Source organism: Spea bombifrons, chromosome 4, assembly GCF_027358695.1.
Source record: "Spea bombifrons isolate aSpeBom1 chromosome 4, aSpeBom1.2.pri, whole genome shotgun sequence".
Lineage (NCBI taxonomy): Eukaryota > Metazoa > Chordata > Amphibia > Anura > Pelobatidae > Spea > Spea bombifrons.
This window is the reverse complement of record NC_071090.1, coordinates 101,866,469-102,010,647: the sequence shown is the minus strand read 5'-3', so window position 1 is coordinate 102,010,647 and position 144,179 is coordinate 101,866,469. Positions and strand designations below refer to the sequence as shown.

Genomic DNA, 144,179 nt, shown 5'->3' with positions numbered 1-144,179 from the left:
AAATTCTTAAAAGAACTCAATCAACATGTCAACATCTTTACCTCCTTGAATAAGGCACAGACGTCTCTCTGTAAGGTTTTCAGAAGCGAGAACCGTTTTTGATATTATGATGATATTTTGATATTATTAATGATATTAAACATATTGCACATTCATACTATTTTTATGGATCAATGAGTTTTGATTTGATTTTATAATAATATAACATATATACATTTATATATTGGCATAATCATCTTTATATATATTCCATATAGATCGATTGATATAAGGTTCTCAACCATCTCCTAATCATGTACATTATGCTTTATTGACTATACATTATATCTGATTGATTACACACACACTTTATCATGATGATTTGAATCACATTGCACACACACCTCACACACACATAGAATATATTAAGACATGATTTTTCATTTTATGTTCAAGCACTTCGATCTGATTTATGGATCAGTTCATCTGACTCTCAGTCACAGCACACACATTTACCGTCACTGCACACACACAGGATATCACTCACATCCATTATATATATGAATCAATCATTCATCAATTGATCGATTAGTTCACTTGATCTATATTACAGCATGCACATACAATTCTTTTCACACATTATACACGAATAAGTCACACACAATCCGTTTATTTATTATTTCATCATTTATCACCACATTATTCCTTTCACAGTAATACTTTATTCATATACGATTGTTTTACACATGAGTATAGTTTCAGTCCACTGATACTAGCAACTAATATAAAGTATCATCAACATATTGACAGATATGCATTGTTGGAGTTACTTACGGCTCCATATAAACATGTTAGGGTTCTCTATTTATACACCTCTCCGGAAATTATAAATATATAAATAATACCGTCCGACATGATTAGCCACATTATCCATCTCGTGTTTATAAAATAGGGTTCTTTCCGTGCTCTCTTTCAAGTTCTTCATCCGATCTCGTTCTAGTCTCTACACGGGACACACACACTGCGATTATTTATTATCGATTTCCTCGGCTTTTGTCTTTTAAGTTCTTTTTCCGATCTTGCCTCGGTCTTCACATGGGACACACACACACCGCGATTGTTTCTCCGGCTCTTGGTCTTCGTTTTCAGTTTTATTTTCTTCTTCTTAATCCATTTCTCTCACGCCCCTTCCGTCTGAGATGTACACGTCGCGATCATCTGTCTGAGGTTGATGAACGAGCTAATATCCTCTTCTCTGTCTCCCGAGTGACGTATGCTGAACATCCTCGTATATAGAGGTGACGCGGTCCTTGCCCCTTGCAGCCTTTTTTTTCTGCCGGCAAACTTTATCGACAAACGGGAAAACAATCAAATAACAGACAAGACGTGATGACAACAAAGGACAAAAGGTTAAAAACGCGATGACATACACGGAAATACACACATAAAAGACTATAAAAGAACAGACTCAAGGGACGGAAGTACACACAGATTTCTGACTTTTGCTGATTTTGCTGAATTTGCTGACACCTACAGAAATCTGCACCAATTGATTTCCTGAAGAAGCCCAAAGGGCGAAACGCGTAGAAAGACTCAATTGGACTTCATTTTGATGAGATTTTAACCAAATGCCTGCATATGCACTTTGTGCATGAAAAAACTGTGAGTGCATTACCATTGGTATATACTGTTTTACCTGAAGATACTGCACTATTTTAGTTTGTTTTTTAGATTTACCTTGAAGAACATTAAAGTTTTTTACAGTCCATATTGATGGGTTGGATTTGCCTCTTTCACTTGTGAGTGCAACATATCACTTAGCAACTATTATTGAACATACCATCTACACTATATTGTGTTGTTTTTTGTTTTTTTCCCTATATATGTACCTGCGCCCCATACATTTCTGGTTTTCTTGTATTTTCTACACTTTGAGGAAGAGTGTCGCTTGGGCAGCTGCGGTCCATACTAGGGAAGTATTTACACATTTATTTATTATTTATCACATTTCACCTAAGTAGCACGTATTTTTGGATTTTTCTTTCGTTGTTATTCATATATTTTTTTCCTTCTCAAAGACACTCAGATGGCTGTTCAGCTGTTCCAGTCCCTGGGATTCATAATCAACGACAAGAAGTCGGAACTTTCACCTTCCCAGTCAGTCCAGTTCCTCAGATTTCTTGTGGATTCCGTGGAGGCTGTTCTGAAACTTCCGTCGGAGAAACTGGTTGCTATACGGAAGAATATATGTCGTCTTCTTCGTTCCCAGAGTGTTTCCCTGAGGGACCTTGGGCGCATCCTGGGGTTACTTTCTGCCTCCATTCAGGCTATTTTCCCGAGCTATGCAACGTCTCAAAACGTCTTACCTGCGTCGGTCGGATTCCTACGACCAGCCGATTCGACTGACAGACAAGGTTCGGGTGGAACTACATTGGTGGCTCCGTCACATGGATGCCTGGAACGGTCGAGCTATCTTCGGTCACGCTCCAGATTTTTACCTGGAGTCGGATGCCAGCCTCCTTGGTTGGGGGCGGCCTGCGGGGATTCGGCCACTGGCAGACTCTGGACAGAGGAAGAGCGGGGTTTCCACATAAACTGCCTGGAGCTAATCGCAGGCTCATTTGCCATCCGAAGTTTCACCAAGAACATAACACATTGTTCTTTGGTCCTCAGGATGGACAATGTATCGGCCGTCCGCTACATCAACCATCTCAGGGTCTCCAGGTCCAAACTTCTGGTGCTCCAGGTGTTGTAAAATATAGATAAAGTCCACTTGGGGGCGCTCGTGTAAACCGGAGACAATGTGTATCATAAAAGAAAAAGGGAAAAAACTGGAGAGTGTTGCTGTGGGTTGCAGCTGAGTATCCGGTATAAAAGAGAAAAAAATAAGGCACATCACTTTGCACTGGTTTTCACCCTTTTATTTTTCTGAACTCACTTATCTCCACTAGAACTCTAGTTCAAGGGATTAGGGATACTTATACTATATTTACACACTATGGCATATGGAGCTGATTCTTCTTTCACATGGCGAGAAGAAAGACATAGGAAATCAGATGACATTTTCTCACAAGAATTTAGAGATTCAACACCTGACACACATTTATTTATTAAATTAGAAAGACTAATGGAGAAGGAAATAAAAAGATGGTGGGAAATCACGTTTATAGAACAATACATCAAAACAAACAATCCCAAAAGGACTACGTATTCAAAAAACTCCGGCTTTTGGTCATGAAGACCAATTGTTCATGCAAAATTGGAACAATACACTAGATGAGTGTTCCTTTAAACTAATGCAACTAATTGTGACCCAACAAAAAGAACAATTGAACCAATTAGATTAGAAAGTAATACACAAAACGGAGGAAGAAATAAAAATAAAAATAGATTAAAAAAAACTTATTTCAAATAAAACCAATATAGAAAAGAAAATCAGTAAAATAGGAGGACATCATTAATAATAAAAAGAGGAAGTTCTATAGAGACAAGGATGATACGAAGAGAGGTATCCACCAATACAGAACCACACATAGTCACCACTATCAAACACAAAAGAAACTATGGGAAAGACCAAAATACCCTCACCCACAGAACACAACATGAAAATTATAGGACTCACTCCATTTTCACACTCTAGAAGTAATTCAACTTCACGTACTCAATTTAGAATAGAAGATAACACCAACAGAACTACGACCACCACCAATATGACACAAGAACAGGGTTTTTTTTTTTTTAAGACAAGGAGCCATCCCTAAAAGGGTGGCACGGAGAGAAGCAATAGAATTGAGGAATCGATACATTCCACTAGAACAGAGTCCCTGGAAAAAAGGAAATACCTAAGAGAACAAGAGAGCAGAGAGGTGGAGGAAAGAAGACAACACAAGATTAGAGAGATTAGAGCCAGAGAAAGAGGGTATTATCAACATATCAGCAATTACCTTAGAACAGAGTGAAATCAGCTTACTGAAGAAAGGTCTTAAATTTGCCCCAGCAAAAGGCTCAAATCAATTTGAACTATTTCTTGACAACCAAAAATATCTAAGGAAGCTAGCCGTTAAAAGATTTTTTTGCAAATCAGAAAAACACATAACCACAGAACAATTTCTACATACTGATCTCAGACATAAATCCAAATTTTACCCCCAAAATGAGAAGAGTGAACACATAGGAGTTTTCACCGACTTGGTATTAAAAGACATGGAATTATTGGGGAATAAAACTAAAACACAATTTAACTAAAGATGAAAAACTAGCCCTACGTATCCTAAAAGAAAAAACACAATATTGTGGTCAAACAGGCAGATAAAGGAGGGGCCACTGTTATCATGGATCGGGCATATTATATCAAAGAATCAAATAGAATATTAGGTGATATCACCACATACAAAACATTGAGTAGAGATCCCACAAAAGAATTTAGCACGGTGCTGTATAGGATTCTACATAATGGGTTAGAAAAGGGCGTCCTCAGGGCCGGCCCTATAATGGGGCAGACTGGGGCAATTGCCCCAGGCGGCACTTTAGAAGGGGCGGCACTTTGCCGCCCCAAGCGCTTTTTTTTTGTTTTTGTTTTTTGAAGCAGAGGAGAGAGAGAGGGGCACCGAGTGGTTTTCGCTTACCCGCTCGGCGCCCCTCTCTCTCTCTCCTCTGCGGCGAGTCTCCCTGTTCGGTCCCGGTGCCGGCTTGTAATGCAGAGCGCCGGAAGTGACGTCAATTTCCGGCGCTCAGCAGTACAAGCCGGCACCGTGGCAGAGCAGGGAGACTCGCCGCAGGACTGTTTAAAGGTAAGTACCGGGGGGGGGGATCGTAGATTATGGCGTCGGCAAAGTTTAAAATGCCCCCCCCCGGCGGGGGGGGGGCGGCGTTAAGTCTTCGGCCGGCCCTGGGCGTCCTTAATAAAAAAATAATTTAATTATTTGAAAAAAAGAACACCCCAAACTACCTATCTTTTATTTTCTGCCAATGATACATAAAGACCTCAAAGAACCACCAGGTAGACCCATCATAAGTGGCATAGACTCTTTAACATGCAACACATCAGAATATGTGGATCACTTCTTACAAAATTATGTATCCAAAATTCCAGCATATCTGAAAGACACCACCCACCTCCTCAACATACTGGGGGACATACAATGGATGTCTCATTTTAGGTAATATTTTGCCAGATAAACCACAGATCATTTTAAAAAAACAAACAGGATCCCTCAAGACCATCCTCGCTCCAAGCATATTACCAAAACAGGAGTTAAAACTGAACCCACACATACTTATAGGGAATAAACCGAAGGGCTTTCATAAATGTGGTAAATGTAAAATGTGTGTACACTTACCTAAAAAAACAGATCACTTTATCGCTTTAGGACTGGCCTCACGTACACAATTAAACATTTTATGAATTGTGCCTCCAAAAATGTAGTATATCTTTTAGAATGTGGATGTGGTCTACAATATGTAGGAAGGACTACTAGACCAATGAAAGAGAGGATATTGGAACATCTGGGGAATATTAGAAACAAGAACATAAAACACAGTGTCCCCAGACATTGTAACTCTTGCCCACAATTCTCTGTCGACACTTTGAAAATAATAGGAATTGATTGGGTTCCCCCCAACTGGAGGGGAGGAAACAGTAGAAAATCTCTCTAGACGAGAGACTGAATGGATTTTCAAACTAAAAACCTTTAAAAACGGAGGCCTAAATATGGAAATGGATATCATTTTATTAGTATCAAACTCAATCAATATACACATACATGATCAATAGGGATTTTTATTACATAGTAGTGTTTTGACATTTTATTTTTACTTATTTTCATTTTCCATTTTTTATTATTTTTTCTGTCCCAATTTTTTTATTCGCCCCATGTTGTTTTTCATTCATATTTTCTTCATTCCTTTTGGGATGATAGTTGGGAACTCTCATTTCTCTCGTCTGATCTAAGATTCCCTCAAGGCCCCTATGGGAAAAACTTTTTTATCCATTCATTATTACATTGAATATGCACACCTGGGGTGACCGCATTCCGGCAACTATAAGATGAGCAACTTTACTGTCCGGTAACTTAAAACATCCGTCTTGTCCTCCACATATGAAAACTCACCTGGGAGGTCCGCAAGAGGAACAAAAGAGTGCCGAGCACCATCCAGAATCTACAAGACGCACCACATCCGGCCATCCCGGCAGAATATACAGGAAGTACTACATCCGGCCACGACGACTGACACACTGACACGACAATGAGAAGGGTGAAAAATGGCGACCCACACATATAAAAGACCAAGGAAGAGTGATGGAAGATACTCCTGAGGAAGCCACTTAGGCGAAACGCGTCGAGAGGATTTTACAGAGCTCTTTTTATTTACATGGACTTTTGATCTACAACTTTTATAGATACTTTAAAGCGATCGAACTTGCTATTTTAATTCTATCGGGAATGTACCCCAATAAATTATTTTTATAGTTTATCAAGTTTGGTTATACTTAGCCTTTTTCTTTATCCGGTTTCACCTGAATACTGGATCATAATACTTCCAGTTAACCCGGAAACAAAAGAAAAAAAAACTACCATCGGAGGATGACCAGGAATCACAGGCAATATTTATCTAACTGTAAGTGTATACCCACTTTTGCGGTTCCGAACACGAGACATTATTGCACCATTGTGTTTTTCATGTTTGTGTTTCCTCTACATATACTACGTATACGGATTCCAAGCATTTGATCCATATGGGCCTTGATCGACACACAGATTGTGAGTGTATAGAGTAAGACTTACTCACCTCAGAACAAATTGTTTGCATTTACACACTATCAGTGTAAAATAGTTTTTTCCTTTTTCTTTTACGATACACATTGTCTCCGGTTTACACGAGCGCCCCCAAGTGGACTTTATCCTTATTTCTGTTTATTGCAAGACTTGGTGAAGGTTGTGTACAATATTTTTATTATAGCATCTATGGGTGCTTTCTGGCAGCGAATTGGTGGCTGCAAACAAAAAAAGGGGATCTGGGATTCAATATGAGGATGTTATTTACAATGACAGAAAGTAGGTAAAGGATGTTGGGTCAAGTTGAATAGGTTGGTTAAATGTGAAGTTTGTCCAGTTAAAAAAAATCAGTGCTATTTAATAGCAGGAGGCCAGATTATAGGGGTAATTGGCTGATCCATAGGTTTGCCTACTGTCAACTACCTGCATCAGCAGCTGCCTCCACGGAGGAGAGGGAGACCCCCCTCCGGCAGCCAGCAGTCACAGTGGCTGCCACGGAGGAGAGGGAGACCCCCCTCCGTCAGCCAGTTTCTGCAGAAGCCGGCACGCAGAAGAGGACGACCTCCATCCACCTCTGCCCGCCCTCTGGTGGCAAGACCAAGGACAGCAGGCACCTATACTTATAGGTTAAGGTCTTGCCACACTCAAGATGGCCGCCGGATTCCACCAGATGGGAAGTTACGTCAGCCTTTCACATTTTGGTGCCAAAACCTCTCCAATTGGTACTTTATAAACCTTCAGTGGACACTTAGACCTTGCCCTCTGATGGTCGTGCCTATGTTTCATAGTGCTACTCCTCAGTGCGCTTTTTGTTTCTTGTCTTCCGTGTTTGACCTTGGCTTGTCCCTGTTATTCTGACTTCTGGATTCCTGACCCTGGCTTGCTTATCGTTTATTCTGACCTTTGGTACCCCGACTTGACCTTGAACCCGTCTGCTCATTTTTTTCTACCTGCATCAGTGTCTCCAACCTTGACACAATTTCCGTTCAGAATTGTTTCATAAGTATGGGTTGAGGGAATGAAAAATTTTCTTCACATTCATTTAGAATTGGTACTGCAACAGATTTTGGGTTTGGATAGTTATATTATTAAAAGGTTGAGTTGGTGGGATTCTAATAGTTTTAACTTATACATCAGACCTAATTTATTGTACAATTGTGTTATTTTCTTTACAGGTGGTATGGATTGTGGGACACATTTATTTTCTAGGCACAAAGAAGAGCTGCAGAAAGTTATGAAGAAAATCTGGGCTTCAGCTCAAATGAAATGATTTTATGCTGGATAGGTGTATGAGTGCCTTACTGAAGCCCATGGAGCAGAGCAGTGAAGCCCATGGAGCAGTGTAGATTAGTGGAGTGGGCCTTGACAGAGCTAATGGGTGTGCATGAAGGAGCAATTTAAATCAATTGGTCCAATTTTGTTATGGGTGTGGCTAACATGGTATATAAGTGGGAGCCATTTTGTAAGAGGCTCACTTAACTGTTTTTTCAAATCTGGGTTGTTCATTTATTTGAGTGATTCTGGTTTGAAGAAGCCTTTGCTTTGTTTTGTAGGTACGGAGCAGGAGATTGAAGAGCTGTTGGAGGGGATTCGGATGACTACCCGGGAGCACGGGACCGGACGGTTGAGGGAGCAGCTGGCATCCATGTTGCAGGCTGGCGTGATGTCTTCGACGAGGCCCCCGGAGCGGCTCGGCAGAATGTGTATGTTTATTTTGCTGGTCCTTTGCTGGGGTTCATTTGAAGTTGGAGGTTAAGGATAAAGTTTGGGAAGGTGACTGTGGAAATGTTTTCTCTTCTGCCGCTTGAGGAATTTTTTTGATTTGAAGGAGGAGGATAAGAAGGATGTGGAGGAGGAGGAAAAGAAAGCAGTATAGGAAAATTCACAAGTCGTTAGGGAATTGGTTGAGAGGTTTCTGTATTCTACCTAATGTGATTGGGAAGAAGGCGCCTAACTCCTCTGTTTTGTTATTTGGACGGTATTTGGGGGGTTAGCATGGTGGAAGTATGATGAACAGTTTTGTCAGCAGTTGTCGGCTAATCCGGGTAGGCGGTGGGACCAAATGGACCTGCTGTTGTGGATGAAGCTTATGATGGCTCAGAAGGCTCAGCCCTTTCAACAAGGGGCCAGCGTGGGAGGGCACGGTTCTGCGACAGACGGTTTCTGCTGGCTGTTTAATGACAGTCAATGTAAATGGGGAAAAAAAAGTATTAAAGCAGCGCCGGCCGGCGGCATCAGCACCCAGCAGCCGTATGATGGGAGCAGTGTGAGGGGTGAAAGCTCCGCCCCCTCGCACTCACCTTTCACCCCTCACGCTGCTCCCATCACTATGCAGCCATCAGATTGTTGGAAATCTAATCTAAACGGCCGCTGGGTGCTGATGCTGCCGGCCGGCGCTACTTTAATACTTTATTTATTTTTAATATGGCAAGCCGATCCGGCATATTAAATAAATATAAAAAAAGGATTAAAGTAGCTCCGGCCGGTGGCATCGGCACCCAGTGGCCGCTTAGATAAATTTTCCAGCAGTCTGATGGCCGCATAGTGATGGGAGCAGCGTGAGGGGTGAAAGGTGAGTGCGAGGGGGCGGAGCCACTTCACTTGACTTGCCCCCCAGGCCTTAGGCTGCCAGCCCTCCCCTGGCCCTGCCGGTGACAAACTGGTGGCATAGCGGTGGGATATATATATTTTTTTTTAGATTTTTAGTGCTGACTGGATTCACCTGTAACACTAGAAGAAATTACATACCTTTTTGTGTAATTTCCAAAGACAGAGCTCAGTGCTGATTTAAAAAGACATACAAAGTGCAAAACAGTTCTCCCCTCCCTACTCTATACCATTTCTGAATATGGAGGCCTATCGCAAACAACCCAAAGAGGCCCTGGAATTGATGTGCCAAGCAAGGGATTTACAAACTTTTGGCAAAAGCAAGGAACAACTTATTGCTGACCTTATGGAGACTGATAGGCACACTGTCCAGCCAGAGACGGACACCGAAAGTGTTACAGAGCTCCCTACTACTGCAGGAGCGCTACTCATTGGAATGCCTAGTTGTTGTACCCCTCAAAGTGCTACGGACATTTGCACAACGGATTTCGGCAACTGATGGCTTCAAATCCTAAGGAAGCCATGCAGGTGATGAATCAACAGCAGGCAGCAGAGAGACAAGAAAGGCAGGCAGAAAGAGAAGCTGCGGAAAGGCAGGCAGAAAGAGAGGCACAAAAGGAGACGTGAGCTGGAAATGGCCAAGCTGCAGTCCACTGTTCAGTCCTCCCTGAATAGTAATGCATCAGATCCCAGCACACGTAGGCTCCGCAAGGATGATTTTCCCTCCCTGGAAGAATTGACTGATTTGGATGTATTCTTGAAAAGTTGTGAAAAAGTGTGCAGGCAGCACCAACTACCCTCAGACCAGTGGGGGAGATATTTAACCCCACATCTGAAAGGAAAAGCCTTGGATGTGTTTGTGTCCCTTCCCTCAGAGACTGATAACGATTATGAGGCCATCCCATCTGCCTTGCAAAAAAACTTAACCTTATTCCTGAGGCTTACAGGAAAAAGTTTAGGAGCATGCAGCAGAGTGCGTCATCCAGCTTCATTCTATATGTTGGAAACCGCATACAAGGAATGGGTTACTGGAGTACAAGTTACTACCTATGAAGCCGTTAATGACTTAACGGTCCTGGAACAGCTCTTATGGACCCGGGGGCCCTGATGTACGAGAATGGATTTTAGAAAGAAAGCCGGGATGCTGCAGAGCTGGCAGATGACTACGCCGACATTTGTGAATCCAGGCGTGGAGCTGTCAGCTGGTGTTTCCACCTGGAGAGGGGCAACAGTTCCATCATCCTCCGCAAGATCAGCAGCGAGGACTTCACCACCAACTGCCAATGGGGTAGGGGCCATGTCTGGTGAGTCGCATGCCCGCCGTTGTTTTCAATGTAACCAGATTGGGCATCTGGGCATTAATTGCCCCACTAGAAATCCACCCCAACCTACTTGTGGAGGTGGGAGCGCCCCTAGAGGGGCACCATCTGCTTGTGTGTGGGCCTGTGGGTAAAAGGGAGGAAAACCTGCAGAGTAACTGTGGGTGACCATGGGACTGAGAGATTCTGGAGCTTCATTCACCTTGGTGCGCCCTGAAGTGGTGAATACGGAGGACATAATTCCTGGAAGAACCATGTCCATCAAAGGAAGTTGGGGGTGTGCGCCCTGTTGTGCCCCTGGCACGCATGTACCTGGATTGGGGTGTGGGGAAAGGTTTGCGGGAAGTGGGAGTTTCTGAGGATATCCCTGTTAATGTTCTGTTGGGGAATGATTTGGGCCGGATGCTCTGTCAGTATGCTCCAGAGGACACTGCTTGCGAGCCGGAAGGGCTGACTGACAGCCCTGCTACACCTAAGGTACTGTGTGAAATGTGATTGCTTGGAGGGAGAGCCGGAGATAGATAAATTCCTACCTACAACTGAACCGGTAATGCCTTCCACATGTGAGATGGGGTGTGTTGTAAAACGTGCTTACAATGAATTCTAAATGACCAAACCTAGTGGAGACTGATTAGGGAGAGGGTTTTGTGTGCAACTTAAAACAAATATGGATGAGGGTGATGTGCCTGTGTGTCAAAACCCTGTGAGAATGGGATGTCTGAGAATAAGGGGGAGGAGGAGTGCAAGGGCCAGGGATGTGTACCACTAGTAGCAGTGGTAACATGCCAGCAGAGTGCCAGGGCTGCAGCTTTAGCAAATGAGGAGGATGGTGATGGAAGGGTTGATCTGTCCGACCTGCGGGCAGAGGGAGGGGGACCCCAGCCACCCCACCCACCTACCCCACCTGGCTCTGCCAGAGGTAGCTGTACTCTCTGGTGCAGCAAGGTGGTGGGGGGGTGCAATAAGGATTTCTTGGAAGCTCTGCACAGTGACCCCTCCCTAGACGGTTTGAGACACCGCGCTGAACAACCAGTTGCTGACACGGATAGGCACCAGGTATTTTGGGATAACAATATATTATACTGGCAGTCTCTACCACTGATATGCCGGGACCCAGGGAGGGAGAAAGGCAGCTAGTTGTTCCTATGCAGTTCAGGAGTGAGCTGCTGAGGTTAGCCCATGAAACCCCCTTGGCCAGACATCTGGGGGTGGCCAAGACAAAATCCAGGTTGGCCCACAATTTCTACTGGCCTGGTATGGGCACTGCAGTTGCGAATTACTGCTGGTCTTGTCATGTTTGTCAGAAAGTGGGTAAATCTGGGGATGTTCCCCTAGTGCCGAGTGGCCATAGATATTGTGGGGCCGTTAGCTATACCCAGCAGCATAGGGAAACAATATATTCTTACCGTGGTGGACTATGCCACTCGGTACCCTGAGGCCATCGCCTTATCCTCAGCCAGGGCAGATAAGGTAGCTGATACTTTGATCAGTATATTTTGCAGGGTGGGTTTCCCTAAAGAAATGCTAACTGATCAAGGTCCGCAGTTTATGTCTAACCTGATGCAATGTCTCTGTAAGAAAGTAAATATACAGCACTTGGTAGCAAGCCCATACCCAAACAAATGGTCTCTGTGAGAGGTTCAACGGGACCCTGAAACAGATGCTCAAAATGTTTGTAGAATCACAGGGCCGGGACTGGGAGAAGTATTTACCCCATTTGCTATTTGCTTACAGGGAGGTACCACAGGAGTCCATAGGTTTCTCACCCTTTGAATTACTGTATAGTCGCAGAGTGCGGGGACCCCTAGATTTAGTTAGGGAAGAATGGGAAGGGAGGCTATATACCCCTGAGACTTCTGTAGTGGAATATGTTCTAAAGTTTAGAGACAGGATGCAGACATTGACAGGGCTAGTACATGATAATCTTACAGCAGCGCAGTCTAGGCAAAAATATCGGTATGATCGCACTGCTAGGGACTGGGTCTACGAGGTGAGACAAAAAAGGTAATGGTTCTGAACCCCATCAGGCAAAATAAGTTGCAGGCTACCTGGGATGGCCCTTTCCTCATTTTGCAGCGTTTCGACCCCACCACTTATGTAGTAGCCCTTGATGAGAAAGGTGAGAGGCAGAGGCAGTACCATAGTAAACATGTTAAAGGCCTATTATGACCCAGAAAATTTGGTACTCAATGTATACACTGCACCAGAGGAAGAACTAGGTAATGATCCTTTGCTGGACCTGGTACAGGAAGCCAAAGGTGAAAGATCCCTACAGGATGCAAAGATCAATCCACAGCTCTCAGTTGAACAGAAGAGGCAGCTAAATCAGATGTTAAAGCTGCTTTAGTGACACATTTACCGGGAAGTCAGGACGAACCACACTAGCCACCCACCATGTAGATACTGGGGACCAACCACCTCTAAGACAGGTAGCCTACCGGGTATCTCCAGAGGTAAAGGCCCATATCCAGAAGGAGACTGAAGACATGTTAGGGCTGGGGGTAATTAGGAAGTCAAAAAGCCCCTGGGCTTCCCCTGTTGTGCTGGTTCCTAAGAAAGATAAATTCACCAGGTTTTGTGTAGATTACAGAAGGTTAAATGCAGTGACCACCTTTGATGCTTACCCCATGCCCAGGATAGATGAACTGCTTGATCAGCTAGAAGGTGCCCAGTATTTAACTATCATGGACTTGAGCCGAGGGTACTGGCAAATCCCTATGACCCCAGTAACGGTTATTACTCCCTTTGGGTTGTATGAGTTAAGCGTGATGCCTTTTGGGATGAAAAATGTCCCAGCCACTTTTCAGCGATTGGTTAATCAGTTGTTGGAAACCCACGAGGAATACGCAGATGACATTGCTGTATTCAGCAAAACCTGGGAGGAGCACCTGGTTCATTTGCGCAAGGTGGTAGAGAAAATAAGAGGGGTAGGGCGCACCATAAAACCAGAAAAGTGTGATCGGCATGACAGAGGTGCAGTATCTGGGACACAGAGCAGGAGGGGGGTCCATACGCCCCGAACGCAGTAAGGTGGAGTCCATTACGGCCTGGCCAGTCCCTAAGACTAAGAAACAGGTCATGTCATTTTTGGGGACAGCGCAGTATTATCGCAGATTTGTCCCAGAATACAGTGAGACAGCCAACCTCTCACAGACTTGACTAAGAAGAGGGTATCAAAGCAAATTACGTGGACTGAGGACTGTGAAAAAGCTTTCATTGCCCTAAAGACGTCATTATCTAACTCTCCAGTCCTCCAGGCCCCTGATTTTAGCAGGAGGTTTGTGGTACAGACAGATGCTTCTAATTTTGGGCTGGGCGTTGTGCTCAGTCAGGTAAACTCCAAACGAGAAGAACACCTCTTATGCCTATGCAGTAATAGAGAAGGAGTGTCTAGCTGTGGTATGGGCTTTGCAGAAATTGCAGCCATATGTTTATGGCCAAGATTTTATTGTCACAACTGATCACAACCTGTTGCATTGGCTATCCATAGTGTCAGGTAACAATGGCAAGCTGCTTCGCTTATTGTCTTATACTACAACAGTATAATTTCTATGTTCAACACAAACAGGGGAGCCTACATGGAAATGCAGATGGCCTGTCTCGTCAGGGGGAAATAGAGGGTTAATGGTGGACAGATTTATTAGCCTGTAGCTGAATCCCTCTGTCCACCATCTTAAAGGGGGAGGTGTCATTCCACGCCATGAGTAACTGGGGCTTGGCACTGAATGGGTTAAAGGATTTCACTGAGGCTAAGTCTATTAACATTTATTCACACCTTTTGCATACATATATATACACATCACGTTACTAAGCGGTTACCTATATAGATATCAGTTTGAGGATTGTGTATATATCGCAGTGATTGGTTTTGGGTAACCTAAGATGCCCGGTTTTAAAGTTCTTGGTGGTGGCAGCGCGTTTTACACTGGGAGTTTTGGGATGACTGGTTGGGGTTGGTTGCTTGGTGCCCTGCGGGGAAAGTGACCAAACGCACCGGAAGCCTGGTTGGTGTTTAACCCTTGTTGCACCCATACTCCCACATCACGACACGGCTGATAGCCCTGCCCGTGACAGATGGGTTAACCCAAGCCCTGGTTTTTTTTTTTTTTTTTTTAGGTGTGGCGGTGCTCAGGCGGCTTGAGGGGGTCAAGGTCTGTGCCCGTGGTGGGGATAGTTTGAGATAATTGTTTTGGTACAGTGGGTTTTGTTTTTGTTTTACCAATTTGACTTGGTTCAAGTTAGTTTGTTAAGTTTCGAGCTGGCCTGTGGCTCAGAACCTAGGGTGGTGTAGGGGTGTCTCGGTATGCCCCTGCCTCGGTTATTTGGGTGGTGTAGGGGTGTCTTGGTATGCCTCTACATTGGTTATTTGGCGTAGTGCGGGGGGTAGGTCTTGGTATGCCCCTACAGTGGTCAATTAATTAATTTGGAGGCACCAGGTATGGTGCCAAATGTTTATACGGTTAATATGTTTATAATTGGGGGTCATTATTTATTAAGGAGAAATATGTTCTCACTGTTTAATTGTGAGGGTCTGTTTTGACAATGACTTTTAAATATAGTAAGTTGTTAATAAAGCTGTGGAAATTGTATTTGCACTCAAAGGTGTGGGTGTCTTTCTTGGGGAGATGTTGGTTTGTGGATAAAATTATCCTGTTTTTGGGATTTGTGAATGTTTTTCCATGGCCCAATGTTATCACATTTTTGGTAGAAACTCAACTTGTCGTGTTTGGAGGAGAAAGAATGCCGAGTTGCATCCAAAGAACACCATACCTACGGTGAAGCATGGGGGTGGAAACATCATGCTTTGGGGCTGTTTTTCTGCAAAGGGACCAGGACGACGGATCCGTGTAAAGGAAAGCATGAAGGGGGCATGTATCGGAGTGATTGGGTTTGTGTTTCTGGACGCTACTCTGTGTGAGTTGGTAATAGTTTTCTTTTTTCAACGATGGGCCGACTTGAGATGGCTTCTGCCACCAAGTTATTTTGATCTACATGCAACTTGATGCCCTTACTAGTAATAATTGTAACCCATTGCATCATTTTAAAACTACACGCCTACACTTATACTTTATAGTTTCAGGTTCCCATATAAGGAGTAAGGAGGCAGGGACGGCAGTGCAAGGATCACAAGGACCACTTGGTGAGTCTTCAGGGGATGCTGGTCCCACAGTGATGTATCAGGCTGCTCCTTTACCTATGAGGCAGGTGGCTGGAGCTGGGGTGGCTGGCCAGGGCTCTGTTCCTCCAGGGGACTGGGGGCATTTTTTTTTACGGCATTTAAATAAATGTTGGATAGGCTACCTGCGGCTTCACCTGTGGGGCAGGGTTCGGTTTGGGGGAGTTGGGCGTTACCTGCCGACGATTTTCCAACTATCCCTAGCTCGTCAGTGGGTTCTGCTGCTGGCCAGGGAGATGGTGCAGGTTCTGTCATGGTCACAGCACCGGACACACGGGGGAGCCGGTGCGCCCTTTGGATTCAAAAGAGGAAGTTTACGTTTGTTTTGAGGGTCCGCTAGGGGCCCATTTGAAGCAAGACATGAAAAGCTTTTTTGTTACATGGACAGCATTGGCGAGGCTTAGGGTTTATGGCGGTCTTGCTTGGCTTCGCTACGACGAGCAGTTCCGTCAACGAAAAGCAGTGCGTTCATCTATTCGCTGGGTCCACAAGGACATTGCCTTGTGGCTGAGGGTAACAGCTCCAGTGCGGCACCCGTTTTCAGGGCCTGCCGGCGGAGCCAGTAGCTCGCCGTCGGTGGGGCACAAGAAAAAGGGCTTTTGCTGGCAATTTAATGAGGGACAGTGTATGTGGGGGTCTAGTTGCCGGTTCAAACACGAATGTTCTGGATGTTCGGGTTCCCACCCACTGGCCAAGTGTTTTAGAAAGTCCAAGGAGGGTAGAGGTTTCGGCTCTAGGGGCGACCCCAGTGGAAACGAGATGGCGCCGTGGCTTGCCCGGTACCCAGATCAGCCGGCTGCTCAGTTGATTATGGCTGTTTTTTCTGATGGTTTTTACATACCGTTTTGTGGGGGTGCTTATGTCATTTATTTGATTTCTCTCTTGCAGATTCTGAACGTTGTTGGATCTGGATTTTAGGGCACTCTTATCTACTGGGCCAAGAGGCGGTGCAGGCCCAGGGCTTTCAGCTCGGTCCCTCGGTCGGTGAGGCAAAGGTTAGGTGGTTTGGTTTTAGGGGTAAGTCTTGGGTTGAGGTCCTGTCAGGGTTTTATGATCAGGTTGTTACAGATGATCCCCCTCACGTTTTGGTGTTACACAGCGGGGGTAATAATCTTTGTATGGTTCCTTTACAGGTTTTGGTTAGGAATATAAAATGTGATTTACTTCATTTGTGGACTTGTTTCCCTGGTATAGTGGTGGTGTGGCCCCTTTTGGTGGAATTGTGCCTCACTTGGACCTTGAGGGCAACAATGCCAGCTTGTTTCCGAAAGATGGGGTACATCTGACCGATATTGGTTCGGATATCTGGTTATTGGATGTTGGGATTGGGGTTGAGAGGGCGGTTGCGTTGTGGCAGAGCCAAGGCATTCAAGTGGGGTCAGATGTGGTGGGGAACTGAGTTTCCGGTTCAGCGTGTTAGGATAAGTATTCCTTGTACATGGTTGCAGTTTTGGTGGTTCATCATCTGAGGTATGAAATCCAAGGTTTGTGTAAAGTTGTGTGGGCCTTCTCCCACAGGCACGGTCCCAATGGAACGACGTGGGTCGTCGTGGTTATACCACCTGCTAGTGCAGATTACGGCTCGTGATAGGGGTACGCGGCCAAAGTTTGGTTCAGTTCCCTTATGTAATACTGCCACAAATTGGTATTGGGACAAAAAGGAGCCATCCACATGAACGAAAAAAGGGGCCTGGAAGCTGTGATGGAACCCTCGATATTTTATTAGAAGGCAACCATACAGAGAGCAGTTAAGGTAAAATCTATTCACCAGTTAATTGACTTTGGCTTAATTCTGGCACTTGTGTTTTTTTGAGAACATACTGAGAAGGATCCAGACTCTCTCTAACATCTTACAAGCCAAAGATTTTGACTTGACATCCATATTCCGCCTTGTGTGAAGTCATACAAGAAGTACAGTCGAGAGTTAACCTGAAGCTCTTGCAACACTAGAAAGCGTCTGTGTAGAAACAATCCAGCTGAGCACCAAATGATTATGATGCTAAACCACCTTCCAAGAAGCGAGATCGCCGGCATCCTTTCCACTTCCGAAATGTAGGTAATTGTCAACAAGTTAAAAGGCAGAAAACAGCTGTAAAGATGAAAATACCCATTCGGAGGAAGTCGTATTGGGCGAAAAGAGCTAGTGTACTTTATTTTATTTTACCTGTATTGGTAACATTTCAACGAAAACTATTCGCCATATTTGGTGGAAAAAAGGATATACACGGACTGACTACCTGTCCCTGGACTGTGCTGATGGTAAAAACGCTGAATACTCATGATTTGATTCAGATGAAATAATTTACACCTGTTTTGTTGTGCAATGTCAAATTTACTTTTAATATACCATAACACAGTGTAGCCCATTGTAAGAAATCATTTTTATACTTTTATTTTGTTCTGCACATTTTAGGCCTGAATGCAACTCGAGTGCTAAGAACATATGGTATCAATTAAGTGACGTAGCTTAGAGGGTCTTGGAATGCCGGCGTATCATATGACTGTTCCAATAGGATTCCTTTACGTATACCCTAACCAAATGTAAAGGGGATATAAATTGGCACGACTACAAAGACAAGGTCTCTTTCTACGCTCTTTCCACGCTCTCATCTTCATCTCACCAAGATACTAAGCCTACAGTACCTTTTATCAACATTTGTTCCAGCATTGGTATTGTATGAATTGATAATTTGTCATCGAATAAACCTAATTAATAGACTTTGAAGCTGTGGTCTTGATTGCTGTTTGATCACTGGAGAAGCTTAGATATTCAAGACAAAGAATATTCTAACACCCATGATTATTTCTTTCTTCTGTACTGTGAAAAGATAAGCTGATCATATATTTGCAATCATTGGGACCTAAGGAGCGTGATAACATAAGGAGCCATTTCTTGAATGTTAATTTGTAAATGCAACCATTATATGTAGTTTAGGGCTGATTTCTAACAGTATACACAGATTTTTTCTCATATATACATCTGAGGATCTAAGATATCAGGTTACTATACATCTATTATTGATTCAACACTTTTTTTTTTTTTTTACCAAGTGCACGTGGACAAAGATGATTTCATTAAAATGTTCATGAATGTTCTTGACAGAATAATTTCAGAGCTAAAATATTGCTTCTCAAAAGATTCTTTGGAGATCATGGAAGGTCTCTGAACCCCCAATCTAATTATTTTCTGAACTTTAAGAAATTGCTACCAATGGCTAAATTCTATGCCCAGAATTTGGAAAACTTGGATATTGAGCTGAAGCAAGCATTGCTATCACAACAAAGTCATTAATGTGGACACTGCAATGTCAATTCATTAATTGGCGTTTGGTATGCAATATAAATGTGTTTGTATGTACGGTATGTTGTTATAGTCATTATTGTGGGCTTTGATCAGGAAACCTCTGGTTTTTCTAACACCAGGCCTAAGCCAAATGTTCTTAGAAGATAAGGATCACCAGAGCTGAATGTGGGGGTCATAAAGTATATTGGGACCTCTGAATAACCCAAAAGTCAGAGCATAACCACATAAAATGAAATATTGAGATCATGTGTATGTATTGTGAGAGCGTCCAATATGAATGTATATTTAGATTGCCCAGGTTGTATCCTTTTGTTGGGTACCAAACATGCCCAGCTGGTGTATTTCTCCCCTGAGAGATGAGAATGGTTACTTTCCAAAATAGATAAACCTAGTATGTTTGGTGTCTAAAGATTCACAAAGATATGATGAATATGATATCAAAATTATAATGGTATATTGTGAATTGCTGCAATCTCAGAAGTCTGCACTGTGCAACAATTTCTTGTGTTTTCTCCTATTTGATTTTATGGACTGTTTTGTAACTTGTACTCTGTATGTCATTTATGTTTGTACAGTCTTTTGTCAGATTAAATGTTTAATTAGCTTGTGTCTTTGCTCTCTAATATGAACTCACTCTTCTGCAGGGTACGTTACCAAAGGGTTAACTATATACATGTCTACTTAGTAAAGTAAGGTTGTTATACTATACTATAAATGTGTTCGGGTAACCTAAGATGACCGGATATAAAGTCTTGGTGGTGGCAGCAGCAGCAGCAAATTGTGTACTAGGGGTATAGTGTAGGAGGGATTGCTGGGGTTAATTTAGTAGTTGCTGGGACTAGCAACAGGTAACCAGGGATTTGATGTCATTAACCTTTTCACTTCCACACTCTCCCTTCTGTCTCAGCCGTGTCAATAGCCCATGTTCGTGACAGACACAATTTACCAACTTTCTGGCAACTTACTCTATTCCATTCCTTGAGCTTTACCGGCTATGTAAAATAGCTTGTGCTTTGTCAGTCAGAAGAGCATCACGCAGAAGCTTTTCTGGGCTACAATTAGTAAAATCATTCTTTCGCACAACACTTTTTGGAAGGGGACCCCATGTACATGCACATCAAGGTTCCGTAGAAAACCACAAGGACTGTCAGGCGAGATGTACATGTAGAGAAGGCTTTTTTCTGCCTTCTGACGACAATGCCTAGAAATCACCATGATTATTCTGAAATAGGATATTAAGCTACGTAAAGATGGGAAAAGTCCAAGCAAAAATACTTGGATTGATAACAATGATGAACTCTGTCAATGCATGAGATTTTTGCCATCGCTTTTGAGTCACAGTAGAAGTGTTGAATCTTATTTATTTAAATCGCAGAAGGTTAAAAGATTCACCAATAAGATAAACAAACCTCTATATATATATATAAAACTCTCTATATACACTGGTCTACATCACAAATCCGTTTTTTAGCCAAAACCAGAGAAGTTTATACATTCCAGAAATTAGTGTAAAAGCAGTGGTGGGATTCAGTCGGTTTGCGCAAACTGCTTCATAAAAAAATCCAAAGTTCGTCAAACCGTTTATTTAAAATTCAAATTGGCAGTTCGCGGGGGATTTGAGCCGTTCCGCGGGCTTTTGACGCGCGCAGCTTTTTTTTTTTTTTTTGCGCAGGTGGTTTCCAGCAGACAGTTGGCAGCGTCTGGAGACAGCATAGCGACCTCCTGAGCCTGTGTTTTGTGTAGCAGCAGCAGCATTACTCTACCGGTAAAAATTTATGACCATACTGAATATCTGGCCGATCTGGCCTTCCTCTGTGAATTATACCAATAATTGTCAGTCAATTTGATCACTGGACAGAGCATTATTCGTGCACTCACTCTTATGCACTTTGCGAAACACGCCTCTACCCCCGCCAATGCTCCTGTCCACAGACACGGAGAAGGCGTTTGACAGGGTGGACTGGCCTTTTATGCTGTCCACCCTGACCCATATGGGGTTCGGCCCCGGTTTGCTTTCCTGGATTGGATCATTATACTCCACCGCTTCTGCCCGGGTCCAGGTTAAATGCATCCTTTTCTGACTTCCTTTGCCATCCGTAACGGGACTAGGCAGGGCTGCCCATTATCCCCACTACTCTTTGTACTCTCTCTTGAGCCACTCCTCCAGGCCATCCGGATGAATCCGGACATCTGCGAGCTTCGTGTGCTTCCTAACATCCTTCAGGAATTTGCCACCTACGGCGCGCGCTCACTAATTTTAAGATAAACTCCTCTAAATCCCAGATTCTCAATGTGAACCTTCCCAGAGACATCCTCCTCCCCCTGAAGGCCTCATTCCCCTTCTCCTGGTGCTGCCCCAAGCTCAAGTACCTCGGGGTCTGGCTGTCTCCCGACTTTTCTCAGCTCTTCCCCTACAACTTTCTGCCGTTGTTGGCCTCTCTCCGGGCTGATTTACTCTCCTGGAAGAAGCTGACAATCTCTTGGGTTGGCCGGATCAACACCATAAAGATGAACGTGATGCCTCGCCTTCTCTACCTCTTCCAGACCCTCCCTATCTCAACCCCCCCCTCCTTTTTTGACTCTTTGCGGGCTGCCTTTTTGAGATGTGTGGGGCACACGCACCCCCGTGTTTTCCTTACCACGCTGATTCTTCCCAAGCCTAGGGCGGTCTGGCCCTACCCTGCCCCGCTCCGCTCCTCCTATAGGGCATGTCATCTGCTCCGCGTCCTGGAGTGGTCACATAGCCCGCAACATAAGCAATGGGTGAGCGTTGAGGCTTCCCTATTGGACGTCCAGATGCGGGTACTACCTTGGATCTCGATTCCCACGGCACGTAGATTGGCTTCACCTCCCCTTCATCCGGGCCACCTTAGATGCCTGGCTACAGCTCCTAAGGACGACGCGGCTCTCTTCCATCCCCTTCTCGTTGAATTTGATTAGAGCTAACCCTGGCTTTCCCCTTGGAGTGGGTAGCGACCTTTTTCCTGCTTCCTCCTCTGCCGCAAGAGGAGGGATCGGTTCCTTCCTGACACCTGGAGGGCTTTGGCCCTTAGACCAACTGACTCCTCGCTCGCCTCCCTCCCTTATCAACACACTCCGCTACGCACAATTACGCAGTTTCTACCAGTCTCTACCCAGGAAACACAATATGCTACGAAATCGCACGCTGTTCAAGGATTTGTGTGGCCTCCTCACTTCCGTCGCACAGCATTTCCAGACTTTACAGCTTGCTCATCGAGGCCCTCCATCCGGAGCCGCCGCCGTTTATGGGGCACTGGGAATCCAAGCTGCAGATCGTCCTCTCCACTGCACAGTGGAATAAAATGTGTTGTCACCCACGGTTGCTCCAGGAGCTGTCTTACAAATTGCTGTCTCGCTGGTACCGGCCCCCGTCTTTGGCCTCTACTTATTGCCCAGATGTACCTAACAGGTGTTGGAGATGCGATGCCAACCCTCCTTCCATCCATCAACAGTTACAACTCCTCACTGATAAAGCTGTCCCAGTCACACCAGAATTTTTTCTGCTGCATCATATCTCCTATTCAGTGCTCTGATTTCAGACGTCAGTTGTCCGCCATCTTTTGACGGCAGCAAAGGCCCTGATCCCCCTTCGTTGGGGAGGCCCTGATCCCCCTTCGTTGGGGAGGCCCTGATCCCCCTTCGTTGGGGAAACCCTGCTCCGACTTCTATTAGGGACTGGATCCTCCGGGTAGAGCAGATCCGGACTTTTGATGAGCTGAATCAGAAATCCACTAGGGGGCGCTCGTGTATCTCAACAAAAAATGAAAACAGAACAAAAAACAAATGATAGTGTAGATGTAGAGATATATATTGCAATCAGTATATCCCAAATTTTGCACTCACAGTCTGTCTGAGTCGATCAAGGCAGTAGCTCAACCATCCACCAGGTGGGTTATGGATGCGGCATATATAAGACAAAATACATAAAAAGAGCCAATAGTGAAATATTGCTTTTAGGTGGAAAAACGCAAGGATACAAAGGTCTTTCATCTTAGAATGTATTGAATACATCCTTAAACATAGTTATTTTTGGTTTGAGGAACAGTTCTATTTACAATTGTGTGGAACAGCTATGGGCACCAGGTTTGCACCCAGTTACGCAAATCTTTTCGTGGCTGAGTGGGAACATCAATCGATATGGAACAACAATCCCCATGGTGCAGACCTGGTGCTCTGGAGGAGGTATATCGACGATATCCTCATTATCTGGAAAGGGACGGAAGATAACCTACACACCTTCATACAATATGTAAATAACAACCAGGTGAACCTTAAGTTCACGTCCAATATTCAGACAACCCACATTGAATTTCTGGACGTTGAGTTATTTATTGAGAATAACAACATGTCTAGGAACTATACCAAACCTACTGATAAAAATGGGTATATACATTATACCAGCTGTCATCATCCTCAATGGCTGGATAATATACCCAAAGGGCAACTCATGAGGGTCAAACGCAATTGCTCTAAAAATGAAGATTGGGAGGAAAAAGCAGAGGAAATAACGAAAAAGTTTGTAGAAAAACAATACCCAATGGAGAAATTAATAAATAGCTACCAACAAGTAGAAAACATGGACAGACAATTACTCACACAAAAAAAGAAATCCTCAGAAATAAATAAAGAGAAGGATTTTAGTTTTTCCTTCTTCACCAAATATAACACACAGGCTCATAGAATAAAGGGGATTCTCAATAAACACTGGCACATTTTACAGAATGATGAAATCCTGGGAAACATTTTACCAACAAAACCTCAAATAATTTTTAAAAAGACGGGTTCTTTAAAAACTATCTTGGCCCCGAGTGTCTTACCCAGACAAAACACCAATTCGGACTCTCAAACATTTTTGGGCACTAGACCTAATGGTTTGCACAAATGTAGCAAATGTAAGATGTGCACTTTTCTGCCGAAAAAAACCGACCATTTCACATGTAGTAACACAGGTCGCACATATACTAATAAACATTTTATAAATTGCTCCACAAAGAATGTGGTATACCTATTACAATGTAAATGTGGTTTACAGTATGTGGGACGAACCATCAGACCCATGAAAGAAAGGATTCTTGAGCATTTAGGGAATATTAGGAATAAAAAACAAAAACATTCGGTCCCTAGACACTGTAACACATGTCCCTTATTTTCGATTCAGACCTTAAAAATAATTGGTATAGAATGGGTATCTAAAAATTGGAGGGGTGGGGACACTACAGAAAATCTATCAAGAAAGGAAACAGAATGGATTTTTAAATTGAAAACATTTAAAAATGGAGGATTAAATATGGAGTTAGATATCTTAGCCCACATTTGAGAAATTTTTTTTTTCCCCCCAACCCTAACCCTAACACTAACCCTAACCCCAATCCTACCCTTAACCCTAACCCCAATCCTACCCTTAACCCTAACCCCAACCCTAACCCTAAATAATGACAACCACACATTGACTGAACATTCATTTATTTATTATTTAATTTTACTTGTTTTTATCACATTTTTTTAACCAAGTTCATAAATACAATTCTGTGCATTTTTATACATTTGTCATCTGTTACATTCATACGTTTTTTATACCTTTTAATCATCTACTTCACAATTCAAACCTTTATTCTTTTTTTGACTACATTTATACACAAACAATATATTTTATAACCCAGTTCATGCAATTGATCCCCCAATAACACATATATACATCTACATAGAACCGATGGACATTACCGATTTTATATATTCTTAGACCTGTACACAATTATAATATTCTCTTTATTTCAGACATTTACTCTCCAATTTCATACCATAATACATCAATTATAGTTTATACACTTTCTTTCAGGTTATACACACAGTACAGTTCACATATATACACATACAATATTCCGTTTATATACACTCAGTTTATAATATTTTTTCATAACCTTCTTAATCAATTTATATACATCGATCATCCTGTATACTTACATGCTTCTTTCATTCATCTCACTATGCTGGATCGGAGAGAATGACGCCGATCGAAACCCGGAAGTAGGGCATCTCTTCACTAGAAGCCGCTATGCCAGACGCTGATACGCCGTGCCGTCAGACGCACCGATGGACCGTTATGTCAGACGCACGGACGGACGGGACGTGGAGACGGCGCGAAAATTTAAAAAGATACCGGCAAAATACTTCCAAAATACTCCTGATGAAGCCAAATAAGGCGAAACGCGTTGAGTTTGAAACCTAGGACTACTTTTTATCTTATCTGGACTTTGGATGACTTTTTAACAGCTTTTTTAAAAGCTCATTGCATCATATATATTTTTTAATTTCATTCAGAAAAAGGCTTTTATAAAAGCCCCATACTGCAGTTTTTAACATTTTTTAAAAGCTGTTTTTACTGTTATAGAGATCTTTTCCATTATACATGGTGAAAAGACTCTGAAAAAATTAGATAATAAAATATCAGTTTACTATATCTTCGGTGTGCAGTATCCTCATTTGTGGAGAACTCCTCTGCCATTGGAATCCAACCACAAGGAGGAACATCTTGACACTACGGGCACAAATTATTCTACCTAAGCGTAAGTGTAACTCTTTCCTTGCGTTTTTCCACCTAAAAGCAATATTTCACTATTGGCTCTTTTTATGTATTTTGTCTTATATATGCCGCATCCATAACCCACCTGGTGGATGGTTGAGCTACTGCCTTGATCGACTCAGACAGAGTGTGAGTGCAAAATTTGGGATATACTGATTGCAATATATATCTCTACATCTACACTATCATTTGTTTTTTGTTCTGTTTTCATTTTTTGTTGAGATACACAAGCGCCCCCTAGTGGATTTCTGATTTTACTACTACAACACCTGGAGAGTGTTTTCTAAGGGTTGCAGCTGCGTATCCAGCACAGTGAAAAGAAAGGGAAGTTATCCTTTATTTATTTACTATAATTCTCTCCTATTTTTCTTGACTTGGTTCCACTCCTTTTTTTTGCTTTTGATGAGCTGGCCTTACTGGCCGGCGGGTCAACCGAGCGGTACAGAACCACCTGGTTCCATTGGCTGGAGTTCATGTCGGGCCCCCTTGCTTGTTCGCTTCTGGACTAGGCCCTCACGGGGCATCTGCTTCGCGCTATGCGCATGGATATTTTAGGCCCAGTCTTCCTTGCCCCGTTTTTCGCCCCCCCCCCTTTTCTTTTTTTCCCCCTCTTCGTTTTTTGCGGGTTTCTCTCATATACTTCGCTGTATAGACTCATCTCGTTTCTAGCCTATGTCTGGCGCTTTGTATACAAGGTCAATTTTACTGTACGCACCTGCCCACTTATGTTTATATACGTGTACATGCATGTTATCTGTGGGTTTCTCTTGTATACCTTGATGTACGGACTCATCTCCAGATGAATGGTTTTACGGGACTTCCTCATTTCGTTATCCTTCCCCCCTCCCCTTTTTCCTTTCTGTACCCTTCCTGCCAAAATTTACAAAATAAACTCTGATTTACCCTAAAAGAAAAAAAGGTAACCAAACCAAAAAGAAAGAGAAAAGTAATAAAATAATTGAGATAGATAATGAGAGCAGTCGTTAAATCAGCAAAGGTGGGAGAATTGTTATTTTAAACATCCAAGATTATAACAATGAATGTTAGACTACTTGCAGAAGGTAGAACATATGAAAAACTGACGGGAGATCCAGGTGCCATTTTTAAAGTAGAACATCTAACTATTAAATCAAGGCCTGTCACAAGGGATTTTATGACAAAAAGCTTGACTTCATTCATAATAGCACTTTAGAATTCCAGCTATCAACTCCCCAAAATACAAAACAGTCTAAAGAATTCCCAGGCCTTCCAATAACTTCTGGAATTGGATCACTAACCTCCAATCTATCAGGATACACTGACAGATATTTACAAAGGAAAATTCAAGTTAAAGTCATATTTAAAAAAGGACACCACACACAATCAACATTTTACCAGATGTATTATGGAACGATCCTGATGTCTTAGCAACACACGGATGTGAGTGCAGTCTACACAGCAATTGAGCACTTATAAGGCTGTGAGGCTATACAGTAATCTCTAGCCACATACTCAGAAACGAACAATGCTCAAATTGACTTTGTTGTGGAAGGTGTAGCCTTTAATCTGACTCAACTATTTCTGGTTTAATAATGGGTCTACATGCTTCCAGCTATGCTCATTTGTTTATGGAAAAATGGGAGGACAAATGTATATGGACCAACTGCTCGTGGAGAGCAAACCTGGTGCTCTGGAAACAGTATACTGATGACTTTTTTCATTTGCAGAGGAGACCAGAGCAGTTTAAATCATTTTATTAAATGTCATAATCCCTATAATTTATCGTTTACACAAATTTTCTGAAACATTAAGTTTTCATTAAGGATAATCAAATACAAAAAAAACAGACTGAACTACTAGCCTCCCCGCCCCCATTCTGCCATGTCGCCTCCTCCTGCTCAGAGATTTCTAGCCCTGCTCAATGCTAAAGGTTTAAACGTTCCTGAAAAATGTTCACATTTGCTTCATGATCTAAGGAGAGGTAAAAACGGATGTAGCCTTTATGCAAGAGACTCATTTCCATGCTGGTTCTGCGCCTAGACTTGCCGACCAATACTTCCGGGAACTAGACGTTTATGTTGATGCTGAAGGGAGATTCTTGTTGCTCATGGGGCTTATTGCAGATTGCAGAATGAGGAATACAGGTTACAGGGATAGGCTACACACAATAAATACAGAACTAGCCTAGGACTATAACAATTGGAGATTTAGTCACATCTTATGGCCATAGTATGTTTAGCCCACCACTACGCCAAAGTACTCCAATATCCGGTGGGTCCTAACGCTAAACCCTGCCTACTGAAGTACTAATAAACTGAACACTGAAACTAAAGACATACCTGTAGACTGCAGACTGAAACATAACGGGTAGGGCACACCTTATAAAGTGTTAGGCTTACCGGTTCCGCCGCGGTCCCACGTCAGTTGGCCGCGGGTGGGCGGCTCGCTTGCGAATACGCACGCGCGCCCTCTCCGAGTGACGTGCATGCTGCACATACACGGAGGGGCGTGTGTGTGGACGTGGCGCGCTCACGGCAGTCGCATTCTTAAGCGAGGTGCTGCGGCACGCTCTACCTCTGTTGGTGGGTGCTAGACCCGCGGGTTTAGCACTCGTTTACATTTTTGTTTATTGCACCAACGCCATTCTATGGCACCGGCCGCAATGACGTCACGTCTTCTCCCACTGGTACCCAGTCCGTTTTCCCGCCCTTGTTCCTTATTTAAACTCACTCCTTTGTTTACACAGTGTCCGTTCAAAGAGTCACTGTATGTTGCTCTGGGTGTTTGTGCTCTATGCTATATCGCTCGTTTGCCATCGTTGTATACCAGACCTCGGATTGTTTCTTGACCTCGCTCCCGTGCTGCCTGCCCCGACCTCGGATTGTTTATTGATCTCTCTCCCGTGCTGCCTGACCCGACCTCAGTATCCCCTGACCACAGTTTTCTGCCTCTGGCCCTGGATTGTTCCTCCGCCTTGGACTTTCTGCCTGTACGCTCCTTGCCGTTAATACGTCTCTGCATAGTGGGTACATTACCCGTGTTGTCCAGGTCCCGACGTAACACATTGAACAGGCCAGTGACATGGACCCAGCGGAGATGGCCAATATTCACTCACGCCAAGAATTACAGGACCAGTTGCTCACGTCCCACTCGTCACAGCTGCAGTCGCTGGCTCAAAAGATGGACACTATGACAGACCTGATAAGGTCACTGACGGTCACACCGTCCACACGTACTCCTTTCGCTCCCAGGAATCCCAGTCCTGAGGAACAAGGAGCCACAGCTCGGTTACCGCTTCTAGACAAGGATGCAGGTGACCCTAAAGGACTGCAGAGGTTTCCTGAACCAATGCCTGCTCCATTTCAGAAACCACCCACAGGCCTTTCGTTCACAATCCAAACGGGTGTCTTTCGTCATATCGCTACTAAAAGGCGAGGCCTTACTCTGGGCATCTCCCTTGATAGAACAGAGATCCGATCTCCTTGACGACTGCCCTGCTTTCATGGAGGCTCTACGGTCAGTCTTTGATACGCCTGGACGCAGAGAGAACGCTGAGACGTCCCTACTGGAGCTGCAACAAGGACATAAGACCCTTGCACAGTACACCATCGAGTTTCGCACGTTGGCCTGTGAACTTCAGTGGGATCCTGGAGCCTTAAGAGCAGCGTACCGGAAGGGACTGAACAAGAAGTTAAAGGACGCCCTCTTGTTACATGAACCACCATCCGACCTAGAAGACTTCATCGCTCTCTGTTTACGCGTCGATAAACGCATCCGTACACCCTTTAGTCCATGCATCACACACCTCAGGGGGTTCACAGCACTCCTACGGAGGAACCTATGGAAATAGGCACGATATACCATTTGTCCAACACCATAAAGACAAGGAGAAGGAATCTCTGGCTCTGCCTCTATTGCGGACAAGCGGGTCATCTTCTGCGAACCTGTCCCACAAGCCCGGGAAACGACAAAGCTTAGGGGCCAAAGGAGGAGAACCCCTAAGCACATCCATCACTTCTCCTCCTAACCGCATGTTGCTCACAGTTTCGCTTAGGTGGCAAGACCACTCCGTGGTCACCCAAGCTTTCATTGAATCTGGGGCGGTCTGGGTTTTTCTCGACAAGCGTTGGGCACTAAAACATCGGGTGCCTTTGCGCATCAAACAGACTCCCTCCGTAGTTAACACAGTGGATGGCCACCTTTTGGGCCCTGGGGTCATTACTTGTCCCATATTGGAAGGCCATTCATTTGCGTGTCTCGGCCCTTACTGATAAGAAAATCCCCCTTCACGCCAGAATTTTATCTCCTCTACCATATGCCTCTCAATCTCATGGTTTACATCCTCCGTTGTGCGTCACCTAGTCACTGCAGCGAAGGCATTAATCCCTTTACACTGGGGCAAAGACTCCTCCCTCAGTAGGTGAGTGGATTCAAAGGGTAGAACAGACGTGGATCCTGGAAGAGTTGGTCCACTCGGCCACTGATGCAGCAGACCGTCCCCATAACATCTGGTTTCACTGGGTGGCATCTCTCACTGCCTCTAGTCCTAAACCCTTAACTGAGCAGTAATGGACCAGGCTTTCCGCAAGCCCCCCCCCCATTTTTTTCCCCTGTGTGTGTATATGTGTGTTTGTCTGTTCGAGTAGAGCAGATGGGGCAATCAGGGATTGTAAATCTTTTGGATAGTCAATTAAATAACAATGAAATACAATTATTATAAAGAGGATTAAAAATTGCACTTGCAAGGGAACCCAATCAGTTTGATTTGTTTATAGACACAAATATTTAAGAAAATTGGCAGTAAAAAGTTTTGGGGAAAGAGACCAACATACATAGCAAAATATGGAAAAATTGAATATATTGAGGTCTTTTCCAATTTAATTTTGAGAGATTTTGAGAAATTAAGCACTGAACAAAAATCATTTAACCTCACTAAAGCAGAGCAATACTCATTAAGGGAACTGAAGAAAAAACACGATATTGTGGTGCAGATAAGGGGGGGGCTACGGTTATACGTAGCCGTACATATTACATACAAGAACATCTAGGTGATGAAAGTACATATAAAAAGTTAGAAAGCAATCTAACGAAAAAATTTTGTAAACGTTTACATGAAAAGAGGAATATTAACAAAACAAGACTACCAATACTTGAAGGAAGAACACCCCAGAGTCCCAGTTTTTTATTATTTACCTAAAATTCACAAAAATAGAAAGACACCACCGTGTAGACCCATTATAAGTGGGATTAATTCCCTGACATGTAATACATCGGAATATGTTGATTGCTTTTTGCAGAAATATGTACCGAAAATCCCTTCATACATCATCAAAGCACACTACACACTTAATATGCTAGAATCAATAACATGGTCCCATGGGTGGCTATGGGCTACAGTAGTTGTATCCTCCCGTTATACTGTAAGACAACCAAGGAATAGAAGCTGTAAATAAGACTCTCACAAAGGATCCAGAGATCACCACGATACAAAAGGATTTTATTTTGAACTGCATTGATTTTATTCTAACACACAATTACTTTTGGTTTGAGCACCATTTTTACCTTCAACTATGTAGCACAGCCATGGGTACCAGGTTCGCGCCAAGTTATGCCAACCTGTTCGTAGCAGAATGGAAAGAGGAATGTATATGGCAGAACAACCCTTTTGGCGCGAACCTTGTACTATGGAGACGGTACATTGATGATGTGCTTATAATATGGAAAGGCACACAAGATCATTTACATTTATTCATAGAATACATTAATACAAATAATTTTAATTTAACGTTTACTTCTATCATACAACAGGACTCTGTTTCTGGATGTAGAATTGTACACAGAGGATAACAGAATCCACCCCAGAAATTGTGTTAAACCTACAGATGCCAACAGTTTTATTTAATACACGAGCCGTCACCATCCAGCATGGCTTGACAACACCCCAGTCGTTTTCGGAAATCCCATTTGTCCGTCCAGGTTGCATAGAAGTTGAATTAAAATGGTGAGATTCTCCACCACTTAGTGTAGGTAAAATGGCAGCTGCAGCGGCGAATGAAGATTTTTGTACTGCGCACATTAATTTTTTTGTCCAATGTTGCATTTGTTCGTTATTTGAACAGAGGAGGAGTCTGGGTTCCAGGAGAGTTGGTTGTACTTCTATTTGGCAGATGTGTCTGGAGCAACAATAAAAAGGTAACCGAGAGGCATTGTCATACCTATGAAGATTATTGGACTTGAGGAAGCCCACAGGCGAAACGCGTATCGGTGACTGGGGAGAGGACAGTTAAGTATTAATTTTATTACTGAGTTTTAATATATTTGTTGTATATGAATATTAAATATATCTTTAGGCTACAAGCTGTGCATTCTATACTCGCCTACCCCATCCATTGCTTTGGTGTCCAAACAGTTCACCCTAAAGGGGGAGTGCTGCCCTAAATCAGCACAGTGCTGTTTACACCTGGAGCCAGGTAAGGCGAGAGCCCATTTTGGCCACCTTTTTCTGTTTATGCTGCTAAACATCGTTGTTGTACTGCTCTATGAAGGCTTTTATCCATGGCAGATTTCCAAATTCCAGCTATAGATGGGTGTGTGATTCCTATATCACACTAGGAGACAGACTGGAGTCAGTTGCATTAACTCCAAAGAATATTTTTAACCCTACAAGGGTGAGTCCTTAGGGAGGCCAGATACAACACAATTAGAGTTATTAATTTACTGATGTACGAGGACAAGAATAGACTTCCCTTTGCTCTAATCTCTACGGATGCCGAAAAGGCATTTAATAGAGTTGCGTGTATTAAATGCACTACGGATTGAAGGGATTTTGTTTTTTTACTTAGATAACCCAAGACTGTCCTTTTCTCATCTCATTAGGCTACCTTGGACGACTTTTGCGTCCTCCCCAAAACCTGTTGACCTGTGTCTTTTACCCGGTGGGAGGGCGACTGGTCAACTCAATGAATAGCGGAAGTTAATGCTTTTAACAGGCTGTATGCACCTCTGGCGTTCATTCGGATGATTTTATCTCTTTCGACTAGACTTTACATGTGAACACGGTACTTTGGCAACACCTTGAAGCAATTACATTTTATTTCATTTCTTTTAATCTTTATTTTACTGTTTACTATATGTCCCCCTGACTCATGATCTGTGTTCCCTCGCACTTAGCTTTATTATTAATTCACCAGAGCATGTGTTTTATTCATTTTCTTTCCACATTGGGTCTATAAGGTAAACATTCCAAGATGGTAGACCGGGACTGAATGTAGGACCAAATATGGCTGTAAAAATATAGGATGGAGCATGGGCATCTTAAGATGATGAACTGGATATTACTAGCCATCCTCTTTTTAACACAGCAGAGCGCAAACACAGGTGTCACTGCACTAAGACCAGTTACCCCTCAGGAGCCTGCTCTTTTTGTCACTCGCTGTGAACGCCTCCCTCGAGCTCCCACTTACACTCAGCTCCTCCATCAGGCTGACAGCCACACTGTTATCCTGTAGCCTCATCAGGTGGACTACTATTTAGTTACATGTCAGCTTTAATATTACGCGATAAGACAAGCTACGAGTATAAATATATTTAATGTAGTATGACTTAGACGCCTATTCCCGCGTGACAATTGTTTTTATATTCATGATGAACACACTTTTTATTTCATTTAACAGCAGCTTCTCTCGGTGTAATGATCATCCATCACCAAAAGGCAGCAAGCCCCAAATATATCATATAATGGTCATGCCAACCCCGAGCCCAGCTGGTCACATAGTGGCCGTTTCACTAGAACCCTCTATTACCTAGTTTATGCTAGTCTTGATGGTTTCTCACATCCACTCTATCCAAATAATTGGCATCTCTTTGGCTTCAACGTGCCTTTCTATCCCTTAGTTTCTTCTAGTGTCATTGGTTTTACTGGGACATTCTATATTCTAGTTGCTCCATCGTTACTACTGGCTCTTACGTCCAATTCGGCAATCCTGTCTTGTTAGGACTATTAAAACTATCTCCTGGTTTCCACCAAACTCTATTGTTTTTTCAATCTCCTCTCTCCAATTCGATGACAAAGTTCATGGTTCATTGGGCTGTTCTGTCCCAGAGTTTCCACTGACCTTGATGGTTTCTGCGGGTCACTCTACCCCAGTCATTGACGTGTTCTCGTTGGTATCGCTTTCTACTTGCTCTAGTGTCCCTTGTTTCTACTGGTCACTCTATAGTATACTATTGAGTCTATACCAATAATTTACCCTGACTCGATGGTTTTAGTGAGCTGTTCTATCCCCTAGTTTAGTGTTTAACCTGTTATAGCATAGGAGAGAGGCAAATGCTGACCCCTGCCGGTCACTGGTGCGCATGACAATTCCATTAACTGTATGAAGTTGGAATTTGTTATCCTTTGATGCAGTTGCGTGGACATACTATGTAATTACATGTCAGCTTCAATGGTGTAAATTTGGGATTTGTTATCCTTTTGTGCCATCGTGTAGACTGAGCAGTGGCACCCTTGGAAAGACACTGAGTGCGAGTAACAAAATCATTGTGACCCCATGAGGAAGGAGCTGAGTGTGCGTAATATCACAATGCTGCAGATGACTGAGTAACATCACAGAGGAGCAAAGTATGAGTGACAGCATGAGGGAGATCATCAGCGTGAGTGAGAGCATGAACAAATTTTTTACCCTATACCCAATTTTTTTTACCCTATACCCAATTTTTTTACCCTATACCATTGCAATTACGCCACTGCTGACCTGTCATGGCCTTAATAAAGATTTGGAACTTTGTAATTTTCTTTAAACTGCTCTGAAGCATTTTATTCTTTGTTCTCTTCATGTTTTGGTTTTAATATCCGCTTTTTTTAGATGGATTTTTTTTTTTTTTTTTTTAGATTTGAGTATATCGCGTTAAATAATTTAAACAATCTCATAGGGCAAGGTGGCCTCATTTATTTTATTTTCTACAAACATGCTTAACTTTATAAAGTCCAGATCATTAATCTGTTTTTTGCTAAAATGTTTGCGAATATTCATTTTTTTAGACTGTCGCTTTAGCAAACATTTTGTTTCATTTTATATATTGATTACGTTGACTATTTTATACCCATAAATGTATGTTTTGGGGATATTTATACTCTGGCGGACTCCTCTTTACCTAATGTATCGGTTTGTCTTAGTCTGTCAATTCTCGTCTCGTCATACCCCTTGAATATACGTATTGTACTAAGCGCTGCGTAAATTGTTGGTGCTACATAAATAAAAGATAACGGTCTGTATTTTATTGGACTGCTTATCCTATTATTGTTAGATGCCATTCTCATATGCGCTTTTCACATTATTCCCATTATGACAGGGTGACTTTTTTGTAGCCTTTTCTCTATTTTTGGCAATTATAGGAGATTAGGGTTTAACTTCTAACAGGTGGGCTTCTTCAGCAGATCGCCGAATGTTCCAGACCCGCCACAAATAAGGCCCGACCCATTTAAGATAAGGTATAAAGGGTCTGAGAATTTTTTTTAGAGCTTCATATTACTGCTATGTAACCTGCATGTTCTCTTTGCAAATACATGTCTTCCCATTTTGCTAATTGGCTGTAGCACTTCATTACAGAATGAGGAGTCAGACAGTTTTGCAAACACACCGTTGGATCACGTTCTATTTAACAATAATTTTTTAAATCAGGGAATTATGTTTATATTTAGAATAAAAACTTAATATATTTACTTGTATAATTATTTGCGATTTCTTTCCCTATATTAAACCCTCACATAGAGAGCAGCTCATATATCCATTACTTGGATTTATAATAAAGATGGACTTTTTATTTATGAGTTTTGGCGGATGTTGAATCATTTGATTAGGAGTGCAACCAATCAGCATCTACATAATCTATACACTGGCCACAGATGAGAACGGCCCCGTGGCTTATGTTATTTATCCCAATATGACTTTAACAGCGCAAAGGGGCAAACTATTTACGGGACTATTTAATCCATAGGTATTCAAACCCAAAGAAAAGTACTCCAACTGTAGGAACGTTCAACACAAAGCCTCTTAGTTCATAAAACCAATTCATCCAGCTAAACCAAGTGTGTCTTTTTACCAACTGCAGCTTGAGAATTGTAGTATATTTAAATAATTTTATCTCTGGCTAATAATATATATAGGAGAGGCCCACTGCCCATTTCAGAGACCCCCATGGTCAAAATAAGAATTTTTAGTTACGCTGTCTTTTTTTGGAGGGGGGGTACATTTTATTAATACTATTTTTTTTATTATAAGATCATGAGCCCTATAGGAAAGTTGAAATTAGATCATTGCAGATCTGTAAGCTACACCACAGGTACGTATACAATCGATCTCTTTACCCCTATATCTTTTAGAATTCTCTTTAAATAACTGTAATACAAGTAATTACAGGAGGAGAAATGATAGAACAATAGACCACAATCTAAAACTAGAGGGTCAGATTTAATGTATGGAAGTCTTATTTTACCAAGAGGGTAGTGGATAAGTAGAACAGTCTCTCAGCAGGAGTAGTAGAAGCTTAAAGTGACAAGGGCCACCCAGAACCTAGTACAAGTCCAAAGCTGATTGCTTATGTCAGGTAAACCGGCAGACCAGATCAGTTTATCTGCCATTAAATTCTATATTATAGATATTTATGATTAGTCTATAACTGGCACATCCGACCCACATACCGTAAAATTGTTTCCCTATCTAACCCCTTGCGCTATTTCTTTTAAACATACTCCTCACTGCTTTCCCTGGGGTATAAAACTGAGCATTCTAACTGATTCCAGCTCCTGCCCTGTACTCTGGTTTATTTCCCCAGCATAAATGCGGCAATTCGGAACCTATCTGGCCTAAAGCGCCAAAACTCTCTACCCCTGGCATGCTTTACAGGCCTGTAACCCCTCCTAAGCCATTCTAATTATTATTATTATATAATCAAATTAGTATTGTAAAGAAACCGCTTCCAACACGACGCTCTGACCAACTACCCGCCAACTACACATGCACAGTTTCACGCCCCCGTCTCCAGATCTCGCGAGAACCCGGCAATACCGAATCACGTGACTCTCCAGCTGCGACTATGCCCCAGAATCCGGAAGCCGCTGCACGTCACGGGTGTAATGGGCGGAGCCTATAAGGTGAGTCACTTTTTTTTTTATTATTATTATTATGCAAGCGCGGCGCTTGTCACTGTGCGGACGGTTACTCGGTACCGTTATATGGAGACACATCAGCAGTGCGCGGTCTGGGTAGATACTCGGTGTTGTGGGTGGCCTCGACCTAACGCTTCTTCGTGTAATTCCCTAACTTCTAACGCGTGCGGTTCCCTGCACGGGAACTAACAGGTGGGTAATGCGCAGCATCTGGGTATACATGGGGGGCTGTTACTTTATCCTCAACCCTGCAGACATTTTAAAAAGCTTTTTTTTTTTTAATGAATCAGTAGTGTGTGTGTGTGTGTGTGTGTGTGTGTCAGTCAGTCAGTCAGTCAGTCTGTCTGTCAATGTGTGTGTCTGTCAATGTGTGTGTCTGTCAGTCTGTCAATGTGTGTGTCAATGTGTGTGTCTGTCAGTCTGTCAATGTGTGTGTCTGTCAGTCTGTCAATGTGTGTGTCTGTCAGTCTGTCAATGTGTGTGTCTGTCAATGTGTGTGTCTGTCAATGTGTGTGTCAATGTGTGTGTCTGTCAGTCTGTCAATGTGTGTGTCTGTCAATGTGTGTGTCTGTCAGTCTGTCAATGTGTGTGTCTGTCAGTCTGTGTGTCTGTCAGTCTGTCAATGTGTGTGTCTGTCAATGTGTGTGTCTGTCAGTGTGTGTGTCAGTCAGTCTGTCAATGTGTGTGTTTCTATCACAGTTAAAATGTGAACATTGTATCTTCCCTTAATTTGTGATTGGTTGATTTATTTGTTTAGGAACTCCTGTGACGGCTCTGTTCTAATAACCCTTCTGTAGTCTCACCACGGAGTTCAGAACTGCTAGAATGGTCATGTGACGTTATAAATAACAACCGATACTGTTAATAAGTTATGACAAATAGTGTGTAGCTGAAGATTAAGTGATACCATTGGTTGTTATGGCAATAACACCATTGCAGACACATATGTTGAGAAAACAGCAAAGCCTTTAGTATGTGTGTAGGGATCCAAATAGTTTTAGCTTCACTGCGTTCTTACATGCGTAAATTGGAACAGCCTCCCAGCAGAAGTGGTAGAGGGTAATACGGTGAGGGGATTTAAACATGCACGGGATAGAAATATGTTAGATCTAAGATAATACAAAGGACTGCTTAAGGTCTGAGGCACGCTAGATGGACTGAATGGGTCTGATCTTGTCGTCAAATGCTACGTTGTGTGTCGGTATAATGTATATTTCCTCTCGGATACAGTAGCAATAAGTTGGTGTGATTGTTAGATCCAGGTAGCTTTCCAGTTGTTGCGGAAGTCGAACTCTTGAGATGCATCTTATAGAGGCAGATGGGAAGCAGTGAGAGTTACATACGGAGGTAAACTATAATCCCTGCTAAACCGGGGGGGATTAAGTGCTTGGCCGGCTTCTGATCCTAAGGGATTAACGGAACTACCCGTTCGTGTGCCGGTAAGAGCGTGTAGATCACATCTGGAATTGGGGAACTTCCTTTGGCGGAAGACTGAGTTTAATATTTTGGGCAGCATCAGCGCTAACAGTGGCTCTCTAGCCTTCCCTCGGCTTTCACTCTCATCACCCTCAGCCCGTCTTGTGTGGTGAGTGTGTTAGGGCCTGCAGTAAAGTAGATCAGGTTGGCTCGTTGCTTGGCTTCTCTTTTCCTTATCAAAGCCGTGACGGAGTGCTGCGTGCATTCCGCGTACGGATATCTGTTGAAAAATTGGTAAAATGTAGGTTTTTTTTTGCGTAAAATGTTGCCGTGGCTGCTCCGCCGGAATCCATTTCTGCGTCGGTGTTCTATAATGCGTGTTTACGATCAAGTGTATTTGGACACTCAATCCGTATAAATATATGTGGGTGTAGCGTAACAGTTTTATCGTTGCAAAATCCGAGCATTGGGGACTATTTGTTTCTTGCTCTGAAACAGAAATGAAATCGATCAAAACACCTCCAGCCTCAGAAGGAGAAAACATTATGATTTATTGACTTGTATAGCGCCGTCATATTCCACAGCGCTGTACACTGTGGTAAACAGGAACAGAACAATGCATAATGTAGAAGTAACATCATCCTTATTCAGAGGATCTGCTCATTTCTTGTATCCCGGAGGGAAGGTTGTTTTTATAGCATATTTGTGCTATTCTGAGTAAGGTGACATTTGTCGGCGCACACTCCGGACACAGAGGACACATTTGTCTGAGTGATACTCGGTTATGCCGTGTGTTTCTTTAGCGCTTCTTCCGGAAGCCCCAAGCTGTCTGCAGCTCACAATAAAACAACATGTCATAGTTTTAAGTGAAAAATCGAAACATAAGGAAAAAAAGTATTTCCAGTGTGACTTTTGCGCTATTAATTTTTTTTTTTTTTTTTTTTTTTTTTTTAGTCTTGCAGGTTTTTTGTTTTGTTTATCGGTGTATTTGTGTTTTTAATATTTTTTTTTTAGTGTTTTTTTTTTTTTGAGTAATATGTTGGCCAGAAATATATTGGAAACTAATAAGAGCAATAAACACTACAATGGTGAAAGGCGTGAAGGGTATGGTTTTTTGTCGGTGTGTAGGAGGTACAATGAGTTGTTGAGGGCGTAGTACACGCAGTGACTCACTTCGGTCGGTATTCCCGGATAAGCTAGGGTTTTTGTTCAAGTTCAGCTCATCAAGAATGGAGGAGCGGCAGTTGGAAGCCGGCTTTGTTCTTGTTGCGGGTGACTTGGCTCTGACTTGATGAAGGAAATGGATTTTTTACTCGTATAAACTCTACGCTTTCCAGAACTTCTCATGAAGCTCGACGATCACTTTGACTAAATCTGCAATTAATAGAAATTTTTATTTACGGATTATTATTTTGAATCGTGTTTTGACTGATTGTATGCATCTTTATTTCGTCGTTTGAAGATATGAGCACGCAAGACGCACAGGAGTCGTCGCCCTCCTCGCTGTCCACAAGCTCTTTCGAGATGGTGGAGCCGGCTGAGGTGTACGACCCGGTGATCCCTCACTGGTTTTACCACAAGTTGCAAGACGGCAAGGAAAGCTGGCTGCCGTTCAGCAGGGAAGATTCGCAGGTGCTGGAGGAAGCCTTCTGCTCAGGTACGGCGACCAAAGACGAGCGAGACCGCTCTCTGAGTGCAGGTGACTGGGGTTGTGGTTGTCCACTCTGGCTTGTGTCACAATTGGCAACCATAGTCACAAATTGGCTATGGAAGGCAAAAGGGACAGTTCATTCTTATACTGTATATTCTTTAATACGGTGGATCCAAAATGCAATTGCATTTAAGCGCCAGAAACTATTGCTTTCCGAGCTAAGATTTCGTGACAAATAGAAGAATAATATAACAGTGAAGTTCTGTGTTTATCACAAAAGTCGAATGGGGTAAAGTTCCCCTTTTGAATGATTTGATTATTAAATCACTATAGTGCCTTTTAGCCTACAACTTGTACCAGTCCGTGGCTACTCGGTGTGCTTTAGCTATATGCTGTTGGCCGGCTAGCTAAACTGCTGCATTGTGTGTGTAATTGGATTTGAGGATAATCTTATAATTAAGATTAAGATAACAAGTGATGAGCGTTTAAAAGTCTATAATCTTTGCACAATAAGTAATGCAAAGAGAAGGGGACTGGGAACACTACTTTGGCACCTAGGAAGGTATTGGCCTTCTAATGGGGAACCAATGAGAATGTTTGTAGCATTGGGGGCTTATTCCAGTTAGCCCCCACATCCTACGTAACCAATCCCTGCCTTCCATATTATTGGTGCTTCTTCCTCTGGATTTTTTGGTTGCAAAGCTAAAACTTTACAAATACACATGCCATTAACCGCATAGATTTCTTACTAATAACTTTATATATTTTTAGCGATGTTAACCGTTCTCGGCTTATCGCTTTCATTTATCTTGGTTACCCTAACCACAGAAGCGGAGAACGAAGACAGTTTGCAGTCATGGGATTGTCCTTTGCTTCTTCCTTCAGGTCGTAACCCACAAAGTATCGTGATCCCAACCTGCGGGGGGCGGTATGACGTATATTTCGGCAGTCGGAAACGCCGGGCGGTGTACTGGGAGGAGGCAGAGTCGGAGGTGCAGCGGTGTACTTGGTTTTACAAAGGAGAGAAAGATAATAAATACGTCCCGTATGCCGAGGACTTCAGCCAGGTGCTAGAGGTAAGGAGATGAGAATATGAAAAAGTGTAGAGCTCAAGGACACGTTCATTTTTTTTTTACATCATGTGTTTTTTAGGTAATAAATAAAATAAAAAGGAACTGCTGGCAGCTGATTGACACAGTTTTACCTCAATCCATGCTCGCATCAATTCTCAAAACTACACAAATAACTAAAGCTGATTGCTACACTGGGGAAAATCTATTGCATGCCTGTGTTGTTTCTATGGTATTATCAGGTTATACAACCCCATCTTATGTCTACTAATTATAATTAAAGCAAAACTTTGTGTTGTAATCAAAGCACTCAAAGGGTTCAACTATTCCAGCCACGCAAATTATCGAGTGCGTATATGTAGGCATTACATATATATATATATATATATATATATATATATATATATATGAAATGTATTAGTCCTACTTCATCTTTGGTATATACAGGAATGCTAAGCGGTACCAGTTGAGAGCTTGTCGTAATAAAACAAATAGAAGAAACAGGCCAAACATAACCTTTGAATTCTGGTGTTTTGTCTTCCCGCAGGATGCGTACATGCTGGCTGTAACCCAGAACCAGTGGAAGAGAAAACTAGAATCACCCTCCAGGGACATAATAATTCTGCATAACCCAAAGGTATTCTTTATTCATGTTTTATTGGGTTTCCAAAAGGGTTGAGCTGACATTGGCCATATAATGAATGTGATACATCGTTAATGTAGGGGATACTGGCTGCTCCTTATAATGCATGGTTTAGTATATAAACCTCTGTTACTCAGCCCTCCAGATAGCCCCTTTTTATTTTTAGCCCTGTGACCACACTTGTTGGGATGTCTGGACTGAGACGGAAAGTCTTACTCTTACAGACATCGTAATGTCCCATCTTGTTTATGCAGCTCATGGTTCATTACCAGCCCACGGGAATGCCAGATGTATGGGGAGCTACCCAAAGTGAGCAGGGCCGACCTCGGACAGTCAAGAGAGGAGTGGAGAACATCTCTGTTGAAATACCCAGTGGTAAGGAGAGCTTCTGTACGCAAGTCTGCAGCAGTCTCCCAAAACCATTGGAGCGTTCCTGCTCATTGCGCCACATGTAGCACTTTGATCCAGATTTGTTCTTTATGGCAGATGTCTATAGTTTTTTCCCTTTATTGCAGATTTAGATCATGAATTGCTCAATGAATGTCTCTCTCTGTACTGCTATTTTTTAAAAAGCAATATATTTCATGATATGTAATGCAATTGGAAGAAGTATTAATGGCAGATTTCCCAAACATCTCATTATAGTAAGTATTTGGCTGTGGTAACGTTAGTAAGTGCCAGGAACAAGACCCAGTTGAATTTCTAAATGACTTAATGAATTATTTACTTAGGCTTTACCTTCTTTCAGCGGCTTTGTTTTGTTTATAAATGTCTTATATGCTCCAAAATTTTCCATACATTTGTCATCTCCTGGTTTGTGAACTTCTATATGTATTTTCCTGCACAGGAGAACCATCGCAGATAGATCACTTGATGTTCATGGTCCATGGCATTGGTCCAGCATGTGACCTTCAGTTCCGAAGCATTGTGCAATGTGGTAGGTCAATTCTTTTCCACCGGTTTTATTTTACTACTATGTAGGGTATGGCTGTCAGGCCCGTTCTGCCTTTGACAAGTCTTCTGGTAGAAGTGGAAAGAGTCTGGCCGCATGCAGACTTTCCTGTTCAGAGAGTAAGTCATGGCCTAACCTGGCCATGACACGTGTTGTCTCTGAATTCCAGTTATTACTGTTAATTGTTTTAAATAGTGCCATCATATTCCATTGCACTGTACAGATACTTCATTTCCAGCCTAGGCTTATATCCATGGGGCAACTGAGTTGAGCGTTTATTTAACCCTTGTGTCTTTCAGTGAGTGATTTCCGGCATGTGGCCTTGAACCTGCTTCACGCTCACTTCAAAAGGGCTGAGGAGCAGGAGCTGATCGGCCGGGTAGAGTTTCTCCCTGTAAACTGGCACAGTGCCCTCCATGCTGATGCTACCGGCGTGGACAAGTGAGTGGGCCGCTGTCTTCTGTACTCAATCCGTAATCCACAAAGTGTCTTGGATTAGTTCTGGGGCGCCAGGCGGTCTGAGCAATGCACCTCAGGCACTGAAACAGACACAGTGGAAAGCATTCTGGACGTGCATGTACCTCCAAAATAATTTACTAAGGGAAATATATAATCTGGTGGCAACTAGCCCAACTTGGAGAGACACGGGTAAAAAATAAAATCCGCGCACGGCAAGCTGAACATTACGACATTTGGTGGCCACTGGCCATAATGCCTCAAAGCTGCTTAACATCCCCAGTCCGGCAACCTGTTTTTATTATTTTCAAGGGTTTGTATGTGTATTAATAACAGTTATATTACATTATTACATTCTGTAGTGCTATTACAAAAGTAAAATTAAAAGAAAAACATTAACATTTGCAATATATAAAAGAGGGCCCTGCAAACCACAATAAAAGTACAAGTGTGTCCCATCATGCAAGCAGAAGGTATACACAATAGTGTCCTGTACTGGAAAACAAAAATACAAGAAATGGGAAAACGCAGCCCAAAATGAAACATAAGGGCAGGATATTTTCTGACAATTTGCTATAAATCTATTCTTCGCTTTAATTGTGTGTCTGTTCTGGGCTTCCTCCAAGTTGAGATTGTGAAGGCGGCATTTCATGTGTTTTAAATTTTACTGAGAATAGTCACTGATACAGAGGATCACATTATAATCACATGATACTTTGTATTCTTCAGACATAAGCTGTGTTGGGACAGAGTATTTTGCTAAATTCCTAGAGGTAATAATTCTGTGCTTCTTGCAGCGACATCCAGAGGATAACTCTCCCCAGCATCAGCCGTCTGCGCCATTTCACCAACGAGACCCTTTTGGACCTGTTCTTCTACAACAGCCCGACATACTGTCAGACCATCGTGGACACTGTGTGTGGGGAGATGAACCGGATATACCAGATTTTCCTGGAGAGGAACCCCACATTCAAAGGACGTGTGTCTGTGACCGGACACAGCCTCGGTACGGCACGCAGAATGCACCTGTATTGACCAAAATGTCTTTGAGTTTGTAACCAGTGCCTCGTTGCTGGGCTTTTAACTGATGGCATATTTCAATTCCAATGTTTTATTTAACTGAAATATGTTTATCTTTCTAAGTTGAAGTAGACGTATAGTGTTTGTGTGTCTGTGTATGTAACACAGTATAACCTGTGGATTTTTTTCCCCCTACAGGATCACTCATTCTTTTTGACTTACTCACAAACCAGCCTGATACCACACAGGGTTGTCATGTCCAAACCAAGGTAGTTAGTTGTAACGGCCAGCGTCCATCTCGTTTACTATGCAGACATTTAACCTGGCTATCCCGGCACCCGTCTCCCCGAGGTAAACCCCATTCACTGTCTTGCAGCTGCAGGCACAAGGAGCCGGACCCTTGGAAGATAGTCAGCCGCTTGCCACCCTTCTACAGGAGCTGGAGCTTACTGAATTCCAGGCTTTGTTTCAGAAGGAAAAGATGGATGTGAACAGCCTGGTAGTCCTAATTCTAATTACAGTTTTATAATGTGATTTATTTTTTATCATGTTAAATTGTAGCAAATAATCCTAACTAATGACTTGTATATTTATCAGGCGCAGAATAATGTCATAGAGTAGTGTCTCTGGCTGGCATAATTCATAGTTAAATTCATGAGAATATAGTAAATTTAGGTTGGAAGTCTTTGATCTCACCTGCAAACTCATGGTTTAGTGAATGAACCCCTTAGATGTTCTTATGGGTGAGAATCGACAATCTGTACAGCCTGTGTAACTTAGTACGTTTTTTAACATAATAAAATTCAGAATGTTCTTATGTGCTCTTAATTGGTATAGTTTTGTTTACCGGCAGTTTGTAAGGTTATTTTTTACCATTAGAACGCGTTACATCTGTGTCTGCTCTGTGGTGTCTTCACTTGTAGGCTTTGTGTTCAGAACAGGACCTTAAAGACTTGGGGATCCCACTAGGGCCACGGAAGAAGATCCTACACTATCTAAATCTCAGAAGACAGCAGGTAATTGGGTGTCCACATGATGGTCTCTCCCCATTAAGTTATCTCTGGCATGTTATTTTACTAATTTTTGATTTATTGTTGCCCTCTATGAATATCCTCATACATGATTTGGGCTCTGTGTTTCAGCCTTGTTATAACAACTGTGCGTGTGTGTGTGTATGTATGTGTGTATATATGTGTGTGTATATGTATGTATATATGTATATATATATATATATATATATATATATATATATATATATATATATATATATATATATATATATATATATATATATATATATATATATATATATATATTATTCCTGGCCACTCTGTATGGCAGAATTACATGTGGATGGTGACGGGCACAAGTCACCTTATCACCGGGGCTCATCCCTTAGTATAAATGAGTGGCTTTGTACCTAGCGGATCCGCAGCCCCGTAATGAAATCCGAGTCCGTAAGGGGAGATCTGAGAGGACGGTCACGTTTCCTGGAAGGATAATTTGTGCGTTTTCATGTCATATGACCTAATCCACAGAGGCACAGTACAGTTTACATCACACAGGATTCTATTTAGAATAATGTCACACTTTTACCCACTAGTAAGGTTTATGTAATCGCGGCTGTATCTACATTTAGATCATTACTCAAGTTTGGCTTCCAATAGGCGCATGAGAGCTGAATTATGAAAGGCCCGTGAAACCAGGCATTCTGCCAACCATGTGTCCTGGAGGTCGCCTTTCTTCATCCTCTTCCAGCCCAGATAGTTGGTTAAAGGCCGCAGGAGGAGAGTGGAAATTAGAGCAGAGAGCGGTGCGTCTGATAGCTCTGTGCAGGAGGTCGTGTGTTTTTTTTATAGTCCTATAAACTAAATACACCTATCTCATGGCGTTTTCAGATGAAACAGGCCCTGCGTCATTATTCTTCCCCATTATCTATCTGCTATTAAGTTGCTGATTATTCTAGACGGCCTTTGTAAAGCTTCTGCGTGGGAAATTAATTAGATAAAAACGCAACTTCCATGAACTTAAGCAAGGATGTCCAAGACACTGAAGGCCAAACAAAAAAAGCACAAGCTGTTATAGGCTTTAATGAAGGATTTTGGTTGGCCATTGCAGGGCGAGGTGTCTACTATGTGAGCAGTAGAAAGACGGCAAAGCTGGGCGGAACCAATCGTTGAAGACGGGTTTTTAAATGATTTGAGCCATAAATATTTAGAAGAGCTGTCGGGTTTTCATGATTGATATTGGACTTCGAGGATGGGGGGGAATAAGGCTGTCTTTGTTGTGTATTACTGATACGGAGAAATGGGTTCAAAGAGGTGACTTTGGGGCATTCTTGAGGGGTTGGGTTACTAAAATGAATATCCATGAAGATGGATATTGCTTTAGTTTCTTGTCTGTTCTGGTTTTACAGGACTGCTCTGCACAGGGCACCAACACGGGCTCCGACCACAAGCAACCACCGTTTGCCTCCGGCGGTACCCTCAACGTGGTGAATTATGAGTATTTCGATGTGGGCATTGGGCAGGTGAGAAACTGAAGTGAAGAAATACTCGGGTTTGTGTAATCTGCAATTAGAAGATTTCCCTGATTTTGGAACCAATGCATAAATACCATGCCTGTCCTGATAATTTACAACCAGATCACCTTACATTAGAAACAAACCCAGCGCTGTCTGAGCCTGTCCTGATAATCTGCAGTCACATCCCCTTACATTACATACAAACCCAGCACTGTCTGAGCCTGTCCTGATAATCTGCAGTCACATCCCCTTACCTTACATACAAACCCAGCACTGTCTGAGCCTGTCCTGATAATCTGCAGCCAGAGACCCTTACATTAGATTTAAAATGAAAAGCATATATTGTCATTGCGTTACCGTTTCTATTTCTTATTTTGATTCTTTCCTCCTAGGTTTCCATCACATATCCTCAGCTGAACTTCCACCCTGAAATCTTCTTTGCTTGGGGGTCCCCCATTGGAATGTTCCTCACTGTGCGAGGCTTAAAGAGGATCAATCCGAAGTACCAGTTCCCAACATGCAAACGTTTTTTCAATATATACCATCCAGTCAGTATTATTCCTTTTTAATGAGAACTTTATATTTTGGACACTTTCGCTTTTTTATGTGTTTAGTAAATATCTAAGCAGTGGACAGAACACGGTGTGTAACTGTGTTTTTGGCTTCATAGCTATGTGTAAAATCACATCATAGAAACATGCCATGTGTATTTTTCACCAATATACTTGAACCATAATAGCAATCATAAACTTAAATATGACTATTTTGGGGAAAATTGCTTTTGAAATAGCAAAACGTTACTTGTAATTATTGCCCAATAACTTGCAGAAAAAAGCAAAATAACATAAAAGCATTGGGTATTTCTAAACTCAGAACAAATAGTAGAATCTATTCAGGAGGTTTTTTTTCATTAGTTTTTGCAGATGAGTAAAAGATTTTTCAAATAAAAGTGAGAAAAAGTCCTTTTTAACAAAAAAAAATCACCATATTTTATCTTTTCTTTATAGTAAATTAGATGATATGATAAAAATAATGGTATCTAAAGTAAGCCCTGCTTGTCCAATATATAATGTGTGGGGGTGCACAAAATGAGAGAAGAAAATTACAGCAACACTGAAAAATGTTGGTCATTAAGGGGTTAATATGTAAAAGAACCCGCACCTCCAAGAGAGTAATGCTCTCAGTGATGCTCTCCGAATCTCTGTACACGGGAAAGCTTTAGAAACCCGTGTTTATTAATGTAATTGCCGATATTCCTCACACGCTGCCTCCGTAATGTGATTGCAGTTTGATCCCGTTGCTTACCGGATCGAGCCTATGGTGAACCGAGAGGAGGAGTTCGAGCCCATGCTGATCCCCCACCATAAGGGGAGGAAGCGGATGCATTTGGGTAACGTCCTAATTCTACTCCGACAATCGATGCCTCCTGTTAGAAGTATTATCGTTGGTATTTTCCTCTATGTCACGCTTATCTCTTGTTAGAGTTGATGCTTGAGCGTAACATCCGTGGTATGGGAGGAGATGTGGGGAATATTCTGGTCCACGGCATGGAGGTGAAAGGGGTTATAGCTGCCCCCTCCAAGGCTTTTAGTATGGACCTTGCACCTGTCATCATGCACCATTACCTACAGTAGCACTAGAGATTAACCGAACTGTTCATCGTAAGTCTAGGAGTTTGCCTAACTTGCTTCCCTGGTTTCTGTAGAACTGAAGGAAGGCCTGACCCGGATGGGCACGGATATCCTGGGCTCGCTGCGTATAGCCTGGCAGACCTTCACCCGGCCCCCTCTGCCGTCTTTACCACCTCCCACTGCCGAGGCTGCCGTGCTGTCGGGGTCTGACCTCCCCTTGGCCCCTGATGGCAAAACCAGTAAGTGTCACCGGAGAAGACCTGTCACTCCTACCCCATACGACTTCACAAAATCATGTTTATGTCATCAGATCGCTTTGTGTTATTTTGGTTTTACAAGCCAGCATTAAATTTAATCACCAAATAAACCTTGTATACGCCGGTGGTCTCCTCTCCCACCAAGATGACTGCTTCAACAATTCTAGTGCTGGGTGTTGGGACGCGTTTCCCCACCTTAAGAGGCCAAGCCGATACTTGTAGGTTTTCTTTATCAAATATGTTTTTACAGGACAAATGAAGCTATTCACGGGCACTTAGTTTAAGTCATACATTATTATCATTTATTGTTTTATATATACATCACATAATATAATGGCACAAATACAAAAGAACAAGAAACCCCATTTGTTTTCTTTTCCTCAATATTTTCTATAAATATTAAACCAAATGGTGAAGGTAAGAAAAACATTATTGTTTCCGTAAGCCCCCACATCCTTGGTAAATGTATTCTGTATATGTTTTTATACATACAGGGAGGGGGCTGTGTACACCAGCTCAGGGTAGGCACACGTAAGTCGAGGTCACGTTTCATAATTCAAGATAAAATGTAGGAAGAAAACACACAATTACGCTATTGGTGCGCCTGCTTTGGAGGAATACAAACACTTGTGGTCTCTTGCAGCTGAGAATGAAGCTCCAGCTTGTGTGAAGGAGGACCCCCCACAAATTGACGTTGGGATGTTAAACGGGGGACACCGTTTTGATTATGTTCTCCAGGAGAAGCCAATTGAAAGCTTCAATGAATATCTGTTTGCGCTGCAGAGCCACCTCTGTTACTGGTAATACAAGCTGGATATGATGCGATATGAATTCATATATAATGAGCTCACAGAATCCCTAACGTCTGTGTTGTGATCCTAACCCTGGTCCGGTTCTTTTTAATTGTCCGTGTTCATAGAAATGCGTTAAAGGCATTGTTTCATGTAGACGAAACTTTGTGTTCTCTAGTTCATTAAGTAAATGAAGAGGTCTGAAGGTTTAATAAATAAGGTTTTTTTTAAAAACTTTTTCCGTTTCTATAGTAACAACGTATTGGCGTCTGCTTTTATTTCTTATGATAATGAACTGTTCCCAGGGCAATATTTCACTTGATCACATAATTATTTCAGCCCGTACAAAATAACGTAGCGGACGGATTCGGGGATAGGTTGTCTTTAATAGACAAAACTGGGTCTTTTTGTGATGTTCCAATGAAAGACTAAAGACTGCTGCTTTTACTTATATATTGCATTGGTTGTTTACGGCAGGTGAAATCTAATTTTTCCTCCCCTCTGCAGGGCATCTGAAGACACTGCACTGCTATTTCTAAAAGAGATTTATCAAACTATGGAGATAAGCATGGATCAGCCGTTAACATAAACCTGCATCCCAGGGTTATCTGGCAAAGAAGAGGTTAAGAAGAAAATCCATCTGGTGAGAACTTATTCTCTGTTCAATTGGTGCAAATTGGAAGATGTAAAGTGAACCTTGAGCTGTAGATTTCAAATCATGGTTTCTTTCAGTCATAATATATGCCGTAGCCCTTTCAGGGTGTCCAAGGTCCGAGTCCTCGAGCGTTGTAAACTTTTTCAGCATTCAAATGTCAAACATAGAATATGGCGGCAGAATAAGACCCATTCCGCCCGACTAGTCTGCCCATTTTACCTGCTGTAAAGACTTGGATCTTAATCAGTCCTTGATCTTTTGCGTATATTATAGTATATTATATACTATTCCATACATATTTAAATATCATCACTCCATTAGCCTCTACCACTTCTGAGGGGAGGCTGTTCCATTTATCTACCATGATCGTCCCAAAGCTCTTGGCTGGTGTCGGATTAGTTGTAGATCATTAAAAACTGAGAGGATGATTTGCATTTAAATTGCAAACGAGACTAATGGAACTTTGGATTCCAGGTACCCCGGGATGAAGGTCCCTCGCAGACTGTGTTCCTGCCCTCCCGGGATGCAGGGTGTGGAAGTCTATCATGGCGTCTTATGCCCGGGAGACGTGACTGCAGACACCCCTGGTTCCTCTTGTTCTGGTGGATTCCCACTTCGCTTGCAATAACACCTGAAGTTTCTTTCTTCACTTAAATCCTATAATCTGCTCCCTGTATAAAAGCAGCGGTTTCCCAGCAATTGGTGCGGTTCTCGTCGGTTGAGGCGGACTATACCCGTTCTTTGCAATGTAAAGGTTTGTCTCCATAGGCAAATAAGCAGATCATAATACCGTTTGAAAGAAAACTTGAATTCCTTTGGACCCGAGGCGCACCTAAAAAATCCGAGTTAGCCTCACACCCCGTACAGACTAAGTTCTTACCACCATGATAGAATGAGAAGTCTGGCTTTACCACCCCTGAAATCGTATATTTATATAGTTTACCAGTAAAATCTTTACAGAGATGTGTGAAATATTTACACTTTTGCGGTTACTCCATAGTATCCCTCTTTATATCATTTCGTAGACTGGGTGAATCTGTTGCCCTCATTCATCTACCTGATGTACACATTTCTAACCCCCCCACACACACACACTACAAAAAACCTGCATTTATTCCTCTGGACAATTCCTGTAGAATCCACAACGTAATATATCTCGATCTCTAGCTTTACATCTCGCTCTATCCTTTTGTTGTAGGTTTTTCTCTTTAGTCCAGCTAGAACTGCTCTACAATTCCCCTTCTAATGGCTTCTTAACTTTATCTAACTACAGCATTATGTATTTATTATTCTCAATCTGTTACTGTATGTTACTAGAGCTCATTTAACCCCTTCCAGTGTAACTTTTGGCTGTAATTTCACCTGACAATACACCATTCTCTCCAATTGTGATACACGAACAGCACATCGTGTACAACAGGTATCCGGACCCTACTAGATCTTAAACACTATTTATTGTCGATGCGCCTCTTACCTATTAAACCAAGAGTGTTTTCAAAATGTCTCGCTGTGTTTTGTTATGGGGTGGTGCGAGGGTATCGCTGTAGACCACAAAAGTCAAACTGGTGAATGATTTGACGCTTCCAAGTTGTAGTGTGTAACAGTCTGTTTTACTGCAAGAACGTCCCCCGTTCTCTTGAGGTGGGCGCCAAGGTATAGAGCATGCGCGTGTGAGAAGAACCATGGCTTGTTTTTATAGATCTCAGTTGAGAAGATGAAATTGCAGGGGGGAGATTAAGTAACAGATGAACAGTGAAGCACCTGTAGCCCGCTGAAGCTAAGAGCCCATTTTCAGCCCCAGGTCCTGTGGAAAAGCTCCCTAATTACCCCTTGGCAAGTTACCTGCAGCCTATGCTGTACTGTAATCTTTCTTAAGTCATAACCTTCTAACACGTGCCAATGTAACTTGCATTATAGTGAAAATTATTAAACATTTAATTAAAACCACGGCAGCAGCAGACCAGCCACAAAAAAGTCCATCTGAAACCCAAAGGAAGGACAAAACCCACTGTGGACGGATACATAGAGAACCTCAGACACCGGCTCGCATCAGGAATCAAAAACAGCTACGCGGCTTAACTATACAGGAATGTGAACAGAATTCTGTAAAAATTACTGAATGTGAACAGAAAAGAACACATCGCTGGAGGGAGGAAAGCCTGAGGGTTACCATGTCAACGGGGAATTTCCAGACAGAGAGAAGACATGGGAATAACAGCAGAGGCTAAAACTTGACACCATTTATTCAGGTGCTAAAAACACAATCGCAAGCCCAATCTCTGTCTCCGTGTCGCTGTATAAATGTAAAGCGTGCCTGAAGGCAAGATACTTATGAAACCTTGTAATCTGTTATCAGTAAAGGTATCGTCTTTACCAAGCGTCAGTTTAATGGATTATAATCTTTATTGGAAGTTGGGGTCTCTGGTGCCCCCATGTGGATGATAGCGGAATAATATTAAAAACAAACGTTCAAAGGTATATCATCATCACAACGATGTAAGAAACAAACTTAGTGACAGGATACAAAAGAAACCCTGATCCACGCTCCATCACTGTGTGTACATTACACGTATACGACTTATACTATATATACCAAAATGGCTGAATTGTTTTGAAAACTAAAAATGCGCTCACCAAGAGAAAGAAATGTGGTTAAAATCCCACTTACAAACATAAAATTGGTCATGGACTTCTCAACAATAACAAGTAAACGGCAGTTTCTCTGCGCGCGATAAATATCAATCTTTGTTCCTCCTTCTGCTTTTTTGGTCGGACTTCATCAGAAGTGGATATCTGAATGTCCGTTGCTGCCTTTTTATAATGCTCAATAATGTATAATGAGCGCAGTTTCACCAAACACAACAAATGATGTCCTAGCGTCTTCAATGATCTGCTTGCTAACATTAGAACGACAGACCGCCATACAACTTAAAATTCCAAATGCAAGATTACAATAAAAAAACTATGACCTAACATGGTAGTTTTTCCTCCCCTCCTCTTTGGTACCGTAATCACACTAATACTTTTTTCTCAAGCCATATCCTGCATCTTAAAACTCCTTGCATCATCCAGAGGTCCGTGATTAAGCACCCCGTGGACCGCCTTTGGACATAGTTTGAAATAGAGCATGACCGTCATGCTTTTGCAGGGAACTTATATGATTATTATTTATTGATTTATAGACCGTCATCATTTTACACAGTGCTGTACAATGGGTATGATCTACAGATGGGATATTTTACTACAATATTCAATTAATATGACCCCCACACACACACGCCTCTTGGAAGGGAATGGGATGAGGCGAGTTACTCAGGCCAATTCATCTATTCTATGCAGTGAAACATAAACCACTTTGAACAGACTGGTTACTTTTCAAGTTAGGTCAACCAGTGTGAACCTTAATAAATCAACCTGAATGAGCCTTGTGCAGTCACCATTGAGGACCATGATTCTGCACCGACCAGAACACGGCTTCCCTGGAGTCTCTAAGGCTACTGCGTGGTCCTCTTTACAGGTTCCATGCGTCTCAGCATCTTCTCAGCCTTCATACCCACCCTTTTAGGAGTTAGTCCTGTTGCATCCATTTGTTTTGCATAGACTAGGACCATGAGGTGGACCAAGAAAAATAACAGACTTGTCCTGCACTGACAACAGGCCTGTTAGAAGGATTTAAAGGGACAGTCTTGGGACAATCTACTATCCCAATCAGCCTCACCAATAGAATGCATATTAAGGTACTTAGCACTTCAATCTGATTCATATATGGTGGCTAAAAGAAAATAAAAAAACTTGCTCCACCGGTGTGCCCGCACAGGAACGTCCAACGTCTATTATTCCCATCGGTTTTAGCCACCTAATGCAGCTGATCTCCGCACAAGAAAATGCTGCCATTGGAATCGAGGGGGCATCAAAAAGCACAGGCGGAAGCACAGGCTTAGTTTAGCATTGAATAGAATGCATTGTAAAATAACTCACTAAGTACTTGAATGTGCATTTTTATTTGGCGAGGGTGTCTGGAATTAAACTGGCCTTTTAAAATCTCTTTATAGGGTCATTAAAACGATAACAGGTTAATTATGTTAATTATTACACCCCCAGCCATTACATTTATTACATTACAGCTAATATGCTATTTCTAAGACTATAGCAGCACAGTGTTATCTAGATGACTTCTTGTTGCGGGGGGGGGTTGGTCGAGACTCGAGCGCCTGACAGCCAGACTGGGGGGGGGGGGGGGTTATTAGGTGAAGCTGAGGCAGAAATACATATTTATATCCTTTTATTGTTGCCCCACGGTTGTTAACAAATAAGTGTGCATTATTTGTTGCATCAATAGTAAATATCAGATGTTTTAATACAAACGTTATTTTTAACGGAAATTTGCGTCTTTCATGCATTTGTACAAATCAACAAAAAAAACAACAAAAAAACAAGGGGTCGATCTCCAACAAAACTGACGGAAACAAATTGCAAAAGTGCCATGATTCATCACCACGTGTTGCCGCCACAATAAGGTTTGGCGCTCGATGAGGTAAAGTGGAAGGGGCGGTGTGTAGGAGGGTACATATCAATGACGGGTAGGGAGAAGTCGCGCCCCCCCCCCCCCAAAAAAAATAGGGGTGGTCTCATTGGTTGTTATGGCTGTGATTGATGGCTCCAACAACCTGTGGGAGTTCTTCCCTCACTTTTTCACTCTGGCCAAGCAGCATTTACAAGGGGCAGGGACAAGCATTAGACATTAGATTAGTGTGCCGACGCCATTTTAGCTTGTCAGTAGCAGCAGTTAGACTGATGAGAGTTAGAATGCGAGACAGCGCAGCTTAGCAGAGGCTGAGATTGATGCTCATTACTCATATACAATACTGCAAGTTAATTAAAAGTTTATTTTAGTGCAGAAAATGTACTATTGTAGGTGGATTGGAGAAGCTGTAGTGACAACTGTAGTGTATTACAGGGACTGCAGCAGACATTTTTCCCCTGTTCTTGAGTGGAGTTTAATTGATTAACAGTTTCCCATTTATGCTGCCAGACAAGCCTCTAATTTGTGGACAATTTAATTTTTATTATCTAACATACCATCTATTTTTCTTCATAATCATTTTCCTGATAATATTGGTGACAAAACCAGGCATTTTCCCATTTTATTTTCTTTTTTTAAATGTCTAATATTGTGGAAATACCGTCCAGGTTTCAGGGACCTTTCCCTTTGGGGAAGCCACAAATTGCACCAAACATCAGAAGAAAAAAAAAAATGCGTCTGACAATACGAAGCTGCTGCTGCCACCAAGCACCATCCTGATAACCTGCAGTCACATCTTATATAAGATGTAAAGCCAGCCCGTTGTCAAAATAGCCATAAACTCAAATCCTTCGAGATTAAAACATTTATTTAATGCAAATTAATTCTAATTGTGAAATTAATCTCATCAGAATTATGTGGAGTCCAAACACTTATCGGGGTCCCTTCCACAAGGAATGCCATCAAGTTTATCACATTCCTGGTAATGAGCAGACAGTCCGCTCAGTAACAAAAATGCACGGTAACAGATTAAAAAACCTCCAGGAGGAAGCCAATTTAACACCTTTCACTCCCAAATAAACCAGCTGCTTCAGCTGCTCTCCAAAGCAGAAAAGCGACGGCAGGTCTTTAGAAGAGAAATATCACAGTTTCCAGATGTTCCTATTCCTCCCCTGCGGGATTATCATACATCCAGGCTGTAGCCAGCTGTGCTCAGTTTCCTCTCCTTGGTCCCCGATACTCTCCCTTTGGTCCTGTATGGTAGATGACAGTCCCGGTCCGTTAGAGGGGGATAATACTGTCGGTAGCAAACGTATGCAAATAAAAGTCCGATAAAACCACCAACCACCACATCTGAAAGAAAACATACAATAAACATGAATATTTAACAATTTGTCAAGTTATATATATATACAAGCTCTCCAACACCTAAATGACATACCGTATTGGCTCGGATATAGGCCGCACCCTAATAGTTTGGTGCTTTTTTAAAGAAAAAGTTTTTTTCTTTAAAAAAAGCACCAAAAAACATGCTGCCACTCTGTCCCCCCACCCCCCGAGATATGCTGCCACTGTTCCCCCCCCCCGAGATATGCTGCCACTCTGCGCCCCCCCCGACTTACCAGAGCAGACTCCCGAGGGGCCTTGCGAGGGACATCTACGCAATACGCGTATACAACTTGTATACGCGTATTGCGTAGATGTCCCCCGCAAGACACCCGGGAGTCTGCTCTGGTAAGTCTTGGGGCAGAGGTAAAACTCATCGTGTGGACGGTCACCGGCTGCGCTGATGCGGGTAAACAACCTCTGCTGCCGGGACATCTGCACGATGTGCTTTAACAATCTCCCTTGCCGGGACTCCCCCCTGTGGGAATTCCCGGCAAGGGAGATTGTTAAAGCACACCGTGCCAGCAGCGGAGGCTATTTACCCGCATCGCCGCAGCCGGTGACCGTCCGCACGATGCGCTTAGACAATCTCCCGTGCTGGCACCCCCCCATGGGACGTGCTGGCAGGGGAGGCTGTCTGAGTGTATCGGAGAGTAGGATGCAGGTCCCCTGCACCGCTGCGGGGGATCTGTATCGTAACCCCGCTGCCTGCCCGGTGCCCAGGACTGCATGTCCTGGGCGTCGGGCACTAGACCCCAAATATAGGCCGCACCCCCACTTTAAAGACTTAAAGTGGGGGAAAAAAGTGCAGCCTATATTCGAGCCAATACGGTATATATTTTTGACACACATTTTGGTTATACACAGTTTTCAGGAGTGCATCATATAATTTTATTTATTTGAATGTAGCAAAGGACCATCAATCTTTTTTGTACGTTATACAATATATGCAAATAAAACAAATATTCAGTTTCCCCAGTACCGGGACCGGTCACAAATTGCCTTACCCTGCCAGTGGTGCTTATAGTCGCACGTGCGGGACAATGCGATGGCTATAGCGCAGAGTAAAGGGGCCAAGAAGCTGCAGAGTCTCCACGAGTGTCCCCGGCCAGCAGAGGAAAAACAATGAAGCTTCCCAGCAATGTACAGAGCTGTGAACCCCAATCCCGCAAAGGCAACTACGGGAGAGAGGAGACAGGAAAATAAGAACGCAGTACATGGAGACCAAGCACCGATATTTCTGGTGGGGGCAGAATCATAAGTGTTGGAAGGGATATTGGAAGATCTCAAGATTGTAAACTTGCAAGCCGGGCTCTCTCCACCTAATGTATCGGTTTGTCTTAGTCTGTCAATTCTCCTCTTGTCAGACCCCTTGAATATTTGTATTGTAAGAAGCACTGTGTAAATTGTTGACGCCATATAAATAAAAGATAATAAAACAGGTGGGCTGGGGGTTTTCATTAGAAAGAGCAAAAAATGTTTACAGTGGAATCAAGTTCACGCATCAATACCAACGCATCCTCCATTTTATCAAGACATGATGACCGTGCCGGACACTCACATGAGGAATGACCACTTGGAAAACTCTTCCTGCCTTCGATGATAAGCTCTGGGTCACCAGTGCAGTGTAGCCCTGGAGATTCCCTTCCATCTGGAAAACATCGGAACAAGAAGTCTGGTCGCGGCCTGGAACAAAGTAAGAGGCGAGTTCATTAGATGTTTGGGGGTACAGTAAGTCCAGCTCTACTTCGGCCAAGGATGAGGGACCTCCACCGTTCCACAATGACCTACTCCCCTCGCATCATGGGAGTCACTGGGACCCTGGGAGAAGAGGACGACAGTCATGTTTTTAACAATCACCAAGCTACTTGGAGGATTAACATTATGGGTTGGTGACTTTAAACCAGCATTGTAGGTTTACCCAGAAGCCTAATGGAATGGTTTGCATTGGATATAATGACCTACCTTCCCACAATGAGTTTTACAGTGTTTGTGAATATGCCATTCAAGGCAAGCGAGAGAGTGGCAGCTGTAGTTGGGGAAAAAAACACAAACAAGAATTAATGTATAATCATAAATGAGAATAATCAATTCCCATGACAATTACTCATAGATCCACTTCCCCGCTGATAACTAGTCAAATACAATGTTGATCCTGATGCCATTTACAACAGTTGGAGACAGCATCACCACCTATAATAATTCTCCACATGGAAATCCCAACTCTCATTGTGCCATACGGCTCATCCTCCAGGTACCTAAAATCCAAATGACCAATGCATACAACCAAGAGGTCAGTGCACATCGAGAAGATACATACCGTGCATCCTAGATATTCTATACAACACCCATGTAAGCTATAAATCTAGAGAAATCCTGAACACAGACACCCAATGGCCATACATTGTTTGGATCTACGCAAGTCTCGGTGGGTTTAAAAGTAGCGCTTCTGGTTCAGCTCCACGGCATCTATTACACGGTTTAAGTATACGGTCAGAAGAAGGGAATTACCAAGGCTGGCTTCTCGTGTATCTGTATAATCTGCTTGCCGGCAGAGACGTGCCAAAACCACCACCGAAACAGGGGACAGGAAGGAGATCAACTGGTGAGGAGAGTGACAGTCAAGGGTCAAAAAATCTATTTTAGAGTGTATACAGTGTGTTACGCCTGAGCACCGCCGCCGGGGTCCCCCACACACTCACAATGCCACAATTAGGGGGCAGACGCCACGGCCTGCTACACACGGACAGAAGCAGGTGAGGGATGCCACAGGGTGTCGGAGAGGAGGACTTGCCACAGTGATATACCGCTCTATACACATAAGGTGAAAAGGCAGGGTCACACTCAACTTCGCACATCATCCCACTATGTGGTGCGAGGGGACGTCCAGGGGCCACACAGTCAGCGCCGTGTAGAGCGCAGGAAGGAGGAAATCACCAATATGTGCAACGTGACCCGGTCAAACACAAATGCATGCGCAGACTCTGCTATTTATTTAATCCAAATGCTCTTTATGTTGTATATTCCCAAAAGGAACGGCTTTATATCCGTCCAAAACTCTTCACACAGTAACAGGTAGGGTCTCAATGGGTGTGATTGGCATCATGTCGATAGGTGACCAGCGTGTATCATGGGGGTATTTAAAGGCTTGGATAGGGGAACAGGGCTTTGAGACATATTGATAACTATTTACATAACCAAGTAAATAATTAAAACATTGTATTTTAGTTACTTTTTTTTCCCATTCAAAAGCAGGGATTTCAGAGGATGAAAAAAAGAACAGGGGGATTTGGGTACCAAAAGTAAATAGGGATACTTGAAGTATGACTGACATCATAGAATACAGCCACAGACGGATGGGCAGTAGAAGGGTGACCCGGATCACAACACTGGCGTCACAATGGAGGTCAGGGAGGAAAGTGTTAAATTAGGTGGTAGGGGGTATAATGCAAAGCCAGGATCCCCGGCACTGCGTTAGCACAGCAACATCTAGAAACTTACAAACATGCTGTTAGTGGGCACACGATCAGATGCCACGTACGGGTTTCTATAAAGCCACATCTCTTCCGGCTGGATCACTCGGTGGAAGGGGTGCATCGTTTCGGTCACCCTGCGGACATAAGATAAAAGTAAAAAACGTACCTTGGAAAGAATTATGTATCTTGTCACAAAGATCTTGTTTTACCTCAATGTCGACAACAAAGAGTAGGCGATCTAAGCAAGCATGCCCCTGACAACATATACGACCCAATTTTATGATACATTTTATGACATCACATTCTAAATACAGAGACATTAATATGTAGCTGCTCTCCTCCTCGCAGTTATAACAGCTTACGCTCTTCTACGAAGGCTTTCCATAAGATTTCGGAGACTGTCCGTGGGAATTTCTGCTCATTCAGAGCGCTTGTGAAGTCAGACACAGATGTTGGACCAGGTGTCCCAATACTTTTGTCCATATATCGATAAAGCGTAGAAAGCTTAGAGAATGAATTTCTTTTTCCGGATTTAAAATGTAGAACGGCTCTAATAAATTGGTGTTATATTTAAACCAAGCTGTATTTCTTCTTTACCACATTAGTCATTTTTAGTATGATATACTTAGATTTTCCTTTTATATATTTTGTATAGGAAAATACTACATGGTATATTGTCTGATATAGATATATATAGATGTATATAGATATATATATATATATTTTGTCTGGCATGTAATCTGGATCCTATTGCAATGCTATTTTTAGAGGATAAGAAAATTCCATTCTGTTTACGTAATTCTTGTTAAGGCAATCAAACTGATTTCATGTCCAATAGATAAGAAACTGATACGTTCCTGGACAGTACGTGTGTTCTATTGTTTTGTTAGATTATTCCTTAGACAAGAGCGCCTCTATGTTATATAATAGAAACAAATCTGCGGAAATCCGCTGAACAATGCTTTTGTCTTGATAAAGGGACTACCCCCCCAAACGTTCTCATTATAAAATATTGTTACAAAAAGGCGATACAAGACTCTGCTCCTAACTAAAGTTCTAATTAGTAAAATAAAAGAATCTGATTGGATAAAGAGGGGGTCTTTGTCCAAAACGTGATCTTTACATTCTCTCTCCTACTTTTCATTTACTCGTAATTATTTCATTTTGTGTCCCGGCTAATTGGAATCTATGGAAAATAATTTTTCCACTGAACCAGGATTATATCAACCAGCAACAAGAGGTGGTAAATATAGCTTTTTTTTTTGTAAATTCCAATAGAGGTCAATTATGCATTCTTCAATATACAAGAAGGCGATAACCTTTTGGGGCATACAATATATTTCATTATTACCTATGATGGTTTACAAGACTTCAGCTTATAACCCAAATAATTGGCAATGATGCGTACGGTATTTACCGGTAATTTTAATATTCTTCTGAAGATTGACACCATTTCCATTTATTAAATATCTGACCTGTAAGCTGTAGTAGTTGCTAAATTTCAGATACATCGGAGTACTTGCCTTTTAAATTGTTATTAGTACTATTACAACAGACTGACAACGAGATCGTGATTTATTTCGCTGCCACCCTAATTCTGCCGTTTGTTGTTGCCGAGTGGATTGGAAAAGGTTAACGGATTTGGTGCTGTTGTAGAAATCTTGGATAACGTGTTCCATCATTAAGCCAGTGATTTATACCGATAACCTATTAATAATACACCACATCTTATGTTATGATATATTTTAATGTTTTTTGTTTTTAGCTTTTGCACCGCACGGGTTGTATAGATATTTTATAGATAATAAATATAAATATATCTGTGAATTATATATTTTGGTGATCTGAAAGAATTTAGGATCACAGATAAAATATAGGGTATGGCTTTATATTAGTATTGTGGGTGTGGCTCTGATAATAAATAACCCCATCATTTACATACATGATAGAATATGACTTTTGTGTATTTTATCCCATCAATATCCAACAATCTTCAGTGAAGGTTTCGACAGAAGAATAATCAGGCCTTAAGGGAAGGTGGCTTGAGGGAATGTGGCTTAAGGCAAGGCTTTACCGAGCCCTTTCTATGATGTATCGCTAGAAGACGCATTCAAGTGTTTAGAATTCTATGAATGGAATTTGATGTCATTCTTACACACGGGCGTAAGTAGAAACCATAGGGCCCCGGGGCAATTGTTGCCCTTTGCCTGCAAATTATTGTACATTGAGATATACAGAACAACCCTATAGAGCTTTAATGTAGTAAATCATTTACAGCCATTAACAGTCTTTTTAAAACGTTTGATCTTACAGGAATATGGCAAACAGCAGAAGCCTTAGGCAGAACTCCGACGCAAAGCCTTCCAGGATCCGCTTGTCCATCCTGGTTCACACGTCGGGACCTAAAATGTATAAGAAGAAGCATTCAGGACATCGTGACACAATAGATTTCTCAGATAGAGCTATATGTCGGGGTGAAAAAATTAATTATAAAGGGCTAATCTTGGCACACTTCCGCTTCATCTCAACAAACTGTCAATAATCTGCAGACAGCAAGTAGGTAGACGCCATGATGTCATATTTATTGTTTTATAAAGAAAAAAAAATCATATTCCACAGCGCTGTACAATGTATTATTTGCCACCATATATTTTTTCTCTCCTATTTCAAAGAAAATGCTGATGTCCTATTACAATATTCCCTGGGGAAGGCGTTCCATTTAAAACAAACCTAGCAGAGCAAACATTTAATATTTTAAAAACAATTCTATAATCGGTGATTAAAAAAACACATTTGCCAAACGCTTTGCCACCAAGAGAATAAGAACACCAAAGATCGTGTGCTGAAGAGCTTGCAATCTAACGGTGAACTCAGGAGCAATCCTTTAACACGCTAGGGCATGAGGTTATTGGCCGCAGATGCAGATTTTAAGGACACTACTTGAGATTTAAGAACGTGTTCCAGGGACACTGCCACAGTGAGCGTAAAAATCCTCTACAGTCAAAATGCACACTAGAACAGATCACTAAAACATTAAAAACACAAAGGGAAATCTGCGCACTTACAGAAAGACAAAGAAACCTCGTAGAGTCTGCGAAACGCAGGATTACAAAAGGATAAGGAGTTAAAGCAGCAGGGAGGAAGCTGATAGAGAACCACACCTAGGGACTGGCAAAAGCAAACACAGGCAGATGGCAGTTATGAACTACAAGAGTTAACTATCAACCAAATTTGGAAGAGTGCGCTAAACAGCACACGTGTCACTAGTACGTAAGAAAAACAAACACTACACTATTGGGCATGTACATGTATGTACGCTTCAGTACCACAAATTACACACCACAACCGGTAAAATTATAAACCTAATCCCATCACTCAAAGCCAATACAGGATGTTAGAATAAAGAAACACACATTCATATAATATAAATACACATGCATATATATACACTATATAATACATATATAAAAATTCTACAAACATATGTATACACACTATATATATAAAAAAATATAAACACATAGATGTATGTATGTATATATATATATATATATATATATATATATATATATATACACACACAAGCACACTGATAAATTCTACACACATATATATATACACACACACACTATGTATATATTTATATATATAAATAAATAAATCATAGATATAGTCTACAAATACTCTTCTAAAGTCAAGATACAGATTAACTCTCCGAGTACCAGAAAGGTCCTGCTCATCAGGACACGTATGTGTTTAGGTGCCCCGGCCAGGATGATTACATCACAGTGACAGCAGCCGGTAGGGGATTAATGTTTATTATCAGATCATCAGATGAGATAAAGGCAAGCGATGCTATGAGGTCCAAGCGTTCCTCCATCTCCTGCTATAGAACAGGCATGACGTTCACAGCCTGGCACATCAAATGACTATTAACCCACTATTAACCCGTCCGCTGCCGGATAACAACACACCTTCAGGTTAATGTGCTACTAAGTATAGAGATCCGGGGATTGCTTTAAGGCTGCCAGATCTGCTGAGAATGATTTATACGCGACTGCAAATTCAATCAATGAACGCTAATAAAAATCATTCGCTCTAATCTGTGACGTATACAGCTCTGTACTGAGATACTGACGTCGTATTAGCCACAACCCCGCCCCCTCACCTTTGCACACGTGGCGCTCCCACTGCGCTCTGTTCAGAAGACGCTTAAAACTGCTCCTTATATAGAATCTTCTGGGTCAATGAGTGGAGAGCGGTAAAGAAAAGACCCAAGGAAGAGGAGATGCGCATACTGCCATCTATGGGGCACCAGCAGAACTGCACCTAAAACGAAGTGCATCCTAGTGGCTTCCAGCCGCTGGATAATAGTAGCCAAAGAGCATAAATAAGCCATAGCATGATACAGGCATCCATGGAAGTAAATGGTTTACCGGGTCAAGGCAGATGGTATACAAAAAAAGAAAATATTTTATATAAAGAAAAAGGATATGATGCTACATGGAAAGATGTTATGGTGTGATAGGTTGTTGGGACCTCAGAGGTCTCTTCTTCAAATGGAACCATGGAAAGAGCAAATCAATAGGCCTTTGTTCATCTTGGTTTTTTATTTTTTTTATTTTGCTGGGAGTAAAGATGGAACTGACAGCAGATACACAGAACCATCATTGTGGTTTATTCACTAAAGCTAGAATTTGCAGAAAGAGCTGCAGTTTCACTATTCCGACCTCATTATTGCATATGGCGGCCTGGCAGTCCCAAGTTTCTCCGGCGTGCATTTCTCAGGCTGGGAGGTGACTTTCAAGAAAACAACTTAAAGGAACACACCCTTTAGACTAACATTTCTTCATCCCCTTGCAAATGCATGGACGCATTCATCGTAATCACCGCCTCGGCTTGCGAGAGATGCTTTCAGTGAAACCTGTACCGGACACGTATGTGGAGGACTCTGCTTTCACCGTGTGAGCCGCAGGGGGGTTAGAAATGCACGCTACACTAAAGGGTTAAGCAGAGGGAGCAAGAAACCACCATTTGTAAACCCTGATCCCGATATCTACGCTTTGGAGAGCCACAGAACACCTCCACTGATCCGTAACTACTAACAAACAATCCACTTCCTGGAAGTCTTGTCTCTGCTCCACAAGAACTCTTTGGTATTGACATATCTTCATACCTGGGCACTCTCTGGTTCCACCTACCTTCCTTGCAGTACGCGGGTAGGAGGTTCCGCTGATGTCAATGGGCAGTCCCACCAACATTGTGGGCAGTCCCACCAACATTGTGGGCGGTCCCACTGATGTCACGGAACACACACTATTTTTGGAGGGAGAGTGGGGGCAACTCCCGCGACCCAGGGTCTACACAGCCTCCGGGCAAAACCCAGGAGAGTTCGCAGCTATGCATAGCGATCTACGACGGCAGTTGCCCAAATCCCGGGGGCAGATCGCCCTCTTGGGTAAGCAGACTGCCCCTTGGTGTCCTGCTGCTCGATGGGCCAGTTACAGGGGAGATCTCGGCAGTCTCCACAGACCCCATTAGAAGGTGCCTTTAAGACACAAGAGCGCCGGGATAAATGAGAAGCGGATAAGAATAAAATGTTGGCGAGAAGGAAATTAAATGGGGATATTTAATATAACATCTTTTTATTAAAAATAAAAGGTTTTGTGTTTGTCGTCCCTTAGGGTGGTCATCTTATATTCTCTTTTATAATCAGTACATAACCATTTAAAACTTTTGATGGCCATATGATGTATGGAGCTTGCCAGGCTCTGTCTCGGTGGATATGATGCAATAAGGGGGTGATGGTACCCTGATATTAGGAGGCAATGGAGGTAGGTGCCGGTGAAGCTTACTTGATGTAACCTGTATGGAGGTGGGTTGAGGAGGAAAGGGAATCTTTGATATTCGAGTCAGGATGAAAGTAGATGCCAGTGAAGTATACGCGGATCTGCCAACTGGGCTGAATTATTAATTCACTTAATTGGTATTAATGGCTATTTTGGACTCCTGACACAGTTCCAGTAGATCACACAGATGGTTTGAAATATATTACCTCCTTAAATTAGGATTCAGTTTCTCGATGTGCTATTAAAAACTGGATCTCGATGGGGAGGCGCCGTTCTCGTGGCGCGAAACACTTCTAGTTTCCAGGCGGCTGCGTATTAACCATTCGTATGTGATCTATTTCTGATATTTCATGGGTGAGTATGTTAGCACGTTTGGGTGTGTGTTAGCGTGAGTGCGTATGTCTAAGTGTTTCTGTTAGTGAGTCTACGCATCTTAGTGTGAGTGCTCCTCCAGAGATCAGGCACTGGATCCAAGAACGACACAGATCACTTCTCTGTGTCAGATCATATAAAATGATACATAAAAAAAGTCATTTTTATAGTTTATATTGCTATTGAGATTTGACACTTGAATCCAAGTGAATACATTTTGGGGAAAAAACGTCACACGAACACTAATTATGGCAAAAAACCGTGTCCACAGACATTGCTATCGATCTATTTGTAACACGTTACTTACTTATCACCATTTTGCTCCATCCCGTCATAATGGATTTTATGAGATCTGAACATCACTATGGATACCAATGGTATTCTTGAGTGGTCGTCTTGGATTAGCTCAGGACTCTAACAAGGCAAGATCTTTGGGGGGGTTGCTTGCTTAATTTTTGTTCTTTTGTCATAAATGATGGAGCGTTGGGGTCCCCAATAGATTTGCACCAATGTATTGCTGGAGTTTATTTGATAACCAAGAAAAGATATTCTATAATAATATTAAATAGGGATTAATACTGTTAAAATAATAATAATATTATTAATATAAAGACATCAGTAGAGACGGAAACTTTGCAGTCTTATCAGCCGCGGTCACCGATCCAAATCCAAATCAGAATGAAATCCTACGTATCCAAAAATGTAAGTAGAAAGAAAAAAACCAAAAAGCTGACATTCAGAACAATTTTTATTGAAGTCAACGAGCAAACTTTGAAATCAGCGGAATGTCATAAAAACGTTTTTTTTTTTTCCTTTCGTAGTTGAACGGCTAAAACACACGTTTAAAACCGAAAACATTTTTCTTTTTTCTCAGTAAAGTAAAAAAAAAAAAAAAGAAAAAAAGAAAATAATGTGATTTAATGTACAAAAAAAATGATATGCGCAAACATTGAATGATTAGCTAAAGTGGTACAGGCCATTCTAGAAGTACTAGTGTAATAGTTTCTCTTTCTATTTATATACACAGTATAAAGGGTCAGTCCCACTGAAGACGAAGAATTACCAAGAGGTCGGACTTTGGTCTTTAATGCGATTTCCCCGGTAGTGTTTTATTCAGATTCCCTGGCGTACAGAACATTACCAACCATGGTTTTCTCTCTTAAGCATGTGGAAAAAGGAGAGGGAAAGGTTAAGGTTAATGGTAGTTAAAGTGCATTCTACACAATGCCAAACCCACTTCATTAACGCACAGTCCATCTCGACTTAAAATAAAGTGCCTTACAAAACCCTTATTAAGGGGGGGAATAGGGCAAAGAGGCAGTTGGAATCCTTTGGCACGTTAGGTTGTCACAAATCGTTGCCCCTACCCGGACGGGGCAGTCCATAAACCGTGATGATATGCAAAGGATTCTGGGAAATCGTATAGCAGCTACGTTTTACTTCTTTAAAGTGATTTATGTTACTAAGTTATGGAGAGGTGATATATCCACTATTCCTGACTTGTGCTTGTAACTAGCGGTCTAATATATATATATATATATATATATATATATATATATATATATATATATATATATATATTTACACATACAATACATAAAATGCAGAAAAATGTAAGAACCCCAACATTTAAAAGTTTACAATAAATGTACTATTTAAAAAAAAAAAGAGTAATAAAAAATGAACAAAAAAAAACCACAACGGCGACAACAGAAACTCACTTATACTCAAAACATCGACATTATTTTTAAACTCAGCAATCTCAATAATTCACTTTAATTCTTCATGGGACTGACCATAGAAACAAGCGCAAATGATTTACACTTTGCGAGAAAACAGTTAAAACAATTACAATCCCACCCACCCCGTACACTGTATATTTTGATTTTTAATGCTTTAACATCAAGTCAAAAATACAGAAGAAAAAAAAAAAACACCCAGTTTATTTATTTATTTATTATTATTGGGTTCAATTTACATTTTACGTTAGTGCCTCTACAAATGACAAGCTCCTAAAGGATGGATGTCCAATCTTGTTGTGAGACGTAAAAAAAAAAAAAAAAAAAAAAAAATAATAATAATTTTTTTTTTTTTAAATAAAAAAAATAAAAATAAAATCTGAATCAATATTGTATGGTATGTTTATAAGCGTACCTTGGAGAACACTGGGTTTGCTCTGCCGACTCCATGTTTTGCGATATAATATGGTTATTAACAAGGTAGGATGTAAGAGCGATGACCGATGGAATTTTGGAAAAAAGTAAAAAAAAATAAAAAAAAATGGACCTTTGGCAGTAATAATACAAGCACCCAAAATACCGGCTGAAACGTTAAATGGTACAGCTATGTAGCAAATTCAGCCAGTCATTTTATATAGTTCACACGCTACCAGACAAGCTACCTACATATACAAGAACGTAAAGGTCTACTATATACATAGGACTAAAAAAAATAATAATTACATTAGTAGTGACGCTTAGCTGCCTTCCTGTTTACCGTCATTATAAAATGGTTGTTTTGATAAAAGAAAGTCTAGTTGTGAGAAAATGTGGGAAAAGAGGAAATTAACAACAGAATACATCAAACAATATATATATATATATATAAAAAAATAATAAAAAAAACAAATATAAAAATATATATTCTGAACCTCCACACTGTTCTTCTATAAAGAGCCTAGTTCTGATGTTATCGGCTATTAACACTTTCAGAGCAAAAAACTTTGCTCAACTTCCGACTGGTTATTTCCGCCAACAAAATGGAATTTTATTATTATTTTTATAATTTTTTTTTTACCGACTCGGTTAAGTCCTGACGGGTGTGTGGCGCTTGTAGCCATGCGATGTAGGGGATGTGGCACAAATGGTATTGTTTTATAGCGGTGGGGTTAATGAGCGCTCTCGGTTAGAGGGGCAGTTAATGCAGTGCTAGCCCCTGTAACTCGGTTCAGCGGGTGTAGAAAACCAAAAAACATAACTATTAAACAGTAATTCGCAACGCCTCGGATCTCTAAAATCACTTTTTTTTCTGCCATTATTCCACCAAGAGGTATAAAAACACTTAGGATCTTACAACCTACGTTGAAAACCGAGAAAACAATGTTTTAAGAACAAATATCTTTAACGTAGTGTCCGCTCCGGAACAGCACGAGTGACCGCATCATATATAATTATATGGTGGGAGGGGCTTCAGGGCAAGCCCTGCCCACTCACAGATATGCCACTGTTAACATGACCCCACCCATTTCCTATAATTGACTCATCATGCCCCGCCCATTTTCCACCAATGCCCTGCCTATAAAAGCCAATGTATTTTTGTTTTTGCTGAGGCATCGGTGGTCTTCGCGTCCAAGGTGGGGAGGAATTGCATACAAATAGAGGAAACGGCAAAGATCATTAATGCGTGTGGAGAAACGTTGTGCATATATACATATATAATCATGCGGAACGTTATAGATACTAAAGTATGCACAGATTACCCATATACAGTCCCCGGCAAATGAAAAACAAACTATAATCGCCCTCCCGAACGGAAAATTTTAAGTGACACGGTACATTTCCACAAATATCATTGTGTGGGAGGACGAAAAAAATGTATCTGGGTCAAAGTCAGACGGCACCGAGAAATACTCAATACGAGCTTCGAAATGCTAATAGATTGGCCTATAATGAGAGAATGTCCTGAAATGCAACCTGTATTAAAGGGGAACCGTCACAGCCACCCCCGATCCCAATTCCTGCACCGCTACGCAGCGCGTCAATCACTAAATTCAATCACGCTTTCTGTCTTCACGTAACTCTTGTGGGCGAAGTAGGAGTACCAGGCGTATGTGTGAAAATGTCATACTATTTTCTGAAGGATCAGTGGGAAATTGAAGATTTGCACGGAAGGTCCCTGGTTTTGCTAAAAAAAATATATAAAATGTAAAAAAAAAAAAAAAAAAAAAAAAAATAAGAAATGCAATAGAATGTTTTGAGTGGTAATATTAATTTTATTCATACCTGGGAACGTGGAGCTAACCTATGGGGTAATCACATGTGTTGGCCGGGCCAGCCAGGCTCGCGGGCAGACCTAGCCCCCAGCATGCTTTTAGCGGGATGAAAAGCGGGCAGGGATCAGGGAAAGTGGGCCAGGGGTAGGCAGAACATGGGCAGGAGCGGGCACGGCCACGCGGAGACTCCGGGTCAAACCTGAAGAGTTCCCAGGAATGATTAGTTGACAGTTCCCCTTCAATTATCACCAAGAATGTCCCTGCATCGTGTATACGTTCATGTACAAGCATTCCAATACACATTCTAACTAAACGATGATATCATAATATATACGAGGAGGGGGGGGCATTTACAAGGGTCAGATGGTGCACCCGTAAGGTATTGAGAGGTAGAAATGGGGGGGGGGCATATTTCACTGCAGTTAGGAAACTACAACCAACACTATACATAGGATACAACAACTGCAAACGTGTGGGGCTAGGTATAAATCTATACACACACACGTAAGAATATACAGCAAGAGTAACGCAAAATAATATATATATATATACAGTATACGCTGGGTTAGTACCTTTCACATCCATCTGTTCGCTTTCTAATAAAAAACCATAACCATAACATTAAAATGCATCCATTTACACTGTATGTGTAATGCGTGTGTGTGTGTGTGAGTATGTGTAATGTGTGAGTGTAAGTATGTGTAATGTGTATAAGTGTGTGTGTATGAGAGAATGTGTGTGTGTGTATGAGAGAATGTGTGTGTGTGTGAGTACGTGTAATGTGTGTGAGAGTATGTGTAATGTGTGTGTAATATGTGTATGTGTGTGTGAAAGTATGTGTAATGTGTGTGAGTACATGTGTGTGAGAGTATGTGTAATGTGTGTGTAATATGTGTGACTATGTGTGTGTGAGAGTATGTGTAATGTGTGTGTGGTGTGTGTGTGAGAGTATGTGTAATATGTGTGAGTATGTGTAATGTGTGTGAGAGTATGTGTAATGTGTGTGCGTGTGTGTGAGTATGTGTAATGTGTGTGTGAGAGTATGTGTGTGTTATGTGTGAGTATGTGCGAGTGTGTGTAAGAGTATGTGTAATGTGTGTAAGTATATGTGTAATGTGTGTAATGTGTGTACATCCATATTACAAGCAAGCCTACACAATAACAGAGAATCTTGGAAACGTATATTGATGTGATCCGTGAAGCGCGTATGGAGCGCTAGCCCTGTTTATATACATATATATGCACACTTTCCCTGATTTAGGTTAATTAGACTGAGCCATTTGCACGTTTCCATGCATTAAAGGAAAGAGGGCCGCGGATCCTTTAAGAGGCGGAAATTAATGTTTACGGTCACACTCCTATAAAAGCTTCCTCTCGCACGTCCTATCCCGAAAATATAAACCATATTGAGACGTACTTTGTAGTAATGTATATATATATACAGAATTGGAGCTAACCACCAAATAATACTTATTTTTTTTTTAATACAACTAAAAACATTTGTTTTGCACAACTTTTAAATTCAAACACAAAACTTAAAAAAAAACAACAACAACATAGAAAATACCAAAAAAAACCCCACCAATGATCCTAGCACATAAACGCGTTAACCACATAAACCTACTGACAAGATACACACAGTGCTCTTGCTCAGGATATAGTACGTTTTAATCCAAAAAGGAGGTAAACTGGTTGAACAGAACATATTCCACAAAAAAAAAAAAAAAACAACAAAAACACAAAAATCTTATTTAGTGGGAATTTAAGAAGCGCCGCTTCCTACGGCCGGCGATAATAAAGGTGAAAACCCAACGGGGATTCAAATATAACCGAGATATACGACAGTAATATTTAAATAGCAGCATTTACTGGTTTGTATGGGGGCAATTGTACTGTCTTTTTTTTAGTACAAAACACAAAGTCGTAACAGATCTTAACACTGCTCAATGAACAAACAATGAACACACAACATTACAATGAAGTGTTACACATTGGCACGTAATTGGGGCAACACAATAGGGAAAAACATGTATAGAATTACACCAGAGCACCCCTTCTTTATTTAAAAGGCTGGTGTATTTGGCACAACCTGGGTGGGTTATTATTGGGGCTTTTAGGGTATTTTTATTTTTTTATGTTTGGTGCCCCCCAAATCGGAATAATCAGAAAAAAACAAAAAACAGGTGTTCTGATTTACTAAAGCTGCCCAATTGTGACTATAAGAAACCGCAGGTATAATACAGAGAAAACATGGAGAGTGTTTCTGCCGTTTAAAAGTTGGGTAACTTTAATATATGTTTTAAGTAAAGGAAATTAAAATATATATATATATATATATATATATAAAAAATAGCTACGTGGTTTTAATGATTAATTTTCAAATCACATAAATGTGTGTAAACTTAAAATATAGCTTGTTAATACTACGTTAAAAAAAAACACCTCTCCACAAAAAGGGTAAAAGCTAGGGCTTTTTTTTTTAGTATCGGATTTTTGAAATATGTCATCAGCTTCTCCTGACCTTTATTTTAAAAGAAAGAGAAAATGCCAATAATGTCGTTGCGCCCGGAATAGAAGACGTAGGAAATTCTTTGGGTGAACGTTTCGTCCAAAGAAAGGAGAGTCAAATATTCCAGAAAATACAGTAATAAAGAAACAGTCGGGTGTAATATATATATATATATATATATATATATATATATATATATATATATACGGTATATATAATGGAGATATATTATATATAAGGTATATATAATGGATATATATATATATAATTTTATATATACGGTATATATAATGGATATATAAATATATATAATTATATATACGGTATATATAATGGAGATATATATATATATATAAATCATATATACGGTATATTATATATAATGGATATATATACGGTATATATAATGGATATATATATATATATATATATATATATATATATAGTGGAGGTGATCAGACTTAAAATTCAATGTAAACCTTCTAAAGCTGTGCAGACCATTTAAATGCCCGTCTCTTGCATTGGCACCTCTGAGCGACGTGGAACGTGTGTTTTGATTCTTAAAACATTATTGCACTACCTTACATGATAAGGAAAGATCCCTTTATGGATGTTCGGAACCTTGGTTTAAAGGGGTTGGAGATTATCCAGTTTTGATGACCGTGCCAAGACAGTCTTAGCGGGTAGAAACGTATAAACTTAAATGTTTAATAAAAAAACATAAAAAAATGAAGGTAAAAAAACCCAAAAAACCTGAATGTATACCTCTCTTGCTGTTCAGTCTTTGAGCCCTCGTGCTAAAAGGATTGGTGGATCATTCACAACAATGAAGCTGCCACTCTAGAGTATTCACAAAATGTTTCTGGATGAATATCCACATTCTGTACCTAGAACCCCGCTGATCTAAACCATAGTGTTGTTAGAACCCCCCCATAGGCTGTTTTATAAAAGTATAATACGAAAACAAAAACAATGAACTAGCCGACACACTTCATTGTCCGTCTTCTGGTGAACCCTAAAAATAACCAAATCGGGATGGATGTTTTTTCTTCTTCTTTTCTTTCTTTTCCACAAGAAGGCTGATCCCTCTAGAAGAACCGTTATCAGAACGCCGTTGCGCCGTGTTTCATACTCAGACTCTAGAAGTAGCGGTGCCGGTAGGATAGGTGAGAAATGGTCGTTTCTAGAAGCGAATCGGGAGGAGGAGGCAGCTGAGTTTCAATGTATCCTCGTTTTTAGAGTTGTCCACAGGCGTGTCGGGCTGCATTAGTCTTAAACGTTGCAATCCTATTGAGTAAGACCTTTGTAAAAATGGCCGAGGGTTTAGCATCACGTTTCCCAAACAGTGCTTTACAAGGAATGTCCTTTGTAGTGTTTTTTTTTTTTAGAAGAAGAATGCGGTGAACTTGAAGAATATTCATTCTTAGAATTGTTCAGAAAGGGGGGGATTCGGAATTGTTGAATTTCAACATGCACCATTTAACAAACGCTCCAGAAGACCAACGGGCCGAGTGCCTTCCTATTCCGCAGCAAGTCCTTTAGGAGTGATGGGGGTCCATAAACTGGAGGCAAAATATCACATTACAACTTGTTCATCGATGATAGAGAAGAAGGTAGAGAACCGCCAAAACTCCACATTGTCTTTTTTCATCAATACTTAATCTGCGAAGCTGGGTACCAGCACCAGACATTTGAATAATCCAGAACAAAAGTAATAATAAATATAAAATATAATAAATACATCTGTTTGCCAGAACCTTGGGAGACAGATTTCACCATGAAAAAAAAAGAAGGAAAATAATCCCCGAAAACCATAGAGTTTGTCAAGAACAACAAAGACACAGATGGGACTCGTACGATCCAATTCTTATGCCTAAAACCCCATCGGGTGCCCTCTGTCAGCCGTGGGGGAGAAACGTCTACGCTCTAATGAACTTTGTTTCGCCGTAAGTGTATGAACTTTAAAACTCCTGGGGGAACGAGGGGTCCTCGGACTCTGTTTTACACTTGATTTTGTTCATATCCCCGTAGGCCAGCGGCTGTTTGGGGTCGTGATCAGAGCAGCAGAGTCTGTTTTCGAAAACAGAGGGCGTAAGGGCTCCTTTGTCGTGGTCTTTGCAGAAGGACGCCGGACAGAAGTCGCAGAACGACGAAGAGGCGGCTCCGCAGGTATCACACTGGTGCCACGGACAGTCCCATTTACCTGTGGTACAGACGGAGGGGATGAGAGGAGCCGGTCAGTGCTATCTGAGCAAACAGGATGGATCCTATACTCGATCTCACTTCCTAACCGTGATATAATAATACTATAGGAAGCCGTGATCAAGACATTGACCCTATTTCTACACATCCTACCTGGGAAACCCATTGTTTCTATTGTAATTACCGTCATAATTCAATGTTCTCATGACTATACTACAGAATGAGTCCTTCTAGAACCTTCGTGGCTCATAAAGCGGACGGCTAGGAGAATTTGAGACAGCAGAGTAGCTCAGAGACCTACAATTAATAAAGATTAGTAAAGTAAGGGTATTTAAACAGGCATGGGGTAGGCATGGCTCCAGAATCAAAGACAAGACCAAAGTTTTTTTATCTGCTCTCAAATTCTGTTTTTACGTAAAACAAGAATAATATCATAATGAGGCTTCTAATGTGTATGTTCATAATTGTATAAATATGTTTATAAACATATTTAAATCTATGGCTCACAATGCCTACTCATTTAGGAACCTCTTTGGTTGAAGCCTAAGACACTTGGAACTGGACAAACGAAAGAAACAAGATAACAAATGATCAAACCAAAGAGGTACTAACAGCAGCTATGGGGCGGCAACATTTCTTTTTGCTCAAATACAACAAAATTTTACAAACAAAATGTATGGATCTGAGGAATTTTAAAAGAGGGGTAAATAGCGAGCAGATGGTGAGAGCCGGTATTACCAGCCGGGAACAATAAAAGGAGGAGTTTTACCGTAAGGAGGCTGCGTCAGGTTAAGGCAGAGGAGGTGATAAGCCTTCGGACAGTCCTTCTTATCGCACATCACCAGCTCCCCTCCGTCTCCGCAGCGAAAGCAGAAATCTTCATGCATTTGCTTTTGTTCAGTCTTGATTTTCCGCTTCTTTGCTTTCAGCCGAGCATTTTTGGCCTTCTCCTCGGTCGCTGTCGCACACGCTGTCTGCAATCGCCAGAAGAAAGAATAACCGTTTTGGGAGAGAGAGAGGAGAGATCATCAATAAACCCGCATGTGTGCTAGAGGCTTATTTATTTTACTAAGCCCTACGCTTGCCTGCTTATGCATGGTTGGAAAAATCAAAAATACATACGATCCAATAAATTATGATATCTATAAATAGTGATATCTGACTTCAGCAGCAAATAAACTAGGAACTCTGTATAATCTAAATGCTAGACATTTTAAGGGACATTTTAGAAAACTACAACAGAAAATGGATATTAAAGGTATTAAAGATATTAAAGGTACTCTGTGACCCTCTGTGAGTACTTTAATACATATTTTAACAAAAAGTAAATATGGAATAAATAAAACGCTTATCCGACATCCTTGTTTCTCTATGATCTGAAATTTCTTGTCAACGATTGGCTGCTTAAGTTGTCAATCAGTGGCAGTACGTACTTCCAATGAAATCAATGGGAGTTCTGTCCTGCCACTGATTGACAATGATTGTGCTACCATTGAAATCAATGAGAAGACTCTATACATGCGCACCGGGGTCTATACACGGCATGCAGTGTTAAGCAGAGCCTGCAATGGATCTGACTGGAAGGAAGTGCATCACATGCAGGGAAATGCACCTCTTACAGGGCATTTAGCTTGGGGGGGGGTGCATATTACGGCTGGAGTCTGGAGTTTGACAAACCTTAGGTTGAGTGATTAACATTTACGTAGAAACTTATAAAAGAGACTTTTGGGAAGCTTACCTTTGGCCGAACGCCTAAAAACCCACTACAATTATCTTCTCCACAATGACACTCGGTCCGTCCGTTGCCGAGACAGTCTAGGTTATAGTTAAACGTCAGCTCGGTCCCTGCAAGCATTAGAAGAAAGAGGAGGAATTGTCTTCAATGAGCTCTACACGAAATTACATTACATCAAGCAACCTAGAACGGCACATTTTGGGCTTAAAACGCTGTAATTTGAGCATTTGTCATTTGTTATGCTAAGCGTTGCTATTACAGTATAATAATAGGAAAGAACAATGGTAATTGCACCAAAACTACTCCTTTCACACAACTCTCACGGAGGGTTACGTAAAAATGTTCCTGTTGATTGGAATAATTTTTTGGGGGGCTGCTGGGGAGATACAAGCACTTTTCAGCAGTCTTTATAATTAACCCTTCGCGTACGCACACGTTTCCTACAAGCCATACTTTTTCCCAACCTGGTTTCCTCCCGGGCATTTGTTGCAAGGGTTAATAAATAAGGATATTCGTTTGATTCGTAAGAGAAAGCAGCACGCTACAAAGTATACATTTTTGGAAAAGCAGCGTTTGCATAGCATCTTCTGTCTGGCTGGGAGTCATGGGGGTTGTGCTTTAACAATGTCTGGAGAAGAATCAGTCTGCCAAGCCCTACTAAACTGCTTATGGGCATGCCCTGGTGTTTCATATACCATGATCTGTACGTTAAACATAATGTATGTCAGAGAAGAAAAACGGATTCTAATAAATACATATCAGCAGCATCTAAATTGATAATATCTCGATTCAGATAACCACGTGGCGTGACCAAGCATTACCTTGAGGTATGTCACAGAGCGCGAATAAGCCCACCCGGACATCACCGTTCACCGTCCACTTCTGGGTTTCGCAGTTGGGGTTGCAACTGTGGTTCATGAAGCGAGAATAGTTGCCTTTGGGTCCTGCATCGATGATGCGATCCTGGAATCAAAAATGTTTCTTTAACAGTTCTATAGAACAAATATTTTACTTTGAGCATAAACCCCAGCGCTGTATACAGTAATATAGGTCGGCACGGACAAAAACCGGGGTTTATCTACTTTTGCTCCAATAAACGTTCTTAATCTGCAGACCCCCGAGTCCGCCATTGTTGTCAGTCATGTGATATTTTGGATTCCTTCTCAAACACCATGCTCAGATGATTCTTTATGGCAATGCTAATAAAGTCCATTCCTTCATAGACTTTCATTAGTCAGAGTGGATTGCTGGGTGATTAAGACTGAGCCGTTCAATTCAATCATTCCATATGATAAGTGTGTTTATCTATTACATTTGGCAAACACAACAGAGCTAGAACTACAAATGGCTAACATGCACTCTATAAAAAAAACTATGCAAAAACTAAAAAGGTTTTGTTTTCCTATGTGTTCAACGGGAAGCCAATGGACTTCTCCTTCTCCTTCTGGTTTCAGTGACTAATGATTCTAAGTTGTGGTCAATTCTCTGCTACTAATGTCCACCATATTCTACATTTACGCCTATAGCTTCCGGGAATCATCTCATTTAACTTCCGTATGTAGGGAATGTGGAAGATTTTCTTTTGAGAGACTTCTGTGACATTTCAGGCCCGTTTCATGACTTCAAAACTAAGGTCAATCAGACCAAGAAGATACACTATTCTTCACTATTTCTAACATCCTACCTTCAAATAGGCGGGGGCCACGCTGAGTATTGCTACAGCCCATAATGTTCCAAAGCCACACAGATAAACCCCTGACCACAGAATCAGAGATCGAGCGTTTCCTCACCTTGGTCACCGTCAACATGTAGAAATTGGTGATCCCGTTTTCATGGGCTCGTTTCATGCGAAGTCGGCACTCCTCCTCGTCGATCAGCTCCCCCATGTACTCATTCACAAATTCTCCCTGAGCCAGACACAGAGAATAATGTAATGTATTATCAAAAAAAACCTCATTGCAAAAGTATAAAAAAGTTGGTGCTTTCCGATAGCATTATATGAAAACCATCCGGCCGTCTTGTCTGCCCATTTTACCGGCTGTAAAGACTCTGACCTTAACCAGTCCTTGGTCTTCTATTCAGGTTAGCTATATATATAAATAATGTAATATAATAATAATATAATGTATTGTTTTATAAAGCAACATGATATTCCATAGCGCTGTACAATGGGTAGACAGGACTTAACAAGTCGGTAATAAACATAACAATTTGACTTACAGAAACAACAGGTAAGGAAGGCCCTGCTCAACTTACACACACATATACTACCCTATATGTTACATAGAACAACTAACCAGGTTGCCAGATGCATAGAGATGTAACCATAAAAAAAAAACATAAAAACTGAGATTTTATGTCAAGAGGTGTACGGGGGCAAAGTCTGAACCGGAGATCTGAAGCAGGCCCCACCATACCTTGCGGATGTCCCTCTTGGTCTTGAGTCCCCAGCCCCTCCTGTCTGTGCGGATGATTTCGGTCTCGGGGTACAGCCGTTTGGTGAAGTTCTGGTTTTGGCATTGCTCGCCCGCCGGACACACCTGAGGATGACACTCGTACAGCAGCATGCGATTCAGGCACTGGGAATCCAGGCCGCAGGGAGCCTCGTCAGACGGGCGGCAGTTACAGCGCGGGATCTCCGATACGTCCGCCACCTGGATCTGGACCTTTCCGACGGCCTTATTGGACTGAGTGAAAGATGAGGAATGGGTTAAACCAGAGCACATATTAAGTGTGTCAATAGGTGGAAGGGGACCTTGGTTGTGGAGAGCTGAAGAAACCAATTTACTATCCTGACCATTCTTTATGGCTACCTACTGGTTTCCAGTCATTCAAATATAAACCACAACATGGAGTAAGCTTCATGTTCAAATGGCATGCAGAAGGAAGCATTACTCAATGCAATAATGATCACGGAACCTCAAAAACCTCCATCCTTGTACTGCAACTATCTTCCTATAACTTCCAATGTTGGGTTATACAGGGGAGCTGCTGTTGCAATACAAGTTCCAAGAGGAACAACCCCCCCCCCCGTCTAGGTAACCTAAATTATGAACGTTCTTCAGATTTACTAATGTCAACAAACTCGCTGCTGATTTCGGTGAGCACCTAGGTCAAGGGTGTCCAGCCTGCGGCCCTCCAGCTGCTACAGGACTACATCTCCCATAATGCTCTTTCAGCTAAGGGGCTGGCTGAGGAGTATGGGAGATGTAGTCCTGCAGCAAGTGGAGGACCGCAGGTTGGACACCCTTGACCTAGGGCATATCTCCAAAGGCAAAATTCTCCTGGAAGTAGGAAACAAAATCAAGATTATGAATGGCGCCAGTATGTGGCGACCTCTAAAGACAATGCTGGACTGCAGACATATTCTGAAGACCATCTGGGATAAAGTCTCTGTACATGCAGTCAGTGGGGTGCTTGCTGCCGATTTTCAGACATAGGCATCACTTTTTAGTTTGATAGGTGAGATACCAAAATGGTAAAAAAGCAAGTGTGAAGGATTATACGGAGTGCAATAAGACAGACAAGACACAAAGGCAGAACGTGACAAATGGAAATGAACAACAACGGACAAAGAAGAAAGCTGAATGAGGAGCTGGATGAACATGTTTTGGATTTCCGAGTCCCCCCTACCTTGATGTGCTTGTAGGGCGGAGGTTTTCTGGAGTTCCGCTCTACTTCTAGAGCCTCCTTACTTTCACGCTGAGCTTTCAGCTCCTGGAATCTTTTGGCTGCCTCCTCAAGAGCTGGAGAACACAGAGCGTGAGATGAGAAAAGGCCGGCCGAGGGGCTTTTACACGACAAAAAATAGATTAGCTTCATCAATGAGTTCGTAAAAGATTTAAAGAACGTGCTCACCTTTCTTGAAGGTTTTGTTAATACTGGTCTGGCCCTCTGCAAAACTTTTGTCCCCTTCCACATAGGGAAAGACGCGTCCTCGATGCACCCAATAGTAATCGTGGGAGCCAAAGAAGAAGACGGGGAAGTCCCCAATGTCGTGCTTCAGGCCTTGGATGTTGAGTGGGACAGACCTTGGGTTGCAAATCTCAGCTGGCCACCACCTAACAGAAGGACGAGCTTTTTGCTTTATTTTGCTTAAACCTGCAGATATTTCTCTGTGCGGATAGTAAAGCGGGCAAGGCAGCGATGGCTAATCTTTGACAGCCCAGCGGTTGTGGACTAAGGATAAACGTCTGCGGGTTTGGGGGTGAAGAACCTACCTGTAGTTGCCGAGCTTGACCCACACAATCTGCTTGTAGTGCAGCTTCTTGCCGGCCCGGCAGTCATTGCAGCTCCAGGATCCTTGAGGCATGTCCATGTTCAGGCAGGCTGGATGGAAGGCGGCCGGACAGGAATCACAGCAAAGCAGTTTGCCGCCTCCTCGGTGGAACAGAGAGAAGCTCATTAAGGTCAGGGTTTGCTGCCCCGTCCCAGCCCTTTAACTGTTTGGGTGTTCCTGACAGTCAAAGGGTTGGTTCGACTTGGGCTATCAAAGGTTTGAGGTGTGTTGTGATTTAGGAGAAGTGCCAGCAGCCAGAACAGCAATGCCTTATAACAATAAAAAGCCCCAAACGCCCAAAGTGATTAATAAATTATGAATGGGGAAGCAGCAGCGAGGGATTTCAACCTATAGCAATGGGTTAATAAAATGTTAACTGAATAGCAATTATTTTATGAGGCCTGGTAGAGAAAAACTCTTTAACAGGCTGATTATAAAGATACATGGAATTCTATGTGCAGCGTTCAGTGTTTTGTATGTCTGATTATAGTGAGAAGTTATATGTAGCAAGAGGGGGCATTATAGGGGGCCGGTAAATAAGTAATAAAAGGGGTTATAAGGAGCGGGTTATCGCCGAGTATCTGGAGGAATTACAGAGAGGGACTGAATGAGTAGCGTGAGGGGTTATAGAGTAAAATCAGTCGCTGCAGTAATAGGAGAGCTAACAGAGAGGGAGTTAGAGAGAGTAATAGGATGATTTATTGGAATGGAGTATAAAGAATAATAGGAAATATTTATAGGACGAGGTATACAGAGTAATAGGATGATATATAGGAAGGGAGTATATAGAGTAATAGGATGATATATAGGAAGGAAGTATATAGAGTATTGGGTGATATATAGGAAGGGAGTATATAGAGTAATAGGATGATATATAGGAAGGGAGTATAGAGAGTAATAGGCTGATATATAGGAAGGGAGTATAGAGAGTAATAGGATTATATATAGGAAGGGAGTATAGAGTAATAGGATGATATATAGGAAGGGAGTATATAGAATAATAGGATGATATATAGGAAGGGAGTATATAGAGTATTGGGTGATATATAGGAAGGGAGTATATAGAGTAATAGGATGATATATAGGAAGGGAGTGTATAGAGTAATAGGATGATATATAGGACGAGGTATACAGAGTAATAGGATGATATATAGGAAGGGAGTATATAGAGTATTGGGTGATATATAGGAAGGGAGTATAGAGAGTATTGGTTGATATATAGGAAGGGAGTGTATAGAGTAATAGGATGATATATAGGAAGGGAGTATAGAGAGTAATAGGATGATATATAGGAAGGGAGTATAGAGAGTAATAGGATGATATATAGGAAGGGAGTGTATAGAGTAATAGGATGATATATAGGAAGGGAGTATATAGAGTAATAGGATGATATATAGGAAGGGAGTATAGAGTAATAGGATGATATATAGGAAGGGAGTATAGAGTAATAGGATGATATATAGGAAGGGAGTATAGAGAGTAATAGGATGATATATAGGAAGGGAGTATAGAGAGTAATAGGATGATATATAGGAAGGGAGTGTATAGAGTAATAGGATGATATATAGGAAGGGAGTATATAGAGTAATAGGATGATATATAGGAAGGGAGTATAGAGTAATAGGATTATATAAAGGAAGGGAGTAAAGAGAGTATTGGTTGATATATAGGAAGGGAGTGTATAGAGTAATAGGATGATATATAGGAAGGGAGTATATAGAGTAATAGGATGATATATAGGAAGGAAGTATATAGAGTATTGGGTGATATATAGGAAGGGAATATATAGAGTAATAGGATGATATATAGGAAGGGAGTATATAGAGTAATAGGATGATATATAGGAAGGGAGTATAGAGTAATAGGATGATATATAGGAAGGGAGTATAGAGTAATAGGATGATATATAGGAAGGGAGTATATAGAGTATTGGGTGATATATAGGAAGGGAGTATATAGAGTATTGGGTGATATATAGGAAGGGAGTATATAGAGTAATAGGATGATATATAGGAAGGGAGTGTATAGAGTAATAGGATGATATATAGGAAGGGAGTATAGAGAGTAATAGGATGATATATAGGAAGGGAGTATAGAGAGTAATAGGATGATATATAGTAAGGGAGTATAGAGAGTAATAGGATGATATATAGGAAGGGAGTGTATAGAGTAATAGGATGATATATAGGAAGGGAGTATAGAGTAATAGGATGATATATAGGAAGGAAGTATATAGAGTATTGGGTGATATATAGGAAGGGAATATATAGAGTAATAGGATGATATATAGGAAGGGAGTATATAGAGTAATAGGATGATATATAGGAAGGGAGTATATAGAGTAATAGGATGATATATAGGAAGGGAGTATATAGAGTAATAGGATGATATATAGGAAGGGAGTATAGAGTAATAGGATGATATATAGGAAGGGAGTATAGAGTAATAGGATGATATATAGGAAGGGAGTATAGAGTAATAGGATGATATATAGGAAGGGAGGATAGAGTAATAGGATGATATATAGGAAGGGAGTGTATAGAGTAATAGGATGATATATAGGAAGGGAGTATAGAGAGTAATAGGATGATATATAGGAAGGGAGTATAGAGAGTAATAGGATGATATATAGGAAGGGAGTGTATAGAGTAACAGGATGATATATAGGAAGGGAGTATATAGAGTAATAGGATGATATATAGGAAGGGAGTATAGAGTAATAGGATGATATATAGGAAGGGAGTATAGAGTAATAGGATGATATATAGGAAGGGAGTATAGAGAGTAATAGGATGATATATAGGAAGGGAGTATAGAGAGTAATAGGATGATATATAGGAAGGGAGTGTATAGAGTAATAGGATGATATATAGGAAGGGAGTATATAGAGTAATAGGATGATATATAGGAAGGGAGTATAGAGTAATAGGATGATATAAAGGAAGGGAGTAAAGAGAGTATTGGTTGATATATAGGAAGGGAGTGTATAGAGTAATAGGATGATATATAGGAAGGGAGTATATAGAGTAATAGGATGATATATAGGAAGGAAGTATATAGAGTATTGGGTGATATATAGGAAGGGAATATATAGAGTAATAGGATGATATATAGGAAGGGAGTATATAGAGTAATAGGATGATATATAGGAAGGGAGTATATAGAGTAATAGGATGATATATAGGAAGGGAGTATAGAGTAATAGGATGATATATAGGAAGGGAGTATAGAGTAATAGGATGATATATAGGAAGGGAGTATAGAGTAATAGGATGATATATAGGAAGGGAGTATAGAGTAATAGGATGATATATAGGAAGGGAGGATAGAGAGTAATAGGATGATATATAGGAAGGGAGTGTATAGAGTAATAGGATGATATATAGGAAGGGAGTGTATAGAGTAATAGGATGATATATAGGAAGGGAGGATAGAGAGTAATAGGATGATATATAGGAAGGAAGTATATAGAGTAATAGGATGATATATAGGAAGGAAGTATATAGAGTATTGGGTGATATATAGGAAGGGAATATATAGAGTAATAGGATGATATATAGGAAGGGAGTATATAGAGTAATAGGATGATATATAGAAAGGGAGTATATAGAGTAATAGGATGATATATAGGACGAGGTATACAGAGTATTAGGATGATATATAGGAAGGGAGTATAGAGTAATAGGATGATATATGGGAAGGGAGTGTATAGAGTAATAGGATGATATATAGGAAGGGAGTATAGAGAGTAATAGGATGATATATAGGAAGGGAGTATAGGATGTAAAATGATGATTTCTAGGGTGGGAGTGTAGGGAGTAATAGGATCATTTATAGGAAGAGAGTATAGAGAGTAATAAGATGATTTCTAAGAAGAGAGTATAGAGCCTTTTAAGATGATTTATAGAAAGTGAGTATAGAGCAGGCATGTCCAAAGTCCGGCCCGCGGGCCAATTGCGGCCCGCGTTCCGGACTGATACGGCCCCCAAGTGAGCCACGGGACTTGGCGTCATCAGCCGGCGCAGGGAGAAGGAAAGCGCGAGATTTGGGCTTTCCTTCTCCCTGCGCCGGCACACACCCCTCAGTAGCGTACCGAGCGGGGGGCGGTCCGCACCGGGTGCCGCTCATCAGAGGGGTGGCAACTTGCCGGCACCCCTCCAGAGACGGACAGTAATGTCCGCCGCTGGAGGAGCAGGCTCGCAAGGGAGCGGTATCGGAGGTCTTTAACAGACCACCGGCTCCCTTGAGTGATTTTAAGCCGGTTCAAGGATCTCCCTTGAACCGGGCTTAAAATCACTCAAGGGAGCCGGAGGTCTGTTAAAGACCTCCGATACCGCTCCCTTGCGATCCGCGCGGCAACAGCTGTTGTGCGCCGGGGTTTGTTGTCAGATCCCGGCGCACAACACTGAAGCCGCGCCCACCGCTGTCCGTGCCCTCTGAACCCCGTGCCCTCAGAAGAAGACAGAAGAACTGAAGAAGAAGAGGAGCGAAGAGCAGGAAAAGGAGCTGTAACGAGAAAAGAGGAAAGATAAGAAAGCATACAGTGAGAGTGGATTGGTGTATGTGTGTGGATTGGTATGTGTGTGGATTAGTGTATGTGTGTGGATTAGTATATGTGTGGATTAGTATATGTGTGGATTGGTGTATGTGTGTGGATTGGTGTATGTGTGTGGATTATTATATGTGTGGATTGGTGTATGTGTGTGGATTGGTATGTGTGTGGATTGGTATGTGTGTGTGGATTGGTATATGTGTGGATTGGTATGTGTGTGGATTGGTGTGTGTGTGTGGATTATTATATGTGTGGATTGGTATGTGTGTGTGGATTGGTATATGTGTGGATTGGTATGTGTGTGGATTGGTGTGTGTGTGGATTGGTATGTGTGTGTGGATTGGTATGTGTGTGTGGATTGGTGTATGCGTGTGGATTGGTGTATGCGTGTGGATTGGTGTATGCGTGTGGATTGGTGTATGCGTGTGGATTGGGGTATGTGTGTGTGTTGGTATGTGTGTGTGGATTGGTATGTGTGTGTGGATTGGTATGCGTGTGGATTGGTATGCGTGTGGATTGGTAAGTGTGTGAGAGTGATGGGTGTTATGCTGTACCATTTCCAATGTATTTTTCATTATATAATTATGCTCTAAAGTACATCATAACTCCCATCACTCTATACTGTTCCATACAGTGGCAGAGCTGGGAGACAGAGGCCTTGCACCCCCACCGCAGGACTCCTGAAAGGTAAGTGAACTTCAAAGAGGGAGAGGGTAGATAGTTAGGAGGGGTAGATAGGGCAGAAGGGAGCGAGAAGGGGTAGATAGGGCAGAAGGGAGCGAGAAGGGGTAGATAGGCCAATCATACTCCTATCATGCCAAGTCTGCGAGTGCCTCCTGGAATCTGGGTATGCCTGGGCATGATAGGAATGTGATTGCTGTTAACAATTATATATATATATATATATATATATATATATATATATTGTTATTTAATTGTTTTGTCCTATTTTGGTGTGTTACTTACTTTAAATAAGTGTTAGATTTTTTTTATGGTGTGTGTGGGGGGGGTCATATTCAGTTTCGGCCAGGTAGTTTTGAAGTGTGTGTGGGGGGGTGCCACATACAGGATCCGCCCCGGGTGCCAAATACTCTAGGTACGCCCCTGCCCTCCCCTACACAATTTCTTCATCAGATGCCCTTGTGGCTGTGTGTGCCGGCGCAGGGAGAAGGAAAGCCCAAATCTTGCGATCTCGGACGTCGCTAGATTTGGGCTTTCCTTCTCCCTGCGCCGGCACACACAGCCACAAGGGCATCTGATGAAGAAATTTGTAGGCAGTGGCGGAACTACCGGGGTCGCGACTGCGACCGGGCCCTGGAGTTCTGCCAGTCAGTGGGGCACAAGGGGTGCCGAGCGGTTGCTGAAAACGACCGCTCGGCACCTCTTGGGCCCCCCAGACTGACAGAAATCCAGGACTCCTCTGCTCGCCGCCGCCTGCCTCTGCGCTGCCCAGAGTGCAGTGTTGGAAGTGTGAGGTGTTTGTCTCGGGTGCCGGCGCTTCACGCTGAGCGCTGGCATATGACGGCACTCAGCAGTGAAGCGCCGGCACCCGAGACAAACGCCTCACGCTCCCAACACAGGAGTTGACGGTAAGTGACCTACAAAGGGGAGTAGGGAGGGAGTGGGTAGATCGTGAGAAGGGGGGGTAGGGAGGGAGGGAGGGAGAGGGTAGATCGTGAGAAGGGGGGTAGGGAGGGAGAGGGTAGATCGTTAGAAGGGGGGTAGGGAGGGAGAGGGTAGATCGTGAGAAGGGTAGGGAGGGAGAGGGGAAATTGTGAGAAGGGGGGTAGGGAGGAAGAGGGGAGATTGTGAGAAGGGGGGGTAGGGAGGAAGAGGGGAGATTGTGAGAAGGAGGGGTAGGGAGGAAGAGGGGGAGATTGTGAGAAGGAGGGGTAGGGAGGAAGAGGGGAGATTGTGAGAAGGGGGGTAGGGAGGGAGAGGGGAGATTGTGAGAAGGGGGGTAGGGAGGGAGAGGGGAGATTGTGAGAAGGGGGAGTAGGGAGGGAGAGGGGAGATTGTGAGAAGGGGGGTAGGGAGGGGAGATAGTGAGAAAGGGATAGATGTGGTATGCCGTTTTCAATAAACTTTGCATAAAATAGTTAATTTGCATTAAATTTTAATGGTTCAGAAAATGTCAGGCAAAATGGTCGGCCCTCGCACATGTTCACTTCATCAAATCTGGCACTCTTCGAAAAAAGTTTGGACATGCCTGGTATAGAGGGTCAAAGGATGATTTATAGGCAGTATAGAGAGTTAACGGATGATTTATAGGAAGGGGTTAATAGAGTAATAGGAGGTATTTTACTGGGGAAGTATACAGAGTATTAGGAGTTATACAGAGTATTAAGTGTTATACAGAGTATTAGGTGTTATAATGAGTAATAGGAGAAGGGTGAACTAAGAGGGTAGGGATCAGCAGGCGGCTTCTTGGCCATGGCCGTCCCATAGCAGCACAGGGCTCAACTACACCAGTGGGGGTAATAACGACCAACATGGAGTTAACGGCAGCAATAAGTGGAGTAACGGGGAAGAATTTTACGAAGCCATATGAGGCTTCGCAGGGGACATCTACTGTAGCCGTTGTTACCCTTAGCGAGTATAGTTTCTATATCATGGATGGGACATCAATGAAAAGGAAAAGTGTTCACACGCTGCTGTTGGTGCTGGCAGACCGTCCAAGAGCGGGGCGTTAGGTGGTCTCCCGGGACCCGAGAAACATCTCATTATCTCGAGGATAATAAAGCTACATAATGGCATCAAAACCTACCTTTTTTGTATTAAATGCTGTATGCGTTTAGTGTTGAGAACGCTGCTTTAGGTGACGGACACACACACCCTGTGCCACATATATATAATGTTTTTTGTGCCCACACCGATCTCTCCCCAACCAGTGATTTGAAGAAGAGACCCCCCACCATCATTAAAAACAAAGGCAGACCTATATTTCCTCTATGAAATGCAGAGACGTTCCGGCTAATGAGACTTTACAAAAATGACCATTTTAGATGGTGATTTCAGAGGAAATATATTAAGTGCGAGGATAGCGTAACAATCAACACATACACGGCTTACACAACGCTGGGTCTGCATTAAAGCCAGAAGCGATACGAGCAAGCGGAGGGCTGAAAATAATTCTTCAACGGGAAAAAAAAGGCATCGATAAGAATAAAGTAACATTTTCTTTGTCATTTGCAGATGATTGTATGTAAAATACCTTTGAATTAAGAAAAATAAAATGGTTGATTTATTTTTTCCCCCTTTTTTTTGGGGGGGGGGTAAAGAAGCAGCGGCTGGTGAATATGGTTCCCAGCAAGTGGATATTATGCCAATCTCAAAAAAAGTGTTAAGAAAGAAAGGTCACAGAGAGCTCAGTGTTACTAGTCCCTTCCTCTATACACCTGTGCGCATGCACCGTTAGCCGCCCACTATCATGAGACTCGGTCAGCAAAGGAATGGGAAATAAAATAATTTATCCATAATATAATAATACAATTTTTTTGGGGGGGGAGGTGGGGTTAGTCACATAATTCATAATATAATATTTAATACTAAGAAATTCCATTATGTTATGGATGTTATGTATGTATAGACTGCTTTCTCCGACGTCCATGCGTTGCTTTATCTATGGGCATCTATACGGAGCGGATCATTCTATGGCTGGTGGCTTCTTTGCACTGGTGTGGATGAGTCTTAACTTGTAGGACTAGTGGGACCACCAGTGGCACTATTGGTTACAATAAGCATATTTCACGTTTAAAATGCAATTTACAAGGAGCTGGAGGGTACCTGGCATTGAATCTACACCGTGAGGCATTGTAGGGGGTCAAATGACTCTTAGTCTATGGTCTATTCGGGGGGCTACTTTCCTGCCAAGTTTCGTTGCTTGGGGTGGACAGCTATCCACCTGCCACTCAACTGGGATGAGCGACTGAGCCATGTTCAGCTGAAGAGCCGGGTCACAGTTAAAATACTAGGGGTGATAATCAATATTCTTATACATGGATGATAAAACTCTGATATCTGAGCTTATGCGACTCCATATCATGTCCAACAAATGTGCCACATATGAACGAGCCTCTCTGGGACCATTAGCTATATCTACGCTGTCTAAGATTTATCATTCCTCTGGTCCGCCTAGAAATGTTCTAACTTTATTTTCCAACAAGAAAGTCCTTCGGTATCATCCAAGAGCCCTTCATGGATTGAACCACTAATAGCCCCTTGTATCAAGGACAATTAAAAAAAATTCTACAGCTGAATTTCTTTAAAAAAAATAATTTAGAAAAAAAATAATTTAGAAAAAAAAGAAAATTTTTAATTAAAAAAAAAAAAGGAAAAAAATTGAATTTGGTCAGTAAGAAGAAATTTAGCATCCTGGTAATTATTTTAAGCCCTTTTAAGCAAAAACTTCCAACGTAAAACACCCAGCACAAAGTTGCATTCATCACAATGTCACTTGACGTGCAAAGCAAAAATTAAAAAGGGAGCGCGGAGGCAGTATGCTAAGCGAGGGGGATTCGGCTTTTCCGGAATATTAGGTTTGAAACTTAAAATAAAATAGCGGGATAGGGGGGTTAAAATAGGGGGAAAAGCTATTTTCAGTTACCTTTCTCAGATTTCTTTATGAAAGCTGGCGAGGAGGAAGGAATCATAGGTATTTTCATCAACTCTGCACGCTTTGAGTCAGTCAGTAGAAAGTGGGACTTAAAGGACATAGAACTGACCAGGGTATTTTCCTGAACTATCAGCCCTATACAAAACAAACAGAGAGATGCGGTCAATGAAAGCACCCATGATTCCACAAGGAGAAACAGAAGGGGGAGGGGGGACGTGAGGGACAAAAATAAAAGGAAAATTAAAGATAAAAGACACAGCGAGGTAATGGAAAGAAATATGATATGATAACACGCTAAAGGAAAATGACGGTGTAGGATTACCACGTGGCACTGGATTACACGTATGTATTTTATATATGATGGGGAGTGCTCATTCCCTTTGCTCTGGTAGAGCGGCGCGTGTAAAGAATGTGATGAAGCCCAGTGTTCCAAGGACCTCGGCGACCATTCATTCATTCATCAGCCAGAAACAAGAGTCTGACAGGTGAAGGCCACCAGGAAAGGGAAACGTAAAAGGGAGAGATAGCCTAGGAACGCCAAGTTGGACCTGTTTGTTGGGAGGCCAACGTGATGGGTCTGCTACATTCAGTGATAATACTTTGGGTAAAAATGATTGGCGTGGCTGCTGAAGCAGTATGGGTTCATTCACATAGACCCCACAATCCTACGAGGGTACATAGGTTTTAGGTTTGCTAGCTGGGGATCATGTGGTGGCACCCAGATGTGGACTCATGTCAATAGGGTAACAGCACCTAGAGTTACTCATAGGTTGTTGGGCCAGTATGTAAATAACAACGGTCTGTAGACCTCCAATTTCCCCTCTGTCAGGTACAGTGCTGTGAAAAAGTATTTGCCCCTTCCAAATTTCTTCTATTTTTGCTTATATGTCACATTTAAATGCTTCAGATCATCCAGCTAGTTCTACTTTTGACTCACCAGTCCCTAGATTGTTATCCCAAAAGTTCTAGGGGGTCATCAAGATGTTTTTGGTAAATGTGAGAAGAGGCTTTGTGTTCTTTTTAGTCAGCAGATGTTTTCCTCTTGGATGCCATTTTTGCGCAGCCTTGTTCTTATTGTGGCATGGTGAACACTGACCTTTTGTGACCCCCTGGATGAGTGGTCGACGCTCCTTTGGAGGAATGTTGGTCGCCGGCCACTCCTGGGAAGGTTCACCACCGTTCCAAGTTTTCTCCATTTGTACATAATGGCGGTTCGCTGGAGTCCCAGAGCCTTAGAAATGGCTTTGTAACCCTTTCCAGACCGATGACTTTGTTTCCCCCCTCTTCTAAGGGGGCAATTATACTTTTTCACGTGGGGGCAGGTAGGGTTGGCTAGCTTTTCCTTTCCATACATAAAATAACTTAAAAACGGCGTCTTGTGTTCACTCAGGCTATCATTGTCTAATATTAAAATTGGTTTGATGATCCGAAACACAAATACGCAAAAATAGAAGACATCGGGAAGGGGGCAAGTACTTTTTTGCACACCACTGTATATAAAAGGGGATTCAACAAGCATGGCTGCCGTGAAATAATTTATAGCGTGTATGAAGGGTAAGAAAAACGTTCTGCTGTTCACAACCCCAAGTGAATCTGCCATGGCACGATTGGTGCACGTGGAACTATACGGGGGCATTTAGGCTTTCCATGCCATCAGAAACCATGTCTAACGTATTCCAGGCACCACCGATGGGGAAGGAATGTGTTCTATGAGCCCACATTTTCTTGTGGGCAGAGGGGCTTCGGCAAAACGAAAATCCCAACCATACCGGGTAACCCCGTTTCAATAAATGAGCACTTTCACCAGAACTTACCTATTACATTAGGTGTTAGGCGGTGCAAATATGGTATATCACCATAGCAACTGCTTTCTGGACCATTTCTTTCGATGTTATGGTAATAATACCACTTTTTAAACATTGCACTAGTGTTATACTTTATATATATAAAATCATATGATTACCACAGAGCCACGTGGAAACCCAACAGAACTGAAAATCCAAACATATATTATTATTTCCATCAATATCCCTAATATGTCGTATTATTAAACTACAGCATACACTTGATAGCTTTAATATAGCGTTATTTACTCCTGGGTTACGCAGTGATCATGTAGCACGTATTCAAATCCCGAGTGTTTAGTTGCTCAAAAGTGCTACAGAGAACGATAGGAGAAAACATGTGGATGCCGTAGACTATATAGGCGATTCACTCCGGAAAGTTTAACTTTTTTCCCAACGAGGAACACTGGAAGGTTAGGGGCTTAATGAATGGCCTTTCAATAGATTAAGGTGAGCCGAGACGTTCTCCTAGGGCCATCGGATAATCCTAGAGCTGGGAAACAGCCTCTCAATGGGGCTTTACTCCCGTAAGTACATGCTCACGCTCGGAGGAAGGTCCCTGGGGAGGCAGAAACATTTCATCGTTGAAATGGTCCAATCGGCAGGACCATTCTACTGGTTGCTGTTGGGATAGGACCTCTTTTTCATATCCCCTGCATGGAAAATACCTGACGGGCGAGGAAAGGGGCAAATATATATATATGGGGGGGGGTGTTTATGCAGAATCCCTCATGCGCATTTGCTAAGGGAACGCCATATACATTTAAAGGGAGAACCTCAGCTTCTGTAGGCGTTAAATTGCCCATAACGGCTGGAGTAACCTCTTGAGGTTGAATTTTCAGGGGGCTTGTGGGGTTCATTCCTGTCCTATCTGATGGCATTGCTATGTTAACGTTATCAAGTGCATTTGTGGTTTCCATGAGCTTCTAACTAATGAGTTAAACAAAGAAGACAATGGAAGACAGAAACATGAATAAATAAGAATAAAAGGTTCTAGAATCTTCAACTGCTCAGGGCCTGGAACACATCGATACATATGTGTCTGGGTCAGTTTTATATATAGGATAACACGACGGCTTGCTGGGAAATAACTCGATACTAATGACCTCCGCGTCGATGAACGTAAACCGACTAGCAAATAACAAACCACTGACTTGTATAAAATCTGTTCAACCGATCCATAACATATGACCATGAATGAGTTTCAATAGCATGGTTAAACTAAAGCAAACTAGAGACATTTACAGTTTCTCCAACCTAGTTCAAGAATCAATGCTATGTCTGGATAACCAAACTACGGGGTGGTCTCGCAGCCCACCTAATTAACCAGTCTGCTGCCCCCCTTAATCTAACGCTCAACCTGGACAAAGAGCGTTCTCTGTCTACTAACCTGCCACGGCTTGGTATAATTCTATATCACATTGTGTGATAAAAACCTTATTAACCCCTTAAGGACAATGGGAGGTCCCTAAACCCATTGAAAGCACTAATGTCATTAAGGGGTTAAATCACTTCTAAGCCTAACAAAGAACCTAAAAATCCCCACGCAGAAATCTATTTCCTGTCTACGGTCAGTTAATATTTGCAATACTTATAAATAAAGGGGGGGGGCGATCTATACAAGCAAACAAAATCTTCTTGCATGAGAAGATGCATCTATTTTTTATTTCCTGTATACCCTGTATAACTAAACGTGTCCCCCCCGCCTCCACTCTCCAGGTAGATCTCACTAAGTCTTTATTTGGTATTAACACATACAGCTTGCGGGGCGCTGTCGGAAAATACAACCTGACATTGCTCATGTTTTCATCATTGCCTAGATCCCCAAAAGTTACTACTACCGCTTAAACGTCGCCGCTCGTCATCTAGCCGGTTGAAACACTCCGAGTGGCTTGGCGTAAAGCCCTTACCTCGAGCGCAGACGAAACAGAAGCCCACGTTGACGGCACTAGAGTGCCCGCTCCGTCTGGAGTGGCTGCTGCAAATGATGAGGCTGGAAGAAAGGAGTAAGCTGCCGGCGGCGACGCAGCTGTCCCCGCTGTGGTACGCCACGGGGCATCGAATACAGCGCATCATGCGACCTGGGGGAGACAATCCCTCATTCCGTTAGTGTTTGTTGTTCCTGATACAGTGTATGGGATGTCCTGAATCTAAGACCGTCGCCAGGCTCCGCTCACCTTTACAAGCCCTGTACAGGTCCTTGTCGGCTGTGCATGAACTGCAGCAGTGGTGGGGGCAGCGGAAGCCCCTCGAGTCGAAGACCGTGGCGGCGTACTGTTTGGCGCAGGCTTCGTGGTAAAACTTGCCGCAGGACGCCACCGAGCAGCGCTTCACGCTGGTGCTGGGGATCTTGCACGCGAAGCAGGTGTGGAGGCCTGTCCCAAAACACAAAGCAATGCCACGGCAGGTCATGAGAAGGAGGGCTACTCAGGCAATTAAGGGGAAGCCTTCTGAATGGGAAAATTGAGCTACACTATACAGATATATAATAATAATAATCATCATCATCATCGTACATACCTGTTTTACATTCCATACATATAAATCTTTCTTCTGGTGGCGTATCCATCCCTAGACATTCAAGGTGGAAGTGACGGGAGCATTCCCCATCGCACGATACCAGAGACTCCCCTATACCTTCACATATCTGAAGGGGGAGGAAAAACATGATATGGCTTCTTTCTTTGCAGGCTGCTGGATCAATGTACACATTAAACAGGTTTACAGCACAGCAGACTTTCCCGCTCACGGGCTTCACTATGCACTAGTGAGCCTCTCCTGCAAGAATCGCTGAGTTGGTCCTGAATAATAAATAGTTAAATCGGTCAAATGACTTTCAAGAAATCTCCCCATTTGCACAATGCGGGGGGATTGTTCAACTCTGCTGCAGTGTTCCCTCTAAGGTGAGTAAACCAGAAAGCAAGAAGAAATTCTGTGTGCAAAATTACTTGCACAGATTTATACAGATCGGTATTCTCTGAACTTAAACCCCGGTATGTGGCTCATTAATAAAGCATAAGAGACCCCGATATTCAGTACCTTCCTCAGGACCCAGCGGTGCCTACCTGACACACGGTGTCTCTCCTGCTTGGCCTCCGGGACCCGCTGGAATCCACCGACTGGACGTCCGAGGCGTCCGCGTCCGCTGCGGCAGACGGGCTGTCCGACTGCTTCTCGAAGCTGATCTGCGTGCAAAAAAGCAATCGTGAAAACGGTGTTAATGCTGGACATTCGTTCAGAAGATGTTATATATGAGTTTATAGAGCACCATCATATCCTGCAGCCCCGCACAACGGGCGAGCAGCATATAGCAGGCAGCACGCCACAGAATGATCTGGACTTAAGAGCAAAAGGCGGGCCCTGCTTAAAGAAAGTTACAATCTAGAAGATACTTTTTATGTTATAATATATCGTTATTATGCACTTCCTAGAAGTAACCTATCTGCAGTAATGATTTAGAGACAGAAAAGTGAACAGTAACCCTTTAATGCCCACCTAAGAGACATAGAACCAAGAGCACCACAGCAATAACTCCCCTAACAACGTGTTTAACCCCCTAAGGACAATGCATTGTGAGCCCGTGCATGTATGGGCTTGTCGTGAAGGGGTTAAAATGGCGGCTCTTAAAGTTATGTTTAAGGTAATGAATGTATACTAAAGTAAGTACAACATTCTTTCACTTCTTTCATTTCATGTGTCTAGGGATGAGGGGGGGCAGGACACCTAAAAGTGTCATGTAAGGAGGGCACCAATCATCTCACCCATCCCCACATTCAGTCCCCTGAAGTCACAGACGGCTGTGTCCCGGAGGACTGGGCTGCAGAGCTAACCTGCGTGTCATTGAGGCCGCGCGAATCAGAGTCCGACGCATCGCGGTAGAAGGAATGTGCGAGCTCCAGATCGGTGGACGCCCGGCTCCGTTTCTTCAAGGGCTTGCATGCGTCCGAGATCTCACTGGCTCCTTTAAAAGAAAAAAGGAATAACTGCAATATTTCAATGCTTAAGACAGCCCAAGGGGCAAACGAAGGGGGGAGCATAATACGCAAAAAGTGCAATATTTTCGTGGCACTGTCTTCTAAAATGCTGAAGGCTGGATGTGCAACCCCCCATGCTTACCTGGCTTCTGTGCCTTCATCAGTCCTACAGCAAACAACTGAAAACTACAGCTATAACTAAAGGATGAATTATAACAAAGGGGGCAAAATTCAAAACTAGCGGGTCAGAGTAATGTGTCAAAGTTTTACTTTATTGAAGGGGTGGTAGATCAGTGGAAAAGCCTCCAAACAGAAGTGGTAGAAGATAACATATTAAGGAAATGCCCACACGTATAGCATGGGCGTAAGGCTGTGTTGGCTACGGCTTCGTCTGTCTGAAATGAGATCCAGACCTGATTGAGGTTTTAGTCCCAATCGCTCACCTTTTTGCAGTCCTATCTGCACTGCTGTAAGGGGGGTCACTTCCACCTGTAAAAAAAACAAGAGTACATTCACGGATTTTTAATTCACGCGCACATAATAAACCGGCAGACGTTTTCATTCAATCCTACGTTTTATTCATTAAGATTTTTTTTCTAGTAATGGAACCAGTAATGTACTCAATACATTTACATTCACATTAAAGGTTTGATAGAATGAAAATAAGAGGAGGCTCCATGCATCCCACCTGCTCCTTTTTGATTTTCTTCTTCGGCACGGAGTCCATCGACTTCTCCGATTCCGACCGCGTCCGGTTGGACCTCCTCTGCTGTTTCTTCTCCGAGGCTCCTGGCAAAGAAAGACTCCGTTGTGCATTAATCCATTAGCGGGTCAGTTCTTAACAGGGATGCAAAGGCCCTACTAAAAAATCTCTTCATTTGTTAAATAGGGAAATGCATGTTCAAGAAACATACACCATGGGTGGTAGATAAGTGGAACGGCCTCCCAGAAGAAGTAGTAGAAAGGGAATACTACTTTACAGGGCTGAACGGGTCTTATCTGCCACAAAATTCTATATTTATACATACATTGACAGTAAAAAGCACCAATCAACACACTTTGATCAAATTACCCAAATTCATTCGCTAAGCCAATTGTTTTTTTAGCTTCACACTTGACTCCTTGTCTATTGCCAACACCGCAACTCCCTGAACCATTTTGGGTTAAAATTTATTGGGGTTTGACCCGGTTTAACCGTTTTGCGTTAGCGATGCGTATTAGAATCAGTTCCTCTGTCCCTTTTTGGTGGAAGCTGATGGATTCTCACTTTGTTTGTAAGGATGAATTAGGAGAAAGGAGAAGGAATTTGCAGCAGAAACCTAATTCATGCGCTCATTTTTTCCCTACAATGAGCTAAACGCCTAAACCTTCCATCTCCAAAACAATTACACGGACTGAAAGACTTTTCAAGACGCAGAGAATACACGGGGATCAGATGCTGATCCCACCAAGGTACGATGTCCACGCAGAACATCATTCTTTCGCTATTCTAAAACGTTCTAAACCAGATACAATTTGAAACACGGGTTATGGAAATGTCCTCGTAACTTCTGTAAGGAAACGGTAAAAGGCTCAAAGCTGGAAAGAACCCCAAAAGCCAATGCCTACACCAAGCGTTTGTATTGAAAAGTATACGCCAACGTTTTAAAGTTTGGGGTCCCTTAGGAAATTTCCGTGTTTTCCACGACCCCTGTCCAAGTGGCCCTAAACCTTTGAATGGTATTGTAGTTTTAATAAAAGTTATGCCAAACAAAAGGGCAGATTTGTTCCATTTTAAGGTAAGTCATAGTTGGTTTGTGTAAACAGCTTCAGCAGGGATAGAGCTTAAAAGGAGGGGAAAAGGGGCAAAAATTGGATTTTATTCACAAAGGCCACTATTTTGACTTAGTAAAGCGATACTTCCTCTTGACGCAGCGTTCAGCGGGTTTCCTACTTGTGAAACTGCATGATTCATTTCCTCAGCTCCAACTCCCACGTCTTTAACTCGCTTTTACAATGTGGTTTTCAGCCGACACCGTTTAAGAACAGATTGTTGTAAAACTCATTTGTTCATTCTTAGAACCCCCCCGAACACTTCAGCTGCTGGACTACAACTCCCACAATTCTTCTCTTTAGCCATTTCCTAACGGTAGGTCTCAAAGCAGACCTCATCTGGGGCTTTATTGGGTAAACAGAGAGCCGCTTTCATCTCGGTGCTTCAGCTACTTTGCCAACTCAATCCTTCGTGCAAGCGAAACCCTGGCGAGGAGGCTGCCAGCCCGCAGGGTGAGCGCAGGGAACTTTTTCACTAAACACGCTGCACAGCGAGTACGCCACGTCGTCCTCAAACCACGGCCGGTCCATTGGAGGACGACTCTTCCATATGGTTTTCCTCGTCGGACAATCAGCATGCATGGTATGTTATTTCTAAGGCGTCTCTTACCACGAATAGCATTGGAAATCAGCACGGCTTCGTGCCATATCATTAGCCAACCAAGAAGAAAGGAGGCTCAAGCCATTAGTAGGCGTATGACGCTACATGCCGTGGGCTATAAAAACACTTAGACTTTCCTTTCCAGCGGGGAAAAGATGGGGGAACTAAATGGGCCGAGTGGCTCTCACCTACTGCTAACATCTAGGAAACGTATATGATTTCATCTGGGGGGGTTTTCCCCCATCTCTGTACCGCACACCATGAAGACGCGTATCACATGGAACACATGTACATTTGTCACTGAGGGATCACGGGAATTAATGCCCGAGCTTGAAAATAAATCAGAATCGGTGTATGTGTGTATGTATGATGGTGTGTGTGTATATTAAACATGGATAAATGCAAGGTTATGCATTTTTAGAACTGTTTTGGATTGATAAGGGTTAATTTAGGCAAGATGAAACATTTCAGGAAATGAAAGGTCTGTTGCATGTAACACTTTTATAACTAAATGCGAAAACCTTATCCCTAGTTACTGTTAAATACCCCAAAAGCTCCCCAAGACTGTCCTTTCATAACACAGCGCGTAGTTACAACTCACTTATACATATGGTTAAGTGCATTAACCCTTCTAATGGAGAATTTTCATATACAGGTGCAGAGGACGCCCTACGTAATCTAAGTACAGCGACAGTCTCCATCACACTCCTCCACGATAAGATGTATTTGACCGTTCCCTAAATAGCGGAGATGCAAAAAACGGACTTTTGGAGAGTAAATAAAAAAAAAAATCACTTTATAAAAAGTTACAGGTTATGTAAATCTTGTTTTATAAATATTACATCATAATCCATCTGCACTATGCAGATCTAAAGCTACTGCTTGCACGGGGCAATTCGGGTATGGCTTTGGGGCAGCTTTCTCTCCCCAGTAAGAAGAGCTTGAATGGCTCTGTATAAGGCGTATTTAAACAAGTGAGATTTCTTCAAAGTCCCATGAACCATTGATCTATACATTACACAGGGCCAGCTCACCACTGCCCTTGCAGAGACCTTTAATGGATCTTTAGAACCCATAGTGAATTCAGGCAGCTTCCACTACTACCTAGTAGTAGTCAATATTATGGACTATCGGTAAAATGGTGATAATAAACGAAGAAATGTGGGGAAGGAAGCCCTTTAAGATACAACAGGCCCCAAAAGCATAATTAGTAGCGAGGGTGAGTTGGCAAGGTCACGATGTCATATGCTGTTTTTCCTGCATAACGTATAGTTAATGTGTGTGGGGGGGTGATTTTCTGGGTTATTTCAGAGTTTTAACCATGGAGGAGCTCGCTGGCGTCGGCCCTTTATAATGCATAGTGACATAAGGGAGTCCAACTTGGCAGCAAACTCCTGCATTAGTAAACCTTTAAACTCTGCCAGTCAGGGCAGGTTTCTTCGCTTTTTTTGGCGAGTCCTGTAGGTTAATGAAAAATCACCAAGAAGATGATTTCAGAAGAAGAATAAACAGCGTTCGATTTCCACGGGCCGCCCGCGGCCAGGAAGCGGTCAGAGTCCCCTAGTTAATGGCTTACTCGACCTGATCAAAGAAACCCCAACGTAAAAAAAAAAACGTGTTTCACGTCATAACTTTTTTTTTGTTTGTTTGGTTAACATATTACTTCTGGAAGACTTTCAGATCCTTCTTAGTCAAAAGTCTTGGCAAAACCCTATTAAAAGAAAAAAAAAAAGAACAATAACTATTTAATTACTAATCGCAATGAGTAACGTGGCTGAATTCCCAGACTGATTTTTTTTTTTTAACACTTTGTAAACATTTCAGAAAACTTTTCTGGAACTGGGTAGTGGAAATCTTTCAGTCGGATCACATACGGGAACGCCGGCCAAACCGTGGACCTCTCGGCTGTCTTAATTGTGTGAGTGTTTTTTCCGCCTCCAAGGGAAAGCCAAATTTAAAAGCTACGAAGAAAACATTTTACGTTACGTTATTGGCCGAGGGGTCTATCCGACATCTGCCCAGCCAATAAGAGACATTGAATAACGGCCCGAGAGCTTCCCTGCATCAAAATAGCGAGGGGGGGGGGAGTCCTAAATGACGCTTCTACACTTTTTATAGCGTTCCTCGAAACAGAGCACTATAAAGCAATTTAAAAAACGATTAATATCATTAGGACCAGAAGTCACATGACATGTTTTTTTTTTTTTTTGGTTTATAGAATGCCTATTGAAGGCCTCGCTGAGTGGGGGGACATTAAAATAAACACGCAGACCCCTTCCTAACCTTATTACGTCCTACGCCTTCTTTTTTGCAGTCATTGAAATTGTTTTGGAGATTTCCGGTTTAAAAATAGACCGTTTCACCTTGGAAGAGCCAAGTGCCGCGATTTCCCGACTCTCACCTCCTTTCTTATCGATCAGAACCATTCGATTTCCAGGATTTACTTAAAAAAAAATTGTTTAGACGCCTGCTTGTAGTAACCGAATAAATAAACCATACTGGATTTGTCATGCAATTATACGGACCTATGAAATTGTTTATTATATCACAGCCCTGCTCCACCATCGCTGATGAATTAAACACTTTAAAATAAAGAAATAAATACATTAGAAATATTCCCAGCGCTGCCCGATACCCCAGGATTTTAAGTTGATTTAAGCAGAATTGCACGAAAAACATATTGCGTGTGGTTTCGCGTTCATCTTTGAGGAGCTTTGACAGAAGACCGCAGGCCTCTGGGGTTTATTCACTAAACCGGGCCTTGTACTTTCCGCTTGCCAGCATCGCAATACATCGGGAACGTCCCACCAAGCGAGCTTCTGCTACAAAAAAGGATTCTGCCTCTATAAAAGGAGTGAGAAATCATGGCGCAGATTAAACTATACCTTATGCAGGGCCAGCCTTCGTGTAGAAGAGACTCGCCAGGGATAGCCCCTTCGTAATGCACAGCAAAGTCAGCGAGTTGATGCCACGAGTGGCTAGCGGACGCTTCCGTAAAGGCCGGTTTTAGTGGATAAACCCCTTTTTTTAATGGCGGTGAACTTGGAAAAACAGACCCTCGCTCCAACGTTTTTAAACGTTTTTAAACGTGACTAATATAGAGGAACAAAGAAGAGGCATTCATACAAACAAAACACAATGGTCTTCACCCACATGGATAGAATCAGCCCAAAACATTAAAATGGCAACTCGGATTTATACAGAGACGGCAGACGGAAGCGGGGGGGGGGGCGGGAGACTCGCCAGCCAAATCCCCGGCACAAGAGGTTGGAGGAGGCTTTTGGGTGACGCTCGCCCCAAAGTCAGTATTTCTGTCTCCGAAAAGTTTAACCGAAAGTTTAAACAAAACCGCTGAACATTCTAGAAGGTAACGCTACATTCACCATGGAACTTACCGGCTGCTAAGAACAAAGCCCGAAAAGCCATTCACAGAACAATATTCCCAACGCCTCATCATTGCCATACACGCTGCGTAACGCAAACACCTAGTGAGCGCCTGCGCATGTCCGGCCGAGGAACCCACTCGGAACTCAACCAACTACTAGTAACAAGGTCGGCTTCAGGTGGAGCCCATCCATTTTAGTAACTCATGTGTGTGAGATGTCCAAAGGAAAGCTTAGAAAAATAATAATACAATGACAAAATGCAAAGTATCAAAATGAGATGGAATGTGGAATATATTTACATTACAAAAAATGTATTTATTGCTATTTATATATATTTTTTTAAAGTCTCCAGTGTAATATATTTCAAATTTATGATCATCACAGCTAGGTTAAGACCCCTAAACTGAGTTCTTTGCCATAGCTTATAAATAAAAGACAATTATAATAATAATAACTTGCAGAAGGCCAAGCAATACTTCGCAAGTGCAATTAAAATACACAATTTTGTGGGGTTTTTTGGCGGGTTTTTTTGTGGTGAAAATCTATGAGTGATATTTGGATTGATTTACATCACGGAGACCACCAGTAGAATGATAACTTCAATGCGGACTCCTGAATCTTAACGCCTTCTTGGATCTTCTGACCAAATGTGAAGAAACTGGGTGAAGAAGTCTGGCAGTACGTGCCCAGAAGTCACTTTATTGAAAATTATAAAACCTTGGGCCGCTTGGGTGAAGGAAGGGGTGGGGGTGGGGTGTAGGATTTTATTATTTTCAATAAAGTCACCTACCTTTACTCCATCCATGGCTTTATTTGGAGGCTGATTTCTGGAGCTGGGACTTCTCTTCTCCCGCGTTCTTCACATTTAGTAGGATCAACTATTCAATGTCAGGGTACTTGCTGGCCTTTTCAGTCTCATCGTTAAAGTTACCTACCTTAAGCCAGACGAAAAGCGTAAACGAAAGCGAGTCTAGTTATTATGGCCGCTGGTGGGTTCTTCAGAAGAAAGAGATACGAGGATTCACTCGGGCGATCCTACTACCTCTCACGTCTGAAGCAACGCCCCAGAGCTTGGAGTTGGTTCACCTGTCAAATCGGGAGATATTTACAATAAAAGTACGGGCGTCTTTGTCTTCGGATGTTTTCCTACAATGTATGTATGCAATGATTAAAAAATAAAAAAAACTATAAAGTGTGAAAAACCAAAAAGAAAACACGCTGTGGTTTACAATGATCGGAGCCGCGGCTTCCCGGAGATGATGTGCGATGGCAGTGACATCTTGTGATGAGGTCCGCATGCAATGTTCACGTCACCTTCATGAGTACCCGTTTTTTTATTAGATTTGTTACTCTATAAGTCATCAAAATAATAATGATTTAAACTACTAAGTAAACCATAACCAACAGAGCGCAAAATGCCGCCTACCCCCCAGGTTAACGCACCACCCCCCAGGTATTGACATGAATAATATAATACATCTTCACAAAGTTAAGGCCAGTGAGGAACAAGGGACCAGCTAGAAAATGGGTTGTTTTAAACATGCAATTAAAGGATTTTTATTATTATTAATCACCCCCCCAACACACTGTTACCTATAAACTAAGCTTCGACACATTACTGAGCCCAGCCGCTAAAGTGCTAGCCCGACCAAAGCGAAAGGCGAGTTATACACTAGTTAACCATCTATCGCTGATCGTTATGAGGTAATTTTCAGTCAAAATTCCCCTCCCCCGTTGCGTTGGGACATCATACATTCTAGGCCTTACATAAGGGTTTACGAGCAGGGGCTTCTCTACCTCATCCCGTCAGTCAGCGAACTGCGGGGGGTAAATTGTTGGGGCTATAGAAATAATTATTGAAGTAGGAATAGTCAAAGGAAGCGGTGGGGAAATAAAGCAGTTTAGACTCGGATCTAAATGGTCGCTGACATGTTACATCGATGAAACCTACCTCACATTTATTATTATTATTAAATTATTTTAATAGATATGGACATCGTTTGAAGAATACGTAAATCTCCCGTTTCCGTGTTTCTGTCATGCTTATAGCGTGTCATTTTGCGAGACTCCCTGTCCCACCCCCCCAAAACCTAAAGCTCCACAACAAATATAAGAATATGACACCACAACATCACTAAACACCTCGGCCCCTGAGAGTTACAACAGAAAGTCCATTCGACAATGCCTTGTTATCTTTGTATCGTTTATTGCACAAAAAGCAGCATATAACAAAAATATCGATGGGGTGACAGCGCAGTTTTGAGACAAAAATACTGAGTTGGGGATGTCCTCTCTCTCTCTCCATTAAGTTTTACAGAACTCCAAGGCAGGCAGGATAGTCTCTTCCCCCCCTCCCCCTTTCACTCTGGCAGTAGTGGGGGGGTGTTAGGGGCAGACACGTGCAGTTTCAAAGAGTGCCTACCTGTGGCCCCCGATGAGCTTTCAGGAGCCGGCGTGTGCTGGGCGGACATTTTCTCGGCCTTCGGGTTGGGGGAGGGTGCGGACGCCTTTTCCGGGGCTTTAACTGTGATTTCGGTCTTGTTTCCAACTCCCTTGAATAAACACGACGACAACGTTAGGGGGTCGTAGATGGCAGTAGAAAAGAATGAATGAATGAATGAATAAATGAATGAATTAATGCAACAGGCAGAAGCAAAAAAGTAAAAGAATTAGCACACAATTTCTCAATCTGATCAGAAATAGAAAGCAGCTTTATTTCAGAATCGCTTATATCAGACAAGTGATCTTTCCTTCACCACCTCGAGAGGCCACATTAACCAAGTCATTATACGGCTATCCTGCACGGTCACACTGCTCCTAACGGATATCACTACGTTTTATCTTCAAAAAGGATGTCCTTGCACATTTTTACATCATCTACGAATTTAGCTTTTTGCAAGTCACAGCGGCGTGGTCCTATATAGATAAACGTGACATAAACCTTCTTACGACATTTTCGTGCATTTTCTCTGTGCTTTCACCTCCTCGCCCGCCCCTTCCCTCTCCATATTTCTTCCCTTCCCTTTCTTATGTTACCCATACCCCTCTGTGACTCCAGAGTTGTACCATTAATGTAAAATTAAAGATTTTTGAAGAAAAAAAAATTACTGCAGTTTTTCTGAAGTAATACTGCAGTTTTTTGGACATGAAAAAACTGCAATACTGTAGCTTTATTGCATTTGTACTTCCGTACAAAAATAACTGCAGTAAAACTGCAGTACAGTGAAGTACAAATGCAGTAAAACTGCAGTAAATGTGCAGCAATGTGCACACGATAGCCGAGGGTCCCATTTAAATTGTGTTCTCCCATTTGCAAATAAATGGAGGGATTCGGCAGAGTCTCCCTTGTCCCTTTCGTCAAAAATGTCTCCTAGTTACAGGTCGGATACAAGTTATGGGACTATACGTGGTAAACTTGTTGAGATTAAGTTTCAGGCAGGGTGACGCGCTGTCCCCGGGAAGAGTCCCTCAGAAGTAGAGTGCGCCCGGGAAGAGTCCCTCAGAAGTAGAGTGACCCCGGGAAGAGTCCCTCAGAAGTAGAGTGACCCCGGGAAGAGTCCCTCAGAAGTAGAGTGGCCCCGGTAAGAGTCCCTCAGAAGTAGAGTGGCCCCGGGAAGAGTCCCTCAGAAGTAGAGTGGCCCCGGGAAGAGTCCCTCAGAAGTAGAGTGGCCCCGGGAAGAGCCCCTCAGAAGTAGAGATTAAAATAAGGAAAATGAAACGACTCTGAAACTAGAAATTACCTTGGTCGTGTATATGAATTGCTCAAAACCATCTGACACGGCATTCTGCAAAGCAAGCACATTTTCAATTTTCACCACAGGGGACATGTTGCACTTCTGAAGGTCCAGCGTGCCCTTGTGCAAAAGTACTGAGGCAGGGAGCGACTTGCGGGCAGCGGCGGTCTTCCATGCGGTTTTGGTTGGTGGGGTCTGAGGAGACTGCTGCTCCTGCTCCTCCTCCTCCTCGTGCGCCATTTTGCGCTGGCTTTGCCTCCTGGTTTCAGAAGAAGAGTCCTTAATGTCTTGTGAAGGAGGCTGGGAAGGAGGAGGTTGTGTTGGCGGCGAGGGGAGGACTTCAAAGGGACGCATGGACTCTGCCTCACTACTCGAAGTCGACCGCCGACTCCTTTTGCAGGTCCCAGCTGCTTTCTTGGGCTCCGGAGGAGTCTCTTCATCTATATAGATGAAAGTGTACTGTTCTATCCTCTCCTCGCGCGTCATTCGAAGTGCTTTCTCCGCATGCGCGATGCCGATCTCCCACTGCACACGCTCCTTCTGAGGCCTTGGCTTCCGCATCTGAAACACAAAGCAAATCTTTTACAAAATGAACCACCGGGGTTTGGTTTGTTTCTCTTCTACCAAAAAGTAATTCATACATTCGTAATGTAAAGATCTATAAACGAATGGGAAGGGATGGGATGTCGGGAATCGCTGTTCACATGATGAATTCTCGACCAGGAGTAGATAGACTCATAGAGGAATCAATAACTTGCTGCATTATTGGCCATTATATGGCGAAGAAACACAATCAATGTATTGGTTCCATGATGGTCTTCATACTTCCATTGTTACAATTACTTAAACATTGTGTGAAGGCATATTCAATATGTTCTGGATGAGCTTGACTGTTAGATCTACCATAAAATAGAGATTACCCCCAGAGATGATTTGGTAAAACAAAACAAAAATACCAGTTTTAGTACGTTCGCGCTCTTCCCTCTCTTTACAAAGTTACTTAATCCAGCAATACATCTCAAAAAGATAACAAACTGCCCAACCTCATATCTCGCAAGTCAGCAAGTTCTTCCTGGCCTAACAGGGCATGCGATTATGTAGAGGTCTATTAGCTCAAAGTAGAGTTCTAGTTTTAATACCTAGACTTTACTATACATTATGAAGAGCCAACACCAGCGAGCTTCTGCTGTATGAAGAACTTGGCCGGCCCTGTATAATGCGTATTAACGTCTCCAAAGTGTCCTCGCTGGTTTAATGGTGCAAACTTACCAGCGATGCCCCTTTAATAAAGAACATCGTAGCGAGAGAGCTTAAACCACAACTCTGCTTCCAGAGCAAATACCATAGCCTCCGACTGAAAGGCATGGAGAAATTAGATGGGGAAATCCGTTGGTTAACCCAACGTAGTTAAAAGGAAAAAAAAATGCTGCGTAAAATATCATCAGACAAACCCAGGATCATTTTAAGTGAAATGCAGACAAAGCAGACCAGCGGCAGCCGCTCGTGCTTTCGGAGAACACGGGTCGCATGTTACGTTTCAGGTCAATGTGGAGGTAGAAGTGGAAATTCAGGTCAATGTCAGTCGTTAGAATATCTTATTCAGGAAAGCTAAGCACATCTAATAAGAGAAATATCAGATGTGTACTGTGACTGTCTTAGGCTGCTTCATTGTGGAGCCGCCTCTACAATCATGGATTTTGGTGTTTTGTCTTTATTTCACTGGCTGATAGAGGAAGCAGGAGGGACCACAGATGGAGCCAGGATGACACTTTTTTAATTAACTTTTGTTAATCAAGGCTGGTATCTAGATTAGAAATAGAGAAAGGTTTCTAGTGGAATTAGGTCAGCAGTGCTGCATTTTCTGTGGGATTTAAACGCACTCCTCCAGTCACATGTTCTGGGTTTATGGGAAATTACGAGGGTCGTGGTTCAGTAGACATATGTTTTACACCCGTGCGATCGCCCTAATACCCCTAAGAAGGCATCCCCTATTACATCATAGCGGTTGGGTTACGGCACCTTCAGTTTCTCTGAGTGGTTAACAGCTTTGGTGGAGTCTTCAGCCAGCAGCTGCTGGTACTGCCTCTGGCCCCGGTACTCCCGCATCCGCTTCTCGTGCACCCATGCCCTCTCCGGCTCGTTGCTGAAAAACTGCACGTGGTATTCGCGGGCACCTAGGAGACAAACATTTCAAGGTCCCCGATCAGAAGAAATGATTCAAGAAAGCGCTGTGTAACTATTGTGTCCTTGCTTAAGATACTGTAAAGCAGCGTTTCCCAAAGTGGGCGATCCAGGGGGGGGCGGGTTAGTAGTAGCCTTGGGTGTAATTGGGTGTTGAATAAAAAAAGGGGGGTCATAATGAAAAAATAAAAAAAAATTGTAATAAAGTTCCAACTATAACCCAGTGCGTCTGAGAGGCGCCTGGAACGATCCAGGTAGATTTCGGGTGAGGGGGGCACTCTGTCACCTAAGAAGTTTCTATTGACGTTGTATTTATAGCTTTAAAGGGATACTTTAATAAAGAGTATGATAGGCGATTTATAATAATGTTTTGTTTTTAAGGGGGCTTTTGACTGCCTCTAATTCAGTAATTCCTAAAAACCAGCCTGTTGGGTGGCTTGCGGGCACTAAAACCTCCTTTCAAAAAGTTTTAACAGGTTCAACAAAACCAACTTCGTGTTAGCGGAACTTTAAAAGGACTCCATGAGCTCCGGAATACCCCTTACCTCTTGAATTAATTTTGCTGTGAACGTGGAGCTGAGGGTCGCAAGACACCATGCATGGCCACCAGGGGTACGATCCCACTTTAGACCAAACCAGGTCTCCCACGTGGAACCAGACACCAGTTCTGACTTCGGAAGGGAGCGGTGAAATGTCTAAGTGCTGCTGAACCTAGAGGCAAACACATAAGAACCCAGTTATACACCCAACAGTTTAGTATCACAGGCTAAACATAACCCTCAGTGACTCCCCAAAGAAATCACATGCCAAGTAATTGCCGCCATTACTAACAGCATCTTCCCCTACAGGAGTGGCGCTGAGTACATTATGGCATTTATGGGCAGCTGATATGCCACAGACTTCCTCTTTAATCTTCTTCCGCTTTAAAGTAACAATGAATAGCACAGAGCGGAGAACACCGCAGGTGAGCGGGGTGGAGAAAAGGGCAGTAAGTGGCTTCAGGAAGAAGGAGAGCAGGGCAGAGTGGCTTCAGGAAGAAGGAGAGCAGGGCAGAGTGGCTTCAGGAAGAAGGGCAGAGAGGCTTCAGGAAGAAGGAGAGCAGGGCAGAGTGGCTTCAGGAAGAAGGGCAGAGTGGCTTCAGGAAGAAGGAGAGCAGGGCTGAGTGGCTTCAGGAAGAAGGGCAGAGTGGCTTCAGGAAGGAGAGAAGGGCAGAGCGGCTTCAGGAAGAAGGAGAGAAGGGCTATCAAATGAGCTAAAGCGCTCTAGAGGGTCCCTTTAAAGTGGAGGAGAGAGTTAAATTAGGGCAGTAAAATACATTTAATTGCATCATTAACACTGTACAAATACAAAGACACCAGAAATAAAGCAAAAATGCGTCTCAACAGGAGATGGCAGACATCATGACGTAATATATATACGGGAATACACGCCGTTTATAAAGGAGGCCGGGTATGTTCTAGGCTGCTGCTGAAGAAGTCCTTTGATGTCAGCAGAACGTTTAGAACATATCGCATTCCTTAAAGGGGAGCTCAGCCACTTTAAGGCTGGTTGAGAGGTCCCTTTACATTTCGGAAAAGGACCTAATAAGATGCGTGGAAAGCGCTCCTTGATTTTGCATTTTAGTGTGTATTCATCAGCTGAAAGAAACACACACTTATCCTTAGTAGAAGTTGCAGCTTCAGAGATTGGTGGTGGCGGGGGGGTATACTTTGTGTTGTTATTTTTCAATGGCAGGAAAGCACTTGCAGTAAAACCAATGGGAACACTCTCTATGCATGCATGTGGGGGGTCTCGTTACACATTCTGGAAGTCTTGCTCAAGCCAGGACCGTAGCCGGCTGTGAGTATTCCAGCAAGACACGCGATCGACCCAACACGTCTTCTCCGGGACATGCAGCGCTGCGGGAGGCTTTCTGACAATTCCTTCCATGCATCTGCATGGGTGGGGGGTGCGATTGTATGCATTAAGGCTGGAGAGTTCCTTCTACTTAATGCTGGCCTTGCCACAGGCTGCCTCCAATCTCAGCTTCCAAGAGAGAGGACAGGCACTTGTGGCGGGGTGGACAGCCCCAGGGAAGTGTATGTGTTCAGAGAGGTAAGATCTTCGCCGTTTTCCATCCACTATCTGATTGCGTAACGATTATCATCATCACCACCGTTATGATCCAAAACGCTGAGACTTGTCATAACACGTATCAGAAGCTCACACTGAGCGGCTATATCACCAAATTCATGGTTTTCATAACTATCCTCATCACAGGGAAAGTGAGATCGGGTGCTATTAGATGGATTGTCACCTCGCCGTGTGAGCTGCAGAGGGAATCTTGTGATTTTTCACACAATGAACTTCAAAGTCCTGGACTCCAGGGCTACGTGTAGGGTCTGTATAGGCATCATTTCCATCAGTACTTTATTCTCACTTGTCTCACTTGCCATCAGAATCAATGTGCAGACCGTGGGCCACCCTCACAACAGTTCTGGTTTACGGACTGGCTTCAGCCGGGGCAACCACTTAAAATTCAGGTTCATCAGTGCCCTGAGGCTCAGGTCTACATACAGGTTGGTTGTCTGTGTTCTATTTCCAATTATGTCTTGACTCAGACCTGGAATACCCGAACGCCCTTCAAGGAGCCATGCTGTGTGCATGGACTGGGAGCTGCAAGCCTGGGGTGTCAATGTTCAGCTCGTAGGGACATCCTAATTTAACCAAACAGCCTACGGGAATCATGAATTTATTTGGGATACGGCGCTCCATATACTTTTTTTTTTTTTTTTTTTTTTTATGAAAAAGTGTGATGCGTGGTGGTGGTGGTGGTGGTGGTATTGCATGTTCTTGATTCAGTGATGTAACACACGCCAAGAACTGGCTCTTCAGCAAACAGGTCTGTCAGGATTCTCCTGCTCATTCGACAGATAGCGCAGGTTCACCGAACACTGATATTTGTATCGAGACCGTTTAATTCCAGCCTCTCCGTTCACGAGTATAAAAGCGATGAACTTGCCTCTTCGCTGCACACGGCCGAGGGCGTGGGATGGACAACCAGAAGCCAACAGAAATATACAAGAACTGCATCTTATCCAAATAATTACAAAGCAAACAACTTCAACATACACATACTAAAAAAAAAAAAGCACAGAATAAAATAAACATGAAGACGTTTCCACGCTGCGGCCATCTTGGTTTCTTCGCCAGTGAATGTTGTCCCACTTGGTGGCTTCATCTCGCTCTAGACCTTTCTAAGCCTTCTCTCTCCAGTGTGGGCCAACCAGGTGCTTGCTTCCCTTTTACCTTTAGAAATCATACATATTTATTTATGACTTATTTGTTTCCTTTCTGGTTTGGTTTTCTTGGGTTCTGTCTTGTGCCTGGTTGGTAGTGGAGCTCTGCCCACAGCCCACCATGTTCTTAGCACTCATTGGAGGGAAAACACATCTAAACTTTTTAACAAACCATCAATCCACCTTTATTTTACACACAAAAAAGAAAAAATTGAATGTTTTTCAGTACTATCCATGAATAGCATGTAATCTGTATGCGTATAAAAGCCTGGTCACTGTGAATTTTCAGTCGTGCTGGGCGAGATTCACACTGAATGGCTATGGAACGGCTAGGATAAGTGTGAGTGAGTGAGTGAACGCCGTATTTGCTTGATTATAAGATGACCTCCCCAAAATTTTTATATTAATTTAGGGGGGAAAAAAGAAAAAGCCAGACTATAAGACTACCCTATAAGAAAAAACATTTTATTACTAAATATTAATTCACATGTAAAACTTTTTCATATTTAATAAAAACTATGATTGAGAAAAATGCATTTGTTTTTATTTCCTTTAATTTGCAAAACTGGCCCAGTTACGCACATCTTCCCCACGGCTTGCTACTCTTCCCCTTAATATATATGCCTTATAGCCCCTATATTTAACTCTGCCCCCTTATATGTCTTATACCCCCCTATTTACCACTCTAATATGCCTTATACCCCCGCTTACCGATGCATCCCTAGACTTGTCCTCCGTGCTCCACATTGTCAAATAGGGGCAGCCGGTGGACGTCTGCGCGATGCGCGTAGACAAACTCCGCTGCTACCTGGGTCTTGCGCTAGTGCTTCTATGACTGAGCACCGGAAAGTCATGTGATGCCGGCGCTCCGTCATAGAAGCCCCCAGAAGTAGTGCCGGCAGCAGCAGAGGTTGCCAGAGAGGATCCAGGTCCCCTGCAGCGCTGCGGGGCATCTGGATCTTAGTCTTGTACTCAGACCTCTATTTGAGGTCTTATCGTATGACGGCCTCAAATATAAGACGAGGGGTATTTTTCAAAGCATGTGCTCCTTGTCTTATAATTGAGCAAATACGATATGTTCATCCATACACACCTGACATAGGGTGCTGAGAATGTCAGCAAAATCTATTTACACAAGAAGCAATTCCAAAACGCATTGCGTGGGATACGTGCAAAACACAACATGTTTAAAACCTGTATGGTGTGGGTTTGTGTGCGCAAACTTACCACAAGCATAGCTGCTCCTCAGATCTGTTACGCGGTACAACGATTAAAACAGAAAGAACCACTTCTGCATGAAACGCAACCCTCTATAACGCGCAGCGGTAATTCTGACAGGACTCGGCGTCATGGGTAACGTTAGAATAGGTCAAGGCTAAATCCCACGGACAAAGATATCTCTCTTCCAGACTTAAACGCCGTGCTGGATACTGTAATGGAGTTTAGTACTGAATAAAATAATAAAAATTTAATTTATTTTTTCTCTCAATAAACTGCCACTGTAGTCACGTGATATTCCGGGTGACTTCCCAGCCCAAACGCAACATTACGCCGATTCTTTATGGCTATGTTAATGAAGCCCTGCTTAATTCTTTCCTCTACAGACTTTGTCAGAGGGTTAGGCTGGGTGATTAAGACTTAGCCATTCCAGCGTTCACCACAAGTCAGGGTGTTTGCCTAGAAGATTGGGCCAAGATAACAGCTAAAATACATAAAAATCATTTCTAATATGACACTAGTAATAAAAAAAGGTTTAATACGAAAATAGTCTATGGATTGCCGGCAAAACCAATACATTTACAAATATAACGGAAATTTATATATAAAAATAAAAGGCCAAAACAGAACATATACTCCGGCCTTATTCAATATTTTATGACTTTTATGTTTGTTTTTATTTTTTTATTTTTATATCATTTAACAAAATGAGCGAACAGAATCTAAATCCAGTGCGTCAGTCAGGGAAAATATCGATTTGATTTAGATTTCTCTTCTGTTCTATGTTAAAAATAATCTATTAACATGTCTATCATAAAAGCATTCTTACGTTACAGCATTGTGTGTGTGTAATTATATATATATATATATATATATATATACACACATACATATATATATATTAGGGCTGCAACTAACGATTATTTTAATAATCGATTAATCGGCCGATTATTTTTTCGATTAATCGATTAATCGGATAAAAAAAAAAAAACAATATTTAATAAATGCCCTGCACCCACCCACACTCTGCCCCATCAGTTTCCCACCCGGCAATCAATCTCTCTCTCTCTCTCTCTCTCTCTCTCTCTCTCTCTCTCTCTCTCCGCTACCGCATCGTTCCACTTACAACGTTCAACCGCAAAACTTTATTCAAATCTTCATCGTTCACGTGCGTCACATCCGTCATTACGTAACTTCAAGCAGACGGACACTACAGAGCTCTGCAGCAGAAACGGGGGAACGCTGGCGGAGGTAAGTGAAAGGAGCCGAGCGCTCCAACGACGAATCCATCACTCGATTAATCGATAACGGAAATCGTCGACAACGATTCCCGTTATCGATTATTATCGATTTTATCGATTCGTTGTTTCAGGTCTAATATATATATATATATATATATATATATATATATATATATATACACACATACATATATATATATATAGCATTGAAACGGTCCTCCCAACCGGCTTGTGCCCTTAAGCCTTTTTCCTTGTGGCCAAGTCTCCTCCCAAGTAGCCTGCGTCAAGGCACAATAGGGAGACACTGAGTTCATTCAGTATATGGCTGTGCTATGGAAAAACGCATTGTGAGCCTCTGAGCTTTCACACGGACGCCCGGCGTAGCAGACTGACTGACTGACTGACGTACGCGAGGGGCGATTGTAAGCGAAACTCTGCTTGTTTTGCCGTAAGACTGGAATTAGCAAGACAAACACAGATAAAGTCAGCCGCACTTGGAAAAAGAAAATGGTTCCGTATGTAAACACACATATAATGGGATAAAGCCACGCCGTCACCAACTAGCGCTGGGAGCCTGAGCCATTTTATGCAACAATGGAGGGAACTGGAAAAATCGGTAACAGAGCACACAGAATGACGTGAAAGGTGCCGGTAACACATGGACATGGGAGCAGAAGCCGGGGCGGGCGCGGGGGGCGGGAGCACCCAGGTCAACAAAATCCTGATAATCTTGATACTATAATGAGCACCTGTACAGCCGCACACCTGCACCCCGACACTAGCCATGCTGACGCTAACTCCAGCACACTAACTCCTCTCAGAAACACTGATGTACATACACACACACACACACACACACACCTCGGCCAAACAGACCCATTATTCTTAACGAGTTGGCAGACAACCAAACACACATACCACAGCCAGCCACACACAGACACGCATGCTTCATGTGATCTACTTATCTCTCTTAGGCACCTGGCCCGGGGGGAGCACTCCCTCTCGCGCATGGTGCAAACCATCACGCTAGTAGCAGAGGGTCACATGAAGCATTACGTGACCCCGCGGAGCACACGTCTCGCAGATACTGATGGGACATGATCTGTGAGAGGATTATTACACTCCACGCACAGTCCTTTATTTATAAATCGACTCGGAAACGGCTGCGGTACCCATATGCCCTTTTCATCAATACCTATATATTGCACAACTTGAATAACGTTTTTCATTTATAAAACCAACTTGAAATTCTTATTTGCTTAATCTCATAATCATGGCAGCTCGGTAATTCATACCCCGCACGGTCATACAGTGCAAGGCCGGAGCAGCCACACAAGCACACGCAGCCCTACAGGTGCCAAACCCAATCGCACGACCGGGAAGTTAAGTGCGCGAAAGCCAAACGGCGCGGGCTCCTCTTCCGTCAGCAGAATGTTTCACCGCCCGGGGCACGTTAATTACCATCAAGAAAAGGCACAGCGGGACTTAACCAAACAGAGATTTAGCAAACAAAATGCAAGACATTCTTTTGCAAACACGGAAATATCGAGGTTGTGCATAATTTGTGAAAACGTACCCCACAGATTTTCCTGTTTATGGGCACGGGGGGGGGGCTCGGTGGACACATTCGCTGCCATTCATCGCACCCACGGCGTCCATGTACAGAGGCGACGTACGCTACTAGCCGTGCTGTGTAATCCCACTGATTTATAACGCTTAACAAACACTAGAAAACTCAGATATCGGCCCTCAAAAGAACAACCGAGCTGGAGGAGACGGCACCGATAACAGCGAGGGGGACCCAAAGACGGAAAGCGATACCGCCTAACGGATTTAACGTATACAGATATGTTTTCTTCAGGTTCCGTAACGTTTGATTTCCGTGACAGCGGTAAGTAGCACGCCTATTACGCAAGGGCTCCAACGGCGCCATTTAAATTTTTAGGCCCAAGAGTACACACACTGCCAGTGGGAAAGAAAATAATAATATATGTATATATATATATCCAGAAGGACCCAGCACAGCTCCCCAGTCAAGACTGGCTTGAAGTCAGTACTGACCCAGTAATTAATGGAGATAGATATATATATATATACACACACACACACACATACACACACACATATACTTATAAGACCACCTCTTGTAATGTCAAACATTGGGTTATAACCCCAAAAATGCCCTTCATTTAAGTCACTTAAACCCAGTATTCTTTTGCAGCAAGAACAGCTCAGTGTCGGAAGTAACCTAACCAGGATCGGATGAGCCCTTTTGCATGTGAAAGCTTCCAGGGATAACCCTTCTTAATGAATTCCGTCAGCGGAGACCACAAAAAAAATAACACACCACGGCCAAAGTAGATATTAGTCTAAAATAGTACAGTATCTACTAACGCAATTACTTCATACACTTAAAAAAGGCCAATCAGATATTAGCATAAAAAACGGGGTATTTTACGGGAGGAGGAGAGCATCTTTGCCTCTTTGACGGTAAGACCTCACCTTGAATACGCCGTGCATTTTATGGACATTATGGAACTAGAAAAAGTGCAAAGGAGGGCTAGAAAATGAATACGTGAACGGAAGATCTTAGTTATGAAGAGAACATCTGCATTCGTATCCACTAGAAAAATGGTGTCTTAGAGGGGATATTATAGCATTGTGTAAATATGCGCGGGGGCCGATATAAAATCGCTAGCCAGTGATCTGTTCATTAACAAATAATGTACAAAGAAACAAGAGGTCACCCTCTGAAACTGGAAAAGAGAAGATTTCACAACAAAGGAAGGGATTCCTTACAGTAAGGACGGTAAAGGTATGGAATCCACTGCCAAGAGGTGCGTTGCGTTAAAATACAATAGATGTCTTTAAAGAGGCCCTGGAGATTATACATATATATATTAGAAAAGCAGAACATACAGGGCTATACATGATAGAATAATATTTAAGAATTTCTTGATCCATTGAGAAATCTGATTGGCTTTTGGAGTCAAGAAGGATTTGTATAAGAGTTGAACTTGACGGACTTAGTAGTAATTTAGGCTGAAAAGAATAACTAACACTCATATTACAGGAAAAAAGGTTCAAAGGTAGAAAGAACCAAAACGTGATGCCATAGACTTTGCGACGGCGACTCTTTAAAGCTCTAGGTGGAACTCAAGGATATTCTGGACCTAAACTTTCATACGATTTAAAAAAAATATATAAAATGATAAAAGATATAAACAAGTGCATGAGTATTTTGTACATAAAAAGTTGTACTGCGGCTTAACTTACGCTTTCCTCCTCGTGAGGCTCCAGCTTGGGAATCTTTTGCGGACATTGGTCTTCTACCCTTAGTTCTTCACGGTGGTGGTGATGGTGGTGATGATGCCTGCTCTTTTTCCTTTTTTCCCTCCTTTCTTTCCTCCTCTCGTGCTTTTTCCTGTTGAATTCACTGGCTTGAAACTCGTGGAGGAGATCCCCGCACAGCGAGGATTCAAACATCTCCCTCCCGTTCTGGATAGTCTTGGTAATGCGTAACTTAATTTCCGGCGAGCCAGTTTTCTTCTGAGGGGTGGTAGTGGAAGACGGCGGATATTGGAGTAGGCTTGGAGGGGAGGTGGGCTGGGGGGGAGATGACTTGACCAGGCCCTCGTGGGGCCGCATGACTGCGCTGTCCAGGGGGTAATACTCCAGGGTGCTGTAATTTCTGGTGCCGTATCCATTGGCCGATCCGTTGGGGTACTGCGAGTATGTCTGGTACTTGACTTGTGGTTCATAACCCAGAGAGGGAGGGTAGCCATTGGTGAGGGGTGGCAGGTCCTCGGTGGTGGGAGTGGGGTACTGGAAATCTGGCTGCAGGCCAGAATCGTAGGGCGTGCGCCCGCCCTCGTCAGCCTGGTCGCTGCTGTTGGCGTCATCCTGCCGATTGTTGGCAGAGTCGATGAGTTGAGGGGGTTGCTGGATTGTATTTCCCATGATCCCTTGCATGAAAGAGAAGGAGAAATCCATTGTCGTGCTCAGGCATCATCAGCTTTCCCTTTCTCTCATAGGGCCTAGGGTGGAAGGAGAGACGTTTGATTAAACGCGGCAGTAGCAGTGTCATTCCTAGCACTGAACGCGCAGAACCCTACCTTAAAAGTCATTATTTGAGCAAAATGTTGTCTTATTCATAATTTTAGCCAGGAATGGTTGCCATGTGACCAGCGGCAGGTAACCGAAGCTTGTGATTGGCACGCAAATTAAAACAAACAAAAAACACTCTCGGCGATCTCGCTTTACATTATAAAGCGTCGGCACCAACAAGCCTTTATCCATTTAACCATGCATTGCACAGGGCCTTCTTAACACACAGCAACAGGCATGCGCGTGCACCTTGATTGACCTGGAAAAACACACAACCCGACTGCCTTTTCAACAACTTCAACCCGTTTAACACGTCTGCAAATCCTTCGGTGTGTAATGTCACTTACTTCGCGACCGGCAAAAAAAACCCTCCTTGGGCCAATGTTACCGTTTTCAATGTTCAAATATATTGATTTATTTGTATAATTACCAAAATCATGCATTTTTAGGGCATGCTGACAACAATGAAACAAAAGGATTCTTCTTCTACGCCTGGAGGAACGGCAATAAAACGCGACAAAGTGAAGCCGGCCAATAAACTTCACATTAGGATGTATTCAGAGATATATACCTCTCCTGCCTTGGCCCCCCCGGCACCATACCTGCAAACGCCAATAACCTGTCCCTGATATATCAAGCAGGAGTGCATTATATCGAAAGGACCTTCACCTGCCTCACGATATACTGGCCAAAAGTTCGTAAAAATATATTAACCTGCCTTTGTAATCAAGTCTTCACCAGCCGGGCAGCACTGCGCATGCAGAGCACAGGGACAGCTACCAAACTATAACTCCTGGAACTATAACTGCATATATATTTACACACAATCTATATCTATGCCGCTGACAGTCTACATATTTTATTGTTTTGACTGCTCAATAGGTCAGTATGAAAAAGGGGCCACTGCTTTTACAGGTCCAACGGTTAACGGGACCTGTACCCAAGCTTCTAACCCGACAGCAGCACCCACCGCCAAGCTTCAGCCAGCTCCTCCTCTGACAGCAGCACCCACCCCCAAGCTTCAGCCAGCTCCTCCGCCGACAGCAGCACCCACCCCCAAGCTTCAGCCTGCTCCTCCGCCAACAGAAGCACCCACCCCCAAGCTTCAGCCAGCTCCTCCTCTGACAGCAGCACCAACCCCCAAGCTACTACTGGCTCCTCCAACAGCAGCAACTGGCCCCAAGCTTCTACCAGCTCCATCTCAGACAGCAGCACCCACCCTCAAGCTTCAGTAAGCTCTTCCTCCGACAAAATCACCCAGCCCAAGCTTCTCCTCTGACAGAGGCATCCACCCACAAGCTTCTACCAGCTCCTCCTCCGACAGCTGCACCCGGCCCCAAGCTTCTACAGGCTCAACCTCAGACAGCAGCACCCACCCTCAAGCTTTAGCCAGCAGCTCCTTCTCCACCAAGTTTCAGTAAGGTCATCCCATGACAAAAGCACTCCAAGCTTCTCTTCTGATGGTGGCATCCACCCCCAAGCTTCTACCAGCTCCACCTCTGACAGCAGCACCCACCCCCAAGCTTCTACCTCTGACAACAGCACCCACCCCCAAGGTTCTATGAGCTCCTCTCACAGCAGCACCCACCCCCAAGCTTCTACCAGCTCCACCTTGGACAGCAGCACCCACCCCCAAGCTGGATCCTCCTCCGACAGAAGCACCCACCCCCAGCTCCTACCAACTTCCCCAACAGCGGCACCTTCCCCAAAGCGTCGCCTCTGACAGCGGCACCCAATCCCAAAGCTTCTCCAGCTCATCCCCTAACAGCACTCGCCCTCAAGCTTCCTCCTGCTACCCAAAGCTTACAGCCCCAACTATTCTACGCCGTCTCTTGTTTTAGGTCCCTAATCGTACCCTACAGTCCATTCCACCACTTCATGAACCCCCCCCCAACTCATCCCCTCTCCAAGTCCCTCAGTTACACCACACGACCGATTCAGCCACCCTGCCTATTCTGTTCAAACACCCGCAGCAGACCGCGCCACCCGTCCCTCTCTCCCATCCGTATTCACAAACCCAAAGGAGTTCTTCTTATCCCTCCAAACTACACATAAGTCTCCTCATCAAACACAACCACGAATAAAGCGCTAGACAGATCTGCTCGTATAAGAGGCCGGCGATCTCCCTGCATCATTATAAATATAAAGCACAGCTAGTACTCCTATCCCATGCTTGTTTAACGTCCCTCACTGTATTACCCTCTACCACTTCTGCTAGGAGGCTGTTCCACTTATCTACCACCCTCTCTGTTATTCTCTCTCTCTCTATATATATATATACGCATATATATATACACACACACACACACACACACACACACACACACAATAAAGATGTGCCATATGTCGGTGTCATTATCCAATCATTAAGGCGATGTGAAAATAGTTGTTTTCAATTAGGCTACCGTTCTTTTATCATTCCTATTTAAGTCCATGACAACAGACTGTAAGCTCCTGGGCACAGTCAGGCATGTACCATCTCTCCCCGGTAGATCCCACCCCTCTGTGAACCAATGTGGGACGGAGTTCTATCCAATACCCTGAATATATAGTACGGTTCCCTGCCCCACGTATCCTAGGTAGACCCCATTTTCCACCCTCGGGCGTCACCTTCAGTTTGTTCCATTCTAGATCAGGGTGTCTCAGACTCAGCGACAGGAACCCAGGGGCAAGAGTCAAGGGGGCGCCAAAATGATCGGCTGCGTGACGTAATTTCCGGGGTTACCCCTCCTTCCACGGCGGTAGGGAAAAAAAAATCCGGGTGTGCTAACAGCGATCTTTTTTTGTGCGGGTGAGCTGGGTGGTAAGGCGGAAAATGGCGGCCGGTCTTTCTGTTATTTTAAATATTCGGGCGTCTGAGGAGCGTTCTCTGTGAAAAAGCAGCACCAGCGGATATCCGGCTTGCTTCCAGGATGCAATAGCGAGTTTTCGGGTGTTATGGGTGCTATCCGGGTGTTCTTTTAATTATTCCAGGCCGCCGGCGTCGTGTATGGGTCTCGTGTGACAAGTCCCGGGTTCGCGACAACCCCCTCCCTCCCCCCCGGTACGTTCCACGTTTTCCGGGTGTGTCCGGGTCACCACCGCCCGTTTCCTCCACACACAAAAGCCACCCGCGCGGCCCGGCAGCGCCAAAAAAAAAAAAAAATTCCCCCTATCGCGTATTGGCTCCAAGACCGAGTGGGTTACTGGGAGTTGTAGTTACCTTCCTGTTGTAAATATAACTATTGCCAATAAAGTTGGATGAATAAGAAAAAAAAGGTGAGATGAACCTGTACTGCTCGGAGAACAGCGACACCTGCTGATCGGCGGGGTGACTGCAGTTTAAAAACCCTTAAGGGTACAGATGACTGTAGTGATGAGTAACCCACAACTTTTGAAGGCAAGACAGAGCTTGACTTTGGCACAAAACTATCTGGAAAAGATGGAGCAAGACTACATAGAAATTCTAAATAAAATCCAACACATACATATTGTACAGCGCCGCAGAAGATAGCGCTATATAGTCATTTTACTTTGATTCATAAGAAAGTTAGCAGCGTTTATTGGAGGGGTCCCCCAAGGTTCTGTAGGGTCTTCAACAGATTATGGAGGGGAAAAACTTATTACACAGCTGTATCATAACCTGGCCCGTACTGGCCACCTAGGACACTTGACTAATGCCCGGTGAGCCGGTGGCCGTCAGCGAGCGGCACACAGTCTAGAGTGGCAGATTGGAGGCTGCAGCATGCAGACAGTGGCTGGTAATGCCCGGCCTCCATACCTGGGAAATGTCTAAATGAGCTGATCCTGAGACTCTTGCAATATTAACCTTTTAATAACCTATCGTGGTGTTTCTATGTAGTGACTCGCCAAAATGTGTTAACCAAATGGCTCTAATACCGGAATTGAGTCACCGGCATTCAAGCAGGTATTTCAACAATAATCGCCTCCTAAGCTCAGCCAGTGTTGGTGAAGTGCTTCAACATCAAGCCATTCAGCAAAAAAACACAAAAAAAGTTGGGGGCTCTGTTTGATCATTCCTAGAAGTGTTTAAAAACGCAATTTGAAAAAGGCAGCATTCAAAATTAAAAAAATCACAATGGGTAAAACTCACACATATTGTTACTGCTGTGGCCCGTAAATGTATACTTCACCACTGGATCCGACCTCAACCACCCACTCTCACTCTTTTCCAAGACAAATTGTTTTACCTATTTCGGATGGATTGGGTAGAAGCCACGCTGACAAAAGAAAAATCCACCAGTAAATTTTTTGACACTTGGGGCACATTCATTTCCACATTGAAAACAGACACACAATTGTTGATCCAATCCGCTTTTCAACATACCTCGTGGTACAGTCTCCAACTTTTTCAAGGCAGAACTCCAATTGTACCTGCATAGGTTCTGTCGCTGTGGACAACATGGTGCTTAATAATGGGCAATCCCCCCCCCTTTTTTTTTTTTTACCACCACGCAGGATGAGCAGAGGGTTTATTTGTTCTTGTTTGTTCTGTTTCATTTCAGACTACATTTATACAAGTTCACGTCTATGGATACATAGTGTCATATTTACCTCACGACGAGAACCTCTGTACCTACCCATATGGCTGACACACACATTACCATCTCACCTCCTCTTTGTGGACCTCTACTTGATACCATGTAATTCTCCTCAAATGATGAGGACTACTCATGCTTTTCGTTCTTTTTGCTACATATCCTCAACTTATACATATTTTTACTCTTATTAATTATTATACGACATTCTTGTTGTGTTGGCTCTGTACCCCTTCACATGTACTGTGTGAATATGTTTGTCATTTGAAATTTACCATGGATCTGACACTGCATTTTGTGAGCCCCCTTCTTTCTTTCTGTATCCTTATCGTGACAAACCAAAGAAAACATAAAAAAAGAAAAAAACTCACTCCTGAGAACTGCAAGCTCCCCCTGACTCCCAGATACTGAGGCAAACCATGCAGGTCAGTGGAGCACAGCTCACTAATCACATGTGATCAGTATAATAATAAAATAAAAATACTTTAAAAATGTTCTAAACATTAAAAACACCCCAGTAATGTCACCATGACACCATAAGGGGAACCAGCCAGTTCAAGGAAATTATGCCCCCAATTTTTTTATGAGCAAGTCCTTTAATTGGCGCTGTATCTTCCCAAAAATGCTAGCATGTATAGAGTTAAAATATGTTGAAATAACTTGGGGTGTCTAGTTCTCAAAAATGTATGGTTTGATGAGGTACACTGAATTTCCCGGCTTCAAAAAAGTCCCTAAAAGGACATGGGCACAGAATGACCAGATGTAAAAACACAAAAAAAATAATTCCAAAAAGTTTGACAAAGGCCTATAATAGAATAAGTGCAAGGGAAGGGTTAAATTACTAGCACTTAAAAATACATTGGGGTGTCTAGTTTTCAAGCATATATGGTTTGATGGGGGTAAATGGAATTGGCTGACTTAAAAGATGTCCCAAATAGGATACTGGGGTGGGATAACCTGATTAAAAAAAAATGGTAATAATACTCTACTTGTACTAATTGCCCTAAAACAAAAACATAAAAACATTGGGTATTTCCAAACTCTGGACAACTATTAGAATCTATTTAGCAGTTTTTTTCCATTAGCTTTTGTAGACAACTAAATGATTTTTCAAACCAAAATTTTCACCATATTTTATTTTATATAGTAAGTTTCGATGATATGATTAAAACAATGGTGTCTAAATAAATTTGTGCGGGTGCGCTAAACGAGAAAGAAGAAAATTACAGCTTAACAGCAGCACCGTAAAAATGTTAAGAATTGACACGAAGGGTACAAAAATTAAAAAACAGCTCTGTCCTTAAGGGGTTAAGGATTTTTTATAACCATTTGATTATTAGATAACAAAATCAGGTATATTATTGTCTAACATGAGCAGGTAGAGTTTAGTATATATTGATGCAGTTCAGTTCACTTTACTTCATCGGTGAGATGACCTTAAGAGTCAAATATTAACCATTTAATTGTCAGCTACATAGGTTCCTTTGCAGTTACTTGCTAATAGCTGCAATCAAATGATCCCAGTAACAGACATTATGACAACATTTACTTTTAAGAGACGTCCTGATTTGAGCCACCTGTATTCAAACAGGGATTTCAACGATGATGTAACAATAAGAAGAACCCCCGCTGGAATGCCCTATCTTTAAATTGACAGTTTTTTTTCCCTGACAGCCCTACTGAAGAAGAATGCATAGTAAAGTATTCTGTGGGTAACCGTAACCCTTACGAGTACTCCAATAAAGATACTTCAGAAAACAAGGTCGAAACTGCAACTCTGGAGCTGCAGAAGCCATCTGATGACTCTTGCGATCAATGGACGCTCTTTCCGCGCACAGGGGTCTGACCAGATCACTGGCTGCAGCTTTCCCTGGGTCAGCACTGCAGCTCACTGGAGGTGCTGAACACATCTCCTGCAACATGAATACTTGGGGCAGGCAGAGGGCAAATGCATATGGGGGGTGTGTGTAGAATTACCCCATGTATTTGGAAGGGGGGGGTGGCAATGTAGTAAACAAGGAAGGAACATTTCAGCGGTTATATGCATTAAAGTGGGTATGATGACTGGGATGTCCCTTTAAATCAGCCCTTGTGACCCTGACAATCTGCACATTCTCCCTGAAATCTACAATCCATGCTACTCGTGATCAGACAGTGAAAGCTCCCAGATATGTGTTTACATCGCATTTATTATATGGTATTTATTCGTCCTCTCTCACATAATGTAAGGTTGAAGAAGCATTGCGCAATCCCTTGGTAGTGCATGCGTTAACAGAGCAGTTGCTTCCTCGCCATGCGCAGACGAGACACTGAGGATATTTCCAGTGAGGGCAGAGGGTCTCCTGCTGGTTACGTCATAGAACATGCACCTCGTTCGACTGCTCCAGCCAATCGCGTGAGACTCGTGCCGCTGCCCGCCCGTTATTGGTTTTGGGAAGAGGTTGTTCGCCAATGGTGTGGCCTGTGATTGGCTGACCTGTGGTGTCAGCGGCCTGGTTGCTGCTGTTGTTGTCCCGGGGAGAAGAGACAAGAGCCGGAGGTGATCAGCGAATTCCGGGGAAGAATAGGTAGGAAAGGCCGGAGGCTGCGGGAAAGGGCCGGTACAGGTTATACCGACTGCGCTGAGGCTCTCGGTACCATTATACACAGCTGCCAGCACTCGGTCGGTGATACTAAGCGGGCTTTTAGGCTGTTACATACGTCATACAGTTAATTCTGTGCTGTCACCTCTGCGTGACGTCTCAGGGACCTCTTCTAGTTATTATTGTACTTGAGCACCCCCTGCTTGTTTCTTTTGTGACACCCAAACCCCTGACTACCCCGACTTCCCCCGGGATTGGAAGAATAGCCGTTTATTATGATGATGGCGGCAGAATGGAGAATTGTGAGGCAGCCTACAGCTGCGTCATAACAAAGCAGCACAGTTTCTATGGCAACAAATCCGTGTCTTCATTGTGTCATGTGGAAATTAAATATTCGCTGACAGAATAAAACAATGATGCAGAATTCTTTTGATTTAGGGGTCGTTTTACGTTAAGGGTTTGGCTATTCGACCGTTTCTGTAGCGTTGCATATGGTAGCCGCGTGGCCCCTTTAGTTTTTTGTGTTCTTATGGCAAATACATGGCTGGGGTTCGGCAGAATCAGCTGTAAGCATTTGCCTCTCTCCTCACCCTCCAACTAAGCTAAATGCCCTGCAGTAGGCGTGTTCAGGCAATCTCATCTCCCTGTCCATGCGCGTCTGGAAAGTATTCCCATTGATTTCAATAGAAGCGCTTTTCTGCCTCTGACTGACAGCTTCAAGCAGCCAATCAGCGGCCAGAAACGTTGGATCACGGAGGAGGAGGGCAGCTGCTGCAGCAGGTATGCAACGTCTAGGTCAGGTTAGTGCTTTATTTTCATTTTCATTTTGAAGTTACCCACAAAGTCCTTTTTAATATACATTTTTCTATAGTGGGGGTGTCAGCGACCTTTTAAATTCAGCCGAGTAAATGGAATGTCACCTTTTTAAAAGGACAGTTTAATGTTCCCAAGTAATGAAGAATAAAGAAGTTTAAAGTATTACATGAGTACTTTAATGTGCATTTTTAAAAAATAAAAGGTAAAACAAAATAGCTTACGTAATACCTTAAGTAGAAGCTGTATCTCTGGAGCTGCAACTTCCTACCTCTTTTCTGGTCCAACAATTTCTGCCACTTGGAGGCAGGAAAGCGCATCCGTTGAAATGAATGGCAGAGCTTTCCGTATGTGAGTGGGGGCTTTCAGCGTGACTGGGGGGTAAGTATATTGTGTGCTCGGAGAATAGCTGGGGGGGGAGGGGCAAAGGTCTTAAATGCATATAGGGGGAATTCTGCAGAATGGGGACATCACGGAAATTTAAAGGGACCTCTCAACGATTGTATGCATTAACGTACCCGTCCGGTGTGCTCCTTTATATAGCCATAGCCTACATAATATATATCCAACCAAACTCTGCTTTGTTTGGCTGTGTGGAGGCTTTTAACCCTATCCTGTTCATTCATATATATTTTTTTTATATATATATATATATTTTATTTCTCTAGTTCCTGAATGTATGAAAAGATGGCCGCCTACACCTGTAACATCGTCCGTGCTTCGCTCGTGTCCCGGTAAGAAATGTTATGTATTGTAGTATTTATTCAAAGCTGGTATCATTGTTGCTTTGGGTTAACCCCCCCCCCCCGGTATGCATGTTGAGATCTTGTAGTATTTCATGATCTAATCCAGTAAAATATACACAATTTTATTGACTTTTTTGGGAGCATCTCAATAAGATCTGTATCGTTCTGGATACAGCATGTTATATTCCTGGTAAAATGAATTTGGTTCTCTTACAGGGGTTCTTGCCTCGTCCTACAGAAGAGCTGTTGCCCTGTGTATGCCTCGGCGTCCTCCATGCAAAACGGTTCTTTCCTAAAGAGAAGCTGCTGGGCCCCTGTCGCCTTCCACCACCCCACCGTTAGCAATCGTATCTACCACACTTCCAGATCACATCTCCAGAACAAGCCTCCTCCAGAACCACCTACTCTAGAACCCGAGAAGATCGCGCAGGTTGTGCGCAAGTCCCTGGGCCAGAGAGTAATAGATGAGGTCAAGCACTTCTACCACGGGTTTCGGCTCCTCTGGATTGACACCAAAGTGGCGGCTCGAATGGTTTGGAGATTGTTGCATGGTCAGGTGCTGACTCGACGTGAAAGGAGGCGGGTACGTCTTAAAATATACCCGCAGTGTGTGTGTGTGTATATATATATAACACACACCGGTATGACCGTGACATGTCTAGATGCATTTCACCCTCTACCCCCAAAAACTATATATATATATTACTTCTTTAACAACAATGTGTCGCCTTGCTGTCTCATAGCTATTGAGGACATGCGCCGATCTCTTCCGGCTGGTGCCGTTTATGGTGTTTGTAATCGTCCCCTTCATGGAGTTCCTGCTTCCTGTGTTCCTTAAACTATTCCCGGAAATGCTTCCCTCCACGTTTGAAACAGAATCCAAAAAGGTGAGATTCCCATTCTATGCAGGGTATCTGTAGCCGGTGGATAGGATGGGTTGTCCGCTTCCAGTCTCTAGGTCTATAAGGCTATGAATGGGTTTCCTAGAAAAGGGCTCAAAGAACGGCCAATACCTGTAATGATTAAAACGTTCAGGTTACACCCTCAGCAGTTACCGCTTCTCCTTGAGTATATAGCATGTCTGTGATACCCGGTGCGTTTAGCCCTTGTGATTGTAGTCGTGATGTCCGGTGCTTATCGTCTAGGAGGAGAAGATAAAGAAGAAATTGGGTGCAAAACTGGAGATGGCCAAGTTCCTCCAGGAAACAATCTCTGAGATGGCGCGGAGGAACAAAGCAGAGACCGGGGCAGACAGACAGCAGCAGTTCTCCACCTATGTGCAGCAGGTGGGTTTTTTGTCCCTCAACCCAAAAACGCGGTTATTTCTATGTAACAGCGGTGGATCCGATCTACTCGGTGATAGACCGGTCTGATTTCCAATGTATCGAATGAGCAGTTTAGAAAAAAACCAAATACGGACATTAGGAGTGTGTTTCTCACAATTAATAAGGAAAATTGATATATCTGTAGCGATCCTAAAGATCCTGTTTTGTTTGTTTTTGGGGTTTTTTTTTTTCCATTTTTTGCAACAACTTTTGACTGCAAACTCCATCCTTTCTGTTCAGGAATCATGGTGATTCTTTTAGAAACAATCTTAAATTTTGTTAGGAGTATTTAATTGTCATGTGACACGAACTAGTTGTTCCTATAGAAGCTAATTTAAAAAACTATTACATTTATGTGATTTTAGAAGAAACAATGAGATCACCTTTTAGAAAGAGTAGTTGGGACCTGATATGTTCATCCAAGTTAACGGGATGGGGACATGGTCATCTCTTACCGCCAAAGCCAGCTGCCTCCCTGTCTAGATGACATCGTGATATGATGTCATATCCCCGCACTCCACTTTTAAACTATGGAGGACTGTGCTGACTCGGCCCGTTCTTTTCAATAGGTTTTAGAGAGGGACAAAATGCTTGTTTTAGTCCATCGTATTTTTGCTTGGTGGGGCACGAATGTGGGACCCCCCACAAGCGGCCACCAAACCAGGGACTGTTTATTTTTGCTTTTATGTATAAAATATGCACTTGTGAGCTTACGATTCCAACAGTGCTGCTACGTTAGTTAAATAACAATGAACGATCCAGCTGTCGGTAGTCCTTATTAAATCTCTCGCTTGCGTTGCAGGTTCGAGGGACAGGAGAGCAGCCCAGCACCCAGGAGATCGTCCGCTTTTCCAAGCTGTTTGAGGACGAGCTGACTCTGGAGCACTTGGAGAGGTCCCAGCTCGTGGCTTTGTGCCGTCTGCTCGAACTGCAGCCAATTGGCACCAATAACCTGCTGCGCTTCCAACTACTCATGAAACTCCGGTCCGTACGGGCCGATGATGAGGTAGGAAGAACAACGCTGATGACAAAGTACTGTATATATTCTAGATTTGCAAAATGTAGGTGCTTACAGTTCATGTCTTCCCGGCAGATGATTTCCAAGGAGGGTGTGGATAACCTGACTGTGGCAGAACTACAGGCTGCGAGCAGGACGCGCGGAATGCGGTCATTGGGACTCACGGAAGAGCAGCTCAAGGAGCAAATAAAGCAGGTACCCCACAGAGCTCTCCATTCGGTGCCGTCGTTCTGCAAGGCTTATGATCACCCAGCCCCTCCGTGACGTATGGGGGGCGACTGCGAAAGGATCCATGGAAAACCAGCATACAGGGCCCAGAGCAACAACGCCTTAACTCAGGCCTGTTCACTCCACAACCTTAAAACATATTCGCTGTCACCGCCAAATTCTTTTTAAGGTTTTAGGAATACTCAGTTACTCTGTTCAGGTGTCCTTCATGTGGTTTATAGATAACAACATTTATGGCAGAATCTGCCCAAAAAAGTTAGGTTTTATGGGGGGAAAAAACATACAAGATGTGCTGTTAATCCTTCCTATACCCTAAATGTAGGTGTGCTTGATACCTACATCAATGCTTAAATACTTATTTGCCAGTGAAAGAGGCAGTGGATTAAAGTCATGTATAGCATTTTTAACATTTAATAAAAACTAAACATTCAGGGGTAGACTGGAGGATGTCAATATTTCAACGAAAGGCAAGAAAAAAATTTCATATAGTCGTGTTTTTTTCAGTGTATGCTGATATAATCAGAAAATAACAATCTCAGTAACCCACTGACTTTCAGCGACAGTTTATGGGGTTTGTTTAGTGCTTATGTTGTCTCTCTTACGGTTCCTCTGTCCTTCTCGCAGTGGCTGGACTTGCACCTGAAGGAGAACGTCCCTCCATCGCTCTTGCTCCTCTCCCGGGCTCTGTATCTTACAGACGTTAAACCCAAGCCAATCGTGCCACTGAAGCAGACTGTGGAGGTAAGGAAGCCAGACCGGGCCTAAAACAAGAGCCACTAACATCTCTGGATGTAAAACTAAAATAAAAAGGACAACAGTCAAAATTCCTGGCTGCTTGACTTAACAGCAAATATCATTTGTAAGATTTTTCTCTCGCTTGTTATATGCGGCGTTACCAGTAGGTGGCACTATTTTAATGGTCTTTAAGCAGTGTGTTTGGCAGCGCATGACTTGATAGAAAGGTTAGTAAGGTGGATTTCTGTTATGGTGATTGATGGTATTAAACCTTCTTGCCATGGGTATGCCAAACCGTATGTAATACATCAAGATCCCTGTCCTTCAGTGAATATGAAGACACACATCAATCAACTGTGTCATAATTTCCTAGTCGCAGTCCTTCATGCGGTTTCACCTTTAAGGTAAGCGGTTCCACAAAGGAAACAAACTATATTTTTTTGGTTTGCTGTTTGTTTGTTTTTTTTGAGGTCTGCTGGATAGCGACAACCTTCCCCCATTAATGCACTTTAATTTTTTTTTTTCTGGCCAGATTGCCAGAAAAGGTACATATCAAAAAAAATCTTTTTTTTTTTTAAATCTTAAATTTCAAATGTATACTAAACATTCTGGTGAAGTTCTGTTTTTGTCTGATGTTTTAAGCTTTTGACATGGATGTAAACTACTACCCAGAACGCACTATTGGGGATCCCACAATTTGGAAACTGCATTATGGAACTAGTGCATTGTGGAGCTGTGTACAGCATACTTTAATGAAAAAAGTACAGTTCTGGTAAAAGTGTTAAACAAAACACAGAACTGTTGTACTGGGAGGGATAAAACACCCATTCAACTCAATGCAGCGGTATAAAATGCACTTTTTCTGTTATTTCATTTTTAGAGGAATAATTAGGGTACCCCTTGACGAGGCAGTTCATTGTCATTTAACCTTGTGGAGTGTCTGGCACGTCATTGGTCCTTAACAGTTTGTTTTTACCGTGTCATTGGTTGTTAAGGGGTTAACAGTGTGTATCTAGAACATTTTAGCTGCCAATGTACTAGATCACTGTGACATCATTGTGCATTTCTCTATGCAAATGTATTATTGTCCATGTTTTAGAAGCGCTTAGGAGGCTTCAATGGTGTCGCTGAAATGTCTCGATAGCGAAGCATTCGGTGACACTGAAGCCCAACTCAAACTCCAAATCTGGCTCCGCAGGTTGAATACATGTACTGCATTTAACCATGCAAGTCAGTGGAGCCCAGCTTTCTAATCCCAGTGTGATTAGTAAAATAAATTCTCGCATGTTAAATGCCCATGGGGTGTCTACTTTAAAAAAAAATAAATTAAATATATATAATATATATAATTTGATGGGATAAATTTGAATAGGCCAGATTCAACAATGTCCCAATTAATGCCGGGGGCAGAATTACCAGATTTGGAAAATTATGGTTTTGAAACAACAAAACACTACTTGTATTTGCCCTATAACATGCAGAAAAAAGCAAAAAAACATAAAAAATATTGGGTATTTCTAAACTCAGGACAAATAGTAGAATCTATTTAGCAGGTGTTTTCATTAGTTTTTATACATGAGTTTTTATACATCAGAAAAAGTCCTTGTTTTCCCCCTCAGTTTTTCACCATATTTTATACTTTTTTTTATTGGTAAATGATATGATAAAATGAAAATGACCTGTAAAGAAAGCCCTTCTTGTCCTGAAAGAACCAATATATAACTTGTGGGTTCAGTAAATAGGAAAGAATAAAATTACAGCTAAACACGAGCAGCGCAGAAATGTTAAAACAGCCATTGTCACGAAGGGTCCAAAAAATAAAAACAGCCATTGTCACGAAGGGGTTAATCTGTTAACTCAATAAACAGGTTAATTTAGTGTGTGTGTGTGTGTGTGTGTGTGTGTGTGTGTGTGTGTGTGTGTGTGTATATATCTCACTCCCATCATGTCCTCCCCACCCTGTACGTGGCATTTATTCCTTCAGTAGGGTACTTGGCATTGCCACGTAGGTTAGTTACATGATGCAGAAGAGCAGGAGGACTTTTTGTATGGATTCCTGTTTTTCCCGGTGCGAATTATCCTGTGTCGCCTTTACCAGCCGAGGTCAGACGCGATGCCAGAGCGTATTTGCAAATACCCGTATTTTGGTATCTTTGCAGCATGACATGAGGTGTGTGCGCAAGGACGTTTGTTCTATAGATATTTTAAGTGATTACGTCGCACCCTGCGTGGCGTGCGGTACAATGACTGCCGCGGGAGGCTTCCAGGCTGGGAGAACTAGCTTCGCAAATAGCAGAAGGTCCTAGGTGGATGAGTAACTGTTTCTGTTATCCCATGCAAATTCATCGCGACCATAAGACAAAAACGTAACAGGTTTGCTTTTATCTTTTATATCTCCGCAGGTACCAAAGAATACCGCTGCCCCAGACCAGCCGAAAGACCCTGCAGAGAACCTGACAGACTCCGCGCAGATCTTGCAGGGAATGAAGGTAGTGGTTTGCCGGTCTGTGTGCCGCCGTTCTCTCGATATCTTGTATGTGACGCTGGAATTATGGATTTCAGACGACGCTTTCTGGAGTATTCTTCAAAGTGCTTTTTTGGCCAAATCCTTGACAGCTTTGACTCGCCAGCTTTAGTGCAAACTGGCCTCAGAATGTCCCTTAGTCCTGTTCTCCTTAGTCAAACCCCAGCTGAATGATGAATAACTGGATGACCAGGACTATCCTTGCTCACTCTGGTCCTCGTACATTAGTTTGAAGTTAACTGTGAATTAATGGGAAGCTCTAACCTGCTTATCCTGGTGGCGTCTTTGTCTGGCTGTATGCCATATGGTGAATTTCTCTGTAAATGAAGAACCAATTTGCCTTTTTTTAATCAGGGAATGCTCTAAAATCAGGCATATCTGCTCCTTGCTTGGACTGAACCAATACTAGATCACCAGTAATCTGCTATACTATCTGGGGTTTCATCATTAATTAAACAATCTCCCTATTGGAACAGCAGGGTTGATTCTTTATCAACTATATTTTTTGTCTCATTTTGTAGGGTGAAGAGCTCTCCCCAAAGCTACCAGTGAAAGAATCTGTTTTACATTCAAAGGAAAGCGTAAGTGGTTAAAGAAGTATATGTTAGATTTGTAGAACTAAATTCCTGGTTTGGTTTTCTTTTTAGAACTCATCGTTAGAGGTTAATTTGGGTTTGAAAATGCCTTCGATTCACTTTAAAGGGGACAGTAACAGGAGTCTTGAAGTTGTATTGTGTGAAGAGCTTAGTCAAATCACACGTTCTCAGAGTACCTCCTGGTCTAAACGTATTCCGTTTTCTTTCGTGCAATCTGTATCTTCATTACTGACTTAATTGTGAAGGTTAAATACATTTCACAGAGCCAGCTGGCTCAACCGTTCCAACGCCGGCAGCTTCCGCGATGAGACTGACCCGTAACGGCTAAATGTGAATGATTTGCTGTCACTTTGTGATCTGCGCACATATATTCTGCAGTATCGTTTTTCAGTACAATACACATATACCTGCATACAGAGGTCATTGCTGGAGTTTAATGTACAAACTGGGTTCTGATTCATGTTCCGTTAAGATCCGGAATTTCTGTATCAACCGAATTTACGGGGTGGGGGTATATTCATGGAAATAATGTGTTTTTGAAACCAGAAATGCCAATATTGTTAGGTTAGGGTTTACTTTCCACAACCCTCTAAATGTAAATTGTGATTTTATTTCTTTATAAATATATATATTTTTTATTTATTTATTTTTTACATTTTTTTTTTATTTGGCAGGCTAAGGCAAGTGCCAATGGTATATAACACTCCAGTAGACAGAAACACTGCCATATCCAAATCCTGACCACTTGGGAACCAAACCACTGCAATTTAACTCTTCGGAGGCTGATCTGTGGCTCTTCCAGTGATGCTGAATATACTCCACTGTACAATGGTGCTAAGTATCTCTATACGATTTTAGCTACTAACCATGAACACACCAAACTGTATAAAGATACGGACTTATCATTGCACGCTGCTTGTATAATAATGTTTACCGATATACAGTTTGTACCCGGTACTGTGACTGTCCTTTGATTTCTTGTACATAGGGTCCTGTTTCATTTGCACCAAGTTTATTATTATAAACCCAAAAACGGCCCACATTTTACTAATATGAAATCGAGATATTTCAGCTATAATGTAAATGATATGGTATATGGTATTAACTTATATGGTATGTAAATATGTACATATGTTTTTCAATAATGTTTTTTAGAACATTGTACATTTTATGCCAATCTGGTCTTCCTGTATATACGGTGTTCTTGAAGTCTGTAATGGCACCTTATCTACATATATATTAAATTTATATCCTTATTGTTTAAGTCTCCTCTTATTCTTTTGGCGCCTTGCCCGTGGTTCAGTTATAGACCAGGTGTTGAGTGTACCATTGTCTGGAAAGCATTTGGGTCATAGTACGTCCTGTGGTTTTCGCAGCAGTGGTGTTGGGGGGGGGGGGGGCCTGTGCCGCTCCACGGGAAGCTCTAATGTAAGATGGATTTTTTGGGACCCTTTACCCTCTTTGGCAGCTTGTCTAGTTTTACACAGCCCTGTCGGACCTGGCCTCAACAGTTGAGGTTGGTCAGTGGGCCACGATGTTAAGATTCCAAGACTTTTGATGAATGTAGCTGAAGAATGGACCTCTCAGATCTTGAATGCTTTTGTGTCATTGAGGAATGAACTCCTTGCTTCAAAGCGTAGGTCTACAAAGTATTGGGTCAAGGCCTTGAAACCGTACTGCCTCCAAAGGACTTAAAGCATTTAGACATTTCCCACTGACTCCTCTTTAAAGGCTGGCTTGTTGGCCAGTTTCCCCGGCCGCCATTTTACTTGCTGACGTCAGGTGTTTCCCAGCATTTATGCTAACAGAAGGGAATCCATCGCTGACGGCGTTAACGAGTGTACCAAGTGCCTTACTCGTTTCTGTGGCTTGGTATTTATGTTGTGGCATTTATGTCGCTCTTGCCTTGATTACCTGAACTTTGTCGCTTTGATTTCTTCTTAGCCCGAGCCTGGCCTGATTTATTATTTTGCAAGGACTTCCAATCTAGACCCAATATTTCAAATGGACTCAGAGAGGCAATTTTGCTTTAGAATAATATTTGTTTTACACAAATTTATGAACTTTTTTTTTGAATTTATTTTTTTATTTACGGTGTAAATCTTAAGGCCGCAGAACAGTGTAATACCCTCATATCCATAAAACATTCTGAGCCCTTATAAAATATGGACGTCAGAGGAGGAAATGGCAGCAGAGGAGCTTGGTGTCAAAAGAAGGTCATGTTAAGTTAGGCCTAAGCTTCAATTTCCTGACTGACCCTCTTGTCTACTCCTCTGCATTTGTTACCTTTGGCTCTTGCACCAAATCTTCACTTTAGACGCATAAATATTCAAACCACTTCTCCTTGGGCCCTGTAACCAGCCCATGTATACTATATAATAGCCAGTCTTTGCACCGCACATGTAGCGGTCCGTGATAGGACGTCACATTCTGGCATTCAGCATGGTAGATTGTGGCCCTGGAGGTAAGTTGGGGGGGCGGCTGGGGTGCTCCCCAGGGTCAGGCCTGGCCAACATATACCTCTGCAAATAGGTACAATAGGCGTAATGTATACAATGGCACGTCTAGTGAATATGGATGGGTACAAATGGGATAATCACCATAGCAACCAATGGAATGTTCTGGTTGGTCCTGATCTAGAATTCATTTTTTTCCCGTTATTTACAGTGTATTTTTTTCTACTCAAACAAATCCTTTCTCCGACCATTACAAACCTGAGACATGATTGTTAATTAATGCTAAGTAGATTACAGATTTCTCCTCAATCCTTTCCGCAGAAAGTAAATTAATTATTCCGAGTTACTGTTGAGCACTCGCAGGGATTTCATTTCTAATGTCCCTCATGATCAATAGGTCCTATTAGAGATGATAGAAGAGGCAAATGTTGAGAGCTTTCCAACAATTAATCTGTGTTTTAGAAAATACAATGAAATAAAACATGTATGCTTTTATACATGCTACTCCAAAATATTTAATCATAGCCACAATATAATACAATGTCATCTCACCATTGGAGTGCTATAATTTTAAAAAAGTCTTTGAGTGCTGTTTTTTTTATAGCTGCAATTCTTTGTATAACCACTGGAGGCGCGAACTTAGTTGTCAGCTCCCCCAACATGGGTCTGCAGAAAGTTTTAGTAATGGGCAATGGTTTGTCACTTAGGTTGTGTGCGATGTCACTGTTTCATGTATGCATTCCTGGATGAATCCGTCCAGGGTCCATACCTCTGTGGCAGGTGTGAGCAAGTGGCTTCTCTGGAAGCTCATATTAGAGATCTGGAGAAGCAAATTGCAACTTTGAGAGAGATAGACAATCTTGAAAGGAGTCTGCTGCTCACTGAGCAGAGTTTAGTGGGTGCAGGTAGTGAAGAGGGAGGAGATAAGGCAGCTGGGGAACAGGCATGTAGCTGGGTCACAGTTACATGTGGTGGTAGAGGGGGAGGAAAGAGGAAAGGTTTAGCTAGTCCTGACCTTGTGCAGCCTAACAGATTTGCCCGCTTGAGTGAAGATGTTGGGTGCATCAGCTCAGGAGTAGCTATACTGGAGGAAGCTGTTCCTTCTAACAGCCGAGGGAACAGCCCCTCTAGTATGAGTGGGGTTGAGAGCGTAGGAAAGGCTAGACAGGTTGTGGTGGTAGGGGACTCTATTATTAAGAGAGTAGATAGGGTAATCTGCCGCTCTGATAAGCTCAACCGGACAGTTTGCTGTCTCCCGGGTGCTCGGGTCCGGCATGTTGCTGACAGAGTGGATGGATTATTGGGAGGGGCTGGGGAAGACCCGGCTGTCATGGTCCATATTGGTACCAATGACAAAGTCAGTGGAAAATGGAAGGTCCTAAAGAATGATTTCAGGGAATTAGGAGATAAATTGAAGAAAAGGACCTCCAAGGTAGTATTTTCAGAAATATTACCTGTGCCACGCGCAACAGTAGAAAGGCAGCGGGAGATCAGGGAGGTAAATGCGTGGCTAAAGTCATGGTGTAGGAAGGAGGGTTTTGGCTTTCTAGAGCACTGGGCTGATTTTGCGCTTGGGTACAATCTTTATAGCGGTGATGGATTGCACCTAAACGAAAGAGGGTCTGTTGTGCTAGAAGAGAGGATGGCTAGAAGGCTGGAGGAGTTTTTAAACTAGTGGTGGGGGGGAGGGACACAGAGATCTTGAAAATGGAGATAGTGCAGAAAGGAGTGGGGCTTCAGATCAGAACAAGGGGGGTGGAGATGGGGGGAGGGGCAAGATCAGAACAGAGGAGGTATGTATTAATAAAAATTCTCATAAAATTCAAGAGACTCAGGGTAATATTAAATGTATGCTTGCTAATGCAAGGAGCCTAAATAACAAAATGGGAGAACTAGAGGCAATAGCATACACTAACCAATATGATATAATAGGGATAACAGAAACATGGTGGGATGAGACCCATGACTGGGCAGTTAACTTAAAAGGTTATACATTATATAGGAAGGACAGAAAAAGCAGGAAGGGAGGAGGAGTATGCTTGTATGTTAGCAACGAGCTAAAGTCAAATATTAAGCATCTTGAAGGCGACAAGGGATTTGCGGAAGCTTTATGGGTAGATATCAACTTGGGGCAAAAAAAAGGAAAAGAACTACTGGTTGGGATATGTTATAAACCACCTAATGTTAATAATGATGAGGAAGAGCAGCTGTTAGAACAAATTGAGAAAGCTGCACATCTGGGTAACGTGTTAATTATTGGAGATTTTAATTACCCGGACATAAATTGGGATAGAGAGACTAGTAGTTCTGCAAGGGGATCCAGATTTTTGAACCTGTTAAATGACACCTTCATGTCACAACTGGTACAAGCACCAACTAGAAAGGATTCTTGTTTGGATTTGGTGATAACAAACAATGTTGATCTTGTGTCTAACATTCAAGTGGGGGAGCACTTGGGTAATAGTGATCACAATATGGTCTCTTTTGAAATAAACTCAAAAAAGAAATTGCCCATGGGGAATACTAAAACGTATAATTTTAAGAAGGCCAATTTCAATAAGATAAGGGCAGCTTTACAACTTATTGACTGGCAAAAACTCTTCAGGGATAAAAATACTGAGGAAAAATGGAGTATTTTCAAACAAATATTAGCAGGGTACACTTCTCAGTATGTACCACTAGGAAACAAATATAAAAGAAACAAATTGAAACCGATGTGGCTTAGTGGGGTCGTTAAGCACGAAATTAAAAATAAGAAAATGGCTTTTACAGCATTTAAATCGGACGAATCAGAGGCATCCTATATAAGATATAAGGAAGCCAATAAAGCATGCAAAAAAGTGATTAGATGGGCTAAACTAGAAAACGAGAGGGTGATTGCCAAAGAGAGCAAAACTAACCCCAAAAAATTCTTTAAGTACATAAATTCTAAAAAAACAAAGAATGAAAACGTAGGTTCATTAAAAACAGAGAGGGGAGTGTTGGTTAAGGAGGACCAGGAAAAAGCAGAAACTTTAAATAACTATTTTTCCTCAGTATATGTTATGGAGGAACCTATGGCAATGGATATACATAGGACCACTGAGAAAAATTTTCAGTCAAACTGTGAGTGGATGGCCCAGGACAAGGTGCTGCAGCAACTAAAGAAAATTAATGTTAACAAGGCTCCAGGGCCTGACGGTATTCACCCACGAGTACTTAAGGAGCTGTGTCAGGAAATAAGTGAACCTCTGTTTCTAATCTTTCGGGATTCTTTTCTTTCAGGAATTGTACCAGAGGATTGGAGGAAGGCAGATGTGGTTCCTATTTTCAAAAAGGGTTCCAACTCTGTGCCTGGAAATTATAGACCTGTGAGCCTAACTTCCGTTGCTGGGAAAGTATTTGAAGGGCTGTTTAGGGATAATATTCAAGAATTCCTTGGGAAGAATAGTATTATTAGCATAAATCAGCATGGTTTTATGAAACATAGGTCCTGTCAAACTAATTTAATTGCATTCTACGAAGAAGTAAGTAGAAGTGTCGATCAGGGTGTTGCAGTGGATGTAACACCACACAATAGGTTAGTATTCAAACTGAAAGAAATTGGCCTAGATGCAAATTCTTGTTCTTGGGTAGAACATTGGCTTAGAGGTAGAGAACAGAGAGTTGTTATAAATGGTAAATTTTCAAGCTGGTCAAAAGTGGTAAGTGGTGTCCCTCAGGGTTCTGTTATGGGACCAATTTTATTCAACATATTTATAAATGACCTGGCAGTAGGCATTGAAAGTCATGTTTCTGTGTTTGCAGATGACACAAAACTAGGTAAAGTTATACAGGGCGAGCAGGATATTACTGTGGTGCAGAGGGATCTAGATAGACTGGGGGACTGGGCACTCAAATGGCAGATGAAATTCAATGTAGATAAATGTAAAGTTATGCACTTCGGGGTAGCAAATGCACAAGCAACCTACACCCTAAACGGTAGTGAATTAAGGGTAATGACAAATGAGAAGGATTTGGGAATTGTTATAGACAACAAACTCGGCAACAATGTGCAGTGTCAGTCTGCGGTTGCTAAGGCCAGTAAGGTATTGTCGTGTATAAAAAGGGGCATCAAGTCGCGTAATAAAGATATAATTTTGCCTCTGTATAAATCAATGGTAAGGCCGCACCTTGAATATGCTGTGCAATTTTGAGCACCTTTTCTAAAGAAGGATATCATAGCACTAGAAAGGGTGCAGAGGCGAGCTACAAAATTAATAAAAGGAATGGAGCACTATAGTTATGAAGAAAGGTTAACTAATTTAAATCTGTTTAGTTTAGAAAAACGTCGCCTCAGAGGGGATATGATAACATTATATAAATATATTCGGGGCCAATACAAACCATTGTGTGGAAATCTGTTCATAAACAGGACTATGCATAGGACACGTGGTCATGCGTTTAGACTGGAAGAAAGGAGATTTAGACTAAAGCAGAGGAAAGGGTTTTTTACAGTAAGGACAATAAGGATGTGGAATTCTCTGCCTGCAGAGGTAGTTTTATCAGAGTTTGTACAGACATTTAAACTGCGACTGGATGGATACCTGGAAAAACATAATATTCGGGGATATAATCTTTAATTATGGGGAAACAGCTTATTGATCCAAGGAGAAATCTGACTGCCATTTTGGGGTCAAGAAGGAATTTTTTTCCCTGGTTAGTGCAAAATTGGAAAGAGCGAAGCCGGGGTTTTTTTTGCCTTCTTTTGGATCAACAGCAACAAATTAACAGATATAGGAAAGGCTGAACTTGATGGACGCATGTCTTATTTCAGCCTATATAACTATGTAACTATGTAACTGTTGCCCCATGAATCCCGAAGGCAGCCACACAGCTCACAAAGGAGGGACAGTGATGTCCTTTTATCTGTTACTCCAGCTGTTTGTAAAGGATCATTTAGGTGGCATGACCCATTGAAGGGAAAGGGCTTCACGTGTAAAAAGAGGAACAATGAACGTCTTCTCCATTTAAATCTGTGTAATGGACAAAACGCATTACCACTTCTAATTGAGCGTGTAGTTTGGCATCCTTTTCCTGGCCGGCATAAGACAGCAAAAATTCTCCCTTTTTGTGTAATCTCCTTTTATCTGCATGGTAGCTCTACAAAGATGGCTCTGTATCCCTCAGTTCTTCCAACAGATTGTGGTGTCGGAGAAATGTAACTGCAGTCTCTTCATATAATATTATGTGTCATGGGAGCAGGCCTGCTAATAAAGTTACAATGAGTGGGAGGAGTCACATTGGTAACTGACTCCAGGGGGAGAGTAACTGACAGCAGCCATGACAGACACTGCCTGTGAGTTATGCTAGATGTTTCATGAATAAAGCAGTTAACAGAAGATCTACTGGAGTGTTTATTTCATGAAATTATTACAACAGAAATCTTTGGTCAGCATCGGTTTAGGTGTCACTCGCCACACAATAACTAACAACTGTTTACAACTGTAACATCATCTCGAAAGAGAATCGATAACTGCCAACATCAAAGTGACACCAAAGCTACTTCAGGTGCTAGAGGGCAAAGGCCAGTAGAGCACACACTAAACTGGCTTCGATCTCTTTTCTCTATCGATTTAAATTCAGTTGTATTAGTGCCTCAGGACACTGGGGTATGGTGTCATAGCAGAACACTGGAGTACAATCTCACTGGATTATGATGTCATATGTCAGCACCATATCTTTGGTTGCAGGAGACCATTGGTGCAGACCTCAAGCTCCCTCCCACAAATCATTGTTTCTCCAGGCTCTTCTAATCAAGTACCACCTATATGTATCCATTTTGACAACATGTATCAAAATATTAATTATTTTCCATAGAATTCCTTTATTTTGTGACACCGGATAGATGTTGTAGTATCTGTTTTTTTCTGTTAGAAGTTCCTCTTGTGCGCTAAGAACCATGCATCGATAAAAGTAGCACTTGATCATTAGGTCTACGGGGTGCTGCTGCGGTTGTGGCATTGAGCACTTTGCGACTTATAAGACAGCCTTGCAAAAAAACACAAAACTACTAAATGAATAACATATCCAAAAAGCTCTTGCCTTTAGGGTGTGAAATACCCTGTCCATGAAGAGGTGCATTTCGTAGAGTTCCACACCAGCCTAGTGCAGTCACCAATTAGTAGAGATATCTGTGTTACCCCAAACCACCTGACAGGTGGCGCTGTGGTACAGAAAATCACATTCTGGGTAGAAATGGAATTTTCCCATTATTGCCAAGTTCAGCAGGAACAGGAGAGGGGTATAATTTATGAGAAGACATCAGGCACATTACCTGATCAAAACAAGGATGCCTTTGTCCTACTAAATCACACCCCCATCATAGGAAATCACATCTTCTTCCCACTATTTCATCTGAATACCAGATTTCTCTGGCAGTCCCTCTAGCAGTTTCCGATCCCAGGGCAACATCTGTATCAAATCACATGTTTTCAGTACCTACTAAATATGGCCGCTATGGCCTGATGACTCGACCTAGTACTGACAGCTGACGGTTTACTGAATACGTTGCAACATTCCATACATTTCTTTTTGTTCCTTTGTTGGTGTGGGTGCCTGTATACCACAACCCACACAGAGCTGGACTGGCAGCCCTGTGTATCGGTAAGTATGCGGCCTACTTGGCATCTGCCTGGCGTGCCAGATGACCAGTCTGGGCCGGCATCTTCAGTTAAAGGTACCGATCCCTAGACTAGCTGACCTCAGCAGATCCGTGCTTTTATTTATTTTTCTCTAAAGGTTTGATCACGTCAAAATAACACCGACCATTAAAGAATCGTTTTTTCACTCTGTAAGGCAATAGCCTATCAGAGCCTGCTTTTGTGTCACGTTACAGTTAGGTGTTCCCAGAAAAAAATGTGATGTTACATGGATAAATAATCATTTCTGGGAAGGTTTCAGGAATTCAACAATAACAAGAAAGATTTCTAACGCTGTATTTTGTTACAAAAGTATTAAATTCAACAGAGTGTAAAAAAAACACATTTAAACGCTCTCTCGTTCCCTCCTTCTCTCTCTTTTTTCCTCATTCTCTCTCTTTCCCTCATCTTTCTCTACCCCCCCCTCTCTTTCCGTCATCTTTCTCTATCCCCCTCTCTCTCTCTCTTTTCCTTATCTCTCTCTTTCCCTTATCTCTCTCTTTCCCTCCTTTTCTCTCTCTCTCTTTCCCTCCTTCTCTCTCTCTCCTTCCCTCATCTTTATCCCCCTCTCTCTTTCCCTCCTCTTTCTCTATCCCCCTCTCTTTCCCTCCTTCTCTCTCTCTCTCTCTCTCTCTTTCTCTCCTCTCTCTCTCTCTTTCCCCCTTTCTCTTTCTTTCCATCTTCTTTCTCTATCCCCCTCTCTCTTTCCCTCCCTCTCTCTCTCTCTTTCCCTCCCTCCTCTTTCCCTCCCTCTCCCTGTCATCTTTCTACTTCCTGTGTACATTATTAATTATTGTCCATGCACTTTATCCTCCAAAGTATCCTGATCTATATGTACTAATGGTTATGACATGTTAAGAGGTCAGGCGCTCCTGTTACTTTATTGTACTAATAGCGGTGATGAATTTGAAGGAACAGTCCCTCTAATTCCCAAAGTGTATTAATGTCAGTGACCTTGCGAGCACGGAGTATGACACGACCTTTCACTGGAAACCTTGGCTTTAATGTTTTGATTACTACAGATTTTCTTTGTGATCGGAGGACCTTGGAGAAGATGGGGAATAGAGCCAGTTTGAAATCTCTACGAAGGGAATGGGTGGGTTTTCTTTTGGGGGTATTAATATGATGAGCTGTGATAGGGTTCAAGTCTGGGCACTAAATTGACAGCGGGCCTGAAATTTTCTGGTGGTAGCCCAGATTTTTTGTAATTGAAGTCTAGCCACGCAAGTGGAGGAGAGCAAGCCAGATGGTGGTCATCATCAATGGATGAGAAGCCCTCGAGTGTACAGTTCACGCTCCAGCATATACTCCTCCACTCTTCCCAAAGCTACCCGAGTCAAGGCAGTTGGCTGCTCGAGTCAACGCCAACACGCTTACTCATACATGCCAGGGGGGGGATTCTACCACACTTAGCATCATCCTTTTGGAGAACTTGAACTTCTTATGTCATTGCCTTCGCCAATTTTAAAATGCAAATGAAAATGTTACGAATATATAATATTTACCGTTAAGATATAAATTAGGCAGTGCTATGAGTTCACCGTCGGCCCTCGTAGGGATAGTTCCCTTAACGAGCGCGATCAGACAAACATCCCTTCATTTGCATTGCATGAGTGATGGCTGACAGCGATAGACCTGTATGAATCAATTTCTAAATCCTGTAACAGCTTCATCTGTCTAAAGGGTTCTCAGGAACAATATAACCGAGACTTATGAATAATTCACACAGCCCTTGTGTCAGACACATGGGTCGGCCTCCATGGAAATGTGCTTAAAGAAGGCCCCCTAAACTGAATTACTCTGATGAATGGATCACACTATTTTCTTTTCTTTTCCGTAATGAAAGTTTAACCCTGAAAGCCAGGGACAGCGAGGCTCTAAAACACAGTAAGAGTTCCGAGAATTGAGAACTGAAGTGCGATGTTTCATACTTCCCAAGTATCCCGCTTGAGGAGGGACAGTCCTTCTTTGGGGCCCATTCCTATCCTGATGTTTGCATGGGGTCATCACAGTGTTCTACAGTCCTTTAAATCTCAAAAATGTCTATAGAAACAGCAGAAAATATGTTAATAATTGAAATATAGTAAATATAATAAATTAGTAAATGTTTAAAGTCTTAATCAATTATATAAACAGCTATTAAAGCTCACAGTCACATAAAAAGGTATTGGTAAACCCCCAACTCTACTGACACCTTAAACTGCACCCCAAAAATGAAACTATCCCTTTTTTATTTCTTTCGGTTTCCAAAATGTACAACTTATTGTGACATCATACAATGTCATCTTACATCTTTGCCTTTAAGTCTCCAACTTTACTTTGATATCCCCCCTTTTTCGTCTGACAGGAAGGAGATTCCCATGAGATGGAATGAGACGATAGAGAGATATCAATGTTGATGAGAATCACAAGATTAATTAGTGAGTTTAAGGGTTTGGGCGCATTTATTTGCCAATGTTTGCCGGTGTCCCATTCTATCCACAGTTCCCATACTTTGTGGTCTATTTGTTTTGTGGGTGTAGTAGTCGTGTGTCTTATTGATCTCCAGGAGGTCTACCAGCTCGGTGAGATAGGGAGTTTTATTAGTCCTCCATCTTCTCACTATTGGCGGTGGTCATAATGTGGCCTCTTAAGGCAGGGCTCGACAAATCCCAGGCGCCAGGTCGCCATGGCGACTCAGAATTTTGTCCTGGCGCCTAGGAGTTTGTCAGCCTCTTACATTCACAAAAAATGCCCCCGTGTCACCACGCGGGGGCGCTGCTATCTGCTGTCTGCCCAGACAGCACAGCCACTCAGAGCCCGCCCCCGAGCCTGAGATCACTCCCACGGAGTGATCCTGTAGGCTGAAACCGCGATTGCAGAGAAACCTGCAATAGCGTTTTCAGCTGCCACAGGCAGCTTCAGGAAAGGGGGTTCAGTGTTGATTGGGTCCCCACACAAGTGTGGGGACCTGACACAACATCCCCCTGCTGCCTGATCGCTCCATGAGAGCGACAGGGCAGCGTTAACCCCTTCAATGCCGCGATCGCGGCATTTAGGGGTTAATTCCCGTTTTTCAAGGGGCTCTGCTGCTGGTGGTCTGCCTGGAAGTCCAGGCAGACCAGCAACAGCAAAAACGAGC

General features: G+C 42.6%; 4 protein-coding genes across 4 annotated transcripts; 2 read left to right on the top strand and 2 right to left on the bottom strand.

The window, feature by feature from the left end:
• Positions 1-36,938: 36,938 nt before the first annotated feature.
• DDHD2 (DDHD domain containing 2) lies at positions 36,939-49,938 on the top strand. Its single transcript, XM_053463044.1, has 17 exons — positions 36,939-37,100; positions 39,787-39,981; positions 40,861-41,051; positions 41,593-41,682; positions 41,943-42,063; positions 42,536-42,625; positions 42,940-43,081; positions 43,894-44,102; positions 44,315-44,385; positions 44,493-44,615; positions 45,040-45,132; positions 46,533-46,646; positions 47,033-47,188; positions 47,928-48,030; positions 48,346-48,510; positions 49,172-49,328; positions 49,827-49,938. The coding sequence occupies exons 2-17, from the start codon at positions 39,789-39,791 to the stop codon at positions 49,906-49,908; spliced, it is 2,100 nt and encodes a 699-aa protein (XP_053319019.1). The 5' UTR covers positions 36,939-37,100; positions 39,787-39,788; the 3' UTR covers positions 49,909-49,938.
• A 5,408-nt stretch (positions 49,939-55,346) lies between these two features.
• Positions 55,347-63,601, bottom strand: PLPP5 (phospholipid phosphatase 5). Its single transcript, XM_053463078.1, has 8 exons — positions 63,527-63,601; positions 61,670-61,760; positions 59,384-59,492; positions 58,394-58,484; positions 57,848-57,911; positions 57,444-57,568; positions 56,890-57,060; positions 55,347-55,849 (listed from the first exon to the last, which is right to left on the bottom strand). The coding sequence occupies exons 2-8, from the start codon at positions 61,738-61,740 to the stop codon at positions 55,680-55,682; spliced, it is 801 nt and encodes a 266-aa protein (XP_053319053.1). The 5' UTR covers positions 61,741-61,760; positions 63,527-63,601; the 3' UTR covers positions 55,347-55,679.
• Positions 63,602-73,468: 9,867 nt separating this feature from the next.
• Positions 73,469-119,948, bottom strand: NSD3 (nuclear receptor binding SET domain protein 3). Its single transcript, XM_053463035.1, has 23 exons — positions 119,449-119,948; positions 116,008-116,768; positions 107,540-107,705; positions 106,833-106,987; positions 104,820-105,374; positions 103,502-103,631; positions 95,969-96,069; positions 95,724-95,769; positions 95,137-95,267; positions 94,372-94,491; positions 93,827-93,953; positions 93,484-93,681; positions 93,217-93,387; positions 89,454-89,597; positions 80,237-80,393; positions 79,875-80,077; positions 79,650-79,762; positions 78,434-78,703; positions 77,807-77,923; positions 76,838-76,979; positions 76,020-76,126; positions 75,051-75,255; positions 73,469-74,282 (listed from the first exon to the last, which is right to left on the bottom strand). Exons 2-23 carry the CDS (start codon positions 116,722-116,724, stop codon positions 74,041-74,043), a joined length of 4,317 nt encoding a protein of 1,438 aa, XP_053319010.1. The 5' UTR covers positions 116,725-116,768; positions 119,449-119,948; the 3' UTR covers positions 73,469-74,040.
• Positions 119,949-123,901: 3,953 nt separating this feature from the next.
• LETM2 (leucine zipper and EF-hand containing transmembrane protein 2) lies at positions 123,902-133,202 on the top strand. The gene is made up of 11 exons (XM_053463066.1): positions 123,902-123,943; positions 125,440-125,505; positions 125,734-126,100; positions 126,261-126,404; positions 126,663-126,803; positions 127,645-127,848; positions 127,936-128,055; positions 128,713-128,829; positions 131,226-131,312; positions 131,869-131,928; positions 132,618-133,202. Exons 2-11 carry the CDS (start codon positions 125,447-125,449, stop codon positions 132,642-132,644), a joined length of 1,326 nt encoding a protein of 441 aa, XP_053319041.1. The 5' UTR covers positions 123,902-123,943; positions 125,440-125,446; the 3' UTR covers positions 132,645-133,202.
• Positions 133,203-144,179: the final 10,977 nt, after the last annotated feature.

Excerpts from the sequence above, each read along its gene's own strand:
- PLPP5 (XM_053463078.1), bottom strand. The coding sequence starts at position 61,740 with ATGGACAAGCGGATCCTGGAAGGCTTTGCGTCGGAGTTCTGCCTAAGG. Across the intron at positions 59,493-61,669 it reads CTGCTGTTTGCCATATTCCT|GGTGACCGAAACGATGCACC; the intron begins GTAAGATCAAAC and ends TTATGTCCGCAG. Across the intron at positions 57,569-57,847 it reads GTAAAACTCATTGTGGGAAG|GCCGCGACCAGACTTCTTGT; the intron begins GTAGGTCATTAT and ends ACTTTGTTCCAG.
- LETM2 (XM_053463066.1), top strand. The coding sequence starts at position 125,447 with ATGTATGAAAAGATGGCCGCCTACACCTGTAACATCGTCCGTGCTTCG. Across the intron at positions 127,849-127,935 it reads CCGTACGGGCCGATGATGAG|ATGATTTCCAAGGAGGGTGT; the intron begins GTAGGAAGAACA and ends TCTTCCCGGCAG. Across the intron at positions 131,313-131,868 it reads AGATCTTGCAGGGAATGAAG|GGTGAAGAGCTCTCCCCAAA; the intron begins GTAGTGGTTTGC and ends CTCATTTTGTAG.
- NSD3 (XM_053463035.1), bottom strand. The coding sequence starts at position 116,724 with ATGGATTTCTCCTTCTCTTTCATGCAAGGGATCATGGGAAATACAATC. Across the intron at positions 95,268-95,723 it reads GCAGATAGGACTGCAAAAAG|GAGCCAGTGAGATCTCGGAC; the intron begins GTGAGCGATTGG and ends TTTCTTTTAAAG. Across the intron at positions 93,954-94,371 it reads GGAGAGACACCGTGTGTCAG|ATATGTGAAGGTATAGGGGA; the intron begins GTAGGCACCGCT and ends CTCCCCCTTCAG.
- DDHD2 (XM_053463044.1), top strand. The coding sequence starts at position 39,789 with ATGAGCACGCAAGACGCACAGGAGTCGTCGCCCTCCTCGCTGTCCACA. Across the intron at positions 41,052-41,592 it reads ACTTCAGCCAGGTGCTAGAG|GATGCGTACATGCTGGCTGT; the intron begins GTAAGGAGATGA and ends GTCTTCCCGCAG. Across the intron at positions 45,133-46,532 it reads TAAATCTCAGAAGACAGCAG|GACTGCTCTGCACAGGGCAC; the intron begins GTAATTGGGTGT and ends CTGGTTTTACAG.